This window comes from Cupressus sempervirens, chromosome 4 (genome assembly GCF_028749045.1).
Source record: "Cupressus sempervirens isolate cs-2001-9-10 chromosome 4, ASM2874904v1, whole genome shotgun sequence".
Classification (NCBI taxonomy): domain Eukaryota; kingdom Viridiplantae; phylum Streptophyta; class Pinopsida; order Cupressales; family Cupressaceae; genus Cupressus; species Cupressus sempervirens.
The window spans coordinates 28,982,513-29,126,691 of record NC_143121.1 but is presented as its reverse complement, the minus strand read 5'-3'; the positions used below and the strand labels follow the sequence as shown (position 1 = coordinate 29,126,691).

At 34.8% G+C, this 144,179-nt stretch overlaps 1 protein-coding gene across 2 annotated transcripts; it reads right to left on the bottom strand.

The window, feature by feature from the left end:
* Positions 1–29,352: 29,352 nt before the first annotated feature.
* Positions 29,353–93,975, bottom strand: LOC149559791 (uncharacterized). Of its 2 annotated transcripts, none has more exons than XM_089824291.1 (4): positions 93,495–93,975; positions 72,169–72,400; positions 55,091–55,164; positions 29,353–29,642 (listed from the first exon to the last, which is right to left on the bottom strand). In XM_089824291.1, exons 1-4 carry the CDS (start codon positions 93,786–93,788, stop codon positions 29,427–29,429), a joined length of 816 nt encoding a protein of 271 aa, XP_089680417.1. In that variant the 5' UTR covers positions 93,789–93,975; the 3' UTR covers positions 29,353–29,426. The 2 variants fall into 2 exon arrangements, with proteins under 2 accessions (XP_089680417.1, XP_089680418.1); XM_089824292.1 differs by lacking the exon at positions 93,495–93,975 and adding an exon at positions 90,758–91,176.
* Between the last annotated feature and the right edge of the window lie 50,204 nt (positions 93,976–144,179).

The following is a 144,179-nucleotide window of genomic DNA, read 5'->3' as shown; positions in this document are numbered from 1 at the left end:
AATGCAATTTCCCTTTTCTCGTTGTGTCCATTCTGTGCTTGGGTCATGTCCCCATCAATGACCAACATCATGCCAAGAAACCCTAAGAAAACTAGGTGGCACACAAATCAAGTTTAAAACTTCAAAACTCAAAAATTTTGAAAATAAAACCCATTTGATCTTAGGGTACAAAAGGCACAAAAATATATTAAAATTTAGGTTCGGATGTCATATGCAAAAATGGCTAGCATAATGGTGTGAAACCTAAAACCCTCATCCTGAAAATTAGGAAAATATTCATACCTGACCTACTGAGAAGAACTAACAAATAAAAAAAAGGGAAACACTAGTTCTCAACCTCCTAACAAATGGCTACCAAAAACATAAGCTCAAATAGAGTTGAACATAAAAATGGGAGAGCTTTACTTGACATCCAAAAGGGTTGAAACAAGAATAAGCTAGATAAAATAAATATCTCGCAGAAGCTATTGAAAGTCATGGCAAACCAAGGTCTCCCCAAGCAAGATGCAATGAGACCAATCTCGCAAAGATCCTATACCCATAGATAAAAATCCTCTTGAAGTGAATTTTGGAAAAAGCTCTCAAAGTTCTAATTGGCAAAAGTGAGAAGTGAGGAATAAATTTCTTCTTTGGATACTTATTGGCTTTTTGAGGGAATAATCGATTAGGGTGAATAACTAGAAAAATTAGTTAATCCCCGAATCAACCCAAATAAAAATAGGCTATTCCAAATAATTTTAATTCATCTATGGAAAAGCTGCCAGAAATAAAAATCATTTAAAATAAAGCCTAAAAATCCTTAACCTAAAATCACATAATTCCTTAACAACTTTCATGATAATGCTTACCTCTAAATGCATAGACACGTTCACAAGTCTAATCACATATTGAAAATGAGTCTGGATTTATTAAATCACTAGAAGGTTTGATTTAAATAATTAAATTAAATACATCAACCATAGGGATGACATTGGTAAAATATGAACGACCAATTCACTAACTCTATGTGTCACTACCAGGGATATAAATCCTGCACACTAAAATACATGATCAAGTGCAATTGCATATGATAGCATAGCCAAAAAAATAAATGCATTAAATAACCTAATTTAACCATTTATTTAATTATATTGGAATTAATCCATTTACATCACTAACATTCACATAAAGCATAACAAAGAAAGAATGAAGTAAATTACCATAGAATATATCCAACATATAACATAATCAGATATCATCATAAAACACACTGTCATTTAAAAATGGTATCATCATGCAAATATGATCAACTGCACAACATAGTAATCTAACATGTATGATACTAGAAATCAAAGTATAACATTCAACCATCAGGTCATCTCAAATGTATAAATAACACGAGTAACAATATCTCTTGGATCAAAATATAACAAGGTACAGACTAAAAACATGAGAGGCACTACATCCTCCCTTACTAGGCATAAGCTTACTCCTAGAAGCTCACAAAGATAGGGGTACAAATCTTTCAACTGTGTAGCATCTTCCCAAGTAGTAGAAGTCTCATTGCTCGAGTATGACTAGACCCTTACCTTCTCTATGTCCTGATCTCTCAAAGTCAGTCTCTGATGCTGAAGGATATAAATGGGCACCAAAGAAATTTTATCATCCTCCATCTATAAAGCATCCCAATCAAGAACATGGGTCACATCAGGAATATACTATCTCAAAACAGAGACATGGAAAACATCATTGATGCATAATAGGCTAGGTGGAAATTCTATTCGATAAGCAATAGGAGCATTCCTCTCTAGGATTTCAAATGGTTCAAAAAAATGTGGTGCCAACTTAGAGCCTTTCCCATAATAGATGGGGCTCTTCCACGGATGTACTCTCAAAAAACACTCTTTCACCAACAAAAAAGTGACGCTCCCACCTATGGCCATCTGCATACTTCTTCTACCTATCCTAAGTAGTAACTAAATGCTCTCTAATAAAAACAACCTACTGCTCCATATCATGAAGCATCTTTGGACCTAGAAGTACTTAGTCCTCCAATTGATCCCAACTCAAAAGGGTACAACATAGTCTACCATACAAGGCCTAAAAAGGTGACATGCCAAGAGAACTATGAAATTCATTATTACATGAAAACTCAATAAGGTATAAGTAATCCTCCCACTTCACCTACCTATCCATGACATACATGCAAATCATGTCTTCTAGAATTTGGTTCACTCTCTCTGTCTAACCATCAATCTCTGGGTGATAAGCCAAACAAATATTGAGCTATGCACCCAAAGCATGTTTGAGAGATGTCCACAATGCTGAAGTAAACACTAGATCTCTATCCGAAATAATTTGATGAGGGATCTCATGCAATCAAACAATATCTTCCAAGAAAACATGTGCTACAAAAGAAGTTATGTAGGATGTCCTCATGGGTGAAATATTTGCTATGTTGGACAAATTTTCCATTGTCACCATGGTACAATCATGTCATCATAATGAAATACACAATATTGTGATGTAATCAATAGATATGGTGCTACAAAAGACCCATCAGATGTTGATGCTCTTCCTTCACTCTCTGGCACTTGAGACATCGAGCAACAAAATCAGCAACATCATGCCTCATCCTAGCTCAAAAGTACAATTGTTTAAGGTCAGCATGCATCTTCTTGATGTTAGGATGTACAAAATACGATACACAATATGCTTCTAAAAAACTAAGGTACAAAGATCACCAAACATTGGTACATAGATGTGCCCCAAGTATCACAGTAGTCCATTAGACTCAAGTGAATAGCCTAAAAAGCTCCCCTCAAGGGTACATCCACACTCAATCTCCACCCTTACCTCTTGATACCAAGTGTCACTAGGGAAGGCCTCCAAGATACAAAATTGCAAATTTTCTCTCAATGACAAAAAATTATCTAGAGGATCGAAGATACAACATTGACAATATAATTTGAAACCTAATACAATAGTGTCTTTGATACTTGTGTTGTTTATAAAGTTATATGCAAAATTTGTAAAGAAACAAACCAGATTGTGGTTGTGCTAATAGATTATTGTATGTTCAAGCAATTTAACAATTTATGTACTATGTTTGACATTGATGTCAATGGGGGAGAGAGTGACATGAAAAAAATTAGAGCGAACTTACATTAGAGAGAGCTTGTACTATGGGGGGAAAGTGTTGCAATTATGGATTTAGTAAGATCTTATTGATAAAGAGACTTATTGGTGTTTTGGAACTAGATATTTTTCATCTATGTTGTCATCAATGCCAAAGGGGGAGATTGTTAGCATGAATGCTAATGCTATGAGGGAGTATTGCAGAACATTGATATGATATATTTATAATTGTGTTTTTCATTAATGACAACATAGTAATAAGTTTGTAAAAGACTAACTAAGAAAAAGACTGTGATTTTTGTGTTGAGGACAATACATTGTGTATTGATGCATGATGCTCCTGCATCATCTTGCATGGAAAAATTAAATTATTTTTTAAAAAAAATTTTAAAAAAGAGAGAAAAAAAAAAGGGGAAAAAAAAATTGTGGAGGAGAGAGAAAGTGACGAAAATGGAAGGAAAATAATTAAAAATAGAAAATAGGAAAAGTGGAGAAAAGAGGAATCGTTATTTTCAAGATGCATAGGTGGCGTAAATAGAAAAATAATTAAAATAGTTGTTATTCCATTAATTGAGGTGTGTAGGTGGCATCATGCATAGAAAAATAATAAAAATAGTTGTTATTCCATTAATTGAGGTGTGTAGGTGGCATCATGCATAGAAAAATAATAAAAATAGTTGTTATTCCATTAATTGAGGTGTGTAGGTGGCATCATGCATAGAAAAATAATAAAAATAGTTGTTATTCCATTAATTGAGGTGTGTAGGTGGCATCATGCATTTAATATTTGTTGTGATCCACAAAAGAAATGTAATTTTCTAATTGGGCCACATAGTGGTGCTTAGTTGTATTTAGGTGGGAATTCTAGAAGGTTGTAGATATTGTAGAAGGATGTGGAGATTCTAGAATGTTGTGGATAAATCATGCCTTGGGTGGTAAGTGCCTATTTAAGAAAGGCCTATTATCATTTGTAAGAAAGTTCAAGAAATGAAAGCTCTTCTAATGGAAGTTGGAGAAATAGAAGCTCTTCAAGACAAGCTCTTCAAGTAGAAGTTCTTTGGATGTAATTTCTTGTAGAAGCTCTTAGCGAGCAATCTCTCTTATATTGTAAGAATTTGGAGTTTTTCCATTTGGAGAAATAGAAGTTCTTGAATTGTAAGCTCTTCAAATGTAATCTCTTCTAACGAATTTCAAGTATTAATGGATGCTTTATGAAGCAATTTTGTCATCTCTCTATCTTCATATAGTTGCATTTTTGGTTGTGAGTTGGTACGGGTGGTGTGGCCCATCATCAGTGGTATGAGAGCAGGAGTTCCTGAGAGTGCGGGCAGATCGCCGAACATAAGGCAGTTTGCACCAGGACCTTGAGTTGGGTGAAGTTTGTCAAGAATTTTTTTATTGTGTAGACAGAGCACCGATTGTGAGGCAGTTTGCACAAGGTTCTTATGTTACACAAGATTTGTCTTCTGAAGACTTGATTATGAAGAAGAGAAAGAAGAAGATGACTTTTGTGATTGGATGGATTCTGAGGATTCCTCGACTTGGGAAATTTAGAGCAAGAAATCAACAATCATTGCTAGTTGATTTGCAGAAGCAAGTGAATGAATTAGAAGCTGAGTTGCGGAAACAAAGAGCATGTCACCAGAAAAGGGATGTTGATAATTCCTTGGATGTGGAAAAGAAAGATGATCCAGTGGAAGAGCAAGCGGATGAAGAGGAAATTATTTGCGAACCTAAAGTTGAAGAAGATGAAAGAGAAGAGGAAGAGCATAAAGATGACAAGATTTATGAACCTGAAATAGATCAAGATGATGTGAAGATTGCAGCAATGGAGGAAGAATATAGTGCCTTCGTTGGAGATCAAGAAAGTGGAGTAGTTACATGCATTGTTGATAACATAAAAGAGGCAAGCAAAGATGAAGATGTCAAACAGGTAAATTCTTATGAATCATGGGATGTTGTCTTTGATATGAGTTTAAAAGATATTGATGATTTTTTTGCATGAGGATCTTGTTAGTCATGTGTGGTATGCAAAGGAAGATTGGTATGGTATTGTTGGATTTATTACAGGTGTGATTAATTCAACAAGATTGAATGAGGATGAGATTTATGCTTGGATAGAGTTCATTGCAAAGGAGAAATTTTAGCATTGGATACTTGTTCTAGCTATGTGTTGGAGGAAGAGGAAAAAAAATTATGTCAACAATGGCTACTTCATTTTGTGACTCCATATTCACAAAATTTTTCCTACCATGGGAGTCGGATGCAGAAGCATCATGCATCAGCAAAAAAAAAAAAAAAATGTGGAAGATTTGTATGTTGGTTTTCTTGTCCCTATTGAGGTAGAAGCTTGTGGTGAAGATGAAGATGGTTCTATATCTTTCTTTTGACATCAAAGTGTGGGACACACTTTTTTATCTACCAGGGGAGTCTGATGCAGGAGCATCTTGCATGGAAAAATTAAATTATTAAAAAAGAAAAAGAAAAAAAAAGAGAAAAAAAAAGGGGAAAAAAAAATTTAAAAAAAATTGTGGAGGAAAGAGAAAGTGATGAAAATGGAAGGAAAATAATTTAAAATAGAAAATAGGAAAAGTGGAGAAAAGAGGAATCGCTATTTTCAAGATGCATAGGTGGCGTAAATAGAAAAATAATAAAAATAGTTGTTATTCCATTAATTGAGGTGTGTAGGTGGCATCATGCATAGAAAAATAATAAAAATAGTTGTTATTCCATTAATTGAGGTGTGTAGGTGGCATCATGCATAGAAAAATAATAAAAATAGTTGTTATTCCATTAATTGAGGTGTGTAGGTGGCATCATGCATTTAATATTTGTTGTGATCCACAAAAGAAATGTAATTTTCTAATTGGGCCACATAGTGGTGCTTAGTTGTATTTAGGTGGAAATTCTAGAAGGTTGTAGATATTGTAGAAGGTTGTGGAGATTCTAGAATGTTGTGGATAAATCATGCCTTGGGTGGTAAGTGCCTATTTAAGAAAGGCCTATTATCATTTGTAAGAAAGTTCAAGAAATGGAAGCTCTTCTAATGGAAGTTGGAGAAATAGAAACTCTTCAAGACAAGCTCTTCAAGTAGAAGCTCTTCGGATGTAATTTCTTGTAGAAGCTCTTAGCGAGCAATCTCTCTTATATTGTAAGAATTTGGAGTTTTTCCATTTGGAGAAATAGAAGTTCTTGAATTGTAAGCTCTTCAAATGTAATCTCTTCTAATGAATTTCAAGTATTAATGGATGCTTTATGAAGCAATTTTGTCATCTCTCTATCTCCATATTGTTGCATTTTTTGTTGTGAGTTGGTACGGGTGGTGTGGCCCGTCATCATGTATCTACTTATGTGTAGTTACCAGCACATACTACAGCATGTATTTGTCATATGGGAAATTACATAGAATCTAAATCGACAACGTATGGAAGATATGAATGATTTACAGAGAATCACATGGAAACAAAGCATTGGAAAAATAGTTTATGTTGTATGATCAATATAGAGCATTGTATTTGGAATAAAGGGTTGCACAATGAACTAGAGGTAGTACACTAACTATTGATGACATCAGTGAGTGCATAGGTGCAGAAGTCTCATGTGTGAAAGATAGGGTATAACTGTGAGCTAACAAGATTAATTAAATATGTATTTTATTTAAATAATGTATGGTAAAGTGTGAATCCAACTCAAGGATTTAATATTGAGTATGGTATAAAGGAAAGATGATTTCTGAGTTTTATATATGATGAGTGTGATCAATGAGCAGAGAAGAGCTGCAAATTGTAAAGCAGTAGAGCAGAGCAATTTGCTAATGCGTGTAGGTGACCTTAAGGGTTACTATTGATGGATATAGAGTTCTGGATATGATTGCATGATCTGAAGGTGAAGAAGTCTGATGTACTGGAAAGATGAAGAAGTAAAAGATTGTTACACATCTATTATTCTGAAAGGAATAGTACTGAGATCAATTGGATAGTGGGTTCATTGATCTAATCCTAAAGCTATTTGGACAATGGGTTCAACTACCTTCTATAACTCCTAATAGGGATTCAAAGTCTCCTAATAGGGACTCTTTGTACTAAGTATTGTAACAGACTCCTAATAGTTCCGTCCTCTAACAAGGAATATTCATATTAGTACATCATCTTTGTGGGCATCATTCCCACCGAGGTTTTCCCTCTAATCAAGGGTTTCCCTAGTCAACATATTAGATGTAATTGTGTATGCATATTTTTTTATGGTACTATGTTATTTTGATTGAATGGTTGAGATTGATTTAAAGGTTTAAATCTTTATATAACTGATTCACCCCCCTCTTAGTTATATTAGTGAACTACTATTTCTAACAACGACTTCCATTCAATGCTACTAAATCAAAATCAAATGATTATTATCATTAAATACCACTATATAGAATTAGCACATCACATACCACTATATCAATTAGGGCATCGACTACCATAGGATCATTTAGGGCTTCAGACACCACTGGGTAACTTAGGGCTTTAATTACCATTGGATCATTTAGGGAATCAGATACCACTGAATCAATTAGGGCTTCAAATGCCACTATATCATTTAGGGCTCCAGATACCACTGAATCAATTAGGGCTTCAAATCCCATTGTATCATTCCTTTCCTTCTCATTTCTTAATTGTGACAATAACTTAAGATTAGAAGATATGCTCATATTTATTATTCATATAAATGAAAGATTGATATAATAATCCATCAGATAAATCTGTCTCTTGCAACTAAATGTAAAATAATTATAACAATGATATAAATCAATTAATCTTACCTTGGTCTTGCATATACTTCATAAAAGTAAAAATACCTATTTCTGAAAAAAATTGAATGTATATCTTATTTTTTGTCTGTTCTACATCCAACAACTTGGAGAGAGGTGAAATATTGTTAGAGGCTTAACCACCCCACCTTGGACCATAACTTATCCCCACTCAATCTCTTATGAGAAAAGCCCTCCCTACTCAGAATAGACAAGGGTCATCTTGTCATCAGTTGAGCATCCTAGTATCTAAACATACCACTCGACTTGACAGAAGGAAATCACAATAAATAGGATCATGCATGAGCTATTAAGTATATTTGTTTTAGGTTGATCATGTTTGATTTCCCCTTGTTTTCTTGTAGATTTATTCCACCTCTTCACCATTTCATGGCTACCAGTCGGTGAGTCCCAAGTGCATTAAAAATTTTATGAGCTCTCTACTCTTTTATACCTTTTCACCATTCCCTGACTACATTTTTGATGAATCCTAGGTGTTTCAAATAAGTCATGAGCATTCTGCTCTTAAAATCTTTTATCACAAATTTCATCAACGAAAAGCATATTCTTGAGATCAGCATAACTCATTTAATAGTATTCCCAGTTCAAATATTAATATACTTTAAGACACTTTTGTATGGGTTGTATCAAATTGACTTGTGAAAGGAAAAAGGATTGATAATAAGGACATTGAAAAAATAGCATCTCTATTGAATCTTGAAATGATAATTATCTAAGACGCCTAACTGGCTTCTTTGGAAAGTAATAAAATAATATGGCAATGTCATAACATGACCTAATGGGAATTTGGAGTTTCCTAAGAACTTGTCAATTGATTGGAATCAATTTTCCTCCAATTGCTTGAAGATGTCACCACAGTGAATAGGAACTTTTATCCCCAGTAAGTATACATGTATAGAAGGCTACTTGAACAAATCTTTTCAATTGATATTGCAGGGAATCATCACAAATAAAACTATGAATTCGGTGTGCTGAAGGTGAAAGTTAATATTGGTAAAGATGTAGATCATTGCAGATAGGTAGTCAGGTGTATGAATGTTATTACTAAATGTACCCTCCACAATAAGGTATTTGGGTACTTAAGAATGGAAATCGGTGCCATGAAAATATAAGTCGGGGCCATGAAAACATAGGTTGAGTGCCATGAAAAACATAAGCTAGGTGCCATGATATTATAACTACTTCCTTCCATCTCTTCATATAAAAGATATCTTGAATGTATTTCTCAACGTGACTATAGCTCACGTTTCCAGCTAATCATTAGTAGAACAAGAATTCGTGGGAAGGAAATTATTGCCATAGTTACTATTTAAAATACGGTAGGGACATCGATTGCTAGGAATTTGTGGTCCTGTGAATGAAGGGAGATAGATACTTGGAGGAAATGATTATTCCCTGCCTCCTTCTCGACTCATGATATAATAAGGTTTAAAGAAGACATTTTGGCTTCCATAACATAAAAATCATCTTGGCAAATAAGAATGCCACGTGTTAAATTGATTTTCAAACAAAAATATATATATGGAAAAAGAGTTGGAAAGTTGTAATTCAACTGAATGTTATTATATATGGAATATTATTATAATCTTATATTTATATATGTACATGTAAAATATTAATGGGATGACATCACTTTATTAAATTATTATAATATAATGGTGTCATCTCATTTTCATATGTATATGTACGTATATAGATATATTCATTATAATAATAAGGTGAAATATCATATTAAATACTTTGAGCTACATTTTATATTGTAACTCAAATTATTTTATTTAAATAGCTCATGCAGGTCCCACAGTTGTATTGTATTCCAACTCCCTAGGTCCTCAACCCATCTGCCTAGTGATGGTGATGCTCCTGTGCCTAATTCTTTTCCAACTATGCTTCCACCCCTTCAACATGTTTTCATCTTATCATTTCACAGGATTATAACCAATTTAGTTGTTGACTGACTTCATGTGAACCTCAACGGCTATATTTTTAATTAGGTCCAAAATTGGGATGTAACATTAAACTTCTCAAAAGCTTTAGATTTCTCTTTAAAAAATGTTACCCACATCATTGTAGTGAAATCATCAACAAAAATCATAAAGTACCTTTCACCATAGAATCCTCTTGTTCTTGAAGGACCACTCATATCCGTGTGAACAATCTCTAGCTTCTCTGTAGTAGTGAAATTCTTGCTAGGAAATGGTGTTTTCTTCTATTTAGCCAAAATGCATTCTTTACACACAACATTAGTAGGATTTGTAATCCAAGTCTATAACTCCAAATGTGCTTCTAAGCTTCACAATATTATCAAAGGTTATATGATAGAGTATTTTATGCCACAACCAACTATTGTCCACTTTAGCTACCAAACATGTTATTTCAGTAGGATTCACCTAAAATAAATTACCTCTAGATCTTGTGCTTGTTCCAATCAGCTTAGAATATCTGTCTTTTATAATGCAGGTCTTCTCACTAAATTGCAACTGATAACCCTTGTCCACAAACTATCCAATACTCAACAAGTTATGCTTCAATCCATCAAGAAAATAAATATCATCAGTGTTAGTTTTACCATCAAGAGTAATGTATCCAATTTTTGTTATATGATAGGTTACGTTGTCACCAACTCTAACAATATCTCCATCATGATTCTTGTACTTAAAAAACTTATTCATATCACCAATCCTGTGATTTGAACAACCACTATCAATTATCTAATTGGATTTTTTTCCACTTGTGAAATTTGAGCTCTTTTTTCTCTAATTTCTCTATCAAGATCATCTTCCTTGGTAGTCACAAATCCCAACTCATCATCACTTTCACTTTGACCTTTCTCATCAGATTTTTCATATTCATTTGCATACAAATAATTTCTATCTCTATCTCTTCTAGGCTTAAAATTCCCCTTATAATCTTTCTCTCTTTTAGTACATTTAGATGCATAATGACCAAATTCATCACACCTCCAACATTTAAATATTTTCTTACCATCTTTTTATCCTCTCACAAGAAGGCCTATTCCTTCCTCAATCTTCTTGCCTTCATCAAATATACTACTACTAGAAAAATCTCCACATGTGCTTCTACTTCTTGTTAGATTAGGTCAATTATTCAGGGGACTAAAAGTTTTTTCGACTGTAGCTAGATCTCTAGACTATCTCAGATCTACTTCTATAGATTCTAATCTTCCAAGCAACATTTCCTTTATGAAATCTTAAGTTCAAGAAATTACTAGCTAAATCATCTGAGCTACTTGCTTGAATGGTGGCATCAAGCTTTTCAATATCTTCTATATTACTTCATCATCTTCCTTAGTTCCACCAAGAGATTGAATTCCTGCAATAATTTTTGACATTCTACCAATATAGCTTCTTACAGATTCATCTTCCATCATCTTAGCATCTTGAAATGCACATATCCAATTTTGTAATCTCATTCTTTTTGCCTGTGTATCACCTTCAAAAGTATGTTCTAATGGTTTCCAAATTTCATGAGGAGTTTGAAGTTACTTTACCTAACTGTATTCATTCTCTAGAAGAGCTGATAGTAGAGCTTCTCTAGCTCTCATGTTACACATTAACAGATCTCTTTTTGCTTTACTACATTCTTCAAGTTGTTTTTCATCCACAATCATCTTCTCACTCTTTGTCAAGATCCAATAACCTGGACCCATCCACAATAGACGAATCTTCATCTTCTCCTTCCAACTATCATAGTTGGCCCCATCAAAGCTAGGACTATCCTTTCTGAAAATGATTTATCATTGAGTTCCCAAAGTTGTTAAGATTATCCTTCAAGGACCTAATGCTCTAATACCAATTGTTAGAATATTCCATTGATATAATTGAGATAGGGGAGTGAATCTGTTATCCAACTATTATCACAATTATCAACCTTAAAATAACTTAACCATATGAGAAATTTGAATTGAAACCACAATAAGGTATTCATACACAATAACACCAGATATGTTAACTAGGGAAGCCCTTGATCAAAGGGAAAACCTCGATGAGGATGGTATCCACATGATGATGTACTAATATAAATCTTCCTTCTTAGAGGATGGACCCTGTTAGGAGTCTATGCATACATTCAGTACATATGAGTCCCTATTAGGAGACTTTGAGTCCCTGCTAGAAGATTCCAACCCTATTAGGAGTTGTGCCAACCCTGTTAGGAGTTGTGGAAGATAGTTGGACCCACTGCCCAAATAGCTTCAAGGGAAAGACCAATAAACCCACTATCTAAATGATCTATGTATTATTCCTTGTAGAATAATAGAAATGGAATATACTTCCTTTCTCTTCTTTTTTCCTATCAACTAGAACTTTGTTTCTTCTGATCTTGTAACTAGATCACAAATCTTGCATCCAATAATCCCTTGGATTGTTTACATGCATTCCTCAAACACTCTACTCCTTTTCACACTTCACACTTCATACAATGATCACAACACTTTAAAATCAAGGAAAACATCTTTCCTTTATACTACATCTTCAAAATAATTCCTTGAGTTGGCCTTGAGGCTTTCTCAATTAATTATAATAATTAATCACAATTACAATATCACTATCAACTCACAATCTATACAAAAATTCACACGTGCGATACTAGGGCTTGTACACTCACTGAAGTCACCAACATATTGTCCTCTATCACTACCTGACTGTGCATCTTCTCATTACATCTTAGATGTAAGATAGTGAACAAACATCAAGAACTACTTTCCCAATACCATGTCTCTAAATTAATCTAAGTTAGGTACAACTTTTGTACGTCTTCAACTTAGACTTTGCACACTCAACCATGTCATCAAGATATTGTGCCTAACATGTCCATAACTGCACATCACCAGACAATCAAGCAATTGTCCATACCATTAAGATCTATGTATGCTACTCAGCCATTCTTTATAGAAACCATGCTATGTTGACATCAATAAAAAACACAATCATCAATGCAACATATCAATACTCTCCAATGCATAGGATACTCCCCCAAAGTAGTATCATCAGCATTCTTGCTAATAGCTTAATTGCCTAAGGATGGAAGTACTTTAGCATAGATAATAATGAAATAACAACATAATATAGTGCCATCATAGATAGACAGTAATGTGGTATAGTGATTAAAAACATTTAATATGACCTAAGATAACATATTTAAGAAGCAACAATTAAACTAAATAGAGTGATACCAATAATTCTAATAGAATGTTAATTCATTACAAGTCAGGGGAATTCTCAGTGACATGATACAAAAAGTCAACTTAATTAGCAATATGAAAGAAGTGAACATATAAAAATCTAGACTTTAATATATGTCAGATGGGAAGGATTTGATTGGTTTGTCTTGACAAACAATAAAATAGTGTTTTAGAAAAAGGACACAAAATGGAATGTTAGTAAGGACATGTTACTTTTGATTTGGCATGGTCAAGAGATTTAAATTATAGAAAAGCAGGGAAGGAATAATTTTTAATAGATATTGACTTCCAAGTATGAGGCATTAATAAGCAATGAAATTAGTAAAAGGACTTTCTACTTATCATTGTGTAAGAACCATGTCCTAATCAAAGATGCCACATCAAATATGAATGAAAAATGCAAAAAAAAAAAAAAAAAACCAATCCAACCAATGTTGAAAAGTCAAATCTCATTCATTTTCCATTTTAACTAAATAAATGATACAATTAGTTTATCAATAAATTGAACAAAACACAAAGCTATTGATTATATTGCAAGAACACTACATCATAAGAACTATGGTGCTGAAATACAATGTGTATACATCACATGCCCTTCATATACATGAACAATAGTACATTACCAACTTTTAAGTTCATATTATCTAATAATCAAGATTACATCAATTGAATGTTACCAAACATCATCATTAAGATGAAGGTACAAGACCATAAGATAGATTCTAAAACTTGATAGTTGTTCTAAAAGTGTATTTGGTCTCCAAAGCCATTGGACATCGTCCATCTTCTATCTGAAATAGGAGTGTGGCCCTAGTGATTTTACCTCACTAACCACAAAGTGTTTACTCCCTTGAGATTCTTCTTGACAAAAAAAATGCCCTAACCCTAGCATGGGAAGCCTATCATCCTGGAACAAGATGGATTGGATGGATTTGGTGTAGCCATGAAACATACTACATGCATACATGTGTCTAGCAACCTAATCATAGAATGTGGTAGAGAAAATAAAAGAACACTACACATCTACCCATATATAGTGACATAAAAACTATAACATATCTACCCACATGTACATTTGTTTTAACTAATGCATATCTACACATATGAAAAAATGAAAATCAGCACAGTCACACACATTTATGCTACATTTCAAAAATAGCATACTTAATGCAATAGATATATGGCTTGGCCAAGCACTAAAAGTTGTCAACAATACTAACATAGAGATAAAACATAATGAATCCTATTCTGAATATTTTGACAGGCTGAGAGAAGCAAAACATAATGCATCCACCCCACCCTTCCTATTAACACATTACACGATTCCATAAGGATTTAAACATCAACACTCAATCCATCAACAAGTAACAACTATCTATCTCTAGATCTACTTGTTCCTATATAGGATGAATAATTTATGAACTATGATTTCCTTGAGAATAGTAATAAAAATAGGAAGAGAATGTCATATAGAAATTTAAAGAGTGTGTAGGTTCAACTTGAGATGTTTCATGAAATTTGTAGCATACTAGTGAAGTTTAAACATGAAATTGAAAATATATGTTCATTTAGCCAAATACCTAAACATATTAGCTCTATAAAAGTTTAGTTTTTAGTTCTAACTCAAGACTAAGTGTTCAACAAGGAAGTACATAGCCTTTAATCTTCACAGTAACTTTACACTAACACACTTGATAGACTTCAAATTAGCTAAGTGTAAGCCAATCAAAGAAAATAATTTAGCAGAGTTTCTAATCATTCATTACCCACATGTTGTATATAAATAATATAAAAATTAAATATCCAAACTCTAAATGACTAAATGAACAACTATGAAGTTTTTGTACTTCTTATTGAATGTAGAGAAGGTATCATATAATGGTGAAGTAAACTCAATCCTAAGGTTTAGTATACATTTTGATTCTATCTTAAGCACTTGGATAGTTAGACAATACATGGAATCCTATAGGTCCACATGATTGTTCAAACAAGAAACTATATAGTTTATTGATTATACCCTTAGCTATATTTCCAATCATTCTACTAAGCATACACATGGTCTTCAGTTGTCCTGAATTGTTGAACTTCATAACGCCCGTATGAGTATTAAGAAGGGAAATTTTGGTATAAAACTTGGATATCTTCTGCAACATTATAAAGAAGCTACCAATGCAACACATTGGCCTTAAGCGAGGTATACAATCATGAACAATCAATTCGTGCAAAGGATTATAGTGTTGACCCTGTATATTCTCTAATGTTTGTAGTCGTTTTCTTGTGGTTTTGAATCACAAATACAATAGCTTGTAGAAGAAAAGAAAGTAAAAAGAAAAAAAGAAAAAACAACAGATAGAATGAGAGTCCTTCCAAGGTAGATGTACCCTCTGAAGGAGCTTCACTATTAGGCAACCACAAATGTCAAAGGTTTTAGGAGGAGAATCTCAAGTTGATTTTGGTTTATCAAGAACTAACATAGAGGACATGGACCATCTACATTATTACTTTTAATTGTCTCTAAATACACTTACAAACACGTGCCATCTATAACTGATGAGTGAATCATAGATGGCATTGAGGTCAACAAGAAGAGCTAAGAACATCAACACACAACTAAATTATGAAAGTAAAAGAAAATGTGTAGATGAGTTCTCAAAGTTTCCAAATTGGTTGTGCACTAAAAGACTTACATTTCTCTACAGGTGATATGGAATTTCTAGAGCTGAGACGTATTTCAAATTGATGCGTTGGGTTAAAAGAGTTTGAGAGAACATTCATCATTTCTTAGTTTCCACACTAAAATACTAAAAGTTCATATTCAGCTAAAGCCTTATGCATGCATTAGTACAAACAACAATTACTCTACCTTAATCAATGTGAAAGAAAATTGATTCTATTACAAAATCATCTAGAACAAGCAATAATTTCATAGCCTGTTCTTTGAATAGAAACAAATAATAGAAGGAACCTAGTTGGTTGAATTGTTCACCTTAATCAATGTTTTTTCCAACCCCAGCCACCAATATCCCTAAGGGCCCATTTGGTTGCTAGAATAGGAATAGAAAATTAAGAATACATTTTCTATTTTCCATTTAGTACATCAATTGGAATATGGAATAGGAATACATATTCCCATTTTGCCTCTAAAATGAGCTTATGCCCATTCCAAAAAATAGTTGTTATTGGAATAGTCATTCCTATTCCTAATATGCATTCCTATTCTCCATTCCTATGCCTACAACCAAACAGGCCCTAAATGCATAACTGAAACTCAATTTAATTTCCCCCCAATTTGTAACTGACCCTAATTTTTTTTTACTCTTACTGCATTCTCCCTCATTAGTTCTTTTTTTAATATATATTCTCCTACCTCCAAAATATCAAATGAGACATGTTTTTCATCTATAATATGGAAATTTTGATTAAAAGAACTAGTATTAAACACATACACACTTAAATATTTTCATTTAAGAGATTAGGGATAGTAAATTAAACAATGATGTGTGTGTGTGTGTGTACACACACACACACACACGATCCACCCATCCCCTTCTACGAGGCGAAGCCTCTCTACCTCAACCAAACTGTCATCGTGATGAATCCTGCATCCACTCAAACACTCACAACCAATTTTGAGTCAATATCCATTAAATAAATAAATAAATCAACATCGTGATCATCATAATAATAATATAATAATACATGCATCAATATCCACAAATGCATCATCATCATGAAACATAACTCATTATCTCATCATCATAACATAACTTATAACATTATCATGATTAACATTAAAATTGATGTAACCAAGACTTATCGATTTAATCACACTAATTAACACATCATAATGTAGTAATTAACTTAACCATTAATTAATCCAAGTTCAAATCAAGGTTTGACCAGGTCAAAATCAACAAGGTTGTCACATAATTACCACATAAAATTGCCACATAAGCAAAGACAAGGAAAGTTGCAAGACGAAGCATAACACATTGTGATTAAAATATTTAACTAAAAAGTTTGATTATAATAAGAAGTAATTTTTTATCAAAAAGATAAAGGGTTTGATATAATTGTAGCTTATGGAAAGGCATATCTTTTGGAAGAGACAAATATAAGTTAGAAGACATAAATATGGAGTTTGGAAATGAAGTTAACAAGGTGAGTGTCAAAGAAAACCAAGTATTATGTAAGGAGAGTGAAGTGCTTGAAAAGAAAACATATCAGATATATCAATCTGATATATATGTAATAGAGATTGATATATATGTAATAGAATTTTTAAATGGCAGAAGGAATATGTATTAAAGAGAAAATATTTGAGATAAGAAAGAGTGGAAAGCGGATGAATTAAGTTGGAAATAAAATAGAGTGGATATATAAGGAGAGTCATTAAATCTAACTCATTCATATAAACATAAATAAATAAGACAAAATGATAAAAGAAAACTTAACAGAGAAAGATTGTTCTTTTATAAAAGAAAACATAAAGAAGATTTTCAAATATATGATGATTAAAAATAGATATAAATATCAAATTGAATATAAGTTTTGGAACAAACATAACCATCATAAATTAAGTAATATTTCCAAGGTGGAACAAAAGTTTGGGTGAAAGTTGGGTTGGTTCTCATAAAGACAATAGTGGGGGTTGGTGCTTCCAGTAGGTCAATGTCTACAAACTATAGGATTTGGAGTTTCCAATGAGTCAGTGCTCATAAATATAGGGGTCGGAGCCTACAAATAATTGTAAAAGAATGATTTATATAAAACCCAAATACTTTGTCATGGTTTTCTTGCACATTGAGTTTCTACAAGAAATCATCGTGTCATTGTTTTTATGTGCATAATTCTTGATTTGAACATTTAAATTTATTAATACAAGTGTTTGGATAAAAACTTTCAAAAGGAAAAATTATTATTATATGGATTCAACCCTCAATACCTGTTGGAGTAATCGTCAATGTTCCCCTTCAAGGTTTGTGACATGGCTCTTGTATTCTATAAGTCGAGTGGTTGTGTCAGACATTGAAAGATTAGTCTTTTGGTGTAATGAAAACCCCACTTTAATAGGGGTGGTGGGGTGGGTTCATTGGACTAATCACCAACATTCCCCTTTGGGATTTGTGACATGGCTTAATCACCTCCTATATTCTATAAGTCTAGTGGTTGTGTCGGACATTGACAGGTCAAGTTTTTGGTACAATGACAACCCTATCTTGTAACAACCCCCTCCACCCCCCATCCTCAGTAAAATTCTATGCCCTTCAGAATATATGTGTTCTCATGAAAATGTGGATCACTTTCTCAATTGAATGGATCAATAATGGATCATCAAATGAAGTAAGAATACTCCCTTTTATATTGATTTTGGAATCAAAATCAAAAGGGGTAACTACAATGGGATAAAAAAAATGTAAAGACTGAAATGGGATTGGAACCTTACAAACAAAACCCTTTGAGTATAGGTCAACCTCGAATGACCTATACCTTGGATGAACTTTGGCATGGGAATTATCTCCATGATCTCAAGAGTGGAGAAGAAATAATCATAAACGGGTAAAAACTCAAAAAAAATGTGGAAAATCAAATATAAATACATTTTTATTCTAGGAGATCACTAAAATGGGGCCTAAGAAGTATTTAAGATTCAAAATTAATCAGAGATAATTCTTAATACTTTATAATTAATTTCTCATGTATGGATAACAATCATTAGGAATACGAAGAATACACAACATGTGTCACTAGTTGCCGCACATGATGTAAGGGTAGATAAATGTTATCATGTGATAATTAGCTAGTAGATGTAATCAACAAGGTGATTATTTCTCAAGAATGGGAATAACATTTAGGGTCATAAACATAATTCATTGTATGGTTGTCTCCAATTTACCCACCACCTGGGATAATAAAGGTGGGAAAACTCAAACCTATTAAGCCAAATAAATTTGATGCTTGGTACCTCTCCAAGTTATCAAGTTTATGAACATTACCTTTAATGTGAGTGGGGATGCTTCTTATCATTTCCTTTGAAATTACATGTATGTTAACATACAAAACCAATATAGATCACTTCCAATAATCCCATACTCAATATCATAATAATCCATTAGGAGCGAACCAATAAGAACTCAAATAAAATAAAGGTCTAGATATGTCACATAACCTCAAAGGGAACACAACTCAGGGTCACTTAATAACCAATAAGCATACACAATACGAGATGGTCAACATCTAGTAGGTTTTCATGTATGGAGCCTCCTTATCACACACGATATTCATGTAAGAATTTAATGATGAGATATCTACCAACTCACAACACAAGAATAATAGGCACAAACACACTAGAGTTCTTAGCATATGAACATGGGCTTTAATACCATATGTAATGCCCTACTAAGAAACCTTCAAAACAAAGGGTTACAAGAAGTGTTTGGTCAACCATAAAACAAAATGGGTACCAATTCAATATACATAATAATACTAGTACTAATGCCACAAGTCCATAATACCATCTATGCTAGAGAATATAATAATAAAAAATAGAAGAGCTATTTCAAATATAACATCATTGCTAAAACCACAAGTGCAATTTTCTATTGAAACATCAATTTAATCATCCAAATAACAAAAAAAAGGGGTATAACAACAACTAGATGCAAAACCAATACACCAATATTAGGAGAATAATAAGTAAATAGTCAAATAGTGACAAAGCACAATGTATATCTGGAACCATAAGAAGTGATCGTGCTAATGCCACCACATAATCTAGTTCCTTGAACTTTAACATCACAAAATAGACCAATATGACTAAACATCATTTAACCATCCAAAGGGTCATTCAATTGAAAGTGTGTAGGAGGGGTACTACAAGGTATTTTATCTAGTAGAAATAATAGAGATAATTAATGTTGAAGTTATGGATCCATGTTGGAATTCACAACACAAGAAACTTGACGAACAAAAAAACAAAATAAGAACACCTTCCACAAAAAGGGCAACAAGAAAATAATTGTTGCATTCCTTAAGAAGAAAACATTATAGAATTACAATATTATCATTGTGGGATAAATTAAAATGAGTGAAATGCTATGATTTTATAGGAAAAGGTGTCTCTTGAAATAGGAAAAAAAAAAGATAAAAACATAGCATATGCAAGCTACTGCAATGATGAAAAAGAAATTCATATCCAACTAGACTAATCTAAACTAAATTAGGCTCAACTAAGTAAACATAAGATAAGCATTCATGTGCTCAAATTGCATAAGCATATGTTAGAGAATATTCTTGAGCACGTGGACAGATAATATATGAAACATATAAAAATGTGCCTAGCACAACAAAGATGTCATTTGTCCTAATGTTTTCTTCATTGTCATGATCGATAAGTTATTTAAAATATTGGCACTAGTATTTTTTACAAGAGTTCTCTTGAATGGTTGAGTAGTCTCATTGGGGACATTTGTACAAATTCATATACCATATGTATCTTTAGTGGATAAGTGTTTTATCATTTGTATTCTATCGATTTATTGTTTGAATGGTATTGTTGGGGGCACTCGTGCAAATTGTTATCTTCTATATATTTTACTAACAAATGTTTTATCTTTTCCATTTGCTCATTGTTTGAGTAGTGTTATTGGGGGCATTCATACAAATTTATCATGATCATCATATTGGTTTCAGAGTGGATTCTTCATTCAATGCTATAATAATTATCATTCAACAATCATTCATATTTTTCTTGTGTTCCAAAGGAAGTTTTTTGAGCTTCATATAGTTGCATCTATCACTTTTGGAGAGTTTCATTTTTCTCTACTTTGAGAGGCTTTTATTCTATAGATTTGTCTGTCGAGCCTTTTTTTTGGGAAGCATTTTGAATATATGAATCCTTGTTGAGATTTGGAAAAAAAGCTCCTCCAAGATTAAACAACAATCTAAGATCACCTTGCCCAATGAAGACATCTAGAAAATAATTATTATATTTCTAAAGAAACAAAGATTAATAAATTGCAATTAATACACTTCTATTCTTTTATAGAAAACATATTTATCGTAATAGAGGAAAAACCTAAAAAGATGAGATATGCAAGCTAGTGTATGCTACACAAACTAAAGTAAAAAAGAAAACTAGAGTCATACTAGACTAAACTAAACAAAATTATGCTCAATAAGTAAACTTAATCCATTTGTGCATGTGCAAATATGTGTTCAAATAACACAAAATATTATTGAGCATGTGCATAATGAATGGATGCAATAAATTTATATGTGCATAATGCAAAACAATATTCATACTCTAGCAATCAAGTTGTCAAACTGATCATTAGTTTGATTTATCTTGCCACTAATAGACTAAATTTATGTTTGTTAATATTGATTGTTTCATGTATAAACCTCAAGGAGAACACAACCAAGCTACAAAATGGGTCATCTCATATATCAAAGGGTCTTATCAATTTGGTATACCACACAAGCAACATGTTGACTTTATACTACAGTACTTGGCTAGATCAATTGACTCAATAATATTTAAATATGTTATATTCTCATTTTAGGGTCAAGAGTGATAAAGATGGCTACTTGTTGATATTTAATTAAATCAAAGCATATTGATACCAATTTTTTTTAAAACCAAAGTGTTCTTAAGATCATGAAGGACCCAAGCTATCAAGTTAATTTTGAACATATTGAAGTAAATCATCATTATAATTATCAATTGGTTGATAATGGAGATATTTATCTTATTATTGTCCTTTGTAGGACTAGATTTTAGATAGACTAAATCAACTCATAAATATTTTTCTTAGCTCGTCGATATTAGTGTAATAAATTGATTATAGTTACACTTTTTTTGCAAAAAAGAGGGGTAAAAATTTATTAAGACAGAAAGGAATACAACAAGGAGAGCTCAACAAGGAGCTCGATCCTGAGCAACAAGATCATCAAATTCTTGCACCATCTCAAAGGACAGTTGCCCCCTATCCCTAATATTCCAACTCGGATCATGACTAGAAGCCCATTTGGCTAAACAATCAGCAGGTCTATTCCATTCTCGCGGAATATACTTGAACCTAATGAACTGAAAAGAGGAAGAGAAGAAAAGAATCTGCTTAACAACAGTGGCCAGCTGCCAACTAACATCCTCAAGCTCTTGCCAAGAAAGCATGTTCACCACCACCTGGGAATCAGACTCACAAATAATCTTACTCCATCCCCGCAAGCAACATTGTTCCACAGCATATAAAATAGCCTGAGCTTCCATGAGATTGTTAGTATAATCACCCTTATGAATTGAGAAGAAAAATTTAACATTCCCAGAACTACAACGAGCCACTCTGCCAATACCAGCCGAACCAAGATTCCCACGAGAAGAACCATCAGTGTTAATTTTCAGAACTCCATAGCGAGGAGGAGTCCAGTGCCCATCCCGGTTAACCTGACCCTTCCTCTGATGGTGAAGCTGCCTGGACATAGAAGGAAACCTATGAGCCGCAACCCCATCCTGTAGATGAAAATTGAGGCGATTATAGATAGCAAGATCAACCAGATCCATACTCCCATCAAGCTCACACTTCACAAGAATAGTTTCCTGGAGAGAATGTGATAATTTCCACCAAAGATGCAAAACACCAAGTCGAACATCTTGGAATATGCGACGATTCCTCTCCAACCAGATATGCCAAAGCATGAAAGATGGGCCAGCAATCCAAGCAACATGGAGAGAAGAAGACTTGGAGGGAGCACTACCCAAGCGAGCCTAGAACTCAGGCAAAGAGGAAGCATGCCGACAAGAGCAACCCCAAGCGCTCCACCAAAGGTGCCATATCTGAGTAGAATAGGAGCAATGGAAGAACAGATGGGAGACAGACTCCTCTCCATTACCACACAAAACACAATAAGAGGGGCCCTGAAATCCACGTTTACAAATATTATCCCAGGTAAGACAACGGTTGTGAGCCACTAGACACATGAAAAAATTGCACTTGGACCAAGAAACTTGCTTCCACCAAGGGACCTCAGCATCCCCAAATAATTGTCTAGTTATCTCCTGATACCCAGCAGAGACATGATATTTACCAGACAAGGTACCGCCCCAAGCCAATACATCTGGACCAAGCAAAGAGGAACACTCTCTAGAGGCCTGAATTTGAGAAAGCTCCTGACGATCCATGTCTGTACCTCCAGGAGGCCAATCAGAGGAATGCTTCCATCTATAACCAACATCCCAATTGATAAGGAGTCTTGTAATGAGCCACTTTATCCCATCCAGCGGCAAGAAAAGAGTCACAAAGAGGCTGAAGATGAGGGTATATGGATAAAATGGAAGGGAATCCATCCCAAGCATCAGACCAAAACAAAGCCTGAGAACCTCCTTTACATATCCAGAACAGACCCCTCTTCACCAACATCGCACCTGTCTTCAAAGTATGCCAAACCATTGAGCCACGACCTTCAAGAGGAAGTGCAGAAACAGAGCAAGGATCAGCACCATGAAAATATTTATGAGTGATAATACGAGCCCAAAGTTGATGTTGTCCAGAGCATCATCACCAATAAAGTTTAGCAGCCAAAGCTTGTCTACTCAATAGAGCAGAACGAAGACCAAGACCACCCTCCTTTTTAGGCCTACAAACAGTTGCCCAATTAACCAAGCTCCATTTAGTACTACGCAAATTACCACTCCAAAGGAATTGTCGAGAAAGAGCATCAAACTACTTGAGAAAGTAAATAGGTGCAGCATGAACCATGCTTCTATAAGTAGGAAGAGCTTGGATAACAGCTTGAAGAAGAGTAACCCGGGCAGCAGTAGAAAGCCATCTATGAGTCCAATGATTTACCTTATCCTGAAGCTTGGTAATCAAATTTTGCCAGAAGAGACGTGGCTGCCTGGAAACAGCAATAGGAATGCCAAGATAAGTCAAAGGAAGTGAACCTATCTGAAACCGTAGGATACCAACAATCCTGTGCTGAATAGAATCAGGAGTGTTAAAAAAGTAAATGAAAGATTTGTGCTCATTAACTTTCTGGCCTGAAGCTGCCAAATAAACGTCCAAAGCATGTCGAAAGGCTTCAGCTTCCTTGATCCTAGCAAGACCGGCAAGAGCAAAATCATCAACAAATTGAAGATGGGAAAGAGAAGGTAAGCCATTACCCCACTGCCAGCCTTGAATAGAATTTTGGGACACCTGATGCTTAATGAATCTGCCCAAGCCTTCAGCCATGATGATGAATAGATATGGGGAGAGAGGATCACCCTGGCGGAGGCCTCTAGAAGCACCAAATAGTTGTGAAGGTTGACCATTAATAAGAATAGAAAAAGAGGCAGAAGTAACGCAACTCATAATCCAACTCACCCAGTCAGAGCTAAATCCAAAAGAAAGAAGAATACTCCTTAGGAAGCTCCATTTAACTCTATCGTAGGCCTTAGCCATATCCAGCTTAACAAACATGGCTCTCTCCCTTGAAGTAGCCATAGAGTGAATAGCCTCAGTAGCAATAACCACCCCATCCAAAATTTGTCTTCCAGCAACAAAACCACCTTGTTCTTCTGAGATAATAATGGGAAGCCACCTTTTCAGTCTCTCAGCAATCAGCTTAGTAATAACTTTGTAACCCACATTACATAAGGCAATTGGTCTAAAAAACTCCAATTGATTAGCACCCTCTCTCTTAGGAATAAGAGTCAAGAATGTAGAGTTCAAAGTTCGAAGCATCTGCTTGCTAGCATAGGATTTTTTAACCACCTCCAACAAATCATGATTAATGATGTCCCAAAATTCTTGAAAGAATTCAACTGGAAAACCATCAGGACCAGGAGCCTTCCCCTTAGGCATGCCAAACACCATCGCCTCCAGCTCTTCCAAAGAGATAGGACGCATGAGATAATCATTCATTTCCTAAGTGATAAGGGAAGGAATACAGGACAAAATAATATTTTCTTCATTATCAGCAGGAGGAGAGTCCTCAGAGAAGAGGGTAGAGAAGTACGAAATAGCCTCCTGGAACAAAGCTGGCAAGGAATTCAGTTGGATACCTTGAGAATTAACCAAAGAAGAGATAGTGCTCTGATTCCGGCGAGATTGCACTGTTTTATGGAAAAAGGCAGTGTTTCGATCACCTTCCTGGAGCCAATCAACTCGAGCCTTTTGCTTCCAAAAATTTCCTCTCGAAGTTCCCATTCTTCTAGAGCTCTAGAAGAAAGGGATTCAGCCTGGCCAAGATCCTCTGAGAAACCTCGATCTCTAATCTCCCTTGTGATGACATAAAGATTTTCTTGAGCAAGCCTCTTCATAAAGTGAAGATTCCCAAAGCATTCCCTATTCCATATCTTGAGCTGCCTTTTAACATATTGAAGCCTTTTAGAAAATGAGAACATTGCAGTACCATATGCAGGGGCACCATCTTTCCACCAACAAAAAACAAAATCATGAAGAGAGGAGTCACGAAGCCACATCAACTGGAACTTAAAAGGAGGATGCTTCGGAACATAAGCCCCTATAGCGGAAAATTTGATTGGCCAATGATCTAAACCCCTCCAATCAAGGATTTCTGAAGAGATAGTAAGGGTGCCACTAAGCCAGAAGCAAGAAACAAGAAATCTATCCAGGCGTTCTGAGATAGCAGCAACACCAGTCCTGCGATTATTCTAGGTATAGAAGCCATTAGAAGGCTTAACATCAGAGAGATGCAAAAGAGATATGTGTTGCCGAAGAAGAGCAGAAGAAGGCCCCAATCTAGCCAAACCACCATGCTTCTCTTCCAGACTTAAAACTGAATTGAAGTCCCCTGCTAACACCCAAGGATGATAAGGATGACAATTTCTAACATATTGAATATGTTCCCAAAGTTCCTCCTTTCCCACAAGATCAACAGGTGCATACACATTAGTAACCATGATTACCTCTCCTGAGTCTAGAGCAGAATCTACCATAGAGAGAGCTGAGCGAGAAGACATCCAGCCAAGAGGAGAAATTTTTTGAGGATCCCAAAATATAGCTAAACCACCAGCACTGCCTGTTGCCCCAACACACTGGCATTGGCCACGAGACCAAATACTAGAGGCATGTTGGACCATAGACTCCACAGAGAGCTTAGTCTCTTGGATACAAAAAACATCAGGACTATGATCAACCACCAAGTTATGAATAGCCTTTTGTCTAGGGATGCTATTCAACCCCCTTACATTCCATGAGAGAATAATCATCATTGGGTAGATTTGGGAAAATGAGAATCCAAAGGTTTCACTAAACCAGACTCAATCAATATATCTCCTGTGAGTTTAATCTTCTCTTGGTCTGTTTTGCGCCTACTCCTTAGAGGGGGAGAAGAAGAAGCCCGCTTAAAGGGTCGAGGCAGCAACCCCAAGGGGAGAGGAGATCCCTTGCCCTTACCTGATGGTAGCACATCCTTAACCAAGTCAGCCAAAACAACATCATCATCTTCCAACACTGCAGGAGTCACCAGAGCCGCTGTCATAGGAGCTATAGGAACCTCACAATTCTGATATACTACAACTTGAGATGCCCCACAAGCATCATTAGGAACAGATCTCTCATCTGGGCAAGCTGGATCAGAAGAGATAGGAGGAGGAATACCCTCCTCTAGAACCATACTATCCAGCACCTCAAAACGGTTAAAACCTGAATCAGATAATCTTTCTTTCAAAGGCCTCTTTTGACCACGTCCCTTAGCTCGAGGACGAACAGGGGTAAATCCATCCTTATCCTACATTGGAGCCTTACCCTTACCTGTAGCATCTTGTGGATTCATCCCCTTGGTAGTATTAACCATTTGAGATTGTCCTTTCCCTGTAGTATCTACCAAACCACCAGCATTGCCAGTTGTAGACCGATCCACTCCTTTGAAACTCGAGTTACGGGGGCACTGCCGCAGTAAATGACCATACTCATGACAAATCCGGCAACGGAAAGGGAGGGATTCATAATCTAACTGTTGCACCCAAGAAGAATTCCCCAGACAAATTTCCAAAGAATCTGGTAATGGGTTATTCAAATTAATTTCAACACAAATTCTAGCAAAAGAAATAACCTTTTTATCGAGGGTTTGATGTGCGATCGCAGCTGGCTTCCCCAACAAAGCAGCAATTTTTCGAAGGATGTCTTCACGCCAAAATTCCAAGGGAAGATGAGGCAAGCGAACCCAAACTGGCACTGTTGAAGGGAGATCCTCAGCAGAATTAAAACCTGAATGCCAAGGTTTGACAAATAACCCCACATTGTTGTAGAAATAAGGGCCTCCTTCAAAAACACGATCACGATCAGACATGCAAGAGAATACAACAAAAAAATAACTATTCCCTGCCAACATAATCTCCATATCGCCTTCCACCTGCCAAGAGCGGCGAATCCATGCCTCAAGAGCGGATAGGGAAATTCGGATTCCAAGAAATTTGCATATCAAAGCATGCTTGGTCCAATAATCAATGTCCTCCATTACAGTCGTTGGAGGAATAACCAGAACAGGGCGATCATGGCTACGCGGAAGACAACCATTAACTTTTTTTAGCTTGGAGCTCTCCCCTGAATAAAACGATTCAGATCGCATTGCATGCATAGTTGGAGAAGAACCATCTGTTCTCACCAACGGAGAAGAAATCCCAGGCCCTGCCATGCAAACAATAAAACCCCAATCCAAAATTGACTGCAGAAGATCTCCAAAAACACCGACGCAAATTATGTCCAGTAGCTAACAATCCAAACAGAACAAAAAAATAGTAAAGATCAAACACCAAGAACAGGCTAGGGGAAAAACCCTAGCCCAACCGGCAGCCAATGCTTCTCAAAGACTCCATCCTAAACACTTTAGTTTGCTCACAATAATGCATTTACATATTAGTTACTGTGTAGAAACATAGGAGAAAACCACTTGAGGTGAAGTTAGTTGTTATCTCATTCCACATTATGTGTGAGATCCCCCTTTAGTGCTCCTATCACCTTATCATATTCTCATTTTTGCACATGTTGCACATACTTTTTAGAACAATGGAGGATGATGCACTAGTGGACCTATGATTCTACCTTTTGTAATTGATTGGTTATCATTTGCATATCTCATAGTTATTATGTATTGCTTATATATGCATGCATATCTACTTTTCTTTAATAGATAATTGTTTGATTATTGATCATTATTGAATCCCGTCAATTCAAGATAATATCATTTTGTTTCACTTGTTTGTGTTATCAATGAAGCTTTTATGTCTTGGCATTTTATTCGTTGCCTTACGAAAAATCATACATCTAATAAACTTGTAATTGTATCTAATTTAATGACTAAGGAAAGTATTAGATTAATCATAGGTTATTAGGAGTTTATTATTAAAATATAGGATTGATTGCATCATTCCTTGGGTTACATAATAACTCATTCTACAATATAATAGCCATTAGCACAAGTAGATAATGGTACTATTTTGGACAGACCCTAGTCATAAATCCCCCTACTAATATAGCTTTAGCCACCCTTGATTTTTGGTTTTGGCATAAGCTTAAATTTTTTTGAGTGTGACTCAATTTCACATACTTTTGAGAAAATATATGTAATATTCTATTATAATACTGAAATCTCAAACTATTTATCATCAAATTTAAATAGAATAATTTATTTCATACTTAATGCATTTTAATATATGATAAAACTAAATATGCTAATTCACCAAGTTATATAAATTTAATATATATTTATTTAAATATTAATTAGATTTCTTTTTAAAATTAAAATTTATTTATGATAATTTTTAAATATCATTTAAATTTATTATTGATTTGTATTTTACTTTTATATAATTATGATTAAAATAATATTGAAGACAAGTATACACTATGTATCATATTATAGAATTTATATTATTTTAGTAAATACAATGTATAGAATTTGTATTAAAGAAAAGTATAGTTTTAACATTAACAATAAACTATTTAAGCAAACTATATTAATATTCTAAGAAAATAAAACACAAAATATATATATATATATATATATATATATATATATATATATATAATTAAATTAAATATTTACACTAAAATATTTTTATGATCGATAATTGAGTGTGAAGCAAAACATCAATACAAATTTCAAAAAACTACATATGTATTAAAAAATTTATTAAAGATACAAAAAAAAATACAAATCTTAAATTGCCAAAATTGTTACTATCTTACGATAAACATATATGTAAAGATAATAATTTCAGTGAACATAAATGATGGACCACTTAATATTAGTTGAAACACTAATACAAAAATTATTGCGAAAACATTTTCATATTTTAGTTGCTTTATTGTCTATTGTTATTTTTAAAAGCATAATAAGTACACCCACATGGAGGAGCATACGAAATCTAATAAATGTTGGTAGACACATCAACTCAATAATTTTCCATAGATAATGCCAACTAATCGCAATGAGAGAACCTAAAATTCCACCCACCATAGCTTGAGCATATGTATGCACTCCTTCTAAGATTCGTGTCCATGCCTAAATTCACACCAACAAAATATATTAGTAGATATTTTACACATAAAAATAAAATATTTTTAATCTATCTTATAAATATATTATGTGTTTGATAAGATAAATAGGCTTTGAAGGGACCCTGAAACCCTTTACAAATCAAGATTTTTCAATAAAGCCCAAACCAAACAAACTAAGTCCTAAGGAAGAACAGGTCACAAAACAAAAGTGACCAGAGTGGCATCACAAATAAAATAGTACACATCAGCCATACAACCAGGTTTTGAAGGGTGCCTAAAACCCTATATGAGTCAACAAAGGAGAAACAAGTCACTAAAAAAAAGGTGACCATTGTGGCAAAACAAAAAACAAGACAATAATAGCCACAACAATAGGTTTTTATTGGGCTCCTAGAACCCCAAAATGAAACACACTGCCAAGAGCAAAAGGCCAAAAGAACCAGGGAACAACTGGCCAAAAGCTAGGTGAGTCAGACTTTCCCTTTTGAGCCCTTCAAGTTAGACCTCAGTGTTAGTTTATTTGTAAATAATATTTATTTTTAATTATTCTATAAAATTAAAAAATTATTTAAATAAGTGGCTATAAAAGTCTCCTTGTATTAACAAAAATATATCTAATTCAATTAATTTTTATAACTATTATATCTTAACTTTATTTAGCTACTAAACTATTTTATAATTTACATAGTTATATAGGTTTTATTAAATAAATAATTATTATAATATAATGAATAAAGATTAAAACATAATAATATGTAATATTACCCTTAAAATTCCATCTAATATATAATATCAAAAGATAGTACAAGTCAATAAATAATATTATCCAAACATCATTTCTTTGGAGCAAAGAGGTTTTGCTTTGGGTAGAGAAACTATGGAAGGTGCTTTGGTTGCACATGAGGTCTTGCACTTATTAATAGTAGCAAAACTCCTCATTTTGTCATAAAGTTTGATATGATGAAGGCCTATGACAAAGTAAATTGGGACTTTTTATTTAATGTTCTTGAAAAAATTGGCTTCTCGAAAAATTGGTGCAAATGGATTAGGGCATTCATATCAAGTGCTTAGTTTTGAATCATTGTCAATGGAGCTTCAGCTGGTTTTGTCTCCTCATCTCTAGGGGTTATGCAGGGGGGGCATTGTCTCCAATTCTATTTATTATCATGGATGAGGCTCTTAATCACACTATTATGAAACAACACAAGCAAGGACTGTGGAGAGGGGTCCAAATTGTTTGCACGAATATTTTGGTTACTCACTCTTTATTTGCTAATGACACACTATTTTTTGGTAAGGCATCCCTCCTTGAAGCAAGACAAATAAAGAGGACTTTGGAATTATATACTTCAACTCCTGGATAGAAGGTAAATGTTCAAAAGTCAAAAATCTACTTGTTGAATGTTAATGATGTCCTAGCTACTCGAATTATTAACATCTTGGGCTTCACAATAGACCATTTACCTTCTACATATCTGGGCATTTCATTTTTTGTTGGGCAAATAAGCCAACTTTCTGGTCAGTTGTCATTAATAGAATTAAGAATAGAGTTTCAATTCGGAAAGATAGGTTGTTGTCCCTATCTAACAAGATATTGTTGATCAAATTTGTCTTAGCTGCAATTCCTAACTATTATCTAGAAATTCTTAAAGCGCTTGTCATGGTGATAGATCATATTGAAAAACTTATCAGAGACTTTTTATGGAAAGGTAATCTCTCAAAGGACAAAAAGATTCATCTTATTTCACTACAAGACATGTCTAAACCAAAGGCTTCGAGGGCTGTGGGTCTCCATGATCTAAGTAAAAGAAACAAGGAATTCGGAGGCAAATTAGTTAGGTAACTATATTCTAAACTAAACAAAAAATGGTGTCATATCATGCAACAAAAATACTTAGATAATGGGGATCCTTCTCGTGTGTCCACTATCCTTGACCTTCCTAAGGGTTCCACAATTTGGAACTTCATGATGTCATCTCATGATGTAGTTTCAAAGAATATAACATGGGAAGTGCATAGCGGATTCAAGGTTCTAGTTTGGAAGGATTCTTGGAATGACAACCCTCCTCTAGCACAAATGCCTTTATTTCAGGATGTTATGGATATTTTTATTATTGCTTGGGAGGATAAACTGATCCATTATGTCTGTGTTGTTGATATATTCTCTGGGAAAGTCATTTGGAAGGATCCTTCTGACCTTCCTCTAGATGAGGAGCAAAAGGTACGTTTGAAGCAGCTTCGTTGATTGTAAAGTTTTTTTTTCTCAGAGAAGGAGGATGCCCTTAGATGGGCTCCAACAATGAATGGCCAATACAACATTAAGGAAGGTTATGCAGCTATGCATCATATTGAGAATTTGAGGCCCATGTCTAGAGCTTTCTCCATGTGTTGGAACAACGTTGTACTACCCAAAGATGGGTGTTTTTCTTGGTTAGCACTTAGGAAGCGTATTCTTACAAGTGATAAATTGGCCATGCTCTGAATAATACAACCTTTCAATTGTGTTCTTTGTAATGAAGAAATTGAAATAGTTGATCACCTCTTGTTAAACTGCTCATTTGCCTTGCAATATTGGCAATTTGTTCATTCAAAACTTAGCTACTATATGTTATTTCCTGATACCTTGTGGGCTCTCTTTCAATCATGGCATGTTTTATTTCCAGAATCCTTGTTTCAGAGCATTTGGAATTGTGTTCTTGTGGTTGTTACATGGGCATTATGGTGGAAGCACAAGCGACGCATTTCTAGACACGAATCTTCTTCTTTGAGCCAAGTTCAAGGCCAAGTTGAGGTAAATATTATGAAGAGGGTGAATGTAAACTTGATTAACAATAGATGCAATCATTATTTTTTCTCCTTGCGATGGAAAAATGGTGAGATCATGGAAAGGGTTAGATATCCCAATGAATACAATCCTAATCCTAAAGGCCAATGGTTTGTTGATAGAGAAACTATCAAATGGATTCCTCCTAAAGGTGAATTTTGTAAAGTTAACTTTGATGGTTCATTGCATGGTAACCAGAGTTATTCTCGGATCAGGATTTGTATTAAGGATTATGATGGGTAGTTGTTGATAGTCAAAACTTGTCCACTATCACCAAGTACGAATAATGTTGCTGAGGCACAAGCACTGGTAGAAGGAGTTACTTTGGCAAAACTGGGTGGCTTCACAAAAGTGCATATTGAGGGTGATTCTCTTATTATTATTAATTCATGCATCACCAAAAAAATACTAATTGGAGGATTGCATACATTATGGATTGTATTTGAAAGCTTATTGACTCCTTTAGTGAATGTAGAATATCTCATGTCTATCAAGAAGGTAACAAACTTGTAGATTATCTCTCAAATCTGAGGTATGACAATGTTAGTATCTACTCCTTCAACCCAATAGTTGATTGTTATTTGTACCCTACCATTACTGATTTGGAAAATATGGAAAAACATAGATGAATTTGTATACATTTCTATATATCCATTTGGTTGTGTTGGTATGTTGTTGATGTGGAGATGTTAATTTTGGGGCCTCATTAGAATTGATACTTCTGTCTCTATTGTTGCTCATGTCACATGGCTTCAACTGGCTTGTTGAATGTTTGTAGCAGGAAGTATTGTTGGTTTTTTTCCCAACTGGGACCTGTTAGCATGAATGTTGACGATACTAAATTGGGGGAGTATCCTAAGAATTAGAGAGTATTAATATTTTTCATTCATCACTGGAATTTTCATTGATGTCAACATAGTAGTAATTATGTTAAGACTAGAAGAATAGCAGTCAATAATCTTAAGATGCACATGTTGGAAATATAGATGAAGTAACTGAGAGGGGAGGGGTGAATCAGTTACCACAAAAATATTTCAAAAATCCCTTAGATGTCTATAATGCTTACTTACTACTGATACTCGGTAAACAGTGTAGGAATGTTGTAACTCGGTAGATTAACTAATTACTGATCATCTAGCATTCATAGTTATTTAATATGCATGCAAAGGTTAAATAAATTAACACAAGAGACACCAGATTTAACGTGGAAACCCAATATGGGAAAAACCACCAAGTAATTAGTCACCAATTTTCACTCTTCTAAAGTGAGCCCTGTTAGGAGCCAACTCTGTTAAAGGTTACAAAACACACTGTTAGGTGTGATCTTGTTAGAGGATTTAATCACCCTGTTAGGAGTGGCCTGGTTAGAGGTCTTTAGAACAATTCAACTGAACTGTCACCTTGTTAGAGGATTTACAAAATGGTTGTTAAACCAACTCTATAAAGAGATTCTAGATTCACTGTTACAATGATTGGAAAGCAACAATGAAGTGACCTGAATGATATGCAACTTATCTTTTGCTGATTACATATCTCTTTTCTGCTTTACTGGATCTTGACTGATCGAATACAACTTTGCATCTCCTCCAGGATATCTAATCCTTCATCAGAATTCACTCAATATTCACTTATTCCATTCTCATCCATATATTCACACACTCTTCAATTCACAACTTGAGCATCTATATATATACCTTTCAGATTATCAAGTCGGCTCAAATATAAGTTACAACAATTGAAAAAATCATTACATTAGTCGGCTACATGAAACAATTGAACTTAATATCAAAATAATAAAATCCTTCACTGGCCGACCCAGCTTGGTAACCACTGCTCCAAAATGGTTTTCTAGTGTTAACCAAGTGAATCTCGGTAAACACTGCAAACCCTACAAAAGTCCTTTGGAGACCGAGTGAACTCGGTTAGCACTGACCTTCCTTTGCTAACCTTGTGAGCTCGGTAGAAGCTAACTCTCTGCCACATTTTCTTTGATGACCGAGTGAGCTCGGTAGACCTTAACTTATCTTTGTTAACCCTGGGAGCTTGGTTAACACTAACTTTCTGCTACAAAATCCTTTCATATCCGAGTGAGCTCGGTAAGAACTAACTTTCCTTTGTTAACCTTGGGAGCTCGATTAACACTAACTTTCTGCTAGATAATCCTTTGATGCCCGAGTGAGCTCAGTAAGAACTAACTTTACTGTGTAATGTTCAGGAATGTTCGGTAGACACTATAAATTGCTTTGCTGATCATCTGAGCTCGGTAGACTCTATCTGATAACTGATATGACATTTGTGTAACATCAAAGACAATACACAATTAACAATTGTATCCAACAATCTCCCTCTTTGGCATTGATGGCAACACAACATGTCATAGTAGAATGAAATTTGAAAACAAGTCTAACAAGTCTTTTTCTGTTAGAACAACTTTCTCTATTAGATAGCAAACTCTCCCTCTTTCAGTAATCTCCCTCTATGAAGGAATTCCATAGCAAACTCTCCCTTTCAAACAAATTTCAGAAAGATATGATAGTAAAACTCTCCCTCTTTGACAACACATGCCAAAGACAACACAACTCAAATGGATTTTAATGTACCTTTAGTACTGATTCATATGCAATATTACCTGATTATGCTACATCAACTGATAGATCTTCAACTTGGTATGCGTTGATGCATCACTAAGACTTCATTTTAGTGAACTTCAGATAGGGGAGTGACCCCTAACTTTCCTCTTCGATACAAGAATGCATCCTTAGGTAATGGCTTCATGAATATGTGAGCAATTTGTTCCTTTGTATGAACATATTCCAATATGATCTCCTTATCTTGCACCAATTCTTTGACAAAATGATATTTTATTACAATGTGCTTGGTTTTGGAATGCATCACTGGATTCTTAGATATGTTGATTGCACTTGTATTATCACAGAACATAACAATTGGTTTTTTGATTTCCACCTTCATGCATCCCAACAACTACTTAAACCAAACAATATTAGAACAGTTTACTGCTGCAGCAACATAATCTCCTTCTGCTATAGATTGAGATGTACAATTCTGCTTTTTGCTTGTCCAAGAAACCAACCTCTTTCCAAGAAAGAATGCTCCTCCACTTGTACTTTTTCTGTCATCAAGGTTTCCTGCCCAATCAACATCAGTAAACACTTTCAAATCCAGATTACCTCCAAATTTGTACCATAAACCATAATCTTCAGTTCCTTTCAAATATCTCATTATTCTTTTGATTGTCATCATGTGATTTTCTCTTGGTTTTTGCTGAAAATCTTGCTACAATACCAACTGCAAGGGCAATATCTGGCATAGTATGAACTACATACTGCAACTTTCCAATCATAGATCTATACAATGTTTGATCTACTTCTTTTGATTCATCGTCCTTGGCAAGTTTTAATCCAGTACACATAGGAGTCCCAACTGGTTTACAATCTTCCATACCAAACTTTTTCAATATCTCCTTGATGTATTTTGATTGAGTGATGTAGATACCATTTTTATTCTGGTGAATTTGAAGACCAACAAAGAATTTGATTTCACCAAATATAGACATTTCAAATTCCTTGTTCATTTGCTCTAAAAATTCTTTACAAAGATCATCATTCCCTGTAAAAATAGTATCATCTACAAATATTTCTGCCAAGACAATCTTATTATCTAGTCCTTCCTTTATATATAAGCTACTGTTATCATTAGTTCTTTGAAAACCAATCTGAATAAGATAATATGCAATCTTTCATACCATGCTCTAGGGGCTTGTTTCAAACCATACAATGCCTTGTGTAATTTGTAGACTATGTTCCTTTTATCTGGATCAACAAAACCTCCAGGTTGTTCAATGTAAACTTCTTCATCCAGTATACCATTGAGGAATGCTGACTTAACATCCATCTGATAAACTTTGAATCCTTTGTGAGCAGCATATGCAAGTAAGGTTCTGACTCCTTCCAATCTTGCAACATGAGCAAAAGTTTCTCCATAGTCTATTCCTTCTTCTTGAGCATATCCTTTGCATACTAGTCTAGCTTTTTTTCTTGATACCTTACCATCTTCATCCAACTTGTTTCTGAATACCCATTTAGTTCCAATCACATTTTTATCTTTAGGCCTGGGTACAAGAGTCCATGTCTTGTTTTTCTCTATCTATTCTATCTCTTCATTCATAGCCTCAATCCAACTATCATTTCCCAATGCATCATTGATATTTCTAGGTTCAAAATCAACAAGTAAACAAGTAACTTTCAACTTACTTCTTGTCATGGTTCCTTCAGATTTGTCTCCAATGATCTGATCTGCTGAATGATGTCTCCTGACATATTTTGCTAACACAGGTTCCTTGCCTTTTGAAAGAATTTCATTGTTATCCTCTTGCACTTCAACTTCAAGTTTTGGTTGTTCTGGCTCGGTAGATATTGGCTCGGGTCCTTCAGACTCGGTAGACACTTGCTCGGTAGCATCTGAATGTAACTCAGGTTGTTGTAGCTCGGTTTGAACTTCCTGTAACTCGGTGACTGATGACTCAGGAGTAGAAGATTCCTGATTGATTGGTACTGTATCAGGTTCAATGAAAACAAACCTTCTATAATCTTTTGGTTCCCTTTTTCTTTCTTCTTTAGTCCTTTTTGCAAACTCATCAACTTTCACATGTGCACTTTCTATGACTTCATAAGTAGACAAGTTCAAACATCTATATGCTTTACTTTTGCAAGAGTATCCCAAAAATATTCCTTCATCACTTTTCACATCAAATTTGTGTTTTCTAGATTCTTTCAAAATGTAACATTTGCTTCCAAATACTTTTAGATAACTCACATTAGGTTTATAGCCATACCATAGCTTATAGGGAGTTTTGAATGAGTCCTTTTTTAGTTGTACTCGGTTCAAGGTATGAACTGGAGTGCTAATAGCTTCCTTCTAGTATTTGATAGCAATGCTCTTTTCAATCATTAAGGTTCTTGCACAATCCATGATAGATCTATTCCTCCTTTCAGCTATTCCATTTTGCTCAGGAGTTCCAGGGGCTGATACCTATCTTTTGATTCCTCTTTCAATGCAAAAATTATTGAACTCATGTGAAATGAATTCTCCTCCTCTATCTGACCTCAAGCATTTCAATCTTTTCCCTGTTTCCTTTTCTACTCTGGCCAAATACCATTTGAATTTCTCAAATGCTTCTAATTTGTTCCTTAGATACATGATAGTCATCATTCTTGAGTAATCATCAACAAAAAGAATGAAGAACTTTTCTCCAGTATAGTTTTCAATTCCAATGGGTCCACATAAATTAGTATGCAAAATTTCTAATATATCTTCAGACTGATAGTTTTTACTTTTAAAACTAGTCTTTCCCATTTTACCAATCTGACAATTCTTGCATATACCGACCTCAGGTTTCTTTATGTTAGGAATGCCCCTTACTTTCTTGAATTTTCTTATCTTCACCAAATTATCAAAATTGATATGACACAACCTTTTATGCCATAACCAACTTTCTTCAACTTGAGCAATAAAACATGAACATTCACCAAGTTCAAGATAAAATAAGTTACCTTTTGTTTGAGTGCCTGATCCAATCAGTTTTCTTTTGCCATCTATAAATCTTGCTTTTCCATGCATGAATTCTACTTTGAATCCATTATTGAGTAGTTGTACCACACTCAACAAATTATGCTTTAGTCCTTCTACCCAATAAGCATTATCACATATAGGTTCTTTGGTTAGAGAGATTCTTTCTCTTCCTTTTATACAACAAGGTTCATTGTTACCAAATCTTACACTGCCACCATCATAGTCTTCAAAGTATTCAAACTTAGTTTTATCACCAATCATGTGATGAGAACAACTACTATCTATGATCCATGTATCATTTTTGCTCATATGAGAAATGAGTGTCATTTCTTCATCATTATCAGACTCATTTTTCACAGCAATGTAGACAATTTCATCTTTTTCTTCATTATTAGAATCATTAGAATCTTTAGCCATAAAACATGTTTTCTTACCTTTATCCTTGAATGATTTGAAGTCTTTCTTGCCATTGTGCTTGTAACCTTTCTTCTCATCTTTGTTCTGCTTGTTTGGCACCTAGTAGCAATATGACCAACTTCTTCACATGAAAAACAAATTAGAGAAACTTTACCTTTATATTTTCCTCTGCCTCTAGAATATTTCCTTGTTAGTAGAGCTTCAATCACCTCAAGATCACTGTCTGAACTTTGGTCTGATTCATCTTCATTTTCTAACTGAGATTCATTTTTCTTTTTGCTTTTCTCCTTGAATGAAAGCTTGGCTTCAAATGCTGACTCAATGTTCTTGGAAGCTGGAACATAGTTGTCAAAGTTGTCTAGTTCAAATGCAGTTAATCTTCCAACTATGGCCTCTAGATTTATCTTATGATTTGCTTCACATCTTCTTTCTTGAATTGCACAAACTCTGATTGCATAAATGGGTAGTAATGTTCTGAGAACTTTACTTATAACTGTCTCTTCCTTGATATCTCCTCCAGATGCTTTGATTGCACTAACACATGCTTTGACTCTTTCAACATATTTTGCAATGTTTTCATCCTCTCTCATCCTCATCTGATCAAATTGTCCTCTCAGACTTTCTTCTTTGGCTCGTCTTATATTATCATCTCCTCCATAGATTTCTTTCAGCTTTTCTCACATTTCAAAAGCAGATTTGCAATCCTTGATGTCATCAAATTCTTCATAACTTAGACCAAATGCTATATCTATCATCATAATGTTGTGGGTCTTCTTTTCAGCAATATCATTGACAGATAGTGTACCAGCTCGTTATGGATATTTTTCATCAAAGTATTTTAGTCATGTATCTCGAATAGAAGCTAGATGAAGTCTCATCAACCTTTGCCACGCTGAGAAGTTGTCCCTATTAAGTCTTGGAATTTCCCTCTTATAAGACATCCTGATCTTTGGCTTAGATCCTTGAAATCTTATCCTGCAAGCACCAAATGCTCTGATACCAATTCTTGGAAATATAGATGAAGTAACTGAGAGGGGAGGGGTGAATCAATTACCACAAAAATATTTCAAAAATTCCTTAGATGTCTATAATGCTTACTTACTACTGATACTCGATAAACAGTGTAGGAATGCTGTAACTCGGTAGATTAACTAATTACTGATCATCTAGCATTCATAGTTATTTAATATGTATGCAAAGGTTAAATAAATGAACACAAGAGACATCAGATTTAACGTGGAAACCCAATATGGAAAAAACCAAGTAACTAGTCACCAATTTTCACTCTTCTGAAGTGAGCCCTGTTAAGAGCCAACCCTGTTAAAGGTTACAAAACACACTGTTAGGTGTGACCTTGTTAGAGAATTTAATCACCCTATTAGGAGTGTCCTGGTTAGAGGTCTATAGAACAATTCAACTGAACTGTCACCTTGTTAGAGGATTTACAAAATGGCTGTTAAACCAACTCTGTAAAGAGATTCTAGATTCACTGTTACAATGATTAGAAAGCAACAATGAAGTGACCTAAATGATATGCAACTTATCTTTTGCTGATTACAGATCTCTATTCTGCTTTATTGGATCCTGACTGATCGAATACAACTTTGCATCTCCTCTAGGATATCTAATCCTTCATCAGAATTCACTCAATATTCGCTTATTCAATTCTCATCCATATATTCACACACTCTTCAATTCACAACTTGAACATCTATATATATACCTTCCAGATTATCAAGTTGGCTCAAATATAAGTTATAACAACTGAAAAAATCATTACATCAGTCAGCTGCACAAAACAATTGAATTTAATATCAAAATAATAAAATCCTTCACTGGCCGACCCAGCTCGGTAACCACTGCTCCAGAATAGTTTTCTAGTGTTAACCAAGTGAATCTCGGTAAACACTGCAAACTCTGCAAAAGTCCTTTGGAGACTGAGTGAACTCGGTTAGCACTGACCTTCCTTTGCTGACCTTGTGAACTCGGTAGAAGCTAACTCTCTGCCACGTTTCCTTTGATGACCGAGTGAGCTCGGTAGACATTAACTTACCTTTGTTAACCCTGAGAGCTCGGTTAACACTAACTTTCTGCTACAAAATCCTTTGATGCCCGACTGAGCTCGGTAAGAACTAGCTTTCTTTTGTTAACCTTGGGAGCTCGGTTAACACTAACTTTCTGCTACACAATCCTTTGATGCCCGAGTGAGTTCGGTAAGAACTAACTTTACTGTGTAATGTTCAGAAATGTTCGGTAGACATTGTAAATTGCTTTGCTGATCATCTGAGCTCGGTAGACTCTGTCTGATGACTGATATGACATTTGTGTAATATCAAAGACAATACACAATTAACAATTGTATCCAACAACTGGACAAGGGTTTCCTTTCTTTTAAGTTCACCTGTCAAGAGGACATGGCTAACATTCTGTGTGAAAGTCCCTGGAGCTTTGGAAGGGCCACCCTCATGCTTCAGAGATGGTCGTCCCAGTTGGACTTAAACGAAGCTTTCCTCCAGCAAGCTTCGGTATGGGTCAGACTCCCAGGGCTACCAATGGAGTTCTGGAATGAGGATGTCTTCAAGGGAGTGGCCAGCTCTTTCGGAGAGCTTCTCTCGATCGACCCAATCACTGCTTCGAAGAGTAGGCTGACTTATGCGAGGATCTGTGTTGGAGTAAGGGAAGAGGAGGATATGCTCAAAATGGTTTGTTTTCAGTCCAAACTTGGTACCCATATCCAGTAGCTGGACTTTGAAAGTGTTCCTTTTGGGTGATTTCATTGTCTAAAAACCGGTCATAAGGCATTTCAGTGCCCGAAATCTAAGATGACTAGAAAGCAGAATCCCCCTTCTTCTTCTCAACAGAGGATGAAGAAAGTTTTGAAAAAAAAGACCAGAACACAAGGCCAGAAGGACCTATCTACGGAGACCCAGGATGCAACAGAAGCCCCAAAGAGGACAGATCAAGCACCTCAGGGAAAGACAAGTAAAGAAAGAGAGTTACTCAATCCCAGTTCCTCTCTACCTTTTACCGAACCCTAGCCATTAGGGGATGATCAGGTCAAGGAAAGGACCCTCAAGCCTGGAGAAGAGGAAGTTAAGGGTGTCTCACAGAAAGTCTTCAAGAGGAAGTTTTGGACCTTCCCCCTAGAGAGGAGCAGCCGGTTCTGGGCTCCACGGAAGAGATAATAGGGAAATTATCATCTTCCAGGACCCACAGGAAAACTTGGTCTCCACCAAAGATGCACCGACTAGAACAGGAAATAAGGAGAATTTGGTGAAAGATCAAGACCAAAGGGTTGATCTTCATAGCACCCCAAGGAATGCTAATAAGGCTTCTAGATCCTTGAAGTTCAAAAAGAAGGAAGAGATACTTAGGAAGAATCAAATCAGAGATCCGTCCAAGGCTTCTCCAGCAGTGACCAGGAGCAATTGCAAACCAGATGTGGGCTCTACAACCAAAGCAGGCAGGAAATCAGAAAGGGAGTCCAGAGAAGAGGAGACTAGAAGGTGTTTGGCGAATGGGTGCCAAAGCACCCTGAAGGACTTTTCAAAGAGTAAAAAATGAAGATCATCTCATGGAATATTAGGGGCCTAAATGGCGCCCATAAACAAGAAATCATTAGGAATTTGATTAGAGACCAGAGACTAGATATTTTGATGATCCAAGAAACAAAAATGAAAAAGGATTCTTTGAGAAACATAGAGTTCAGTAACATGATGAGCGGAGAGGTTGCGGACTCTGATGGAGCCTCCGGGGGCCTGCTAACTTTATATAAGTCAAAACTTTTCAGGGTAGAATTGGTTTCCAATGCTAGTAACGTTCTGTTTTGTAAAGTGTATAATATTCATTCCAATGAATTTTAGTTCTTGCTCAACATTTATGCCCCCAACAACAAGAGAGAAAAAAATCCTACTGGTCCAAAGCAATAGGGCTGGTTCAGAATAGCAACTTGAAAAAAGGCATCATTATAGGAGATTTCAATACCCCTCTTCTGGATAAGGAGAAGAAGGGCAGTCTGCCTCATGACTGGGATAGTAAGCATGATCTTTCAAACTTTATCAATGATTTGGCCTTTCTGGATCTAGACCTTATGGGTGGTAACTTTACTTGGTCCAATAAACGCTTAGGTAAGGAGTGTATTCAGGTTAGATTGGATAGAGCCCTCATTTCTCATGATTAGCTGCAGTCCTCTTCCTGCAAAATAGCTCTTTTGCCTAGAATTGGGTCCGAACACTCCCCCATCTCCCTCTCGATTGTCCCTTTTGACCCCTGTAGACCTCCTCCATTCTGTTTCGAGAAAATGTGGACCTCCCACCCTGACCTTCTAGAGAGAATAAAGGGCTGGTGGAGCATAGATGTGGAAGGCACTCCTATGTTCAGGGTAGCAAGAAAACTCAATAATGTTAAAAGGATGTTAAAAGCTTGGAATAAGTCGGATTTTGGTCATTTATTCTCTATGAAAGAGGATCTTTCTTCTAATCTCTCTTCCATCCAAGCCTCCATTCAGGAAAATGGGTATGATGCCTCGAGTAGAGATGTAGAGTTGTCCATCCTGTCTGATTTACATGAAATCATTAGTAAAGAGGAAAATTTCTGGAGGCAGAGATCTAGAATCAACTGGCTCAAGGAAGGAGACCAGAACACAAAGTTCTTCCATTTATCCACTCTTAAACATAGAGCTAATAACAAGATTTCTGGCCTGAAGAAAGACCAGGGTGTGCTGACTAAGGAAGATGATATTTCACTTGAAGCTGTCTCTTTCTTCTCCTCCCTTCTTTCTTGGGATCCTTTTCTCTCTAAGGTGGACTAGGACGACATTTTCTCTTATATCCCTCAGATCCTCCAACCGTACCATAATAATATGATCTGGGCCATTCCTTCTGATTCTGAAGTGAGAGAAGCTCTTTTTTCTCTTCCGGCGGATAAGTCGCCTGGACCTGATGGTTTTCCTACCTTCTTTTTCCAAATGTATTGGCCTATCATTATGAAGGATGTTGTTAAGGCAATTCAAGAATTCTTTGGAGCCAGAAGCATTCTGAAGGAAATCAACTCCACTTTCTTAGTTCTTATTCCCAAAGTGCCAAGGGCTGACACTCTGGATAAGTTCAGACCCATCATCTTATGCAACTCATTTTATAAGATCATCTCAAAGGTGCTCACTTTGAGGCTTCTTAAGCTCCTCCCCCTAATTATTTCTCGACAACAATCTGGTTTTGTCCCGGGCAGACAGATTTTAGATTCGATTATCATGGTGCATGAAGTGATTCACTCTATGGAAGCTGGTAAGAGAGAAGGGATGTTACTCAAACTTGACATGTCTAAAGCTTACGACTGGGTGGATTGGTCCTTTTTGGAGTTGGTGTTGAAGGCTTTTGGCTTTGATGTCAAATCTTGCAAGCTAATTTCCCAGCTAGTCACGACCCCCTCGCTAGCTGTTTTAGTGAATGGATCCCCCTTTGATTTCTTCAAACCTACTAGAGGCCTTCGTCAGGGAGATCCTCTTTCACCGATTCTCTTCATCATCCTGGCGGAATGTATTGGCAGACTCATGGAGAAGAAAAAGAAAGATGGAAGGATCAAAGGCTTTAAACCTTCTTCCAAATGCACTCCCTTCACGCATTAGCAATTTGTTGATGATACCATTATGGGAGGAGAGGCTTCGGTCAGGGAGGCCAAGGCTTTGAAAGACACTTTGGACACCTATTCCAGAGGCTCGGGGAAGCTCATCAATTGGGACGAAAGCTCTATTTTCTTTATCAACACTCTGGAGGGAAGACAGCAGAGAATCTCCAGAATCTTGGGTTGTCAAGTGGGGAAGCTTCCTTCTACCTACCTTGGTCTCCCCTTGGGCATGACCCCCTCTGATTCCTTCTGGAACGACATCTTGGATAGGTTCAGTAAGAAGCTGGCTGGCTGGAAAGGAGCCTCTCTCAGCCAAGCTGGAAAATGTCAATTGGTTAAATCTATCCTTCAAAACCTGCCAATATATGCCCTGACCCTTTTCACCATACCTGAAAAATATGCCGAGAGAATGGAGAAAATCCAAAGGTATTTTTTATGGACGAGAACTGATAGGAATAAAAGGTACCCCCTTGTTGCTTGGGACAAAGTTTGTCTCCCTAAAAAGAATGGGGGTCTGGGGATCAAGAAGCTCACTCATATCAACAAGGCCCTCCTGGCAAAGCAAATCCGGCGCATCTTTAGTAGCACGGGGGAATGGAGAGACACTGTGGTGAACAAGTATATAAAAAGGCCCTCTTTTCAATTCACTCTTTTCAGTGAGGATTTACCCAGAGGCTCAGTTGTTTGGAATGGTTTCTTAAAAGCTAGGGATTTGGCTAACTCTAAGGTCTCCTGGAAGCTAGGAAATGGGGAGAACATTCTACTCTGGTCAGACAGCTAGCTTTCTGAGGGCCCACTCATTAATAACCCTACCTATGGTGTTTGGGCTAATGATTGCATCAACCTTTTTGGGCACAAAGTCAGTAACTACAGGACTGAACAGGGATGGAAGGACCTTTCTATTATCTCAGAGGAACTCAAACCAATTATGATCATGCTTAATTCCTTATCCCTCAGCACTAACAAGGATGAACTGGTTTGGAGGGATAATACCAATGGGCTCTATTCGGTTGCCTCTGGGTACTCTACTTTATGGAGTACAAATGGGTCCCCCACTTGGTTGAGGGCCTGGCTCCCGGGCCTAATGCCAAAAGTCAACATGTTTTTTTGGTTGGCACTTCAGGACAAAAATCTCACCAAGGAAAATCTCATTAAAAGAGGTCATATCATGCCCAGCAGATGTGTTTTATGCAAAGACGAGTCAGTGACAAGCAATCATTTGATCGTTCTTTGCTCTTACTCCAGAACAGTCTGGGACTTCCTCACCCAGGACCTTGACCATAGCTGGCGCATTCCTTCCAACCTCCTGGACTTTTTCTGCCAATGGCAAGGTATGTTCAATGGGTCTGCCTTGAAGGAAATCAGCTCCTAGCTCTTGCCCCATTTTTGTTGGAGCATATGGAAGAAGAGAAACAACCGGATTTTCAAAGACAGGGAGGAGCCGGCTTTGGTTGTTGGAAGGAAGATCTTCAGTAACATAAAGGAAAATATTTTCGTAAGGAAGGGAGGAGCTTTTGAGACAGGAGGCAGGAAGAAGGAGAAGGTAAAAGAAAAAATGAGAAAAAGACAAGAAGCCAAGTGGCACCTCCCCCTTGAAGGCTGGCACAAAGCCAACTTCGACGGAGCCTCCAAGGGCAACCCTGGATCCTCGAGTAGTGGAGGTGTGGTTAGAAATGAAAATGGAGATAGTATTGCGGCTTTCGCTCTCCCGTTGGGTTTCCAAACAAATCACTTTGCGGAAGCCAACACTGCGTGCAATGCAGTTAAATTGGCTTTTGAAATTGGGGTCACCAATTTATGCCTGGAGGGGGACTCGAATAACATTATTAAGTGCATTAATGGCAATTCGTATCCTTCTTGGATGATTACAAATCTTATCAATGAGACGAGAGAGACCCTTGCAAAATTCAAAAAATTCCATGTCACCCATACTTTCTGAGAAGCAAACCCGGTTGCCGACAGGTTGGCAAATATAGGGGTCGGCACAGACCAAAAAATGACTTGGCTTCCCAGAACTTCTTTGCCGGCGAACGTCAAGTGTCTGATCGACTTGGAGAAAATCCAAGGAAGTACGAAAGATATCAAGTTGTAATTATGAATATGAAAGGGTTAAGATATATGGGTACTTTTCATAATAGAAAAATGGGAATCCGTAAATACAGAAATCCTTCATTGATTAATTGCCACGCTATGTGGGTTGTTTATTGCAATCGTTTCAGGGGCAACAATAGAGTTATTTTTCTCTGCTCCTTGCTTAATCTCGGCGGTCCTTTCCAGTCTCACAGTGAAGATCTTATGAGTAAAGCAGGTGTGCAGAGTGAGGAGATGGTGGGCAAGAGATGCAAAAAGGAGCCGGCGAGGGACTTTGAGAAATGGAGAAGCAGGCCGAAAGTTTGGGAAAAGCTGAATAAGGGTGGGGTAACCAAGTATCTCATGAAGTTGTACGGTTTTAATCAGGAGGTGACTAACAGTATGGTGGGGTCTTGGAAAGATGGCAGGGTTAAGGTGAATGGCATCAACTTCCGGATAACGGAGGAGGTGATCACGGCTGTCACCGAGATCCCTATCGAGGGTTTCAAATTCTTCAGGGATAAGAAGCTCTCAGCCAATGGGATAAGGGATTTTGTGGAGAGTGAGAAGGAATTGAAGGCGTTAAAAAAATTGACACCTACTATGTCCTCGACTCCATGAAGAAGCGGTGGAGGTATGTGCTGAAAGCTGTTATTGAGTATATCACTTTGGACCAAGGTTTGATAGAGCCCGTACCCATCACTTTGTTATTTTAAATCATTTCCGAAAGAAAGCCAAAATTTCTTTTCCTTTTTATCTGTTAACCTCTATGAGTAAGGTGATGGACAGCTTCAAAAAGAAGCCCATTGCTAACCCAGCTCTGCATGAGGGGCTGCTACTTCTTATCCATGAGCACTTCAAAGCTCAGACTATTAGCAATGCACCCCTCAAACAGAGACTGTGGAGTCTGGAAGTTCCAGTTACTCCTTTGACTCGGATGACATTCAAAGCCTCAGTTCTAAGAAAGGCGGGATCTCCTCCTCAGGGAAAGTTGCAACTTACCATGTTAAAAAATCCCCCTTCCCCATAACCCGAAGCAGAAAAAGCCCTAGGGATCTCGGGCAGAAGCAAGCTGAGAAGGCTGAGGAGGGAAGCAGCGACGATGAGGAGGATCCGAAGTCTGAGGAGGTGGTGAAGGAGGCGCAGGAGGAAACAAAGGTGGATAGTGGAAGGAAGAAGCACAAGAGGGAGAGTCTGGAGGATGTGCACTCTCAATATGAGGAGATGTCTGTGCTGCCCTTTCTCCTATCCATCTCCACCCTGAGGAGCAGAAAGAGGAGAAAGCTAGGTATGCAGAAGGGGAAGTGTAGACCAAGGATAGGAGGAAAGTGTGGATTAATTTCAATGTCAAGACCGCCAAAATGGGAATCTTTTGGGAGGCCATGAATCCCCAAATCCTAATGGATAATCAAGAAGAGCAGCGGCTAGATGAATTAACTGATCTGGCGATTGTGGCTATTTCGGACAAAGCCAGGGAGACAGGGATGAATCTTTTAAATAATGCTCGCAATAGCATGATTGATAATTTCATATCAATCAAATGGATTTTCCACGAGCTTGAGGAGGTTAAAGACCAGGTGAAACACATTGAGGCAACAAGGGAAGGAATGGATGCCAACAAGAGGACAGATTCGGCTGATAGGCTCACTCTGGAGGAATAGAAGATACACAATCTGGAAAACTACAATCACAACCTTGCTAATCAGATATTTTCCTTGTTAAGCTCCATCAACAACATCATCATCTCTCTCATGGGTTGGATCAAAGATAGAGAAATGTACGATGATGAGGATGGAAATGATAGGGACGAGGCCAGAACGGAGGATGACCCTGCAAAGGACAACTCCACTCCAGCTCAGGACCAGGGGAATCAAAGAGTGCAACAGATGGAAATGGAGGAGAATCAGCAGGCCTTTGAGGCTGCTCAGGTGATGCATGATTTGGAGCGAAAGAACGAAGAATAATTCTTGCCTATTCTTTTGTTTATCGCTGTCTTTTGGCTTTTTGTGCTGGCTTTTGGCCATGGCTTTGATAGTTTCCTTTTCCTGGTCTTTTCTTAGTACTTTTTCCTTTCACTGGGCTTAATGCTTATTATCAACCTTTAAACTTATACTTTTTTGGCTGGGTTGTCACGCTTATTATCAGCCTTCTTATGTACTAACTTTCGGGTTTCAGGTTCCCTATAAAACCTGTTTATCTAATCAAAAACAATTGTATCCAATAGCACATAAGTTGAGGAATTTTTAGATGATGCGTACTGGAGGACATATTCCTGAGGTTGTCCTGATGACATGGTTAAGAGGACTAAGTTTGAGTCAATTTTGTATGAAAGTTACACTTGATTTTCTAGAAGCAGTGTAAAAACAAAGCATTGTAAAATAGAGTTCTGATGATCTATCGATATCTTTCATCTTAGATGTAATGAAGAGATGCACAATTACATAGTGATAGAGGACAATCGTGTGGTGACACCAGCATGTGCGCAAGACATGGTTTCACACATATGAAGTTTTGTATAGATTGTGAGTTGATAGTGTTGTTATAATTGTAAATTAATTAATTATCTTATTTTAATTCATTGGGAAAGCCTCAAGGCCAACTCAACGAATTATTATGAAGATACGTATAAAGGAAAATTGTTTTCTTTGCTTATGTGAGAGTCTTGATTAAGAGGATCAAGTGGAATGGGTAGTATTAGTGCGCAGTGGGAGAAAGAGAAAAATGCTTGTTGAATGTGCGTAAGCGATCCAAGGGATCATTGGATGCACAGTATAAGATCTGGTTACAAGATCTGAAGGAGTAGAAGTCTTGTTGATAGGATAGAGATAGAGGAGGAAGTACATTTTAGTTCTATTATTCTACAAGGAATAATACAGAGATCATTTGGATAGTGGGTTCTTTGATCTTAACCTTGGATTTTTTTGGATAGTGGGTCTAGCTATCTTCCACAACTCCTAACAGTGTTTGCACAATCTTAATAGGATTGGAATCTCCTAATAGGGATTCAAAATCTCCTAACAGGGACTCATATGTATTGAATGTTGTAACGGACTCCTAACAAGGTGTATCCTCTAATAAGGAATATTTATATTAGTACATCATCTTTTCGATACCATCCCCACCAGGGTTTTCCCTCTGATCAAGGGTTTCCCTAGTTAACATATTTGGTGTTGATAGTGTATGAGCAACTTGTTGTGGTTTCAGTTTATATTACTTACATGGTTAACTTTGTTTAAAGTTAATGATTGTGGTAATAGTTGGATAGTTGATTCACACCACCCCCCCCCCCAGTTATATTAGTGGACTATATATTCTAACAGGATCTTATGGCAACTTTGGGAAATTCTTGTTTAGATAATCCTTCCCATGGATGTAGCTTAGCTCAAAGACTTTTATCACTTTGTATTTAGAGTGATTCCACTCTATTCTTTATGATTCTTTGAGTGATGATGGTATACTAACAAGGTCTGATTTAATCTATGATGCTTGGACATTGTGCTCATTTGCTTCTATTGTATATGAATGATGAAATAGGGTTTTCTTGCTAGTTCTTTCCCTATGGAGTTCTCAAACTAGCATCTTATTATTAAATATTATTTAGTGGCTCCGCCCACCTTTGCCTAAAATAATAAAATAATAAAATTTATTATCATTATAGGAGAGATTTCTTAAAGACGTTCTCTAAGTAGTTCAAGAGGAAGGATTATTCTAAATTCAAAATAGTACTTAATATATACATATTATTTAGTGTCTTAGTATGTGAAAATTGTTCTCTATCAAACTGAGAACTATGTATATCTATATCAATATTCATGAAGAGAGACTTATCCTAGAAGATGTCATTGGAATACTAATAACTATACATGGTTTATCATTTCAATAACCCAAAAGAATCTTAACTTGAGTAACTTGAAGTGTAATTCTATTTTCTTGCAACTAAAATGTGCAATAGACCATCAAAAAGAATCATAGAATAGAGAATATATATCATCAAAAATAACTAAACTTAGTAAAAGTTTCATGTCAATCTCCCAAAATATCAAATGTCATGAATAAGGTTCAACATAAAAGTCCTAAAGAAGTCATAGAGTATAATTTAAAGTAGCATAAGCTTTGCGGGGAAAAGAATAGAAAATGTACATGAGATTTCTATCTTTTCCATGACATGAAGAAGAGGATTGAGAACACCCAACTAAGTTCACCTACTACCAATAGGGAGACCTTGGTTTAAAAGACACTAAATAAAGTTGGAAAGTTTTTCCTCAAGGATAGCGAAGTTCTGACAAAATAGTCTAAAACTTGTGTTGTCAACCGCCTAAAGAAGAAGAAGAGGATTGAGAACACCCAACTAAGTTCACCTACTACCAATAGGGAGACCTTGGTTTAAAAGACACCAAATAAAGTGGGAAAGTTTTTACAAGGATAGTGAAGTTCTGACAAAATAGTCTAAAACTTGTGTTGTCAACTGCCTAAAGAAGACAAAATTTATATGTGATTCAAATTTAAAACCATATACAACTATACAAAAAGAATAGAATGCTCCTTCACAGTTTGCAATTGTGAAACTCAAAGCCTAGCACATTCCTTCACGATTTATGATTTTTTAAAATTTGGTGAAACCTCCCACCCTACCCTCTCCCTTATTCCCTCTCGCTTCCTCTTGTTCCCCCTCCCCCTCTCCCTCTCCCCCTCCTAATCCATCTCCATCATAGTAAGGATAAACGCTAGATTGATTGTGTAATCATAATTAGGTCCTTTGTTAATTCATTACAATTATGCCAAACTCATGAGTGTTTTTATATTATTAGAATGAGTTTGTTGTAGGCCAAGGTGTCTCAAGTCATATGATTAGGTGATGCAAGAGTATCCTGGGTGTAAGAAAAATCTTGCATCATCAAAAAATATTTCTAATTTGTTTTTTAATAAGGGTTATTTTAGTGTAGAGTTACTATTTTTGGAGGCTTATTATTTTTAGTGAGTTGGTTATTTGAGCTCACAATGATTTGATTTCATCCTTGGCGGTTCATTTTAGATACATTTGTCTGTCAGTAAAGTTTCATTGCAATATTAAGTTTATTTGTGGAGTTTAATGAAGTTTTGTAGCATGGTATAAAAGCTTTGAGCTCAGTTTTGAAGGCTTTAGAGACTCTGAAAAGGGGTCAAACCTTGGTTGACTAGAGCTTGCACAAGTTAGGTGTAGTAGATCAAGTTGTACAGTTGCATTCAACCTTAAACCTAGAGATCATTGCTAAAATACAATAAGAGCAACAACCCTGAGGAAAGCTTACCATCTTTACAAAATATGGACTACAATCCACTAATAGAATGAATTGATGAACAACATCACCATATGCCAATATAGTTCCAATCAAGTTCAAAATATTGAATCAATGCATTTTATATTATCCTTATGTTCTTTGCATATCAACATATCATACTGTCAATTAGTGCAAAACAATTAGTCAACTATTAGGCAAGATTGGTTGGTCATCACCATGACTGAGCCATTCTATATAGGCCGAGTAATGTAAAGAAGACATGTTCATATTATAGTTATTATCAACCAAGTCAATAGTCACCGAGTACTCCAGTATTAGTCGATTTAGTTAAGAGATAGTATACACGCTAAGTGCATACGTATGCTAAGTGTAATAGAGATTGAATAACAAAGTGTATGGTGAGTAAAGTTGAAGTCGAGTGATAACATGAAGAACAGGCATGACTGAGTATCAACAACCTATTAGTTCAATTAAGACAATTTTGTATATTTATTTGGAATGACACAAAATCTTATGTAGACCATTTTTGTTGAGTTGTAGATGTATTTGTATGATCAAAAAGTTTGTTAAAGAGTTAATTACGCCTTTAATTACAGATCATTAATCCCTATGCAGAGAGATTAGCCAATCAAAAAATTGAAAGGACCAAGCGACAAAAGGTATGAATCTAGATCATTGATCATGATCTAGAAGTTTCATTGAATAACTATTTAAGGAGGGTTTTAGACCTAATTCTTGAGAGATTGTGAATTAGAAGTTTGGATGTGAAGTTGAAGGTGAATCAAGCGAGTGATTGAGCAATGTAGTGAAAAATTAAAGTAGAGCTATTGAAGATTTATCACAGAGAGGTGATATCATATTGAATAGAGGAGATTTGTCATCAGCATTCAAGGGAAAACCCAAGGATAGGGTACTGATATATCTTAACAAGTGTTTCAAGGTAAATCTCTTAACAGAGTGGTCGTAACAGGCCTACGTAAATCTCATAACAAAGTGCTCACTTAGTTGTGATATTAAATCCTTTAATCAAGGTAGACCTAACAGTCTTGTAAGCTCTTAACAACATAGACCCCTCACAGGGTAGATCAATAGAAGTGATCAAACTTTGTAGCCTTAACATGAACACTTTATTGTTATAGTAGTGAAGATTGTTATGGGAGTCATCCCCACCATAGTTACACCTTCAACTTGGAGGGTTTTTGCATTACCATATATGGTGTCATGTGTTGATCAATGTCCTATATGTGTTATTTATGTTACTAGATGTTAGATCTGATATTACATTGTAGTATATGATTGCTTTGATATAAGGGTAAGATTTAATTAGGGTTTATGTGAAGATATGAAATATGTTCTATGTTTGATGAAGTTTTCAAGATCCCAATTCACATAGAGAGGTGATATCATATTGAATAGAGGAGATTTGTTATCAACATTCAAGGGAAAACCAAAGGATAGGGTACTAATATATCTTAACAGGTGTTTCAAGGTAAATTTCTTAACAGAGTGGTCCTAATAAGCCTATGTAAATCTCATAACAGAGTACTCACTTAATTGTGATGTTAAATCCTTTAATCAAGGTAGACCTAACAGTCTTGTAAGCTCTTAACAACATAGACCCCTCACAAGGTAGATCATTAGAAGTGATCAAACTTTGTAGCCTTAACAGGAACACTTTATTGTTATAGTAGTGAAGATCGTTATGGGAGTCATCCCCACCGCAATTATAGCTTCAACTTGGAGGGTTTCTGCATTACCATATATGGTGTCATGTGTTGATCAGTGTCTTATATGTGTTATTTATGTTATTAGATGTTAGATCTAATATTACATTGTAGTATATGATTGCTTTGATATAAGGCTAAGATTTAATGACGATTTATGTGAAGATATCAAATGTGTTCTATGTTTGCTGAAGTTTTCAAGATCCCAATTCACACACCCCAATTCTCATTAATAGAAATTAAGGTGATTTTTACAAGAGGTGGTTCATTGCCAAAATTTTCATTGTAGGTGGGCTTACTACACTAAGAAAGAAGAATGAAATGGAAATCCATCATTGATGTACAATTGTTGGAAGAAACCCTTGGCTTACAACCTTCAATGTCTAATAGAAAATGCATTCTCTTCTCATGACCTAACTTCATAATTTCACACGACCTTTTACAATATTGACAGGTCATTTTTCAAATAACTTTCATCTTTAAAACATGAAATCACAAAGTTAGACACTAAAGCATAATTTGAAATAGGTCTAAACTAAACATTCTCACAATGGGGAGGAATGATAAGTGGACAACACCACACACTATCTCAACCAACACACAAATTTACATCAATCAAAGCCGAATAGGAAATAACACCCTTTGCAATCACACCTCTAGATTGTATCAACTCAGCCCAAAAATAGAATATCAAAAGTTAAAGAATTGAGTGATACAAAGGCAAACTACCAATGCCATATCTAGAATAGAAGAGAATTGCGTGCCACAATGAAACACAATTGTCACTTAGCACATCATTGAAACACATTTTTCAAAGCACCAAACTTTAGTAACACCAACTTCTATGCCAAGAAATCCTCAAAAATTACATATATAACATATCATAAATATTAAGCATGATCCAACCACCAAAACAATATGTTGTTGTCATCAATGACAATCATAGTAACATGTCAACAACTAACACAAATATTTTTGCGACAATGTCCATGTGTAATCATTTTCTATGTAAAAATTAAGAATATTCATTTTGGAATTTATGAGTGTGATGAACATTTATTTTTATTTTTAATGGGTCGAAGCCTAAATTAATTATTATTATTTGTTGTAATTAATTATTTTTAGGTGTTAAGCACAACTAGACTCAAACCCAAGACCTCTTACATGAGAGACTCACAAGTTACCATTGTTTTGTAGGCTCCTGCTTGTGATGAACATATTGTTAATCAACATCAATTGATACGTATAGAGAACACCTTAACATTTATGGGGACATAAGTATCTTTTCAAAGGACTCACTACAGATGCATTATGAAAGCAATTTAGCATTAGTTAATTTGAATAGGAATAGTGCATTATTTTAAGAGGCTTTACAAGCATAAGGAAACTATAGATAAGCATAGTTTGCATGCGATTTAAGAATGTTCCTTTTAGGATTTTATCTACTTTTAGAGTGTCTTTAACTAGAGTGTTATAATAGAAGGGTATCTACTCCATCAAATTTAGAAAGGAATTTTTTTCCAGAATCATCTATTGAGTTATGCTACTTCAAATTGTATGGTGTATTTTACTAGATTTAAAATTAAATTTTTATATATTTAAAAGTGTGTGATACGTCATTAAAATAAATTAAACAAGTTTTGGTTTAACATTTAATTATATCACATTTGAATGACTTAAATATCTAATGGTGTTTTTAAATCAATACAAACTTTTGGATTCATGGGAGATGACATAAACATAAATCATATTACGTTAAGTCAATTAATTCTACAAAACATGATAGATCTTTTGATGGAAATCAAATTAATTAATGTCTAATTTTATGAAATAATTTATGTAATAAACATAATTTTCCTTATTAAATTAAAATATAACTAACTAGTGGAATACATTGAGTAAAAAACATAATCAAAGATTTGCGTACCACAAATACTCCAAAAAATATGATTAGAACTCCAAGCCCAAAGGTTGATACATGTGGACCTTGAGAATCAATCACTGCAGTAAAAAAAAAACATATAATTTTATATGCTAAAGATTATATTATAACAAATATGAGTATTTTTTCTTTAAATGTTAATCAATCAAGTAGAAAACTTTGATTTAATAAACCATGTCAACTTTGAAAGATGTAAATTGTATATCATATGCTTTTACCCATCATCTCATTCTAACTTTTATGCTCATATCCTAAATTCTTTCCGTATCATCAACTTCACTAATTTAGCACTCCCACTAATCCTACATTCAATAAATCATGACAAAAAGGACACATTTTTCATCTATAGATTTGAACAAATTCATCTCTACCTATGGTTTAACCTCTACTTGCTTAAAATTTAATAATATGCCAAGCTAACCAATTTCTAATTAGTTCTTATGTGTCAAATATTGTGCCCAAAGGTTGAAAACTATGTGCCTAAGTCAAGTATGAAAGGACATTAACCCTTGTCATTTAAGAATAAAATCTAGAATCCATCTTGTTCATGCCTAAATTTGTCTTATAGAAAAATTTATATCACAAGGCATTATGTATAGATAATCTTGAAGGTATGGGACTTATATTTATATAAATCTAAAATTACTAGGATGGCTCTTTCTTCCTTCTATTTGAACCTATTTCTAATAAGAAATAAAAGGTTATGGAATTTTAAAAAACACAACATAGTCATAAAATAGAAGGAAGACCTCAACACTTTCCAAAGGATTTAAAAAAAACACAAAATATAATTCTTGTTAAATCTTAAAACATCTATGATTGATAAAATGAGGTAGTGATATCTATAACTACATTAATGGAGGGATAAAACAAGAGGTGACATTTGTTGCATTCATTTAGATGCAACTACCTAAATTACAAAATATCATGTAGTCCTAGATACATGCATTAAGAGGGGTTTGAAAGTTACAAGTAATAAAGAAGTGAGATAAACAACAAGAAAGGTCAAATGAAAGTCATATTTGCATAGATCCATCATCTTTTATTATTTGAAAAATATGTTATATTTAGAAAAAAGAAGAGATTGATGAGGAAAAGAGGATAACATAATTTCCTTATTTAAATATGATCTATAAAATTCAAATTTAAAAGCATTCCTAAGTGTGTAATCCTTCCACATTTTAAATATTTTTGTTAAGTCTCTTTTTCCCTCTTCCAACTAACGAAAAGTTCAATTAATAATACTCACTTAGAGAAATATTAAGCATTAAAAATATTACTTCAATACTCTTTCTTTCACTTCTAGTCAATCTTCATTAACACTTTTCCATTGTGATTTACCTTTGCAAGCAATTGCTCTCACTTTAGTTTTATTGTAGATGTGATATTGCCCACCCCCACTTAGTTTACCCCTCATAAGAATCCTTTTCAGAAGTTTCCATTTCCATTAATATGTCTTAATATTTCCTACTTTCTTAACTTTGTTTTTATCCTTAAAAAATTGTTATTAATCAAACCTAAGGATCATAGTGAAAGGTCCTAAAATTTTTGGCTTGTAGGTGATTTTAGCCAACCACCAGGGAATAAGGGCTAAGAATGAAGCCCCAAGGGTTTTATTAGAGTCATGTATATAAGTAAGTGAGCGTGAGAAAGTGGGGAGTCAAGAAGTTCTTTTAGAATGCCAAGTTGCTTGTAATTGGTTAAATAGGTCAAAAGTTGACCAAACTTTGACCAAGACTCTAGAGTTGGGAAATAGTATTCGAAGTTGGTTTTGGACCTTACTAGACTCATTTGAGATGTCTTGAGGTCTACAAATGGTCAAAGAGAAAAGTTGTAAAAACTTGCTCAAGCAACTTTGCATTTTGGAAAAGTTGCACTTGACAACATTGACAACAAATTGCCAAAACCAAGCAACTTGCAATTTTTCGATTACGGGTCAATACAGGAGGTTGCCACAAGTCCAAAAAGAGTATAAAACACCATTGCACACCCAAGAGAAGGGTTGGTGATGAGATTGTACTGATTCAATCTTGAAGAAATAACAAACAAGAAGCAATTTCCTCTTACAGTTAACTTGCATGTCCAAATACATATACTAATGGACTGATTGGACTCTCTACTTTATCTTGTTAGTTAGTGGATTTAATTTAGTTTATTTTCATATTGATTTGGATTGAAGATTGGTGTAGATAGGTGTTTGTAAATTCTTTTGTTATTCACTAGTTCATTGTCCTAGTTGGAGTAGCACCAAGAAAAATAGCTCTTTCTTTAGTTCTAATGGTCAAATCACTATGGTCCTTTGGGATCAACAAGAGCAATGTACGTATTGTTTATATATGCATTTTGGGGTATCTAGGAGTTGGTCCTCTATTTTTAAAGAAAGTCCCTAGGCGAGTAAGAAGTTATTCGACTAGGTGAAGTTCAGCAAAACAGAGGTCAAAAAGCATAGTAGATGGAGTTATCATCCAAGCCAAGAGACAAGCCTTGGAGCTATCATCTTGAAGGGGTTTTGATTGATCCTAGTTAATTGTTGTGACAAGCCCACAAAAACCCTTAAAATTAGGTGATTATGGTCTGGTATTGTATAGATACTTTGGTGACCCAAAACCAAGTGAATCTTGAAGTACTTTGAAAAGGGTATTATAATCTAACATTAGTTTTGAAAATCTTTTGGAAGTTTGTGAAGTTAGAGACCAAAAACTCAATTAGAAGGCCTAATTTCTACTAGCCCTAGTAACCCTCTTAAATAAGGGAATCTTGAGATCGTATACAAACTGATGACTTAAACCTCATCAACCACCTTAAAAATCATTAAATGCATAAGAATGGAAACCCTACATGTCATGGAAGCTTGGTGAATGTCTCGGTTCATCCTATGGTGAGATTCAAGATAAGGGATGAAGATTAACTTTGGAGTTATGAAGAGTTTCAAATTGGTGGGAGTGGATTGGTGAAGTAGGGAAATAGTAGAAGTATTCCCTTAGTGGTAGGGTGAAGAGAAGACCCTAAGAAAGCTATAAGAGAGCCTTGAGTGTCATGTTGGATAGGCTAAGGTAGATTAGGTATCCCTACTCATCAAATTGGTATCAGAGCTAGTGAAAGATTTTGATGTAGCCAAAATTTCTCAAATAATTAACAGAAACATAAGAGAGAAAGAACATTAAAAAATATATTAGAACTCTAAATTATTATTTATTCATCTTCCCAATTCTCTCCCCCCACAATGAGAGGAAATAAAAATTTAAATACAAATCCGAAATTACCATTTTTGGCAATTTTTTCATAAAACTAGTTTTTGCCATTTTTGGTAATTTTAAAAAACGACTTTAAAAAACTGAATTTTTTTGTGAAGCTTCCAAAAAGTGAGATAAGATGAACTTCCAACTAACATTCAAAATCAGAAGTAATATTTTGAGGTTATTAATAAAAATCAACTTTCTAAAAACTAAAAAAAGCATTAAAAGCTTTTTAAAAACTACTAAAAGATCATGCATCATAAAGCCACTAAAAGCTCCGGCATCATTCTCCTCAAGTTGAAAGAACACAGCTCCTACAAGTTGTTTTTTGAATGTGTATAGTTTCTTTTCTGAAACTTTTCCTTCCATTGTATCAAACATTGATTTTATTGACTCAAAGGAATGCAAGTTGGTTCCTTCTTCCTAGTCTTCCAATTTTTTGACATTTTATCATTCATCTTTGCAACTGTCACTGGATCCTTCTTCCTCTTATTTTTCTTAACCCATATTCTACTCAACATCTTCTCGACCTTTAAAAACCAAAATTTCATTTCCTCTATATAAACCTTTATACCATAATCATTATGTCTTCAACATATAGTATATCAACATATTCTCCATTACCACAATTTTCATAATATCATTGAAAATATATATATTCCATATTAAAAAACAAATTTGAAACATCATCATTAGAAACCTTCTTATAAACATGCACTTCCACTTTCTCATTCTAAAGAAAAGATTCAAATACTTGAGAATGCTAGGAATTCTCTTCTACAGCTATGTTTACCATGTCTTCTTCAGTGCTTGATGTCGAAACAATCATAGGTATACTTTCCATTTTATTTTCTACCTCTTCCTCCTGCAATATTTTATTTTTCCTTTCCTACATTTTTTTGTTCTAAAAAATCTTTTTAATAAGCCATGTGATCTTCTTGATTGGTAAGTACCATTTTTGCATTTCCAATTCCATTAGCTTTCTTAATTGTTGTCAATTTTCTTATAATTCTCTTAACATTTCTTTCAACTCTAATCGTCTCATCTATTCCTCCTTCCTCTTCCTCTCTTTCTCTTTTATTTTATTTTCTTCTCTCCTCTTATGATTGAGTCAAAATTCCTCAAATAATTAACAAAAACATAAGAGAGAAAGAACACAAAAATAAATATTAGAACTCCAAATTATTCTTTATTCATCTTCCAAATCCTCCTCCTCCTACAATGAGAGAAATTACAATTTTAAATACAAATCCAAAATTAACATTTTTGGCAATTTTTTCATAAAACTATTTTTTGCCATTTTTGGTCATTTTTAAAACAACTCAAAAAAAAAATTGTGAAGCTTCCTTAAACTAAGAAAAGATGAACTAACAACTAACATTTGAAATTGGAAGTAATATTTCAAGGTTATTAATAATAACCAACTTTCTAAAAACTAAGAAAAACATTAAAAGCTTTAAAAATTTACTAAAAGCTCCTGCTTAGAAAGCCACTAAAAGCTCCTGCATCATTCTCCTCTGGTTGAAATAATGCAGCTCATGCAAATTATTTTTTGAATGTGTATAGTTTCTTTTCTAGAATTTTTCCTTCCATTGTATAAAACATTGATTTTATTGACTCAAAAGAATGCAAGTTTATTTCTTCTTCATGATCCTCCAATTCTTTGACATTTTATCACTCATCTTTGCATCTATCATTGGATCCCTCTTCCTCTTATTTGTCTTAATCCATATTCTACTCAATATATTCTCAGTCTTTAAAATATAAAACTCCATTTCTTTTGTATAAACCTTTGTACCGTAATCATTTATGTCTTCAACATATAATATATCAATGTATCCACCATTGACACAGTTAACATAATACCTTTGGGAACATTCATATACCTCATTAAAAAAACCTATAACATCTTCATTAGAAATCTCATTATAAACAACCACTTCTATTTGCTCATTCTAAACATAAGACTGAAAATGACAAAAAGACTCTTCCACAACTATATTTATCTTAGCTTCTTCAATTCTTGATGTTAAAAAAGTCACTGGTATACTCACCATTTTATTTTTTATCTCTTCCTTTATTTTTTGTGTCTCTTCTTTTCTTTTCTTCTTATGAATAATCTTATGAATAGGCCATGTGATCTTCTTCTTGACTGGTAGGTACCATTTTTCCATTTCTAATTCCATTAGCTTTCTTAATTGTTGCCAACTTTCTTGTAATTTTCTTAACATTTCTTTCAACTCTAATCGCCTCATCTAACCCTCCTTCCTCTTCCTCTCTTTCTCTTTCATTTTATTTTCTTCTCTCCTCTTATGCAAATACTTCATCAATAAATCTAATTTTTCAAATGAGTCCATTAACCTTGCTTCTACTTTGCCTTTGCCTCAACCTAGGTATATTATCTTCTCCACCTAGTCTTCAGGAAACTAGTTCCTCTTCTCAACCTACATAAACATAAAGTCAAAACTACACAACCACAAAAATCTCCTTTTCCCGAACCTTCTGTGCTCTGATACCAGATGATGTAGCCAAAATTCCTCATATAATTAACAAAAACATAAGAGAAAGAATATTAAAAAATATATTAGAAATCCAAATTATTCTTTATTCATCTTCCCAATTCTCTCCCCCACAATTAGAGGAAATACAAATCTGAAATTACCATTTTTGGTAATTTTTTCATAAAACTATTTTTTGTTATTTTTGGTAATTTCTAAAAACAACTCAAAAAAAGTTGAATTTTTTCATGAAGCTTCCAAAAACTAAAATAAGATGAACTGCCAACTAACATTCAAAATTGGAAGTAATATTTTGAGGTTATTAATAAAAATCAACTTTCTAAAAACTAAGAAAAGCATTAAAAGCTTTTAAAAACTACTAAAAGATCATGCATCAAAAAGCCACTAAAAGCTCTTGCATTAGATTTGGGATAGGTGCATGTCTAACTTGGAAGGAGAGGCAATAGGTGAGAGCACCATGGTGAAAAATGCAGAGATTGAAAGGGATTTGATAGAACAAAGAGCAAGAAATAGGCTTCTAGAAGAGTCCTTATAGGCCATGAAAGAAAATTTTGAAAAAGTTGCAGAGACAACAAAGCAAGTTAAAGAGAAGATAGAAGGGAATGAAGATAAGGGCAAAGCCATAGATGAAGAAGATATACAACCTAAACTAGATCCTTCAATGCAAGAAGAACCTTTCCTCAAAGCCCTCAAGGCAATGAGTGGAAAGTCACTTGAAGGTATACTCTTATTCACAGGCAAGATGGATTCAGAGTTGGTAGTGGAATGGATAGAGGGCATGGAGAATCACTTTGAGTGTGAAGGAGTCATAGAGGCTCAAAAGGTGGAAGTTGCAAAGGAAAGATTGAGGGAACCAACCCTAACCTAGTGGAAGTTTCTCCAAGAAGAGAGGGAGAAAGAAGGCAAGAAGCCAATAACTAGTTGGAAGGCCATGGTGGCAAAAATCAGGGATAACTATCTACCTAAGGATTATGGAATTCAACTTAATAAGAAAAGACAATCTAAAATAGAAGGACATGGATGTTGCATCTTATACTAAGGAGTTTCAAAAACTATGTTTAAGGTCTAAGATCCAATTCTAGGTGTTTAGGAGGTTTGAGATGGGGGATTCAAGAAGAGATTGATCTATGGACCCCCACCACTGTTCACAAGTGTTTTCAATTGTCACTTAAGGTGGAAGAGTAGAACAAGAAGAGGAAACAATCCAATTCAAGGGGCAGAGGCAAAGGTAGAGATGCCAGAGGTACCCATAGAGGTGGACATGGAGGAAGGAGAAATGACTCGAAGAACCAAGAAGATTCCAAGCTCAATGAGAAAAGTAGAGATGGTAACAGTAGGGGTGGTTACAATAGAGGAAGAAGCCAAAATAGTGGAGGAAGAGGAAAAAATGGTAGTTTTGATAGGAGTCCACATTTTGCTACCATGAAGTGCTATAATTGTGGCAACCTAGGACACCACTCTTACAGATGTGCTGAAAAAGCATCTGCATCATTCCATGGGGAGAAGAAGATCGCCTATGCACAAGGACAAGGCGATGGCATGATTCATTTAGAGGTAAGCCTAGCTTCATTGAAAAGAGAAAATCTGATGTTCAAGAGAGTTTTGATCATAGAACCAAATAAAGAGGAACGCAAGCAAAGAAGGTCATTATTTAGGATCAAATGCAAGATCCTTGGCAAGGTTTAGAAGTTAATGATAGACTCAGGGTCTACTAACAACATCATCTCAAAAGAGCCAGTGGAGAAATCGAAACTTGTTAAGAAACCTCATACTCATCCCTATAGAGTGACTTGGTTGAATAAGGGACAAAATATGCTAGTGAATGAACAAGCTTGGGTTGAGTTTTTTGTTGGGGAGTATAATGACAAAATACTTTGTGATGTCCTACCCATGGAAGCATGCCATATTTTTTGGAAAGACCATGGTAATTTGACAAAGATTTTGTAAACCAAGGAAGGAAGAATGCCAATACTTTCAAGAAAAGTGGAGTGACTTATAAAATATAGTCCTTAGTGGAAGAGGAAACTAATGAAGTAGCAACAATACAAAACTTGTTGATGAGTGGAAAAGAGTTCCTAAATGACATCAATCATGATAAAGGGGTAGGATTTGTCATTGTTTTAAAACCCAAGGAAGAAGAAACCACCAAACAATCTACCATTCCTAGTGAAGTGAAGCAGTTACTTGAGGGGTTTCAAGACATCACCTATGAAGCGATATCTGCTACCTTAACTCCTCAAAGATCAGTAAGCCACCAAATTGACTTTGTACTAGGAGAATCCTTGCCCAAAAAAGTTTTTACAAGATGACTCCTGATCAACACAAGAAGATAGCAAGACAAGTACAATCATTTATGGATAAAGGCTTCATTAGGAAAAGCATCAGCCCGTGTGCAGTCCCAGTGGTCTTAGCACCCAAGAAAGGAGGTAAGTGGAGAATGTGTATTGATTCTAGGGCCATAAATAGGATCACTATTAGGTATAGGTTTCCTATTCCTAGAATAGAGGATTTGATGGATTGTCTAGGTGTTGCTAGGTACTATTCCAAGACAGACCTTAAGAGTGGTTATCACCAAATTAGGATAAAGGAAAGGGATGAACGGAAAATTGCATTTAAGACCACATAGAGTCTTTATGAATGGCTTGTTATGCCTTTTGGCCTTACAAATGCACCCATCACATTCATGAGGTTGATGGATGAAGCCTTAAAGGACTACATAGGTGAATTTTTAGTTGTGTACTTAGATGACATCATCATCTTTAGTGAACCAAAAGAGAAGCACATAAAGCATCTAGAGATAGTATTGAAAAGGCTACAAGAGGAGAAACTTGCCATTAATTTTGAAAAGGGTGAGTTCATGAAACAAGAATTGGTGTACTTAGCTTTGTGGTTTCCCAAGGAGATTTAAAGATGGGTCCAAGCAAGGTAGAGGCTATTCTAAACTAGCCAACTCCTAAAACAAGGACATAAGTTAGAAGCTTCAATGGATTGGTTCAATTCTATAGCAAGTTTGTGAGGAGATTTAGTGATATTTGTGCACGTTTACTAGATACCATCAAGGGGGGACTAAAACCAAGTTTGTGTGTACTAAAGTGAAAGATGAAGGGTTTGAGAGAATGAAGAAAGAGGTTGCTACACAACCCATCCTAGTTTTGTCAAGTTTTGACCAATTATTCATTAGGGAGTGTGATGCAAGTTAGATTATTGTGGGAGCAATCTTAAATCAAGAGGGAAGACATGTGGCATTCTTCAGTGAAAGTTTGAATGATACTAAGTTAAGGTACTCCTCTTATGACTTAGAGTTATATGCACTAGCCTAGGCCCTTAGAAAGTGGAGCCATTAACTTTTGCCTAAGGATTTTGTGGTCTACACAAATGATCAAGCCTTAAGCTTCATTGATACATAAGAGAAATAAGTTTGAGACATATTAACTGGAGGCACTAACAGTGCAAGAAATTTAGTTAAAGAGCATTGCAATAGAGGGATTCAAAGACCTCTATGAAGGAGATGAAGATTTTCAAGAGCTTACAAGTTATGTTCATCATTTAATAGTCATTTTTAGAGTGAATTTGCTAACTATACCTTGCAAAATGGTTTGTTGTTTAAAAATAACCAGTTATGTGTTCTAAGGGGTTCTATGAGAGAAAATCTCATCCAAGAAAAGAACAATGGAAGTTTGAGTGGGTTTTTTGGTTTGAATAAAACCTTAGAGCTTGTCAGTAGGTACTACTATTAGCCAATAATACAAAGGGATATTAGAAAATGTGTTGAGCAATGTATCATTTTTCAGAGGGCTAAAGGAACCTCTTCAAATGTTGGCTTATATCAGCCGTTACCAACACCTAATAGACCTTGGGAATGCATAAGAATAGATTTCATAGTTGATTTACCAAAAATAAGAACTAGTTTTGATAGTGTGTTTGTAGTAGTGGACAAATTTAGTAAGACGGGTCACTTCATACCATGCAAGAGAACATATGATGCTAGCTACATAGCACACCTTTTCTTCAAGTGGTTAGAATTCATGGTCTACCTGTTAGTATTGTATCAAATAGAAACATCAAGTTCATGGGGCATTTTTGGAAGACATTATGGAAGAGGTTAGGAACTAATCTAGCTCATAGTTCAACATACCATCCCCAAACTGATGGTCAAACAGAGGTCATTAATAGAGTACTTGGGAACCTACTAAGATGCTTAACCAAAGAGTATGTTTAGTCATGGGATCAGGTCATACCATAGGCTGAGTTTGCTTATAATGATAGTACCAATAGAGTTACTGGCAAAAACACATTCCAAATTGTCTATGGCCTGCACCCAAGGGTAGCTTGTGAGCTTAGAGAGCTAAGGGAGTATGAGGAAGTCAGTGGGAATGTTGAAAATTTTTCCCACTCCATGAAAAAGATCCATGGTCAAGTCAAGAAGACTCTCATAGAGGCAAATCAAAAATTGAAGAGAAAAGTAGATAAGGGAAGAAGAGATATTCAATTTCAAGTGAAAGATTGGGTGTTCGTACACCTAAACAAATCCATGTTACAAAAGGGATTTCCAAGTAAACTTCACATGAAAAGGATCAAACCATGTAAGGTTTTGGCCAAGTATGGTCAAAATGCATAGAAGATAGACTTGCCTAAGAAGTTATCACTTTCACCAATCTTCAATGTGAAAGATCTAGTTTCATACAAAGGCCATGAACTAACAGAGGACACAAAGAAATCAGAGGTTGATAAAGAGGTCAAGGACATCAGTATACTTGCTGTAGTTAAGCCACAAGCTGGAAGGATACTTGATTCAAGGGTGAAGAAGAAGACAAGGCACAAGATCTACATGGAGCACCTTGTGAAGTGGAAACATCTTCCTATTATAGAGGCTACTTGGGTAGACAAAATTGATTTGAGGAAGCTAGGTATTGGCATGGATTTGTTACTTGAAGATCCTACTTAATTTCTTGTTGTAGGGGGAGAATGGTGCAGGAGCACCTAAGTATAATAGTGAAAGGTCCTTTAAGTGTTGGCTTGTAGGTCCAGTTTTAGCCAACCACCAAGGAATAAGGACTAAGTATGAAGCCCCATGGGTGTGATTAGAGTCGTGTATATAAGTAGGTGAGTATGAGAAAGTAGGGAGTCAAGAAGCATCATTAGTATGCCAAAGTTACGTGTAATTGGTTAAATAGGTCAAGGTTGACAAAACTTTGACCAAAACTCTAGAATTGGTAAATAGTGTTAGAAGTTTGTTTTGGACCTTACTAGACTCATTTGAGATGTCTTGAGGTCTACATATGGTCAAAGTGCAAAGTTGTAAAAAGTTTCTCAAGTAACTTTGCATTTTGTAAAAGTTGCACTTGACAACATTGACAACAAATTGCCAAAACCAAGCAACTTGCAATTTTTTAGTTATGGGTTCGTACATGAGGTTTCCACATGTGCAAAAAGAGTATAAAACACCATTACATGCCCCAGAGAAGGGTTGTTAGTGAGATTGTATGGATTCAATCTTGAAGAAATAACAAACAACAAGTAATTTCCTGTTATAGTTAACTTGCACGTCCAAGTCCAAATACTAATGGATTGATTGGACTCTCTGCTTTATCTTTTTAGTTATTAGATTTAATGTAGTTTGTTTTCATATAGATTTTGATTCCTGAAGATTGGTGTTTGTAAAGTCTTTTGTGATTAACTAGTTCACTATCCTGATTGGAGTAGCACCAAGAAAAATGGCTCTTTCTTGAGTTCCAATGGTCAAACCACTATGGCCCTTTGGGATCAAGAAGAGCAATGTATAGACTATGTATATATGCATTTTGGAATGTTTAGGATTTGGTTTTCTATTTTTAAGGAAAATCCCTAGGTGTGTAGGAGGCTACCCCGTTAAGTGAAGTTCAACAAAACAAAGGTCAAAAAGAGTAGTAGATGGATTGAAATGATCAATCTAGTTGATTAGATGGAAGGGGTAATAAATGAAGGTACACTAGGCCAAGAGACAAGCCTTGGAGTTATTATCTTGAAGGAGTTTTAATTGATCATAGTTAATTATTGTGACAAGCCTGCAAAACCATTCAAAATAGGTGATTTATGGTCTGGTCTTGTACGTATATTTTGGTGACCCAAAACCAAGTGAATCTTAAAGTACTCTAAAAAGGGTATTGGAATCTAACATTAGTTTGGAAACTCCTTTGGAAGTTTGTGAAGTTAGAGACCAAAAAATCAATTAGGAGGCATAATTGCTACTAGCCCTACTAGCCCTCCTAAACAAGGGAATCTTGATATCATATACAAACTAATGACTCAAACCTCATCAAGAACCTTGAAAATCATTGAATGCATAAGAATGGAAACCCTACATGCCATGGGAGCCTAGTGAATGTCTCAGTTCATCCTATGGTGGGATTCAAGATAAGGGATGAAGCTTAACTTTGGAGTTGTGAAGGGTTTCAAATTAGTGGGAGTGGATTGGTGAAGTAGGGGAATAGTATAAGTATTCCCTTAGTGGTAGGGTGAAGATAAGACCCTAAGAAGGCTATAGAAGAGCCTTGAGTGCCTTGGTGGATGGGCTAAGGCAGCTTAGGAATCCTTCCTCGTCAAAAGCCACATGGGAATTTTCCTTACAATAATTTGTAAGCTAGAGCCATAATGAACATCCCATAACTTTTCTAGACAATCCTACAAGCTTTTTTAATATAGATAATTTTTCACCGCCCAAGAAGGTTCTAGAAATTTAACCCTAGCCCTTGAAATACCAACCCTGGATTATAATTATTATTCATATTTTATTACATTAGAGTAGGTCCCAACAACTTTCATAACTCAAACTAAATTTTGAAAAAAGAAATTTTTTTGTCCCTTTGAGGTGGCCTGAAACTTTCAAAGACCATAACTCATCACCAATTGCTCTAATTGATTGTTATGACCCTATTTCCAAAATGCCACAACCTAATCACAACACTTGACTCGTGCAAGTTTTAATCAGCTAGGTTTCAACCCCTTTTTGGAGCCTCTAAAACCTTCAAAATCGAGTTCAAAGTTTGTATGCCCTTCTATCAATACCCAAAAAAATCAGTAATCTCACAAATAGACTTGATATTACTAGCAAGTTGATATATCTAAAATGAACTTCCATGAATGAAATCAAAACATTCTGATCTCAAACAACCAAATTACTAAAAATAGTAAACCTCCAAAAATGGTAACTCTGCACAAAGATAACCCTTATTAAAAGACAAATAAAAAATATTTTTAAGTGATGCAAGATTGCTAGTATACCCAAGATGCTCCTATCAAACACCTAGAGTAATTTGAGAAGTGACATTGTCACATCTCAAGTGTTCAGAAGAAAACCAAGATGGTCAACATCCTCCCTTGTCAGACATGATGAATCTTCAACAGGTTGTCCTTTCCATTTGACCAAATATTATGCATATATCATGTTTCTTGTGCTTCTACCAACACGGTTATCTAAGATTCCTTCAGTCTCCTCATGTAGTTGAAGTAATTGTTAGAATACTAAAATATTATTTTCTGACCCCGTCTTCAACACCTCTTTCATGATACTCTGTCAAATCTAAAATGTTAAACACTGGTGAAATATTCAATTCACTAGGAAACTCTACTTCATAAGCTTTTTTTGAATCATGGTTCTTCAGTATCTTGCATGGTCCAAATTTCTTTATTTCATCTAATTATATGTTCCTACTAGAAATCACTCCTTTTTTCAAATGAACCATGACTTCATCTCCAATCTAAAACTCTATATGTCTCCTTCTCTCATCTGTCTTAGTCTTGTACTATGTATTCATTTTGGTAATGTGTCTCCTTACCTCCACATTAATATTCTTCAAGTGTTCTGCAAAATATTTAGTTTCAACACTACTTACTTGTCTCCCCTTTGTCCAACTTCCTTAATTCAAAAGAGTTTCTATGACTACTTCCATATACTACTTAGAATGGTGATTTACTTATGCTCCAATTGACAGAATTTATTATATGTGAATTCCACCTATGATAAAATCAAATCTCATCCCTTTGGTTTATCTTCAACCAAGAAACCATGTTAGTTTTTCGATGGTGTGATGAGTTGAACTTCAAATCTAGCAATGTTATTAGATAACTGAGGGGAGAGGTGGATCGACATTATGGTCTTGCATCATTTGCAGTGATTGAAATTATTATAATTATGCATGTAAATTGAAAAAAGTAAAAACACTAGTTGTTCTAGTCAGATCGATGTGGGATTAAAATTGGCAGATGATTATAACTGCAAAATCATGGATTAGCATTTGGTAATACATTTTGGTGCACCAAAGGTGAAATTTAAATGTAATACATTTTGGTTAAGGTTAAGGCGGTGACTACCTCAACAAGTAAAGAGAGTATTTATATTCAAATCTGGTGTATTTTCAAGTTTGTAAATCATAAATATGTGGTGTGGTTGAGCAAAATTGATTATCTATAAGAAGAGGCAAGATTTGTGACACAAAAGCATCCAACAATGTAAGGCCAATCTTGTATCACCCAAAAATATATTTAATGGTAGTTTCTATAAATTTTCATCTCCTTCTAGAAAAATTAGGAAAACATCAAATTATTGCTATCTATGTGGTCTTATCTTGTGTAGGAAGAAAATAATCAAATTTTGCTCTTAAATTTTCTAGCAAGAACCACTAACTTCTTGAAGTGGCACAATTTTGTCTTTCAATGATAGTCGTCTCTTAGAAGGAAATGCCAATTAGCTACCAACTATGCAATTTTATCTACTTCAAAAACTTAGATTTTTTCTTTGTTTCATATCTTCTACCAATTTCAAAAAAGGGGTTAAGTCAAATTATTTACTTGCCTTACACAATAATTTAATGAGTCACCCCAAGTATGTATATAGAGATAACTCTACCATGTTGTTTTTTGTTATGTTGAATATTTGGTTTTTCCTTTGAGTGGGAAGGATGTTGTGATGAAACCCCCAAGATATTGGTATAATTTGTATGTTGGATCTTGTGACAAAACTCCCAAAAGGTCTATTTAATCTATTTTTAATCAAAGAAATTATCAAATCTATTTATGTGGTGGAGGAGCATCCTTGCGTTATTCGCAATCTTGCATCAACCAAAAATATCTATTATTTTAGTTCTAGTTTTCTGAATTTAGGTATTTGTGGTAGCGGCCTTTTAGCTCTTCTTGCTTTAACTTGTGCAACTGGAGATTTTGTATGAGAACCTTTTGGATTTTGTGTCAACGTTCACACCTTGATCCATTATTTCTTGATGGACATTCTCAAGTTTGGGTCCAATCCTATATTTGTTCTTATGGGAAGATTGCATTTTCCAATCTTGTGAAGTTGTTCCATGATCAATGAAGATTAATGTCACATTTCTTGATGTTCTGACATTCAAGGTGAACGTTCTTGTATGATCATAGGCATGTCATCCTTATGTGAAGGAGTTCTTATGATTAAGGTATTGTCTTATATTGTAATACATTTTCTTCTTTCTTGGAGAATAAAATCAATCTGGCTGACTCATGGCTTGTAATCTTGTATATATTTGTGATAGTTATTCCTTTGTAATAGGAATGATAGGGCAATGATTGAAAGAATACAAATTGTCCCATCAATAAAATATGAGCATCATCATGTAAGCAATAGCCATGTAGTTTTTAGCAATAAATTGTCACAATTATAGTAGGTAGACATATTAAAAAATAAATTGTGACTTCAACAAAAAAATGTACGTCTTCAACATTAAGTTATCCCTTCACCAATAAATCAAATAAGTTTCTAATAAGATTCCAACAAAGAAGACAATATTTGGCATGATTACATGGGCCACATTTGTGAAAAAGGCCTAGCATCTTGAAATGTAAAAGCATGGTTCAAGGTCTAGTTGGTTATCACTTGGATTTTACCATTTTGTGAATATTAAATATATGTAACTCAGAACGTATTTTTATTAAAGCTTTGCTATGTTGAAAGGGATTTAAAATGTAATTAATTTTGATGTTTAAGCTTTATTTATGTAACTTCATTTAGAAAATTCATATATGCTCCACCTGGCTAGCATTTGCCCTTTGTACTGTTTCCAGTTCCTTAGACCCTCGTTGGTCTCCTGTTGGACATTAATAAATTTATCTTATCTTATCTTATATAATGTCTCATTAAATGATGACTTGTCTATTTGATATTAGCACACTGTGGTGGTTTACATTGTAATCTTTTTGTTCTTTCCATCAAATTTCAAACCCCATTGAGGTTAAAAAATGTTTACCCCTTTACAAAAAAATGTTGATTTCTCTGAAAATCCATGGGTATATTCTCTCTTGTACAAATACAAGGCCTTATGTAAGTTAATTCAAATTATGGAGAACTAGATATAAAATAATTTCAAGGTGTTCAAAAAATATAGGTGGGAAACTCTTTAAATGGATTTTGATCGTTCAACAAACACAATGGCATTATGTTGAAAAGACAACCAATTAACACCCCTCAATAAAATAAAATTTTAGAGATAATGAACAACACTAACAAAAAGGATTAGACATGTGTTCAAATGTGTTGGTTTAGATTAGATATCATGGTCAAAAGCTCTGAGTATAACTTGTTATTTAGTTGACAACTCTCTTACATCATTTGGTAATAAAGTCCCAAAGGAAGTCTGGACAAGAAAAAATTCATCATTTCAACAATATTAGTTTGAGGCAGATGTCAATGTGCTTAATGAGAACATGTCAATAGATTAAAGCTACGAAAAGTATCTATAATGGGGTGAAGGGATACAAGTTTTGTTATTCTAAGATAGGAAATAAAAAATGCAAAAAATAAAAACATAATCTGTAAAGAGATCAACTACATTTCTATAGTTTGGTAACCATGTGATAATGTGAGGATAATTACTATCAAAGGCTAAGAAAGTTGCACCTTGTGGTGAACCAAATATTTAGGTTGAGCTTAATGCATATTATTCAAACAGTTTTCAGAGTGTACTCCCGATGAGCCCAAAATTATGTAGGATTTAATGAAGATGAAGGGAAATAGTTTTGTGAAGATTGCAACTAATGAGGAAATATTTGATCACTTGTAATCATTTGTTTACTTAAACTTGTATCAAGTAAAACTATAACCTTGGAGGCTCTAAACAAATGAAGAATGTTGACAAATCAAACCATCACATATTAATAATATACGCATTGTCATTAATCAAGTCTAGTTTTAGTTTAAATTCACTTTATGCTTTGACATTCTAAATATTAGAAGTGTGAGAATTTGGAACTATTAGCTAATAAGAAAATGCATAATTAATCAAATGTTGGTAAGAAAACTTACATGCTAGAGCACCATATGTTGTGATATACAAAAAACATTGTGCATGTGAAGATGGCATTCCAGGGTCGACTCTTAAACCATGGGCTGAGGTAGGACGTGGTTGGTTGATTAATTTCTTCAAATACCTTGAAATCCATATCGACACAAGTATACCCATTGCACCCCAGGTTCCTCTTTCACCATGCCTCCAAGGTAGTGTTCCGATAGCAGTTGTTAGTGGAAGCATCCTTAACTACAATTAATAACATGACAAATAAAAAACCATACACAAAATAATATTTATGAAAAACGTGAAAGACATTATATATATAATTAGAATATTTTATCTAACACCTTACATCATCTTGCATCATATCTTACACCTTATATTTTGAGGGAGTTTATTCATTATATAATTTATTTCCTAAAAAACTTATTATTTATTGATCCTGTATCATATTTGAACTAGCTGAAATCTCTCTCTCTCTCTCTCTCTCTCTCTCTCTCTCTCTCACACACACACACACACACAAGTATATCTCTTTGTGTGTGTAGCTACATATATATACATGCACATACATGTATATATACACAAAAGAATATCTAAAGAATAAACTATAGTCATTCAGCCCAAACTAAAACTAAGATATTTCTGATAATAAAGAATAAAGATGACATATGACAAGTATAATGATAACAAATATAATTTATATATAATTATTTATATGCCTGTGTGAATATATATGCACACATGTGCCTTATGAAATTTCAGATAAATATTGATAATAAAGGGGGATGATGAGGAAAGATGAAGATAGCATTAATGAGGTTTTTTTATAAAGATAATAATTCCATGTGTAAGGAGCTCAAATATATAGATAATTAGATGGTTAGTAATAATTAAAAAGGGAAATTCCAACAATATAATAGTCATAACCTATAAAATTATTATTTTTAAATGTTAAAATTTGAAGTGTTTATGAAAATATATTTTAAGTCATTCAAAGTCACTAACATTATCATCTAAAATAAAACCTATATTAACTAAAACAAATAAATTTATTCCACTATATGTCCTTTATTATTGTTGAACCATTGACAATTAATTTGGATGTTTATAATACAAAAGATCCAAGCTCCATGAAACTACAACTTCTGAATACATATTAAGTTCAAGTTTCAGTATCAACAAAAACTAAATACAATGTGATCTAATTAACATGATACAAAAATACAAAACTATATTCTAACATAAGTAATAATCGATTGATACAAAATGAATAGAAGGAAATGTAAAACAATTAATAAATGAAGCAATGTAGTCTCTATCAATTAAGATAGGAGGAAGACCATAATTTTTCTCATGAATCCTTTAACTTTATTCACATATAAATGATGAAGCCGCATGATAACCATCCATCAAACTTTAAAACCCATGTTCTAATAATTACTTGAGAGATAGTTAAACTCAACATAATGATATTGAATTGCGTGACCATACAAAATCTATTGTATGACTATAAGAGAGTTTTATGATGATATAGCCAAGAATCCAAAGGATCAAGATATCTAACTCAGATCATTAGAACTTTTTGAGCCTCTGTATTTAAATTAAACAACTCTATAACCCTTCTAATTAAGTCATTTAACTCATTATTAGATTTTTTTAAGATAAGTCAAGATTCAAGTTTTTGAAGATATTTGTGTTAATAATTAGATCAAGAATCTCAAAAATTTAAAGGTTTGAAATTGTTTTTCACCATTAACCAAAATAATGCAAAATTAGAATAAAATTGCACACTATATTAGAATTTTACAAATATATTTTAAAAATACAAGACTACATTAGCATCGCATTTACATTATCAATACAAATATAATAGATATTGAAAACTTCTTAGATCATGTATATAAATATAAAAATGTCCAATGTCTTTTTCATTTAGTGCTTTCATGGTCTACCTTTTAAAATCTAATAAGAAATAAATTTATAATCCTTTAAAATAAATTTTGTTTGTAAACTTTAAAAAGATGCATGTTAAAGAATATTACATGTCAAATTAAGAAACACAATAATTATAAAACTCATAATTATTTGTTGAGGATATGTCCCTCATTGGAATGTCATATTTTTATATTTATCATTCTCCAATTTATTTAGTCTTATTTGTGTTATCTAGTAAATTGAAAATTTGGTAGTTGTGTGTTTTCCTTGAAGTTTGCAAGTTTTGCAAGATATTGTATTTTTTCATGATCTCTAATCATTTTCACACTATCAATGGATAAACTTAACATTTTTTGGTTTTCTACTAAGTTTTGCAACAAATATAACTCGTTGAGTTGAAATCTTTTAATATATATACTTTAGGTCACTGTAAGTGCCCTTCTTGCATTATGATTGCTTTGCATACATCATTAAATAAATTTTTAATGGTCAACCTTTGGCTCAAAGTTATTTGGCGCCTTTTTTTCTTGACTGAAATAATTATTCTTGACCTCATTAGTCTAATTTAGTACAACCAAGGTTTTTTATCATTAAAAATGGGATGGTTATTGCACATCTTAAAAGACTTTATGTTTTCCTATTTGCATGTGCATTAGGTATTTCCTCAATTGCAACTATCTTAAGAGTTTCCTTTGTTCCCAATAATGTTTAGCATTTAAGTTAATCAACCCATTGATCATCCATACTTTCTCTTTTTCCTTTTTTTAATCAATAATTTGACTTCCCATTTTGAAAAGCATTCAAATAAGAAATACATATATATTTGATACAATACATGTTTTTTATTATCATAAAATGAGCTATATTTTCACTACTACATTGTTATCTTTTGTTTATTAATAGAAAGGTGGCTATAGAAATTAGATTTCACTAGATGTGATAAATAATTAACATCAAATTAAGAATGGATGGATCCCTTTATGGTCGATGATATGGAGCAATTTGTTTTCCAATTCACAGATGAATTATACTAATATGCAAGGTTACAAATTTTGGGACGAGTATGGCATGAGTTGGGGCAATGAGTTCTTGCAAAAATATTTTTTTTTGTCAAAATTGAGGAGACTAAAGAGAAAAATTATGGAACAATACGAAAAATAAAATACTTTAGAAAAACTTAAAATATTCATATGAGAACATGAATGGAGCATGCACTTATACATAATAGAAACTTAAAATATTAGAATTAGTAGAATTCATATGTCAAATTTGTGTTTTTGACTAAAAAATTAACAATAAAAAGTGTGTTGACCTAAGGTACAAATTCACAACACACTAGACAATGATTAACAACATATTAACTGCATCTAGCAAGACAAAAAAAATAGATAAGTAGCCTCCACATTCTATCTATATCGAAAACAATTTTCCAAAAACCACTGATCCACCAAGAAGAATCATATAGCCAGTTATAAACTAAGCTAAAGCTATCACAACAAGTATTGAACTTAATAATAATATGCCACACAAGGAAAAACCATAAGAAATTAAACTTAGCATTCGAGCTATCAACGAAAATATTAAAACTACAATCATGACTAGTAAAACCATCAAAAAAGGGGCATACATAAATAACACCCTCCCAAGCCTCTTGGACAACAAGATGTTGACCCATTCTTCATTAAGGAATTTGAAAAGGTCCATATTCTCCTCATAATCAACTATCCTTCCATTGAGCTCTTTTCTCCTACAAAAGGTAGGGGGTGGAGACAAACGAATGCATAACCTTTAGGTAGAATTTCCAAACATCATTTAGCATGTTTTCAAGCTCACGTCGTCCTTTAATTGTTAAACCACACTTTCCAAGCCAACAATTTGGAGTTTAAACTTACCAATAATACCATCAGTTCCTTGTTGCAAGAGAGGGGCACCTTGGTCTACACTTCCTCAATGGTAACATTACCAGTGTCCACTTTAGGGGAGGGGAAGGAGAGCAAGGATCGTCCAAGGGAGCAGAGGGCATATCAGGTTTCCTTCTGCAGAGAACCTATAGGAGGAACCATTCTCCGAGTCTTTCTCACCGACATTAGACTTTGTCAAGTACTTAATGGTAAGTCCTTTAATGACACATTTCCCTCTTTCCTTAGCAATCCTATTAGAACGATGAGGGGTTTCAACAACTTCCACCTTAGAGCCAACATCATATATGATTTTTTAGCTTTTTTCAAGGTCTGGAGTTCAAGGGTGTGGTTCTTGGCTTTTTTCTTCCTAGTTTTCTCAGGGGACTCTAACACATGGGAAACCTCATTCGACTTTACGTTATTGACTAGGTTCTTAACACAACGCTATCTACCCAGCCCAAAAGGAGGAAGGAGGCCTTGGTCATTGGTGGAACCTAAGGTCGAAGGCAAGAGCCAAGACAAGACAATTTGACAGAGAAATTGAGTAGAAGGAAGAGGGCCAAATGGAACATGTAAAGACAATAAATTAAAGCTTGGTGAACAACAACATAATTCTTCCCCTCAACTTTAGCTTCAAAAATCTTAGCAATATTAGTTTCCATAAAATGTAGTAAAAAGAACGTGATGGGGATAAAATCTTTGTTACTCACATGATTAAGAAAAAGGAGGTGGTAAAAATATAAAAACCCCATAATAGCCTTGTAAAGTAAAATGTTTCATAACAATGTCACACACCTTAGGCTAGATGTCAGGTAACTCCTCGTAGCTAAAGTTGCCTTACTTCTTATCAGGTTTCTCGTTAATGTAAAATGCGTTGACAATTTTTGAAGTTTTATCCCTGTTTTTCTGCCTTAGGAATTTTGTCAAACACTTCCCTTGTAGCCTCAGTTTGCTGATGTTTGTTGTTTTGCTATGATTTTTGAGTGCCAATGATATTGATGAATACAAATAATTGCAAAATAACTAATTGGAAATCAAAGTGATATGCAACTTCTTTTTATTATTTTCCAAATGCAAGTACATGAAATTATGATGTAAAATGCACACCTACAGCCAAGAGGTATTTTCACAAACACTTGGCATGCATCCTATGAATGACTATGCAATGAGACGTTTTTACAAACATTTGGCATACAAACTGAACAGCTGAATTAAGTTGATTTCCCTTCAATACTTCAATGTTTACAATGACTGAATACTTTGGTAACAAAAAGACATATATTACTTGTCAAATGTATCCATCTACAATTGCCAAATGTAAATACCAAAAGAACCTAGAATAAGTAGCTGAGATGACATGCTTTTTGGCTTTTCTTTTTTTGGATTTTCTTTTTCGGACTGCTTTTTCGGATCTTCTTTTTCGGGCTGTTTTTTCAGCTCTGCTTTTTCGCTTTGCTTTTTCGGACTGTTTTTTCGGATCTACTTTTTCGGCTCTGCTTTTTCGCTTTGCTTTTTTGGATCCTCTACGAAAACTGAAACCTTTCTCCTTGCCAACTAATGTCAAAAATTAGATGCACGAGCTGAACAAAAATCACTAAATATTATTTCCCAATTAATCACAAATGAATTGGTTGAATACCAATTCCTCCACCCCCAACTAGGGTTGATATCTCACAACCAAAATTGGCACCTTAGAGTCTTCAAACCTTCAAGCAAGTATGCAAGCACTAAGGCTCTCAGCACAATAGATGAATATGCAACTCAAGATGTGTAAAATGACCCCCCAAAGGCTCCTTATAAAGATTTCACAAGCAACTCCAAGAAGCTTCTAGAGGAATCCAGCACTTTGTTCTTTTAAGTGAATTTTTGATATTTTATTATGTTAGTCACTTTAATATTAAATCAATTAAATATAAAGTTACTTTTTAATATTTCATTGTTTAGTAACCTTATAAGTAATTAATTTAATATATCTTTTCCCCCTTATTTCTTCCTTTTTAGCCTCTGAGGAAAATAAAGGCTAAAATAAAATAAGTAGCTGGTGCCTATCAAAAAGGGGACATTACAGTCCTCCCTTCCCGAAATTGCTTGTCCTCAAGCAATTGCAAACTCGGGTGCTATAAAATCTGCTCATTCTCCCATGTGGCGTCCTCTGCAGGCATACCCTTCCATCTCACCAAGTACTCCTTAATCACTATGTTTCGCAATTTCCTCTCTCTAACATCAATGATCTCTTCAAGCACCAAGACCAAATGTCCCTCCTCATCAAGTGGTGGAAGATCCGTGGAAGAGATAACCTGCTGACCTAATAATGACGGGCCACACCACCCGTACCAACTCACAACCAAAAATGCAACAAGATGGAGATAGAGAGATGACAAAAAAAATGCTTCATAAAGCATCCATTAATACTTGAAATCCACTAGAAGAGATTACATTTGAAGAGCTTACAATTCAAGAACTTCTATTTCTCGAACTTCCATTATAAGAGCTTCCATTTCTCCAACTTCCATTAGAAGAGCTTCAATTTCTTGAACTTCTTGAACTTGATTACAAATGATAATAGGCCTTTCTTAAATAGGCACTTCTAACACAAGACATTACAAACACAACCAATGTGGGATAAAAGGTAAATACAACTACCTTTAAATAAATATTAAATTCCCACCCAAATACAACTAAGCACCCAACAAATATTAAATACATGATTTAAGGATCTTTCCACAAACTTCTAAATTGCCACCTATACACCTTGATTAATGGAATGACAACTATTTTTATTATTTTTTAATTATTTCTCCTCTAATTTTCGTCACTTTCTCTCTCCTCCAGAATTTTTTTTTTTTTTTTTTTTTTTTCCTATTTTTTTTTTTTTTCTAATAATTTAATTTTGTCATGTAAGATGCTCCTGCATCAGACTCCCTTGGTAGATAGAAAAGTGTGTCCCACACTTTGATACCAAAAGAATGATATACCACCATCTTCATCTTTACCACAAGCTACGACCTCAATAGGGACAAGAAAAACCAACATGCAAATCTTCCACATTTTTTTTTTTTTTACTGATGCATGATGCTCCTGCATCCGACTCCCATGGTAGGAAAAATTTTGTGAATATGGATTCACAAAATGAAGTAGTCACTATTGACAGATTTTTTCTTTTCCTCCAACACATAGCTGGAACAAGTATCCGATGTCGATATATTTCTTTTTTTCTTCTTTTCCAACACCTAGCTGGAACAAGTGTTTGCTGCTGAAATCTCTCTTCCTCATCCAATCTTGTTGAATTAATCACACCTGTAATAAACCCAGCAACACCATACCAATCTTCCTTTGCATACCATACATCACGAACAAGATCCTCATGCAAACCATCATTAGTATCTTTCAAAATCACCTCAAATTCAGCAACATATAATTCATAAGAATTTACCTCTTTGACATATTCATATTTTTTTGCCTCTTTCATGCATGTAACTACTTCACTTGTTTGATCTCCAACTAAGGCACTATACTTCTCCTCCATTGCTGCAATCTTCAAATCATCTTGATCTACTTCAGGTTCGTAAGTCTTGTCATCTTTATGCTCTTCCTCTTCTCGTTCATCTTCTTCAACTTTAGGTTCGCAAATGATTTCCTCTTCATCTGCTTGCTCTTCCACTGGATCATCTTTCTTTTCCACATCCAAAGAATTATCAACATCTCTTTTCTGGTGACATGCTCTTTGTTTCCGCAACTCAGCTTCTAATTCATTCACTTGCTTCTGCAAATCAACTAGCAATGATTGTTGATTTCTTGCTCTAAATTTCTCAAGTCGAGGAATCCTTAGAATCCATCCAATCACAAAAGTCATCTTCTTCTTTCTCTTCTCCATGATCAAGTCTTTAGAAGACATATCTGGTGTAACACAAAAACCTCGTGCAAACTGCCTCACAGTCGACGCTCTATCTACACAATCAAGAACTTCTTGACAAACTTCACCCACTCAAGGTCCTGGTGCAAACTGCCTCACGTTCGGCGATCTGTCCGCACACTCAAGAACTCCTGCTCTGATACCACTAATGTCGGCCCACACCACCAGTACCAAACTCATAACCAAAAATGCAATAATATGGAGATAGAGAGATGACAAAAAAAATGCTTCATAAAGCATCCATTAATACTTGAAATCCACTAGAAGAGATTACATTTGAAGAGCTTACAATTCAAGAACTTCTATTTCTTGAACTTCCATTATAAGAGCTTCCATTTCTCCAACTTCCATTAGAAGAGCTTCAATTTCTTGAACTTCTTGAACTTGATTACAAATGATAATAGGCCTTTCTTAAATAGGCACTTCTAACACAAGACATTACAAACACAACCAATGTGGGATAAAAGGTAAATACAACTACCTTTAAATAAATATTAAATTCCCACCCAAATACAACTAAGCACCCAACAAATATTAAATACATGATTTAAGGATCTTTCCACAAACTTCTAAATTGCATGCTACCCCCCCAATCCTCCTGGTAACCCTGTATGGACAATAGAACCTTGGTCTTAGTTTCTCTACTCCACTCGTTTTAAGAGAGGACTGTCCATAGGGCTACAATCATAGATATACCATATCACCAATCTCAAAGCTGCGCTCAACCCTGTGTTTATCTACATAAGTCTTTTGTTGATTCTGTGCCATTACCAGATTTTCCTTGAGTGCCTTCAATATATCTTAGCTTTCCTGAATCCAATCTTTTGCTTTAGGTGCCCTACTCTCACCAAAAGCCATCTCCACGAATGAAGGTGCATCATACCCGTACAAGGCTCTAAAAGGACTCATTCCAATGGACATATGGTGTGTGGTATTGTAACAATACTCTCCTAAATGTAACCACCTGATCCAAGCCCGTTGTTGTCCTGCCACGTAATTACGCAAGTACCCCTCAACCCACTTATTAACAATTTATGTTTGCCCATTAGTTTGAGGGTGATAACTGGTACTGGGTGTCAACTCAGTACTTGTCAGTCTAAACAACTCCTCCCAAAAAGCACTCATAAACCTGTTATCCTTGTCGCTGACTATGTTCTTAGGTAGCCCATGCAATCTAAAGATCTCCCTGAAAAATAGCTCAACCACCTGTGAAGCCCTGTACTCTGTCGAAATAGCAAAGAAATGTGTGTATTTTGTGAGCTGGCCTACCACAACAAAGATGATGTCTCTCCCCTGTACCTTGGGTAGGCCTGTGATGAAGTCCATCAAAATGCTCTCTCACTTCCGCTCAGGAATGGGCAAAGGCTGAAGTAACCCAGCTGGATGTGTATGCTCGGACTTATTCTACTAGCAAGTCACACACTCTTTCACATGCTTCAACACATCATCCTTGAGGCCTTTCCATGAAAACCTCTCTCTAATCTGTCTATAAGTTTTGAAGTAGCCCTGATGGCCTACTAGGGGTGTATCATGGCAAGATTGTAGTATTTTCTCCTTCAATTTTGATTCCGATACCAGGTAGATCCTATCCTTGTAGTAAATCACATCATCAACTATCTTGTACCTGTCATCCTAAATCAATCCATCCATCAACTCACAAGAAAATGTATTCTTGGAGTACTCTGCCAGTAAGATGGATTTCCAATCTGCCAAAATCTCAAAGAGTGAGCAAGCTGAAGGCCTCCTAGAGAGGACATCTGCAACAATATTCTTCTTCCCCTTAACATACTCTATGTCGAAATCATATGCCTATATCCTACTAACCCACTTCTATTGTCTCTCGTTCAAGTCCTTCTGCTCTAAGAAGTATCTGAGACTGTTATGATCTGTCCTCACCACAAATTTTCCCCCAACTAGATACTGTCTGAACTTCGCCAAGGCATGCATAATGGCGAGCATCTCCTTATCATAGATGGAGTATAGTCTCTCAGCTCCCCTCAACTTACGGCTCTCAAAGGCGATAGGGTATCGATTCTGCATCAATACTGCACCAATACCTTCCCCTAAAGCATCACACTCTAGAATGAAAGGTTGTGTGAAATCAGGAAGTGCCAACACTGGACAACTACTCATCACCTCCTTGAGCTTATCAAAAGCTCACTGGGCCTCTGCTATCCAACAAAATACACCCTTCTTGGTCAAATATATCAAAGGTGCCCCCAATTGGGAGAACCCCTTAACAAAACGCCTGTAGTAACTGCACAGTCCGAAGAAGCCCCGTAGCTCTGTAAGTGACCGTGGTGTGGGCCAATCTAGAATAGCCTGTATTTTCTCTTGGTGCACTTGGACACCCTCTGCACTGATCACGTGTCCCAAATAAAGAATCTCTCTAAGGCTGAACTCACATTTCGAAGCCTTAGCGTACAAGGACTACTCCTCCATGATGGTAAGGATCTCATCAAGCTGCTGCAAGTGTTCTTCCCAAGTTTTACTGTATATGAGCAAATCATCAAAGAATACCAAGAGGAACTTACGCAACTATTTGTTGAAGATATGATTCATACAAGACTGGAATGTGGCAGGTGCATTAATTAATCCAAATGGCATCACCAAGAACTCATAGTGCCCATAGTGACATCGGAAAGCAGTCTTATGCACATCTTGTTCCCTCACTCTAATCTGATGGTAACCCGATCGAAGATCAATCTTTGAAAAATATATTGCCCCATGTAACTCATCCAATAACTCATCAATCCTGGGTATCGGGTACCTGTTCTTGATTTTTTTCTTATTGAGGGCTCGGTAATGTATACACATTATCATGGTCCCATCTTTCTTCTTCACCAAGACCACTGAAGAAGCGAAAGCGCTGGAGCTGGGACGAATGTGTCCCATATCAAGCAATTCCTTGATTGCTTTCTCGATCTCATCATTAAATTTCTTAAGATGGCGATAAGGGGTAGTAATCACTGGCTTGGCCCCTTCATCCAACTCAATAGTATGCTCGAAGCCTTTGTCTAGTGGCCTCCCTGGGGGTATCTCACCAAAACCTTGTCATGTTTGCCCAATAGCTTCTTGATGTCAATGTGGACTGGCTGTCTTAAATTTGTAGATTCCTTAGGAGTGATCACACACTTTACTGCCCAAACTATGTCATCATGCTTGAAAATACTCTCCATACGTCTAGCTAAAACAATCTTAGGTGCTTTAGATGCCATACCTCTAAGCACCACTCTACGCCCATCAGCATCTCTGAACTTGAGTTCCATGGTTTGGAAGTTCTGTGAGTACTTCCCTAATGACTGCAACCATTGGACCCCAAGTATGGCATGGATATCACCCAAGTCAACCACATAGAAATCATCTGTAACTGTGTGGTTGCCCATCATAATAGACAACTGTGGAATCCACTAAGTACAAGCTATCTTACGCCCATCAGCCACCATCACATTGAATCCCTCAAAATCCTCTAGAGGAATTTTTCGCTTGTTCACCAATGATGCATCAATGAAGTTATGAGTAGCTCCACTATCAATCAATACTGCTATTTGATGACCTTGTAGGACCCCACGAACTTTGAAAGAGTTGAACTTAGGAACATTGGAGATAGAAGCAATGATCTCATCATGATTTTCCCCATCTGAACCGTTATTGTCTTCCCTTTGAGGTTCCTCTTCCTCAGAACTGCTCTCATCATCTGATATCACCTCAATTAAGTGAGCCTTGCCTTTCCCTAGGCAACGGTGTCCACTAGACCATTTATCCTTGCAACGATAGCAAATCCCCTTAAGCCGGCACTCCTGTCTATAGGCTTTATCAAAGTTCTCCTTATTACTTTTTTTATGGAATGGCTTCTTCCCCTTATCCTTATGGGATGTGAAAGGCTCGCTAGGAGCTCTAATGCTAGATGTAGAATATTCCATGTCTCTAGTCTTCATGATAGCATCCTGGAGAGAATCTGGTTTGAAGGCCTTAACCCAACCACGAAGAGGCTATGTCAATCCGTCAATGAAGAGCATAACCAACCGCTATTCTGAAATATCTGTCACCATAACTACCAATCGTTGGAACTCTGTGATGTAAGCATCCACTGAATTAGTCTGCCTGAGTTGTGCTAACTCCCTAAAGTGGAGTTCTGGATCCTTACGATCAAACATGTCAATGAGCCTCTGGGTGAATTCCAAATATGAAGTAATGTTGGCATACCCCAAGGTGACAAGTCCATGGCACCACCATTCATGTGTTTCACCTTCTAAATGGAGTGTGGCGTACTGGATAGCCTCTGTTTCCAACATAGGATTGCGCTACAAATATGTGTCAAGCTTCTGAACCCAAGCTCTAGCTATACCTTTGTTACTTCCATCAAATGATGGTAAGGTTAGTTCTCCCACCTTACGCTGCAAGTCTTGATTTTGCACTCCCCGTTGATTGTTTCTTGGTCTATTTCTCAATTTAAGACCACAAAAGTCTACTAGTGACATGGCAGCCTTGAAATCATCACCTAGAGAGTTGTACTCCCTCAAATAATCACCATATCCCTCTTCTCTTACTTGCTGGTCGTGAATTGCAAAACCTTGTTCTCTCAAAAATGTAGGCATAAGAGGCCTAGGAGTAGCTCTACTTATTGGTCTAGCACTGCTTTGAGTTGTGTCATTGTTTTCTTGACCCCCATTGTGTCTATTTTGCCCATTAGTCCTGTTATGGTTCCTATCATTTCCATTGTTTTTGTTATCTACCAGTTGTCCAAGGATAAGTGACAGTTCTTCTCTTCCTCTTGCCATTTCATCTCTCAACTCCTATTGCCCTCTTGTAAGAGCATTAAGCATTTGCTGGGTACTGCTTTCTTCCATGAGTTCTAAAGGACTTAAGCCCTTTCTTGCCCTGTTATAGAATTTATCCAAAGGATTTATGAATGGAACATTTGGAAACTCTTCACTCATAACCCGTACAGGATGGCAGAAACTTTAGCTCTGATACCACTGTAAAGTGCCTTGACAATTTTTGAAGTTTTATCCCTATTTTTCTGCCTTAGGAATTTTGTCAAACCTTCCCTTGCAGCCTCAGTTTGCTGATGTTTGTTGTTTTGCTATGATTTTTGAATGCCAATGATATTGATGAATACAAATGATTGCAAAATAACTAATTGGAAATCAAAGTGATATGCAACTTCTTTTTATTATTTTCCAAATGCAAGTACATGAAATTCTAATGTAAAATGTACACCTACAGCCAAGAGGTATTTTCACAAACACTTGGCATGCATCCTACGAATGATTATGCAATGAGACGTTTTTACGAACATTTCGCATAAAAGATTAAGTTGATTTCCCTTCAATACTTCAATGTTTACAATGACTGAATACTTTGGTAACAAAAAGACATATATTACTTCTCAAATGTATCCATCTACAATTGCCAAATGTAAATACCAAAAGAACCTAGAATAAGTAGCTGAGATGACATGCTTTTTGGCTTTTCTTTTTTCGGGATTTTCTTTTTCGGACTGCTTTTTCGGATCTTCTTTTTCAGACTGCTTTTTCGGCTTTGCTTTTTCACTTTTCTTTTTCGGATTGCTTTTTCGGATCTGCTTTTTCAGACTGCTTTTTCGAATCTTCTTTTTCGTTTTTCTTTTTCGGATCCTCTGCGAAAACTAAAACCTTTCTCCTTGCCAACTGATGTCAAAAATTAGATGCACGGGCTGAACAAAAATCACTGAATATTATCTCCCAATTAATCAAAAATGAATTGGTTGAATAATAATTCCTGCACTCCCAACTAGGGTTGATATCTCACAACCGAAATTGGCACCTTAGAGTCTTCAAACCCTCAGGCAAGTATGCAAGCACTAAGGCTCTCAGCACAATAGATGAATATGCAACTCAAGATGTGTAAAATGACCCCTCAAAGGCTCCTTATAAAGATTTCACAAGCAACTCCAAGAAGCTTCTAGAGGAATCCAGCACTTTATTCTTTTAAGTGACTTTTTGATATTTTATTATGTTAGTCACTTTAATATTAAATCAATTAAATATAAAGTTACTTTTTAATATTTCATTGTTTAGTAACCTTATAAGTAATTAATTTAATAATTATATATCTTTTGCCCCTTATTTCTTCCTTTTTAGTCTTCGGGAAAAATAAAGGCTAAAATAAAATAAGTACCTGGTGCCTGTCAAAAAGGGACATTACAGTTAAGCACCCAAAAGAATTGATTCAAGCTAGCCCGATCTTAGACATGACTCTTCCTTTCCATTATTTGTCCTCAATGGAGAGCCTTGTGTCTTTCCCAATCACCTCCTCAATAATCTCAAATGAGAATTCGTTCATAGACACCCTACATTCATCTAGGTGGAAACAAATTGACGAGATACAAGCTCGTCACAACTAGTCATATTCTCCATGAAAGGGAGAATTCCTCCCCCTTGACTAACAAACATCACCGTAGGATCATTCTTATGCTTGTTCTTATGCTTGTCATCCATTCTATTGGGCTAAGTTCAATGCCTATTGACCCCATATTTCTAATATTAGATAGTAAGGACAATAACTCAAGTAGTTTAAGTCTCACAAAAGTCGACCCAACAAGGAAAAAACCCCAAGGACAGTATGAGGGTGCAAAAGTGTAAGTGTAATGCAAGCACTATAAATACTCATTTCTATGTGATGAATCAACAAAAGCCTCATCTAGAAATGAGTGCATGGAGACACATGCCAACAATCACAAAAATTAGGGAAATCTCCACAAAACCTAACCACCTCAGCAAATTACAAAAATCTACCATTTTGAGATAGTTGCATAATAAACAATGATTAAACTTCCACCCTGACATGCACACATAGGAATAATGCCACATAATCATAGATACAATAGTGCTCAAGACATACTATCCGTCAATAATTCATTGTCATGAATTTGAGATTTGAAAGAAAGAAAAGATGGTATTAGATTGACTTGTGGTGGGCCCAATTGTGCCAAAACTAAGGCCAACATTTCAAGTGAGTTCACATGTCATTCTAAACACTTAGTGTGTTACACTCCTCCTATGGGATGAGGCATTGGGTGGACTCTGGGAGTAGGTTGACAGCATATTAGCACTGTAAGCCATCAAATTGCAGACCAACAACAACCATGGAATCAACAACAAAGTTTTTCTCTGTGTAAGTGTGCATAACTTTGATCTCCCCAAATATAGGGAGAAGCCCTTTTACACCTCTCAAAATTCTTCCAATCTACCATCATGTTTGAGCCTTGCATTTGATGGCATCAATTATGAGTTTAGAGTCGCCATCGACCTCAATTTTTTTGGTGCTTTTAGAGAGGGCAAACTTAAGCCCCCAAAGAAGAGTCATGCCTTTCACGTTATTGATAATGTGACATTGGAGGGGGCCACCATAAGAATTTTGACATGTCCTTTCGAGACCTTAAAGGAATCCTCCCTCCCCTGGCCTTAGCATCATTCTTAGAAATGCCATCAAATTTGAGTTTATCAAAGTTAGGTTTAGGGGGTGGTCATTTGGTAGCTCGTCTAGCTAGCAACTTGCTATTGTCAAAGTGATCAAACCCCTTGGAGAGGTTCCAATTCTTAGCAAACTGAATGTCACTAACAACTAGAGTAAAGGCAGGGCCCTTCCAACGGGAAACTGAGATGTTCTCATGGAGGAGTTTCAAACTGAGGTGGAGCACAACATCAAGGGGTAGTGTGGAATCTTTGAAAATTATGTTATTAGGTTCTTTTCAAACGCACCACCACACATGAGGGGAGATTTGCCACTAATGAAGTTGGATAAGAGGATGCATGGAGGGAGAATGGCAATCCATAGTGAATTATTTTACGTCAAAATTTACTATCCATTACATATCCAATTTGAAAAGACATGTTCTCAAACCTTAGACACAAACTCACGATGAAGAAATAGGTGATTAATGCTTTCTTGGCCAAATTGAAACCTCACTTAAAGACTATCGAGCGTTGGGATTTTCCCATGCAAAATGAACCACCAAAAAAATTGACCTCGGCAATAAGTTGAGAGTCCCAACCACTTTCCAACTACTCAGATCACCCAACTCCTTAATGAGAAGAGAGTAGGTAGATTTGACCAAGAAACCCCTTGATTAAGTGGGGGACCAAAGCACTCTGTCAGTAGTGTCAAACGTAGGGACCCTAACCTTTAGCAACAAAGTCATAAGGTCCAAAGCATCTTGGACCATATCAAGTCTATCAATCAATAGTGCAGGGAGTTCCTTCCATTGGCCTTGGTCCAAATTATTTATAATCAGATTACCAACATAGGGGATGAGAATGCTTTTCAAGAGGTGGAATCTAGAGTAAAATTCCCAACCATTTATCCTCCCAGAAACAAACATCTTTAACATTGCCCAACCGCCATTTCACCCCTTTCAACAGAAGGCTCCTACACTTGAGTATGTTGTTCCAGAATTAAGAACCCAAGGGCAAGCCTCGGGTAGTAAGGAGCTTGCTAAAGCACCCTCTATTAAGGTATTTTGTCTCCACAAGTTTACACCAATATGTAGCACCAATCACTAGCTTTCAAATAATTTTGGTCATGAGGGCCTTATTAATAATGATGATTTTGCGGATACCAGGGACCCTGAGGCTATTGGGTAGGCAAACATTATCCCAAAAAACAAGCAAGATTTTCTTTGTCTCTTCACTTACATACCATAAGAAGGTGTGTTGGATTTTCTCAAGTTTGTCAACTATAGATCTAGTAATCTTAAAGAGAAAGAAAATAAATAGGAACTCCCTATAGAGAGGAAGCAAGCAATTGAAGTTTCTAGGGACTACTAAGGAGCTTTCCCTTCCACTCAATAAAAATTTTTTGGGAACGCTTCAGAATAGAGTTGCAGTTTTTAATTTGATAACTTTAACCATTGACGAGAGACCGAGGTAAGTAGAGGGAGGGCTAGCAAGTTGGCAGCCCAAAATATCAAGTACTTTACATTGAACATCTGAGACAATGTTGAAGAAAAAAAAACTCTTCTTTTTTATAGTTAATAAATTATCCTAAGACAAGGGCATGTCAAACCTAGAGGGTTTTCCATTCCCTAACTCAACCAAAGAAGAGATGCCAAACAAGAAGGTGGTGTCCATGAATTCCTGAAGAACCAAGGGGGTAAGGGTAGAAGAGGGTTTGATGCCATGAATTCTCCCCAAATCAACCAAGTACGTTCTACTATGTGTTAAGATTTTGACCACCGTGATGAAAAGGTAGGGGGAGAGGGGATCCCCATGTCTCAACCCTTGCTAGGAGAGAACTTGTCCTTGGGTTCACCATTGACCAAGATAGAGAACTTCATAGTTTCCACACACTCCCTTATAACGTTGACAAAAGATTGACTAAAGCCAATAGTAAGTGACACCTTGTAGAGGAAAGCCCAATTGACTTCATTATATGCCTTGAAGATATCCAATTTAAGAGTCTTACTTGCCCCATTACCATGTTTCATGGAGTGAATGATTTCATGTGTGGTGATGGAAGCATCCAGGATCTGCCTACTCGAGACAAACCCCTTTTGGTTTGGGTTGATAATCTTGTCCAAAAGCGGTTTTATTTTATTCACCAAAAACTTTATGAGGATTTTGTAGAAGGCATTACATAGACTTATAAGTCCGAAATTATGAAGAGATTTCAGATCATTGTATTTTGGAACCAAAATAATGTAGGTATCATTTAGTTGTCTTAACACCTTACTCGTTCTAACAAAATCTCTAACAATTCTGATAACATCATAACTAGCAATGACCCAAGAAATTTCTACTACCACCTAATTATATCAATTATAAGATTTGAAACCATCTTCTTTCAAGAACACAAATACTCCACTACTGAAAAGATTCATTTTGAATCTTACTAAATTATAAAATTAATTATTATTCAACGTCACTTTTAACTAAATTAAACTAAACTATTCCCTGAATTATTTTACATCCACCAATAATATGAATAAACTAGAACTGAATCTTAGCCTAAGATTAAAAACACGTGTATATTTCTAGTTTAGAAAAGAACGTTTCACTTTTCCCTTTAAAGTCTCGTGCTTTTTTTCTGGAAATTATCTTTACCGTAACTACAAATTAAGAAAACCCAATTGACCAGAGCCACAGTCTCTGCTCCTGGCACTGTGCACATAAAGCTGTAAAACTTACAGAGACCCCTGTTTTCCAATAGTTAAGGGAGAAAAATGACGCCGAACAGTCACAGTTCATTGGTTCGTAATTCAGGCCAGTAATAAACACACAATGATGAAAACTAACTGGCTTAACGGTGTGGGCGTATAAATGCCTCTGAAAATTTAGGGCTTGTTCCTTTCTATGAGAAAAAAACTTAAATTGTTACAATAGCTTCTCTGTATTTCGGATGCTTACATATTTTTTAGCAGCATAAAATAATGCTCAGCGGTATAACTAGAAGGTGAGTGCCCTAGAAAATTCTAGCCAGAGAGCTTTCTGAAAATATCTGTGAGAAAATCAAATAAAAAATCTACGGGATCTGTGTCAGGACATCCGACTCACCATTAGAACTTTTAAAAATTTCTGTGTTTCAATGAAACCAATCATCTGAGGTCTTCGGTCAGGATATCCGATCAGTTATTAAAGCTTTCGAAAAGATTTGAGTTTTAGAATGTAATCAAGAACCTAAGATATTTGAGCTTTGAACATCAACTAAAAATGAAAGAATCATTACTGAGTTCATGAATTATTTTTCCCTTCCTCAATTTTTTTGGGTGTTTACCTTCGAAATCTTGTAAGAAACAGATCTTATAAATCTTGAAACTGCACTCTACGAAAACAGCGAAAAAATGCAGAGGACTAAAGAAGGAAACTGAACTGGTAGATTGAGAAGCTGAATAATTCTAGCAGTTGAAGTAATCTCTGGAGGATCTGTGCTTGATCTGAATGCCATATTGCTATATCCTTCAGCTTCTTCGTTGTTATTTCTGCTAACTTTTACCGTAAAAACTGGATGATTGTGAGAGACTAGTCCTGGAGAAGGCAAATATTTTGTGCCAAATCTGGATGCAGTGATAGAATACTTGTTTGTTAGCTTTGGCGAAAAGTGGAGAAGAGAAGTTACTGTAGTTGAGGACGGAGAAGAGAAAGCCACCATTTTCAAGGCCGCCATTGTAAATAAAAGTGATGTAATAATGTGACAGCTAAATGTGTGTTTCTTCATGATAAAGCCAGGGAAAGAAATGACAAATGAAAGGCATCTCCACCGACAATTCTTTCAGGGGAAACCACTTTTCCCAATTATTTAGATGTTAGTAGATAATTAATTATATTTAAATAAATAAATGTTCCACTTTCCATTTAAGGACTAGAGGCGTTTTCTGAAAAAGTTTTGGAAAAGTTTTACCATTCAAATTGAAGAAACCCATTGACAAATAGCTGTATATCCCTTCTCCGCGTACTGTGCACATAAAGCTGTATATCCCCTGTTTTCAATGGTGAAGGGGTAAAAGTAACTCTGAACACTTTAGGGTTTATTATTTTTAAGTCTATACTAAACACATAGTAAGGAAAATTAATTGGCCCCTGTAATTCAAGGCGAGGGTGTAAAAGCGACTCTAATAACTTAAGATTTGTATTTCAGGCCAATAGTAAACAAAAACCTTCCAGGGTTTATTCTTTTCTCTGAGAATTTCGATTTAGAAACTTAGAAAAGAAAAAAAAACTTAAATTGCTACAATAGCTTCGCTGTATTTTGGATGCTAAAAGATTTTTTTGAGCAACTTACTATAATTCTCAGTAAACCGTGACCCTAATAGAATTTCAGAGAACTTTGGAAAATTTGTCTTGAAATTAAACCAAGAGCCTGCAAATTTTTGTCAGGGCTTAACTTCTGACTCGTCATTACAGCTTTCTTAAATTTCTATGTTCAAATTAAACTAAGAATCCAAAGTCTCCGGTCAAGAAATCCGATTTAAACTTCCGAAACGATTTGCGTTTAGAATAAAGTCAAGAACCTAAGATATTTGGGGTTTGAACATCAGCCAAAAATGAATGAATTTTCCCTGCGTTAATGATTATTTTTCTTTCGTCATTTTTTGGGGGCTTTGCCTCCTAAATCTTGTACAAAACATATCTTAGAAATCCTTAAAAGTAATTTCTCTGAAAACATTGAAAAGTTCGGGAGGAGGAAAGAAGGAAACTTAACTGGTCGATTGAGGACCTTGACGATTCTAGCAATTATGGTAATTTCTGGAGGATGCGTGCTTGATCCGGATGCCATATGTGTATATTCTTCAGCTTCTTCAGTGTTATTTCTCTAACTTTTACGGTGAAATCTGGATAGATGGTTTTGAGAGATTCTTCTTGTAGAAGGCAAATATTTTCTGCCAAGATCTGGTAGAATGCTGTTTTTTTTGTTAGGTTTGGCGAAAAATGGAGAAGAGAAGGCGCTTTAGTCGAGCACGTGGAATAGAAAGCCACCATTTGCCGCCATGGTCAAATAGAACTGGTGTAATTTGACTGCTAAATTCTTCCTCCTGATAATGCTTGGGAACAATAAAACAAAATGAAAGGGATCTCCACCTATGATAGAGATGTTAGTGGATAGTTATTTTATATTTAAATAGATAATAAGTATTAAAAATATATTTATTAGGATAGATCTTTATATGAGCACGTGAATTAATTTGTAAATGATATATAAAAAATTATAATTATTCTTCATATAATAGAAATATAAATTTACCTTTTTAAAAAACAATTACATTGTAGGAACAAATTATGAAGATCAAACTCATAAAATTGGAACAAAAAATCTTTTATAATATGCATATATAAAACTAACACCATCCTTGTGAAAATCTATTTGACGTACTGTGCACGGAAAGCTGTAAATCTTTCCAATCCCCTGTTTTTCAAGCGAAAAGGTAAAAGTGACTGGATCACTTAGGGTTTACTATTTTGTATTTCAGGCCATTAACAACATCACAAAAAGAAAACTAACTAGGTTAATGGTGGAGAAGCACAAATGCCTCTCGAGAGACACAGTTTGTTTTTTTGGCGTGAGAATTAAAAATTAGAAATGTAAAATAGAAGGGGAAGAAAAGCTTAAAATGAGACAATGGCTTCTCTGTTTTCCAGATGCTTTAGCTTGTAAGAATGCTCAGAGATATAATTAGGTGATATAATTAGGTGAAATAACAAACCCGTGACCCTAAAAAAATTACGATTCTGATAAAGTATCAGAATTTTTTTTTAAAGAAGTGTTAAAATCAGACAGAGGCTCTGCGGGTTTTTGTCAGGACTTCCGAGTCGTCGTAAGAGCTTTCGAGAATTTCTCTGTTAAAACGAAACTAAAAATCTGAGGATTCGGTAAGGACATCCGATGTTAAAGATTTGCGTTTAGAATGTACACAAAAACCTAAGATATTGGGGGTTTAAACATCAGCCAAAAACGAAAGAATCTTTACTGAGTGAATTGACTGTTTTTCCTTCGGCATTATTTTGGGAGTTTTCCATCTATAAATCATGTAAACAACAGATCTTATAAATCCTTCAACTACATTCTATCAAAACAGTAAAAAGATGCGGTGGAGGAAAGAAAGAAACTTAACTGGTAGATTGAGGAGCTGAATAATTCTAGCAGTTAAAGTGATTTCTGGAGGATATGCGCTTGATCTGGATGCCTTAGTTCTATGCACTTCAGATTCTTCACTGTTATTTCTACCAACTTTAATGGTAAAACCTGGATGATTGTGAGGGACCAGTCCCGCAGAAGTCAATTTTTTTTGGCCAAATCTGGATACACTGATAGAATACTTATTTGTTGGCTTTGGCGAAAAATGGAGAAGAGAAGTCGCTGTCGTTGAGGATGTGCAAGAGAGAGCCACCATTTTCAAGGCCGCCATAGTAAATAGAAGTGATGTAATAATGTGACTGCTAAATGTTTCTTTCCTTTTGAAGCCAGAAAACTACAAGACAAATGGAAGGAATCTTAATTTTCTTCAGTGAGGAACACTTATTCACAGTAATTAGCCGATAAGCTATTTTTTGGGGGGCCCCGGGGATTTTAATGTCTCACGCAATAGTTTGCTGACGTCGGAAGTTAATTTGGTTGCGATTCTTTATCTGCGATGCGAATTCCATGATATTTGGGGATTATTTGTTCCCCCTGTTTGCAGTGGAAAGCTCGATCGGATTTATTTTCTATTTCCTGTACAGAAGCTGAAGGATCGCATTCCGACATCAGATATCGCTGTCATGGCCGTGAAAGCCAGTGCTGCTTTGAAGCGGAGCGGACAGAAAAGAAGCGGCGGGAAAATAAATCATCTGAGGGAAGAAAATCTGGACCTTTTGCATGTATGAAGGGTGAACCAGAAGATCCGAGCAGGAAATTTTAATGCGGATGAATCTGAGGCCTCTAAATCGAAAAGCTGTTGGAGATTGCAGAATATTTCGTCCAGGTTGGGAGTTCATGCAAGTAAATTGTGGAAGACGAGGCTTAGCAAATTCCCTAGAATACGGTTTCCCTGTCAAATGACGGATTGTTAGGCTGCAGGCATATATAAAATTGGACATTAAGTTAGTAAAGTAAACAATTTTTATCACAATCATTGGAACCTGTACAAATAGTGGGTCCCCTTTCATAATACCTATATTTATTGACTTAATGTCTAATTTTTTTTTGACAATATTGTACCCATATTTGTGGTTTTAAAGTTGTTAGTACAATGTTAACTACTCGAAATTGAATAAAATGTACCTTTAGTTATAAAAATTAACTAATGATATGATGTCACATTAGTTGTTCAACTATGGGTACCCTTTATGGACTACCATTGGTTTCACTTTATTTTTTGGGCTATTTTGGACAACTTGGCAAAAAGCATGTTGATGTGGCATCATAACGAGTGACGTGGACTTGAAACTTAGTTATAAGTGGACAACTCGCCAAGTAAGCTACTATAAAAAACTAAGAGCGACTTGAAATTTTTACGTAAAATTTTGATAAGCACGAAGTTAGGGTGTTCAAGTACTAGGTCCTCTCCCCTAGGGGAGGGAAGGAGGAAAATAGATTGGAAGGACGGTATTGTTGAACGAGAAAATATTATTTATATAATTGAGACATACAACATTGAATTGTGACATTCTATCCAAAATTAATTTATAATTCAAAAAGTGGTGCATAGGTAAAGTTAATTTATAATTCACAAAGTGGTGCATAGGTAAAGGTGTACTTGACAATAATTATATAACTATATATTTGAATAATGTTGCATGTTTGAAAATAAATGACTTTATTAAGAAAAAATGAGAATAGAAGAAAAGAAAATTAAGAATATGAGAAAAATGTAACTAATTTGTAATATACATTAAACATGTATCTTTATGTAACATTGTGATTGAGGAAAATAAATTTATTGTTTAGATTGAAAGAAATTAAAGTTTTGACAATTATATAGATGCATTTATAGATCATAATCTCCTTTTTTATGGTTGTTGAGCCAATACTTTTACTCTTTGGTTAGTGGGATTAGCAAAACCAGGTTTTGATTTGAAACCTGGTTTTGTCAAAACCAGGTTTCTTATTTCTAAATTGAGTTTTGATAAAATAGTTTGCCCTGTTTGATTAACCTAGAAGATGAGTGGGAAGATAAAAGTTATGCGTTTGATTCATAAAATTGGAATTGGAATTAACTTCTTCTTTTTAAAAAAAAATTAATTTAATCTAAAAAGAGTCATGGAAGATTTGAAATCTTAATGTGGATTGTTTAGAATTGCGAATAAATGAAAAAGTGGGAAAATTTGATATCATTAATGAAAAAGTTATATTGATTTGCAAGAATCCCATGGACAGAGGAAGAACATAGATTGTTTAACATATATATTGACGTGAGTTTAGCGTTACACACTATGTGAGATTAATTTTACAATGGCATCAACTGATAAAACCTTAAATTTTATCCAACTTGATGGGCACCCAATTAGGGAAGAAAGCCACAAATCTCCCTATATTTGACAAGCGGAAATCCACTATACAATAACATATTATCTCTCAGATGCAAACGTGGAAATGTGAAACTGAAAGCCATCGCCTAAGAAAAACTTCAAAGTCAAATGCTTCAAATAAACTTTGAAAATAACAATCATATACACTAACAAAAATTGCTCACAAAACCCTGGAGAATATGAAAATAAGATGAATAAATATATCCAAAGTATGAAGAAATATTTCCCAAAAATGAATACCTGATCAAGTGCGTGGAAATAGAGAGAGCAGAATTTACGGCCAAGGCAGAAAATGCCAAAGATTTGTAAAGGGGAGATGGCATGGGCTTAAACACAAGTCCTATTTGAAACCAATAACAATGCAAATAAAAATGACTTTCCTCATTACCTTCTAGAAAAATCTTGAGAGCCAAGAGCCGAACGAATCCAGTAAAAATGGTGAAAAAGGGATGTTTACAGCATAAAACATATTTAGGTTTAAAAAGGCAATAGACTTCAAAATGTTGGAAATATTCAAGATATAATAGGTTACTGAGAGGGGAGGGGTGAATCAGTTACCTTAAAACTTTTAAGTCAATTCAGAATAACCATATATAACTTTTACTTATCTAGCCTGCTGCATAAAAGAACACTTAAACATTTAAACCATATATGCACAGAGATTTGGTGACCCAAAAACCTTCCAAAAATAGAAAGTAAAACTGGGGTGGGGATGATACCCACAAAGCTTCATTACTGCAGTATGAAGTTGGCCGGTTAAGGCTTACAATGATCACTTCTGGTGATCTGCCTTGTTAGGAGCACAAAGGATTGTTAGATCCACCTTGTTAGAGGATTTACAAACATACTTTATAAGTATGCACTCTGTTAGGAGATTTGAATAAAGACGGTTAAGTCTACCCTGTTAAAGGATTTACAAAAATGATTCACTTGTTAGGATGAACCAATAGATCAACTTACAACTTGACTGAGTTCTTTATTGTAGATCACCTTCTGTGATTGATGAAATCATTTCTGCTCCCGGTAGACCTTGCTGAGTATTCTTTTCTGCTGATGAATTCGCACTATCATTGTTCCAGATATCTTGTATGTCTTCTTGAATATCTATGTCACTTGAATGTCTATAATACATTGCATATATATACCATTCCAATAATTATTCATGCAAGGTCGGCCAAACACAAGTAAACAAAATATAACTGAGTCGGCCAAATGGTAAAATAAACTCGAGTTCTTCAGACAGACTTGATGACCTTCTGATACGTGGCATCCACTACGTTACTTGGCATCGTCATGCACTCGGTAGAGGTAGGGGCTCGGTTCATACTAGTCATACAATGTTGCTTGGAACTCGGTAGCCATTGGTGACTCGGTAGATATAGTGTCACTCGGTAGAAACTAACTTCTTCGATAACCTCCTGAGCTCGATTATCACCGAGTGCTTCCTCACTCGATCATCACTGAGTGCTTCCTCACTCGGTTAATACTAAGTGCAACTTTACTTGGTTGACACTAAGTGTAACTTTACTCGGTTGACACTAAGTGCAACTTCATTCGGTTAAAACTGTGTCTTTGATGCTCGGTTGAACTGTGTCGCCAGTGCTCGATTTGAACTATGTCTCCAGTGCTCGGTTTGAACTGTATTGCCAGTGCTCGGTTTGAACTGTGTTGCCATCATTCGGTCTGCACTGTATTTCTCGGTGTGAACTGTATTACTCGGTGTGAACTGTAAGATGAGTGTTGTCACTAATGGAAAATAACTTTATGCCAACAATCTCCCCCTTTGGCATTAGTGACAAAAACAATTATGTGCAAAAATAGACATACAGTTCTGAATTTTCAAAATTGCTAAAATTGTTTTTTGCAAGTCTTATTACACATATCTTTCTTACATGTATCTCCCCCATACAATATGCACAGTATTTACAAGTCATTACATAATGATTTATCTCTTGGAGTGTGTTATCTCCCCCTTTTTGACAATAATGCCAAATTAAACAATATGTATTTACACAAAGAGTCCAAAATGAGAGATAAACTCAGAATGTACCTTGAGAATAAGAGCCAATGTCTTATCCCAATTTTCTTGCAAAAGTTTGCTGGTGGAGAGTGCTATTTGAACTTCTGCAGAGAGTTCAATCATATGATCTACAATTGAGAAGTTTTTGTCATGAATCAATGTTTTGGAATGGGCAATATGCTTCTGCATTGTGTTCATGACAGGAAGGATCATATTTTGGATGTCAATCAAAGTACACCTGATCCTTGCTTCCTCTCTCAACAATTCTGCCTGTTTCTCTGACAAAAATCTTATTCTGAGATGATGGGATGAACTTGAACTATGGTCAAGCTGCAACATTTGTGCACTGACCTTCATATCCTCATCAATTTTATTCAACTTTTCTTTGATTTCCTTAGTATACTCGATAACATCACAAAGTTTTCCAAAAGGTGAAGTTACGTTATTAAAAGAATGTTCAAAATTACTCAAAATTGTAGACAGTTCTACCTATTTTAATGCAATATGCTGAGCAATGTGCTCAAGCACCTTATTGTCAAATTTCTTCTCTGCTTTTTCAATCAATTTTTCTTGGTCAGAGGTATCCTCATTGAATTTATATATAGCCTCTTATAACTGATTCAAAATGTGTTGAGTAGAATCTACTTCAACACCTATAGCTTCTGTTAGAATGTTCTTAGCACTTTCAATAATACGATATTCCTGGTCTCTCTCATGCCTCAGTTGTTTTTGTCTTGCCTTCTGATCTAATAGCTGACTGACCATTCTCATTTCATCAACTAATGCATTATCCATATCTATCTTAGGAATGATAATGTCCTTATCCAAGTCTATTTCCTCATCCACTGCCTTGCTGGAAATCATGTATATTTTTGTTTTTCCTGCAGTGACTTCACTTTTTCCTTTTGAATCTGAAACAATAGTTGATGAGGCTGGACTGGTTGACAAAACTGGAATAGGACTAGCTAGAGGAAAACTGAGAGAAGTGCTAATAGTATCAAAAATTGATGTTCTTCCCAAGATTGATGTACAGGTTGGTATGGGAGAACTAACAGATGCAAAAATTGGAGCAGACGAAGTTGTCAAAATTGAAGTACTAATGGGTACACTTAGTGTACATGTTGTAGTAGAAGTTGATATGCCTGATGAACTTACTACTGTAGCTGATGATGCCTCGGTCAATGAAGATGGCTGCAGCTCGGTTAATGAAGTGGTAGACACTTGCATAGATGATACTCGGAGTTGAGAGGAGACAGGTGAAGATTGAGCAATTGATGAAGCTGTTGTGCACACAATCTCACTAGTAGAGGCTATCTCCGCAGTTGATGTAGCTGCTTTAGGTGGAGAGTGAGGAAGAGATGCAATGACTTTAGCTGCAATTTTTATAGGATCATCTTCCTCCTTAGCTTGATCAGCTTCTTCTTCCTCCATTTCATCTTCCTTGTCTTCTTCCTCCATTTCATCTTCCTTGAATTCTTCCTCAAGATTTATCATCATTGAATGCAGATCCCCTGGAATATCTTCAATATCATCATCACTGCTGTCATTGTCCTTGATTTCAACAATATCCTCACTGGGTTTATGTAGATGATAGACATGTTTCCACATGTTTGTTGCATCATTGACAACATGCTCAATTTCTTTGATTAATATCAAGCAAGTGTGGAATCTAATCATCATATTACCTTCATGATCTTTCAGTGATTTCTTTACTTCTGCATTAGTGAGACTTGGCAAGAGATTTTTCAGGGTTTGTTCAAAGATATCTTTGATAGTTTTGGTTGCAATTTCCCATCTTGGTTGCAACCTCTCCAATAGCTCTGTAGGGATCTAAGAGGCAATCTCTTTAGGAGAGTATTTCCATCTTCCCATTTTATTCAATACCAATTCTTCAATCTGCATTTTCTCCTATTCTGTTCTTGTCTCAAACTTCAATGCTTTGAAGTTTGTGAAGCTAGTACCTTCTTCTAATTGCTTCAACCTTGCCTCAAATGTGAGTGGAGGCTTGACAAATACAAGTTCCTTCTTCCCCTGTCTTGTTCTCCTGGAGAAGACTGCAGTAGTTTTCTTTTTAGGTTTGGTGATAATCACCTTACCTTTCTTCCGTTGAGGCTTCACTTCTTTTTCGGACTCGGTTTCCTCTTCTTCTTCATCATCTTCTCCTTTCCCTTCAGTAATCATCAGAGGACCAAGTTCTATTTTTAGCTTTGCAATCTTCCTCTTTCCTTTGCTAATGACTTGAGGGATTTTGATTGAAAGCTCAATTCTGGCTTTAGCTTCATCATAAGTTCCAAAGACTAGTTTCTTTGGGTGTACTAGTTCATTCACCAGTGCTTCTATGATGTCTTTGGTTTCATCAATATTAACCTCATAAGGAAGAGGTTTCACCCATGCAACCCAGGGCCTGACTGCCTGTATGTATACCTTGTCACAATCTACCATAAAGAATACATCTTCTTTATATTCCTCAACCAGTTTTGGTGGAATTCGGAACCTATTGTTCATTCTTTCCTTAAAATCTTCAAAGTAATTATCCAAAACACTGTCAAAATTTTCACCTAACTCTACAATAAACTCATTTATTTGATAGAGAACAGGAATATCCTTTCTCCATACTACTGATCCTTTTGATGGAAAATACTTTTGAACATAGAAAAATAGACAGATCAAAAGTGAACCGAATTTGCAGGAATTGTTCTTTGAAGTCCTTATGCTTTCCATATTTTTATTAAATTGAGACAAAAGCAATTCAGACAGATCAAACTCAACATTCTTCTTTACTATCTTATATGCTAAATCTACTTCTTCGCAAGGTACACTGTTTGGACGACTGGAACTATAAATTTTATCAGCAATGATGTGAATACCAAATCTTAACTCAGCGTCAACTACTATACTGAGCTTAAGTCCTCTACCATCCCATTCTGCCTGGGTTAGTCTTTGCAATTCTTCCCGACCTAGGGTTTTGGTAGTCTTAGCTTTGCTCAATATGGGAAGGCCAGTAATTTTGTTAATCATTTTCTTTGTGATAAGCATTGGTTGCTCTAACCACAATTGCCCATTGTGAACCTGGCTGAGTACATACCTAACCCATTTAATTTGAAAATTTTTTGGCAAATGTGAAATGTGGGTTAACCCTTTTGTTTCAAGGTGTTTATGCTCGGGGTTCAAATTCCCATCTACGCTCATTTCACCTAGGGCATTATCAATTTCTAGGTTTCCAAGCTCTTGAATGGAACATTTGAAATGAGAGTGAATATCATTTACAAGAAGTACCTTTGGAGGAATTCGAGACTGGGCACCGTTAGGGTCAAGTGATTCTGCAATTGCAGGTTCCAATTTGAAGTTCGGCGCCTTCCATTCCACACCTTTGACCAGCATTTCTAAGCCTAATTGCTTTAAGCTTGCTCTAGAATCGCGGAAGATAACTTAGCTCAAAGTTTGTAGTGAAGAATGAGATCAAATTTTGCCCTTTTTGACAAAACATTTTTCATAAATGCTTGGTACGATGGTAGATGAAATGATAGGTTGTCATCTACTTGCTCGGTAGATACTATCAACTCAGCGATCAAAACAAAATATTGATGTACCGACCTAACTCGGTAAGGTCATGAACCGACCTCGCTCGGTAGATACAACTCGGTGAGTGTAACTTTGTTGCACTCGACCAAACTCGGTTGAGTCTTGAACTGATTTGGGATCAAAGTCTATCTGCATACTGATCTGATCCTTTATTTTTTACTTTGGAACTGCTTAGGATGATTCTTGGAGGATGCAGTTCCATACTTTTTATGAATGTTAATTAGAAATGATGGAGTCACTCATTTCTTGAGTGACATTGCCATTGCTTGACTTATCTTGTTCAGTAGATTTAGGAATCCATTGTTGCTTCATTTGCTTCCGGATGTTGTCTGCTTTAATTTTCTTTTCATCTTCAATTCTTTCTATATTCATACAATTTCTGGCTATATGACCAAGTTCTGTACATATATAGCACCTTACAGTAGTGTCCTTCTTCCTTAGGTGATGTCTTGCACAATTTATGCCAATAAGTCCATATTCTCCACAATAGTGACATCTGCACCAGGTATTGTAGTCCCATCCAAATATGGCTTTGACAAGTTGTTCAACTGGATTGAATATTTGGATCTGCATTGGAATGCCTTGTGACCATGTTTATTGCATTTGTGACAGTTGCCTTCAAATTTTGGTTTTTCTTTGCACTCATTTGCTTTGTGACCATGTTGATTGCAATTGAAACATTTACCATTGAATTTTGCTTTTCCATTGCTCCAGCATTTGTTTGATGTATGACCTAACTTTCCACAGTGATTGCAAGTAGGTTTTTTATTCTTTTGGGTACTTTGTTTTGAAGATTCACCTTCTTCATTGTATCCAAGGCCAGCTTTACCTTTTTGTCTATGAAGATTCTGCTCATTTTGCAAATTCAATTGATTCATATCTGCTTGGGATTTCATCATTCTTTCATTGACTTTCCTTTCAGAGATTAGGTCATTTTTCAAGCTTTCATTGATTTGTCTCTCAGTGATTAAATCATTTCTCAAACTTTCATTCTCAGATCTTAGAATCATAATTTCTTCATTTGCATTAGATAGTTGTCCTATAAGATCTTCATGCTGAAGGGATAGATTATTCCTTACCTCTAAGTCTTCATTTGCTTTGTTTCTCTATTCCAAAACTTCACATAACCTGATGGATTGGACTTCTTGTTCTCTTTTGAGCTTTCTTATCTCTTCTTACAGAGATCCATTCTTTTCTAGAAGTTCTTTGATTGCCTTGTCAGCTTCTTCAGAACTACTTGATGGTAACAAATCTTCAATCTTTTCTTCAACATAGTGATGGTCATTCATTTGTCTTGCAAGTTCCTTTCTTCTTTTTAGGGATTGAGAAAGATGCTCCTTTGCTTCTTTGAGTTGAACCATGGCCATTTCTAGATCTAGCTTTTCATTTTCAATCACTTTCTCCAATCTAAATATCTCCATAACTTAGATCTTTGTTCAAGCTGTCAAACTTTGCCCTGAGAACCAAAAATCTCTGATACCAATTGTTGGAAATATTCAAGATATAATAGATTATTGAGAGGGGAGGGGTGAATCAGTTACCTTAAAACCTTTAAGTCAATTCAGAATAAACATATACAACTTTTACTTATCTAGCCTGCTGCATAAAAGAACACTTAAACATTTAAACCATATATGCACAGAGATTTGGTGACCTAGAAACCTTCCAAAAATAGAAAGTAAAATTGGGGTGGGGATGATACCCACAAAGCTTTGTTACTATAGTATGAAGTTGGCCGGTTAAGGCTTACAATGATCGCTTCTCGTGATCTGCCCTGTTAGGAGCACAGAGGATTGCTAGATCCACCTTGTTAGAAGATTTACAAACATACTTTATAAGTATGCAGTATGTTAGGAGATTTTAATAAAGACGATTAAGTCTACCCTGTTAAAGGATTTACAAAAATGATTCACCTGTTAGGATGAACCAACAGATCAACTTACAACTTGACTGAGTTCTTTATTGTAGATCACCTTCTGTGATTGATGAAATCATTTCTGCTCCTGGTAGACCTTGCTGAGTATTCTTTTCTAGCTGATGAATTCGCACTATCATTGTTCCAGATATCTTGTATGTCTTCTTGAATATCTATGTCACTTGAATGTCTATAATACATTGCATATATATACCATTCCAATAATTATTCATGCAAGGTCGGCCAAACACAAGTAAACAAAATATAACTGAGTCGGCCAAATGGTAAAATAAACTCGGGTTCTTCAGATAGACTTGATGACCTTCTGATATGCGGCATCCACTACGTTACTCGACATCGTCATGCACTCGGTAGAGGTAGGGGCTTGGTTCATACTATTCATACAACGTTGCCTGGAACTCGGTAACCATTGGTGACTCGGTAGATATAGTGTCACTCGGTAGAAACTAACTTCTTCAATAACCTCCTGAGCTCGGTTATCACCGAGTGCTTCCTCACTCGATTAATACTAAGTGCAACTTTACTCGGTTGACACTAAGTGCAACTTCATTCGGTTAAAACTGTGTCTTTGATGCTCGGTTGAACTGTGTCGCCAGTGTTCGGTTTGAACTGTGTCTCAGTGCTTGGTTTGAACTGTGTTGCCATCATTCGGTCTGCACTGTATTACTCGGTGTGAACTATATTACTCGGTTAGAACTGTATTACTCAGTGTGAACTATAAGATGAGTGTTGTCACTAATGGAAAATAACTTTATGCCAACACAAAAATGATTTCATTTTACTTTTATTCCAATCTTTAAAAATTCAAACCTTGGATTGAATTTTCAATTCCACCTATTTGAGTGGAAGTGTGCTAACCTCATTTTGGGGTAAAATTAGAATTCTACAATTCTAATTCCACTTTATTATTTTGAAACCAAATGGCAAATTTAACAAAACTGGATTATTGCAATCCCAATTCTGATCCAATTTCAGCAACCACACAAGCCCTTATACTGCACTCATAGAATTGTTTTAACGCTTGAGTTGTGTGGGTTTGATTTAGATTTTGAGCTAAAAAAAGAGCACTCAAATAATCAAGTAGCAATAGTGGAAAATAATTTATAGTTGCATTTGACACCTTTGGGTGGTTTATCCTTAGGCTCGACATAGAGAATGATAAGATGTAATTTCTTTTACGTTATAAGAAATCATAAAACTAATTATGGGTACTCAATTCTTCTGATAAAAAAATTATTACAAGACATATTGTCTTGTTAAAAAAAGATTTGGGCATACTTCCTAAGGCGATGATTTATTTTTTATTAAAAATAAATAAATCAAAAAAGCAAAAAAGGAAGAAAATAATTTTTAAAAAAAGTAAACACATGTTTTTCCAAAAAATAATAGAACTTTCAAAAAGCACTTGCATGTTGTCTTTTATTTTTATTTATTTTTTAAATCATGTGATGCTTGCATCATTAAAGGATGCATATGTCAGCAAGGTACTAACACATGTCAGTATAGGTACTTATGCAATAGGTCTAATAGCTGTAGCTGTGATGTCAGCAATTTTGGAGCCAAAATTTGATGGCCTTCAAACTGTCTCTTCTTTGATTTGTTTTGTCCTAAAAAGTTGTCTGTGTTTTTTTGGCCATATCTTGGTCATACAAAAGTATTTTTTGAAAAATATTATATCATCGGAAAGCTCTTTCTGAGCCCATCATGATGGTGCAGGTCATTTGGATTTTTGATGCTGTTTGGTTTCATGTTTATGCAGTCAAAGCCAAAAGTTCTATTTTGCACTCGGGAGACATATCTTGAGCATCTGATCTTCTATTTGAGAATTTTTTATATTGTTGAAAAGATCTTTGAGATCTCTTTCTAGTGATCATTTTTTTAATCTAGATTATACTCTGTGCACATTCTATTCAATCTTTTGCATTTTTGTACTTTGGTGGATATCTTGGTTGTCTCGAGTCTGAGAATCAATTTTGTTGCTTCAAATGATTCATCATGTGTTGTATTATTTTTTGTATCAACCTTATGTCACTGTTGATCTTTTTTGATATCCTTTTATAGTATTTTTACAAACGCGTTGAGATAAAGTGCCACTCTATTGCATTTTGGAATCTTGCACATCTTTGTGTTTTGTTGCACTCACACTACATTATAAAGTGCCTTGGGGGGTTTTATGTTGGCCATATTTTCCATCTTCCTTTATCAAGTGAGTGTTCATTCCATGACATTAGCCTCATGATGTGTCAATGACACATGCCAGTATATGTGTTTGTACTTCTTTTGCACTCTCGATGTTTCAAGTTCTTCTTTTTGTAGGAGATATTGCATTTAGTTTTAGTGTTCATTTCTTACCTCTTAGCATTATAACGGGGTTATATTAGTTCCATTTCTTTCTTGGTTCGAAAGAGTGAGCTATGTATTTAGTATTTGATCCTATGTACTAGGCGATTGCAGTGGCTAGATTCCTATGCATTTCAGTGAGATGGATCATTTTCCATATAGACATTCTTTCATTCCTATTTTTTGAGGCCATGAAGATGCCTTTCATCTTTGATTGATCAGCTCTTCAAACTTAGTCTTCTCTACCTATTCATGTTCTATATAGTGGAGGTTCTTCAAATCAACAATTTGGCAGTGTTTGCAGCTTTATGCTTCAGTGGTGTTCTTCATGATCATCCTTTGTTCTTATCTTCTGGAACATTTTATTTCCATCTCTTTTTGGAGTAGGGTTTTTCCCATGTGGTTTTCTCTATTTCTCCTCTTTAAAAAGATTTGGTTGTGCTTGGGCACCTCATCAAGCCTTGTTGTTGAGACCCAAATTTGCTTTCAACTGTAGTTTCTAGATTTTTAGCTACTGCCTAAGTTTATCTTAAGGGGGGGTGTTAGAGTAAGAAGATATTGCCTTACTAATTAAATCATTTTGATTTAATTATTAAGTCACTTATTATCTCTAGTTTACTTAAGCTGAACTTTAGGCATATAACAATTAAATTTTTTATTAATTATTATTATGCAACCTATGATATTTTCCTGTTAGGGTTTTGATCTCCTTTTATAAGGATTGATCTTTTTGTAATTTATTCATTCACTTTTGATAATAGAAATTTCTCTTTTTGCTCATCAAGAATGTCTCATCTATGGATCTGGAAATTTTAGCCTCCATAACTTTTGCTTCTCTCTTTCTGTGACAAGTGTTTGCATGTAGGCAATTCTTGGGAGTTGTGGGGTTGATCTTTCATCAACTTCAACACAACTTGTTTTAATTAGTCGATAAAATTCCCTTAATGTCTAAATGAATATTTGTCTTCTCCCTAGAAATTGTCACTAAAGCCTAAAACAAAGCCTCGCTACTAGAAAAAAGAAGAAGAAGTATGTGCTCTCTCTTTACACAATCTTTGCATTTAAATGAGATCATTATATTTCACTACTAGTAGATTGAATAGATCTAAATACTATTTTATATTTCATAAGCATTGCTAACAGTCAACACTATTTGTGTGAAATGTGAGAAAAACACGAAGAAGTAGATTTCTTTACACAAAGATAGGTAGTGTAGATTAGAAGGTAGATCCATGGAAGCCAGAAATCATACATGGGAAGAGAATTTGAGGGAAATTGATTGCAATATGCCAAACTCAGGCTCCTTCTAATTTCTCAAAGGAATGGACATACGACTTTACAAGGCTCTTGTGGTGGGGAACGTGCATACACTTAACCAGTTGGTTATGGAAAAGCTTGATGTTCTTTGTGAGGTTGCCCCTTTTGGGAATTTTGCATTACACAAGCTATTGCTTGTGGTAATATTTGATTCATCAAAAAATTGGTATAAGGGCTTGACATTCTTGGGGTAAGATTTTTGGATAGAATTATTGATGTGCACTTCGTTGTCTTCCATGTCTATGACAAAGTTGTGTGTTTATTGCTTCAACAAATCAAGTAAGCTATAAAATTTGGTGATATTTTGAACACTACAAATTGGGAGAGAAGTGTTGATCTATGTGAAGTTCTCTCATTATCTACCCATATATAGCCAAAATGTCCATAATTCTTCTTGTTACTTTTGTGTTGTTTGTTAGAATAAGGAATAATCTATGTTGCACATGTGGCAACTCAACTTTGAGTTGTTGGCAGCAAGAATCTAGTTTAATTGTAGTTCTATCATAGGTTCTAATTTGAACAAATGACTAACTATAGATCATTTTCTTATACTTGGTTAGATATCTATAATAGTCCACTTGTCCATTACTCTTGTTGTGTTATCAAATCCTCTTAGTCTGTTGTCAAAATTTTAATAGTTTGTTGTCAATCTCTTTTTCAATATTTTAGGAATGTAGGTTGTTCATTTGACTATATAAATAGGCTTCCATTATTCAATAATGTCGAGTTGATAATTCTTCTTCTCTTTATCCATTTTATTCTTGTGTATTGTAGCTCTTCTTTCAATATGGTATGGTTGATCTTTTTTTCAAAATGGTATTTCCAAAAGGAGTTGTTACAAGTTATATCAAATAGTGTGTTGATATCATTGGTGTTATTTAGGAGAGTACTCATTGTGATAGTACTCTCAATTGTAAGAAAAAAAAATTGGTTTAAATTTCTTGTTAGTTATCTCTTCTTTTGTGATGGTCAATCTTATATATTCTTATCTAACTAAATCAAATAAGTTAGATGGTACCAATTATGTTAATTAGAAGTTAAAGATGTGGATTCTAATGGAGGGGCATAATGTTTGGACCGTTGTAAATGGAAAAGAAGCCAAGCCTAAATCACCTACACTACTACCAATTGCCATTTAGGAGAAAAGAGAATTAAAATCCAATATTCTTGTGTGCATGTTAGTAAAAGACTTAGTTATCCCTCACATATGGGACATTGCTACTTCTAGTGGTACATGATCGTCTTTGAAAGGTTTGTATAAGATTACAAACTCAAACTCAGATTTTTTTTTTAAAGAGAAAATTATTGTCTATATTGAAATTGAAGTAAATTAAAGTGAGTAATTTTTTATCAAGAGATAAAGAATTAAGGAATAAGTTAGTTGATGTTCGTGAACAAGTATCTAGTAATGATCTAGTATCATTTACTTTGAATGGAATGGTTAGTAACTATCGAGTTTTCATTACTAGTTTGGTTGCAAGGGAAAATACACCTTCTTTTGAAAATTTGGCAGGTATACTTCTACAAGAAGAAGATGAAAGAAGCATATGGATAGGATATTTCAAAGTGTGGAGTTGGCTTTGATGATGAAAGGAAACAAGTCATATGAAAGAAAATAATGGTCAAAGAATAAAGGTTGGAGTAAATTTGACAACCAAAGGAAAAAACAAGGAAAAATGTATCATGATGGTGCAACATTTAAAATAAATGTAAAGAAAAACAAAAATTATAATTATTGTGGAAAACTTGGTCATTATGCATATGAATGTTACAAAAAGAAAAATAATAAGTCCAAAAACAACTATATGAGGGTAATTTTGGGAATGGCTTAGATACAATAAGTGATAATCTTCAAGATTCAATGTTGTTTATTTCTAATTATACTCTTTTAGGTAAATAAAGTGATTGTAATGATTAGTTTATAGATTTACGGGAATCAATCCATATGTCATGTCATAAAAATTTGTTAAAATTTTTCAAGAGAAAGACGATGGTAGAAAGATCTATTTAGGAGATAATAGGTCACATGATGTAAAAGGATGTGGTGATATAAGTGTACAACTATCTAATGGTCATGTAAAGTGACTTTCCAATGTTATGTATGCGCCTAAAATTAAGAAGAATTTGATTTTAGTATCAATATTTATTGATCAAGGTCTAAAAGTATTCTTGAAGATGGGTTATCAAGTTAATGATATAGAAAATCAAAATAATGTGATTGTTGAAGGAATCAGGATGGGATGTTTGAGTAAACTTGATGTCAAAATGAAAAGTCATCATGCAATGAGTGCTACATGTGTATCTACTAAAGAGATAAAGCATAAGAGGCATGGTAATTCAAATTTAAAAGATCTAATTTCTCTACAAAGAAAAGAGATGGTAATGTGTATTAGTTATGATAATGTGTATTAGGCAAACAACATAGAAATGAATTTCTAATAATAACCAATGTAAGGGAAAGAAATATTCTTGAATTAGTGCATTTAGATGTGTTTGGTACTATGCAAACTCAATCACTTGGGGGAGCATCTTACTTTCTTATATTTGTTGATGACTACACCAGATACACTTGGGTATATTTCTTAAGGAATAAAAGTGAAGTTTTTGAATTTTTCAAAGAATTTAAAATAATGATAGAAAAATAAATGGCTCACAATGTTAAAATTCTTAGATAAGATCAAGGGAAGATATACTTTAGAATATTTTGTGAAATATTTCAAAGATAATGGCATTCTTAAGCAATATGTAGTTGCCCATAGTCTTGAACAAAATGGTGTAGCTAAAAGAAAAAAATAGAACAATTGTTGAATGCGCTAGAAGTATACTGAAAGAAAAGAATCTCCCTAATAATGTGTGGGTTGAATTAGTTAATACAATTTTGTATTTGTTAAATAGAAGACCTTCCAAGTATCTTGCAAACAAAACTCCTTATGAAGCTCTTCTTGGAATTAAGCCAATTGTTCTTCATTTGAGAATTTTTGGAAGTAAGACATGTTGTCATATTCCAAAAGAGAATAGAAGGAAACTTTATGCAAAGTTGTTCAAATGTATATTTTTTGGTTATTGTATTGATCACAAGGCCTGCAAAATGTATTCTCGTACTACTCATAAGGCATTTTCTAGTAGAGATGTTATATTTCATGAATTTGCAGATGATGTTCAAGAAGAAGAAAAGGTGGAAAGAACCATTTCATTGAAACTACTTGAAGAAGATAATGAAAGTTCAGATATTGTAGATCAACAAACTCATGATCAAAGTAGGTATGTGACAAGTCAAGCTAAGGCCACTCCATCCAATAATGAAGCAGTAAGAAGATCTACAAGAAAAATCAAGGAATCAATCAAGTATAATGACTCAAGTAATGAATGCAAATGAACCTCAAAATTTTGAAGAAGATAAGAATCATAAAGAATAGATGAATGCAATGCGTGAAGAATATGTTTCAATTATGAATAATGACAATTGGAAACTAACTAAACTACCAAAAAATAAAATTCCTATTGGCTATAAATGGTTGTTGAAAACAAAGTTTAATGTTGATGACATTGTTGATAAATTCAAAGCTAGATTAGTTGCAAAAGGATCCACACAAAAGGAAGGAATTGATTATGAAGATACTTTTGCACCAGTTGCTAAAATGAATATAGTTAGAGTAATGATTGCACTCGCTACTAAATTTGATTGGGTTCTTCATGAAATGGATGTTAAATCAACATTTTTAAATGGTGATTTAAAGGGAAAAAAAACTTGCCTAGTTCAACATGAAGGTTTTGTAAAAATTAGAAAAGAGCATTTGTTATGTAGTTAAAAAAATGCATTATATGGTCCTAAACAAGCACCAAGATCATGGTATGAGAAAATTGATAAATTCTTCTTTCAACAAGGATATATCAAAAGTAAAAATATTCAAATTTGTACATAAAGAATTATGAACATGGGAATGTTGTTTTGATTTCTTTGTATGTGGATGACTTAATCATAATAGGAAACTCTATAGAGTTGATTGATGCAATCAAGGAAACTCTGTCGCAAGCATTTGAAAAGAAGGATCTTGGAAAAATGCATTATTTCTTAGAAATTTAAGTGTGGAAATAAAATGATAGGACTTTGGCTACTCAAAGTAAGTATACAAAGAAGCTATTCCAAAATTTAAATATGCAAGATTGTAAAGCAGCGGGTACTCCATTGAATCAAAATTTAAAGTTCTCTTGTGATGGTGACACTTAAAAAGTCAATAGAACATTGTATAGGCAAATGGTGGGAAGTCCAAACTACTTTACCACTATAAGACCTGGTATTTCATATTTTATAAACATACTTAGCTAATTCATGGCTAATTCTCTTTAGGTTCATTGCAATGAAGCAAAAAGAGTCCTTTGATACCTACAAGGAAACATATCTTTTAGAATTGAATTTACTAACCATTTGAATATTGAGTTGACTGGTTATTCTAATTCTAATTGGCTAAGAGATGTAGATGATCGTAAATCAACAATTGGTTATGTATTCAACATAGAATCAGGTGTTGTCTCTTGGAGAAGAAAGAAGAACCAACTATTTCTCTTTCATCTATCAAAGCTAAGTATAAAGCATTATGTCTTAGCACGAATGCTGATGATATTCATATGGGGGAGTATCCTAGCATTGCTAAAGCATTGGTGAGATTGTTAGTATCATCATATGTTGCATTCAAGATAGTATTTGTCATTGATGTCAACATATTATTTATTCTGTGAAGAATTGACATAGCAACAAATAAAGATTGAGACAATACGGATTGAGTATTGAAGATGAGGTCAAGCACAATTGAGGATATGGTCTAGAGTGTATCCTAATTATGTGGTTAAGTGCACATGCAAAAAGTCAAAGACTGGTGACAGTTATTTGAGATCTACAACTGATGATATACAAACATAGTTCTTAAGAAGTGGTTTCTGGTAATCAGGTTATATCTCCTAATAGGGATAGAGTCTAGTTGAGTGTAGTTATACAAAGGTAGAAGAAATCCTGATAACGATGTTAGTAAGTGCACAAAGTCTGAGGTTGCACATGTGAAGAGTTGTAAAGACTGTGAGCTGAAAGTATTATATAATTATGAAAAGATGTAATTTTTTTAAAAATCTTAATAAGGTCCTATTATAATTGTCAATTAGGAAAGCCTCAAGGCCAACTCAATATATTATTTTGAGGACTTGATATAAATGAGAGTTATTTTCCTTCGTTGTAAGATTAGAAAAGTGAGTGTATGTGTTAAAGTGAAGAAGATTAATACATGCGAGTAAGTGATCTAAGGGATAGTTATGATGCGAGTTTATAGATCTGGTATTGAGATTTGAGAAATGTTTGGTGCAGAAAAGACAGTGTAAGAAGAAAAAGAAAGAATATGAGTTGCTAAGATCAGTGGCATTTGGTATTATTCTACAAAAGACAATACAAGGCCAGTCGGACAATGCATTTAGTGGTCTACCACTGAATTTGTTTGGACAGTAGGTCCTTTTTCCTTCTACAACTCTTAATAGGTTTGGAATCTCTTCATAGGGATTCAAAGTCCCCTAACATGAACTGATATGTATAGTTGTACTAAGTGTATTTCATAGGCTCCTAATAGATTTCATCCTCTTACAAGGAACTTATATATTAGTACATCATTTTGTGTGCACCATCCCCATTGGGGTGTTCCCTCTGATCAAGAGTTTCCATAGTTAACATATATGGTGTTATTGTACATATGGGTATCTTCTTATGGTTGTTTATATTGATCACATCTTTGAAAATTAATAAGGGGGTAAGTGCACCAAGTTGTGGTTGCAAAAGGGGGGTATAAGTGGAAACCTTTTTTCTGAAATCAACAATTTTTGAACTTCGACAAGAGTTTGAAGATAGTTATGCTCAAAATTTTAAGATATGACAAAAAAAAAAGTAGTAGTCCTTTGAATCTAGTTTCTAAATTACTAATTTTTTTTCAAAATGGTTTAGTTTTAGGTCCTCAAAAAAGGGGGCCATAGAAAGAGGTACTATTTTTTCAAAAAAAATACAACATAGTGCAAAGTGTGGCCCCCCTAAAATTTTAATTTTAATTTTGAAATTCTATAATCACATTGATCAAAAGTTACCTAACACCATGTAGTTTATCCCAAAATTTTCAGGTAATTTTATAATGTGTATTTTTTTTTATGAATTTTGTAAGTGGACACATCTCAAAAATGTGAAATATCTATGTGCTCCCCCTAGAAATTATTGAAAACTAATCCAAAATAAAAACTTCTTTTTTTCAAAGTGTGTAGAATGGAGTCTAGTTTCTAAAAAACTAACTTTTTGCAAAATTTGATGAATGAGCTAAAATCTACGCCCCAATTAGTAAATGTTGGTTTTTGAAAGAAATCAGACATACATTCAAAAGAAATTATAGTTGAAAGGCTTGAAATAATATGAATTTGAAATAAATTATATGGTTATATAGCTAACATAGAGATCTATAATACTATGTAACTTGATTTTATCGATTCTAAACCACAGGAAAACTTGAAGGAGAGCACAGAAGAAAAAATAAGCATTTTTTGTATGTTGTTGCAAAACACGTCTCAAACTAGTTTAGAGCCTCCAAACCTTTGGATTGGATCCCCAAGGAAAATCCAAGCCTTATACTTGGTGGTATCTAATGCCTTAGATAGTGTGTGTGTGCGCAATAGTGCATACACGCTATAGTGTGTGCACGCTATTTAAAGCATTTTTAAATTCAAGGCTTAAATAGCACGTATGTGCTATAGTGCATGTGTGCTATTTAAACCTTTTTTAAATTGAAGACTTAAATAGCGCATACACACTATAGAGCACATGCACTATAGTGCGTATGCACTATTTAAGCCTTCAATTTTAATAGAGAGGATGTATAAGAAGAGAGGGAAGGAGAGAGGTAGAGACAGAGAGGGTAAAGAGTGAGAGAGAGAGAGATTAGAGGTTGGGGAGAGAGTAGGGGATATGATGTAGAGTGATAGAGAAGAATAGAAAGACAGAAGGGAATGGGGAAAGAGCATAGATAAAGAGAAAGAGTTCACATAAATTAAATAAATAATAATTAATTAAGGTAGGGGAGGGAGAAAGGGAGAGAGAGAGAGAGAGAGAGAGAGAGAGAGAGAGAGAGAGGATGGGGTAGGGAGAGAGGGAGGGAGAAAGGGAGAGAGGGGAATGGAGAGGGAAGGAAGGAGGGAGAAAGGGAGGGAGTGAAGGAGGGAGAGAGGGAGGGGAGAGAGAGAGGGATGTGAGTTTAAAGAATACATGGGATAGGCTACATAGAGGGACATAGAGAGAGAGATAGAGAGAGAGAGAGAGAGAGAGAGAGAGAGAGGATGGGGTAGGGAGAGAGGGAAGGATGGGAGTTCGAAGCATACATGGGATAGGATGCATAGAGGGACATAGAGTAGGGGATGGAGAGAGAGAGAGAGAGAGAGAGAGAGAGAGAGAGAGAGAGAGAGAGAGTAGGGGATGGGAGTTCAAAGAATTCATGGGATAGGATGCATAGGAAGAGAGAGGGAGAGAGTTCAAAGCATACATGGGATAGGATGCATAGGAGAGAGGGACAGAGTAGGGGATGGGAGAGGGAGGGAGGGAGGGAGGGAGAGGGAGGTGGAGGATGGGATAGGGCAGGAGGGAGGGAGAAATGGGGGGAGAGAGAGAGAGAGAGAGAGAGAGAGAGAGAGTAGGGGATGGGAGTTCAAAGCATACATGGGATAGTATTCATAGAAAGTGAGAGGGACATAGAGTAGAGGATGGGGGGGGGGGGGGGAGAGAGAGAGAGAGAGAGAGAGAGAGAGAGAGAGAGAGAGAGAGAGAGAGAGGAATGGTGGTTCAAAGAGTACATGGAATAGGATGCATAGAAAGAGAGAGAGGGACATAGAGTAGGGGATGGGATAGGGGGAGAGAGAGAGAGAGGAAGGGAGTAGAGGATGGGGGATCAAAGGGTGCATGGGATACAATGCATAGAAAGAGAGGGAGGGACACATAGTAGGGGATGTGAGAGGGTGGGATTGGGATAGAGAGATAGAGAGGTGAGAGAGAGAGAGAGAGAGAGAGAGAGAGAGAGAGAGTAGATGATGGGGGATCAAAGGGTACATGGGATATGATGCATAGAAAGATAGGGAAGGACACATAGTAGGGGATGTGAGAGGGTGGGATTGGTATAGAGAGATAGAGAGGTGAGAAAGAGAGAGAGAGAGAGGAATGGTGGTTCAAAGCATACATGGAATAGGATGCATATATATATACATATATACATATATATATATACATATATATATATATATACATATACATATGTATATGTATATATATGTATATATACATATATATACATATACATATGTATATATATGTATATATACATATACATATGTATATATACATATGTACATATACATATGTGTATATATATGTATATATACATATACATATGTATATATACATATGTACATATACATATGTATATATACATATGTACATATACATATGTATACATATACATATGTATATATACATATATATACATATACATATGTATATATACATATATATATATATGTGTGTGTGTGTGTGTGTGTATTATTTATATATATATATATATATATATATATATATAGATAGATAGAGAGAGAGAGAGAGAGAGAGAGAGAGAGAGAGAGAGAGAATTGGATGATAAAGGGAGAGGGAGAGGGAGAGGGAGAGGGAGGGAGGGAGGGCGAGGGGGAGAGAGAGAGGGGGGGGGGGAGAGAGAGATTGATAGGGAGTAGAGGATGGGGGTTCAAAGAGTACACAAGATAGGATTCATAGGAAGAGAAAGGGACACAAATTAGGGGTTGGGAGAGGGAGAGGGAGGGAGAGGGAGAGGGAGGGAGGGAGGGAGGGGGAGAGAGAGAGAGAGAGAGAGAGAGAGAGAGAGAGAGAGAGAGAGAGAATGGGGGATGAGGGAAAGAGTATGAGATATGATGCAAAGAAAGAGAGAGAGGATGGGGTAAGGAGAGAAGGGGGGGGAGAGAGAGAGAGAGAGAGAGAGAGAGAGAGAGGGGGGGGAAGTGGGAAAGAGTATGAGATAGGATGCAAAGAAAGAGAGAGAGGATGGGGTAGGGGGGGAGCGAGAGAGAGAGAGAGAGAGAGAGAGAGAGAGAGAGAGAGAGAGAGAGGTAACAAGGGAGAGAGGGGAATGGAGAGGGAAGGAGGGAAGGAACGAGGGGGAGGGGAAGAGAGAGAGAGAGAGATAGAGAAGTGAGGAGAGAGAGAGAGAGAGAGAGAGAGAGAGAGAGAGAGAGAGAGAGAGAGAGAGAGGCATAGAGTAGTGGATGATAGTGGGAGGGAGAGAGAGTGAGGAATGGGGGTTCAAAGACTATGTGGGATAGGATGTTAATAAAGAGAGAGAAAGAGGGGGACATAGAGTAGTTGACGATAGAGGGAGGGAGAGGGAGAGAGGGGGGAGAGGGAGGAGGGAAAGAGTACATGATAGGAAGCAGAGAGAGAGAGAGAGGATGGGGTAGGGAGAGAGGGAGGGAGAAATGGAGAGAGAGGGTGGAGGGAGAGAGAGGGGGGAGAGAGAGAGTAGGGGTTTCTATTTTGTATGTGATTTCCAATAGTGCGTACACACAAAAGTGTGTACTCGCTATTAAGAAATCCATTTTCTATAGCACGTACGCACTATAGTTCACACACACTATTGAAAAATCCATTTTTCCATAGTGCATATGTGCTATAGCATGCACGCACTATGGCCTGGGCTTAACAAGCCTATACTCAGGCCATAGCACGTACACACTATAGTGTGTGTGCACTATTGGAAATTTTGAAGAAGAAAAAAAGTGTCATCTTTTTGGCACCACAACTTGGTGCATTCACCCAAGGTTAATACAAGTTGTATTGATCAGATAACTAATTCGCCCGCCCTCCCCTCTCAGTAATCTTGTTGGACTTTAGTTTCTAACAATTGGTATCAAAGCATCAAGTAAAAGAAATATTAATAGCTTAAGGAGATCTTTGGCATGTCACTTTAGAAAGGATAGTCTTAATTTTGATGGAGTTGGCTATGATAATTGGAAAGAGAAGATGAAGACACATCTTCTATGCATGGGTCCAAGATATTGGTTGATGACTAAGAATGGGAAAACAATAGTTGAAGAAAGAAAACTTGAAGAATGTATTGAAGCTAAAAGAGAATTTCTCACATGTAATATGCTTGCCAAAGAAGCACTTTTTTCAGCGTTTCTCGAGAATGAGTAAAACCAGGTAAAATATTTGAGGTTATCTACTGAAATATAGAAATTTTTAGAATCTACTTTTGACTGTGATAAACATGCTAAAAATATTAGACTACAAAATTGGATATGCCTATTCAAGAAGCTAAAATAATGGAACATGAATTTGTAAGAAGTTGTATTGGAAAGATATCAGAAATTGTTGCAAGAATCAATGCTGGTGATGGAAGAAAAGATAAAGATCAGATCATATGGAAAATTTTGAGAATTTTGACATCACCATTCAGGTTGACAATGTAAATGATTGACCAAGTGATACCTTGTACTAAAAGTTTTCTATAGAGACTCTTATTGGGAGATTGGAAGTGACCAAAATAAGCTTGAAATACTCTAGAGATTTTCCTAGAATAGAGGCTATCTTTAGTGAACTAAGTGTTCGTCCTACTCTATCTAGGAGTGCAAGTACCGATGTAGATTACGCTAGCAATAGTAGATCAAGATCTGAAGAATATAGAAAGATTGAAGAAGGGATTCCCTACTTGTGAGAAGAGAATGAGATGGTAATAAAATCTTTAAATGTTGGACTTGTGATGAATTTGGTCATTATACTTCTAAATGTCCTAAGAGAGTATAAACACATATAAGAAGAATTTCAAGTCTAGAAAGCCTAGAGAATGTTTGTATGCAAATGATGATGATAAAATTGATGAAATATTCTTAAGCGAGAGTGATGATGAGTATGGGGATTTGTTGCAATTAAAGAAGAAAGTCCTAAGAAAGAGGTTAGAGAAGAAAGAGCCTTAGTATCACAAGTTGAAAAGAAGAAAGTTGATTGGATCGTAGACAGTGGTTGTTCACATCATATGACTCATGACATGAATAGATTTTGTGAGTTAAACAACTGTGATGGAAAAATTGTCAAAGTTAGAAATAATGTAGCTTGTCGGATAAAGGGAATAGGCTCTTTCACTCTTGATGGTAAAACTAACATTGATTATGTATACTTTGTTGATGGTTTGAAACACAATCTTCTAAGTGTTGGACAATTGGCTGATAAGAGATATCAATTACAATTCGCATAAAAGACATGCATTATCAAGAATAAAGACAAGATATCCATTTTTTAAAACTTATTCAACCATATTTTATTATTTTATTATTTTTGGGGCAAATATTCGTATTTGGCAAGTCAAATTGGGTAAAAAATTGGAATTCTTTCAACTTATCCAGCCAAATCTTGTTACATTTTATTTGGGGCAAATATTTCTTGTTATTGGCATTTGGAAGTATTTTTTAAGTGTAGTTGAAGTACCATTGGTTAGCACATACAAAAAAGCTTGAGAGGCTTTAAATCTCCCTAGAACCATTTTAGTCTTCATGTCCAGGGAAAAGTATAGCATGGAGATTTATTATTTATTTGGTGAATGTGGGATTCTTTTACCCATCCAAGCTCCGGATGCGACAACTTAGATCTCGTATCGCGAACAACTAATCGACATTGATCCGCCCCCATCACGTTCTCTGTCGAGCGTTGTGATACACAAGGTGGTCTTCCATCTATCATTTGCGGACATTAAATTCTAAGATTAGTCATAGAAAGCCCAAATCCAACGAGCCTGTTCCATCCTAGATAATGGTCTTCATTAACATCGCGGGCAATATTGGGCAGTTGTGATCCATTGATGAATTGACTCGCATCAAGTTTGATCCAATCTGCAGCCATCGGTATTTCCTCCACTGAGACATCAACCTATGGAGTAGTGACTTTGCCTATCTCTTTCTCACGTGGCTAGTTCATCCAACTTGAAATCCAAATACTCCACGGAGTGAGCATAGATCATCATATTCGAGCTTCCAAGTTGATCCGCTATTGGAGGCACATCATCGAACTTCGAGCTTTACATGGCATTGGTGACAGTGTTGCATCTCTGACATCCATTTGGTCCTTTTTGGTCTTATATGATCATTGTCATGCTTGGAATTTTATTTGATACTTCCCAATATTTATTTGTTGCGATATCTATTTGAAACAAGGAGGCAATGTTTCTTCAAACAAGAAGGAAACAAGAAGGAGGATAAACAATTTTGTGCATATTCCAAGAAATCAAATCATGATGAGCATCATTGTAAGACTAAGAGAATTCATGTGTTGGAAAACTTACTTAAGAATTAAAAAATAATCAGCGTGCCAAATTCTTCTAAGGATTCATCTCCATCCACTTCAAAGAGAATAGGGCAAGCACTTATGATAAGTTCGGGTCCTTTAGGTGAATGGAATCTTGACTCGGGTGCCACACATCATATGGGTTCTCCAAGGGACAATTTTCTTCATTGGAACAATCAAAGGCACCTCACATCTTTGTAGGGAATGATACACAAGTGCAAGTTGAAGGGAAAGGACATGGTAAGTCACAAAGATGAGTCTCAATTTCGCGGATCTCCATTTCACGGAATAAGAATTCTTTAGAGATAGGCACCTAATTTTTAAGAATCGGGTACCCATTTTGGACATCCCACTGACCCCCAATCTGATTTTTCACTCTTCCAAGTATTTTAATTTGTTTTATCTCATTGCTTTTAGTTTTTGCTTTGCAATTTGGTCAACTTATTATTTTTGTGTTCACAATTAAAAGTTTTATATCTGTAAAATTCTAGATTTGTATTGTAAATTATTGTTTTGTATGGATTATGATTTAAATTATATTTAGATTATGTTTTCTGTCCTCCCTTATTCTCTTCATCCTCTTTTTCTCTCGTCTCTTCGTCTCTCCTCCCTTGAATTATCTATGTCCTTCTCTCTCTCTCTCTCCTCTCTTTCTCTCTCCTCCCTTTTTTGATACTTAGATGTTTTTAAATTTTTGTTTTGTAGATGTTCATTTAAATTAATATTTTAGATGTTTGGATGTATTTAATTTATATGTCACATAATTAAAGTTAAAGTGATGGATGATTAGATGCATTAGATGTTTAGATTGTTTAAACATGTATTTACATTGATTTTTTAGATTTATTTCAACTAAATAGTAATTGTAAATCTTTTTGTTGTACATATTAAATATTAACCAAAGTTTATGGTTAGGATTTGTATAAACCCTATACTTGAACCTACACTTGAAACTTATATATGTTTATGAAATATTTTCCTAACACTAATATATTAACTTATTACCCTATTTCAATCCCTAATTGAACTATAATCCAAATCTTAGGTATATATTAGAACTTGAATTTAATAACCAAACTCTAACCATAATCTTGAACCATAACTATAATTCACCTTTTGAGCTTAACTCTAACTAGAATATTTTGCTCTACCTGAACCATTTATAACCCTATTTTAATCTTAAGTCTAGTAAAAATTATGGTTCAACCATAAGAGCAATTGAACTATATAACTCTATCCTAATTTGAATCCTAACCATAATCCAATCTTAACTAGAGCCATAATAACACTAACCCTAATATGTACATCTTAACTAAACCCTACCTAATGCATAATCCCAAACCCTTACTTCAATCCTAAAACTAACTCTGAACCTTAAATGCCTGGCTATAATAAGTTAACTTTCAAACCTTATATTCCTAACCCTACCATAAACACTAAATTATTTAAATGTACATGTCAACCATGATGTTAGCTCACATCCATACCCTAACACTAAACCTAAACAAGTTTTATGTTCATAACCTAAAAATGTTATTTATAAAACTCAACCATAACCCTAATCTTCTAACCTTAACCCCTAAAATGCTTAATTTATACCTCAAACTCAACCCTAACCCTATATTCCTAAACCATAATCCTAGGCCTAACTCTTATCATTATTCAGATATATTATTCCAAAACCTTTATTAAAAACACTTCTAATACTTAGCCTAGTCTTGACCCTAATCTAAATATAATTTAAATCCTAATTCATACCCTAACCCTAGTCCTTTGTGTAATAATAATTTTAACTGTAAGCACAATCGTACTAATGTAAGCCATAACCTTAATAATAAGCCAAATTATGTAAATTTAATCTCTTTCCTCCTATTTTTGACATATTCAAGTAGTTAAAGATGTATTAGATGTTTAAATATAGTTTTATAGATGTATTTATATTGATATTTTAGATTTATTTTAACTAAATAATAATTGAAATTTAATTTTATGTTGTACATATTAAACACTAACCAAAGTTAAGGGTTAGAATTTACTTAAACCTACAATTTACATTTATGTATGTTTCTTTAACCCTAATATATTAAATCTTTAGCATGATTTTATCCTTAATTCAACTATAATGCAAATCCTAGGTATAAATTAACCCTTCAATTTAATAACTAAACTCTAATGATAAGCTTGAATCATAACTATAATTCACTTATTGACCTTAACTCTAACAATATTATTTCCCTTTGCTTCTAGCCAGCCCTATTCAATCCTTAGGTCTACCACAAATTGTGCTTCAACCATAAGAACATTGAGCTATATAAGTCTATCCTTGTTCAAGCCCTGACCATAATCCAATCCTAGAACTAGAGCTACAATGACCCTAATCGTAATATGTACACTCTAACTAAACCCTAACAAATGCATAATCCCAAACCCTTAACCTAATCCCAAAACTAACCCTAAACCTTATATGCATAACTATAATAAGTTAAGTTTCAAACCTTATTCCTAACCCTAATCCTTAAACCTTAACCCCTAAAATGTGTGTTTAAAACCTCAACCTAAACCCTAACCCTATATTTCTTAACCATAATCCTAGCCCTGACTAGATTATCATAATTCAAATATGTTACCCCAAACCCTTTTTTCAACCATATTTCTAGTCATTAGCCTAATCTTGACCCTATTCTAAATATAATTTGAATCATAATACTTACAAAACAATAATTTGATAAAATAAAGTTAAACAATGTTTACATGGAGCACATGTGAATAAATACATATGACCATCTTTGTGAAATTATTTGTATAGGAACTATATTAGTTTTGATTTAACAGAGTTAAAATAAAATATTGCATTTCCATTCCTAGTGAACTCTTAAAATTTTGTTTTGGGAAAGGTTTATTCATCACCTCTAATGCATCAATGGATAAGTTAACTTTACACACACACACACACACACACACACACACACACACACACACACACACACACATATACACACATACATATACACATATAAATACATACATACATACATACATATATGTGTGTGTGTGTGTGTGTGTGTGTGTGTGTGCGTGTGTATCTATGCATGTATGTATGTACACATATATGTATATATGTATGTATATATATACATATATGTATATATATGCATATATGTATGTATATATATGTATGTATATATATATATGTATGTATGTATGTACATACATACATACATACATACATACATACATACATACATACATACATACATACATATATATATATATATATATATATATATCTATATATATATATATATATATATATATATATATATATATATATATATATATATATATACATTATAATTAATGCAAAAATTGAAGATTTAAGCCTAGCCCTTAAATCTTAAATGTTAATTGCACCCTTAACTCTAATTGGAAAAAAATTAATCAAAAATATTAAATCCTAAATCTTAACTAACATATATTAATGCTCAATCTAGCTAGTAAAACCTAATTTTGTAAATGTTAAGTTCCATCATTTTAAATCCTAATCCTAAAAGTAAATGCCAAGCCCTAATTATAATGAACTAATTTTTAAAAATTAATCTGAAATGTTACTCCTTAATCTTAATGGTAACCTTAAATATACTAACCCTAATTATCATTTAATGATCTAGCCTAATTAAGGTTTAGCGTTTAACATTTATGGTTAGGGTTTAACATTTAATAAATCATGGATTGTATTCAATTTTAGATTATAATTACCTAGGCTTAGGATTTAGGGATAGGGTTAGGATTAGGATTTTAAAAAATTGATTAGAGTTTAGCATTTAGGATTAAAGAGCAAGGGTTTAGCATTTAAGATTATAAGGGTTTAACATTTATGATTAAGGTTATAATTATGATTCAACATTTAGAATTAGGGATGATATTTAGGATTTGCAATTAGGGTTCATTATTTAGGATCAATCTTACTATTTTAGATATAGATTTATTATTTAGGATTATTGTTAGCAAATTGGGATTCAACATTTACGATCAAGATTTTTCATTTCAACCCTAACTAAAAACCTAATCCATATATCAAGTATAATCATAACCCAAAATGTAATATAAACCCTAACACTTTAGAACCCAAACTTTAAGCACAATCATAACACTAACTATATTGCTAACTTAAATCATAAACATAATATAAACACATAAATTATATGAACATATAAACATTTAAATGTAATATATAAACCCTAATAGTTCAGAATCAAAAGTGTACACATAATCATAATACTGACTATATTGGTAATTTGAATCATAACATAAACCCTAACCCTAGCACTAAGCATTAGTACCAACCTATCTATGACAAAATATGTTTCCATTACATAATTGAAAACCCTTACCCTAACTATGACATGTATTTTAAGGTGTTTAAATAGTTTTAAAGACATGTAATTAGATTTTTCTATTTAAATAGTAATTTTGTGAATTTGTATGTTGTATACATATATGCATATTATATTTCATGGATGACATATTTGTGAGGACCCACCCATCCATGCTACCTCCATCTCCACCCCAACCTCCATGACCACCTAGTCCTCCTCTGCCACCTACCCTAGAGGAGTTACATGCGAAAATTAGGTGCAACCTTCACGACTTCATGCGAGACATACAAACCATTAGGCACGAGACCCATCTGCCCCCCATCTCCGCCCCCCCAGCTACTTTGCCTTGTAGATAGCATGCAAGGTGTTGTATAGTTTATAGAGAACTTAAACTATGACATAAATAGCTTTAGAGGATGGAGGTAAAACATGCAAGCCTTTTATTCTAACAACCTATCTTATAGATAGGTCCATGAACTAAAAATAAATAAATGAAATATACAAAGATATTTTAATAACCCGAAGATGAGTCAAGAGATAAGTGAAAAGAAGCCTCGTATATCTATTAGATGGTGCACACACCCCACATATCAGAACACTTTTGGGAGTAGTGGTGGATGGTATTTGACCATCCACCACATGCTAATCATGAGGTTCCCATGTACTTTATTAGGAAATAATGGGCAGAGTTTAAATTTGGTTTGAAACCCAATTATTCTGTTATAAAATCATTTGAGGGGGTGAGTGGAGGGATGCCTTAAGATAGGCCTAGGGAAAAGCTTAGTGATAATACGAGGAATTGTCGATGTCCTCAACCTCTTGTTCCTCTTCCTACACCAGTTGTTCCAACAACTCCCCATCATCAAGTAGTGTCATATGCTCTTACTTCATTGAGTGCTCTTTCAGGAAATTTAGTAGACCAATGGACGCAAGCAGGGATATTCGTCCCCTTGGACACATTTGTCCTAGCTGTGGTTGTATATGCAGAGCCCCCAGAGAGATGTTGATACAACACAAGATGCCCATGATGTTGAGGGTGGTGATTTTGATGATGACACATATGCTTCTCATGGTGGTGCTAGTGATGATATTGATGTGTCATCATTTGTGAACCTTCTTTGCACGGGAGATAGTCAGGAGCAATAGGTAGAAATTTAATTAAAATTTATAAAGTACATTATTATTTACTTTCTACATATATGCATGATTGTATTAACCATATTTTTATTTTTAATTAACAGAGGATGGATGATATGGTTCCTCCTAGGTGACAACATAGTCTTTTTTTGAGACCTTCAAATGTTGACATCCCTCATATGGTATGCACTTTGAATTACATTTAAAATAATGTACATTGGAACTTGAATTTAGTAACATGTGCTCATATATTCTTTCTATCTAACTTTGTAGGGATTCTCATTAGTTACATGATTAGATGCTTTTGTAGGTCTTGATCCATCCATCAATGAGGCACAACCTCAAATACCTACGGTATGATTTTTTTAAGAAAAATACTTTTTATTATGTACACATTATTATTAACTTATCTTCAATTTTGATTAATGTATAATAATGTTATTGAAATTGTAAGAATTTGGTATATCTTTGGTACCATGTAAGAATTTGCCTAAGGCAATAATTCAACACCAAGATCAAGAAGCTTAATAGATAGCACAAGAGAGATTAATGATAACCAAATGAGAATCTCAATAATGATCAAAATGATAATGGATATTAGATAATTGGATAATTGGATATGAGATAAATGGATGAATACTCATGGAAGTGCCTTATATATAAAGGCAACTAGAATGACTAGGAGTCAACAAAGAGATAAACATCACAACTAAGCATATGTCCACCAAGAGTGGATTATCCTCCATTGAGTACTAGAGTTTGTGCAATGATGAGAGGATAAGTTTATATATGTGTATCTCATAAAGAGATGTTGTAGACACCATGTGCTCAAATAAGTAGCTAACTCCTGTGTTTTCAACAAGACAACTCATATGTCTATGCATATTCCTAAGTGTCTACATGACAACTAATATAAAAATGCATTATCCTAAGTAAACTTAAGTAAACTGTAATAATAATTAATTATTTACACTAACACCCCCCCTAAGTGCAACTTAGGGTAATGCACTTAAGCTCACAAAGCTAAATGCAAGATGTAATGTGGGTCCCAACTACTAGGTATATACCATGTAAGAATCTGACTAAGGCAATAATTCAACACCAAGACCAAGAAGCTCAATAGATAGCACAAGAGAGACTAATGATGACCAAATGAAAATCTCAAGAATGATCAAAATCATAATGGATATTAGATAATTGGATAATTGCATATGAGATAAATGGATAAATACATCATGGAAGTGCCTTGTATATAAAAGCAACTAGAATGAGTAGGATTCAACAAAGAGATATACATAACAACTAAGCACATGCCCACCAAGAGTGGATTATCCTCCATTGAGTATAGGAGCTTGTGTGATGATGAGAGAATAAGTTTACATAGGTGTATCTCATAAAGAGATGTTGTAGACACCATGTGCTCAAATAAGTTGCTAACTCATGTGTTGTCAACAAGACAATTCATATGTCTATGCATATTCCTAAGTGTCTACATGCCAACTAATATTAAAATACATTATCCTAAGTAAACTTAAGTAAAGTGTAATAATAATTAATTATTTACACTAACACCCCCCTTAAGTGCAACTTAGGAGAATGCACTTAAGCTCACAAAGCTAAATGCAAGATGTAATGTGGACCCTGACTACTAGGACATGTTAGGTACCCTTGTACAAATGAAATGCTCTACATACAATGTAATACAATCTCTCTAAAAATAGAGAAAGAGGGAAAACCTCATGGAAAAAACCTCCTCCAAAAAGAGAGATGAAGAAATACAAGATGCATGCAAGGATGGAGTAATCAAGACCCCCCATACATCATGCATGTACAAGCATATATCCCCCATAAGAAAAAATACATGATGGTATCCCCCAATATTGAATAATCTCCTGCAAGGATGTCATGAAGACAAAAAAAGTATCCAATGCCTACAAATGACATTTCTCCCTTTAGGAAGAAGATACACCAAGTATAGGTGCAAGTATAGTTCCCATTGAGGATAGGAAGATGGATGAGAAATCCATATGTAGTATGCTATGGATGTTGCCTTTGAAGTCTACTCATATATTGACAAGTCCTTGATGAATGTAGATGCCACAAGCTAATCTAGTGAATTCCCAAAATAAGGTGGCAAACAAGGTAACATGTCCATGTATGAAAGTGAATCAAAATTCAAAGACAAGGAATCATCTTTATAGGAATATATGGGAAGAGAAGCAATGTATCCTCCCATCAATGATGAATGCACACCCATGAAAGAAGCTCCTTGATGACTAAAGAAGTTGCACCATGAAAATTGAATGATGTTTTTCCTTATAGGAACAAGTGGTGCCATAGGTGTAGTAGAGAATGCTCCCCAAATAGTAGGAAGAATCCTCAAAAGATATGATGTTTAAGGAAACTGGAATACAATCTCCAAAGATTGATATGTCTCCTTTGAAGTAAAAGATTCTTCCTCCAACTACCAAAAAGAAGTGTCCAAAATCATGTCAGTCTCAAACAAAAGATCAAATGGTTGAGGGTCAACGTGTTCCCTCGCAATAAGTGAAGAAGAATTCTCTTCAACAAAGAGAAGATGGATGAAATCAATAATGTCTCCCACATCTTCAATGTAAGACTCCACAAACAAAACTAAAATGTCCAGAAGGAAGTTGTCCCATGAAGTTGAAATAGGAAGACATGGTGTTTCTTGTTACACTAAATCAAGAGCATATGTGGTTAGAACTAGATCAGTAGAAGCAATAGGAGCATCAGGAGGTATGATCTCAACTGGAGTTGTAGACAATACCACAACTGAAGTGACTGGAGGTAGAATATCCTCTAGTAATGGAGGGACTCGTGGATCTCCATATGCTTCCTAAAGACACATCCAAATGTCATGAGGACTACTTGCCTTACTAAGAGGAGCAAAATATTTCTTACTCATTTTTTTATACATAAAGTGAAGAAGAAGAGAAAGATGTCCCTAATTAGTATTAGGTGGAAATATGTTTGAATATATATAAGGAAACACTTCCTTATATTCTCTTAGATGATTAATCATCAAAGCACTCCATTTTTTATAGTTCCTTTTTGTCAACTTGAATCTTAAACCAAAGTGGCACTTTTGACATGACTTCATGAGATCAAAATAAAATATGCAACCCCAAAATGTAAAAAAAATCAAAGAACCCCTCCCCCCCCTAATGCATGATTTGGCACTTTATATTTAGTTCAATTACAATGGCCACTTGCCAATTTAGAGCCTAAGTGGACTTTTGATTTTGCTGGTTACAACAACAAATATGAAGCTATATTAGACTCAATAAGATAGGACATAAGACCTCTCAAGAATCTAATTAATTACAAGTGCCAATATGCCAAAATGTGACCAAAATTTGAAAGTACTATGTCTACTCAGAATTACAACAAATTGATACTAGATCTCGAAAGTAGAGAAAAAGTCATGGACTCTCAAAAAAATAACACCTGAATATGTGTCTAGATGAGCCCAAACTAAGCCTTTGAAGTTGCAAAAATTGGAGTTTGCAATTTATAGAAATATTTAGGAATAAAGATCTCAAACATCCCTCACCAATGTGTAGATCACGAAATTCTACCCCAAAATAAAAAAAATTACTCGAAAAAAGGAGTCCATATGAGGGAGATATCGATGTTTGAAAATCACCTTTGTAATTATTTTTCTTGAATCACCACCTTCGCACCTCCAAAAATCAAATGACTCTAGATTTCACCTTAGATGTTTGATTTTGATGAAACAATAGTCAATTTGGGGGTTTTTGACCTTCTGAATATGATGCCAATATTTGATTTGCACTAGCAAGCTCCAATCTTGATTTGCAAAAAAATCTCTCCAATGGGTATGTAATGAAACTCCTATGACTCTGATACCATTTAAGAATTTGGTATATCTCTGATACCATGTAAGAATTTTTCTAAGGCAATAATTCAACAATAAGATCAAGAAGCTCAATAGATAGCACAAGAGAGACTAATGATGACCAAATGAGAATCTCAATAATGATCAAAATGATAATGGATATCAGATAATTGGATAATTGCATATGAGATAAATGGATGAATACATCATGGAAGTGCCTTGTATATAAAGCCAACTAGAATGACTAGGAGTCAATAAAGAGATAAACATCACAACTAAGCATATTTCCACCAAGAGTGGATTATCCTCCATTGAGCACAAGAGTTTGTGCGATGATGAGAGGATAAGTTTACATAGTTGTATCTCATAAAGAGATGTTGTAGACACTATGTGCTCAAATAAGTTGCTAACTCTTGTGTTTTCAACAAGACAACTCATATGTCTATGCATATTCCTAAGTGCCTACATGAAAACTAATATAAAAATACATTATCCTAAGTAAACTTAAGTAAAGTGTAATAATAATTGATTATTTACACTAAAAGAAATTAAGTATTCAATTGTATATTGTCATTAATGTTACACAAATTTCACACTCTAACCGAGCTTAGCTAATGTTAATTGAGCCCAGTTGGGCACTAAAGAAGACTCCATTATCAACCAAATAGAATTCAGTTGGAACCAAGCTCAATTGGTCATCGATAAAGCCAATATAAGTCAAGTTAGGTTGAATAGTGAAGGGTGTTAGTATTAACCAAGTCAAGTTTGTTACCAAAGGAATTCAATATTAACTAAATGACTTATTTCAGTGTTAGCCTACTGACAATAGAATACTTTTGTTAAGTAAATGGTTAATACAAGTTGACCTAGTGGATATAAAATATTATTTTGAAAGGGTATTCAAGATGATTTGACATTGGGTTTCATATATATGAAAGGTCAAGTTGTGGATTGACATGTAAAATAGTTAGAATGAAAAAGATGTTTAAAACAAATTGATACAAGTATGAGAATGTGTTTCAATCATTATTTTGTCACTGATGTCAAACTTGCTACTTGTTGGTAAGACAATTGCTTGGTTGATTTGACTACTATCATTTTTTGATTAATGAGGACATTTTGATCAAATGAGATAACAAAAGCACATAGAGAAAAGGTTGAGTTATGGTATATAAAAGGGTGTACAAAAATTAGTTGAGATAGTGATGATATAGCACATTGATTATCTACTTAAGGTTACAAAGGTTGGATACACTGACAACTTTTATAAAAAAATGGTAAGAATAATTAAGTTTTCCAAGCTTGATCAAGTGGATAGTAGGTGCCAAAAATTTTTTTTAGTGCAAGTTAAGCAAAAAATTAGTTGGAGCCGAGCAAAGTCAAAGTTCAGTATATTTCGAGTGATATAGTGTAAGTGAAGTAAAATTTAAATAATGTCGAGCACTAGTAAACTTTAGTGTCTTTTGAGTTATCTAGTGGATGACGAGTGGAAGAAAAGTATGGAAGCCAAGTGACAACGTATTGATGTTGAATGCCAGTATTCATGTTAAATCATGGATTTGACAAATCTAAGCAGACTATTTTTCCTTCTTGAATTTTGTGAACCGTGTGGAAGATAAAAATGATGAGTTGGTGGTACAAAATTCATGGTAAACCATTTTGAGAAAAATTCAAAGAGGATTGAAGGAGAGGTTTCTAGAAGGGGCTAAAATGAAAAGATGGGTAGATTCATTGAATCCTACCTAACCCTAATATGGATGATAGAGGATGAATAACAAAAGATCTTAATTTTCTATTTATAGAGATGGCTAGTCAGAAGAAAGATTGATCAATGTTGGAGAACCTAAGTTAGACAAGAGGTCTACGGTATTACTTCATTGAGAAACTAGAGAAAAGAGACTATTATCGGCAAGCAAAGCAAGAAGGCTTAACAATATGGATGCTTGAAGGGTGAGCAAGATATCAGAGCTAAAGTGTGTGAAAGCCAAGTAGAATGGAGGACTAAAACAAAGATTTGTAATCTGCAAGTATGTTGTAAGTTGTTATTAGATCAAAGCCTTACTGTTACTTTCTAATCATTGTACCTGTCTAGGGAAAATCCTTTGGATGAAGGTTGACCTAATAGTCATTCGTAACTCCATTAACTGGGTGACATTCCAAGTGAATGATCTAAATTCCTCTAGCAAGACTCACTCCTAATAAGGTGATTGAAATCCTCTAACCAAGTCACAATTAACAGTGTGTATGGTAACCTTTAATATGGTTGGCCTTTCACAAGGCATCACTTTAGAAGAGTGAGAATGGGTAGTATGTTATTGATGATTTTTCCCAAATTGGGTTTCCACATAAAATTATTATGTCAAATGTGTTATTGAATCTATTATGTTTCATGCTTACTTATTTGCAAAGTTGATTTGACAGTAACCTTCAAAGTTTAAGTGATTGTATGATCTAATGTATGCATGCATGAATATGTTTTATGGATATGGGTTCACTAAGCTCTGAAAAGTTTTATTTCTACATCTAGACCTTGGTAACCAATTCACCCCCCTCTCATTTATTCTAAATAATTCCAACAAAGAAAAATAAGAAGGATATATGATTGAAGATAGAACATCTAAGGAGCTACACAGAATATTCTGATAAAAAAGGAACAAGTGGATAAACTAGAATAGTGACATGAAATCTACAAAGTTAGTTGCTTCATTAGTTAGGTTAATAATTGTAACAAGGCCACTCCTTATAGGGTGATTCAAATCCTCTAATAGGGTTACACTTAACCATGTGTTTTGTAACCTTTAACAGGGTTGGTTCCTAATAGGGTTCACTTAAGAAGAGTGAAAAGTTGTAACTAGTTGTTGCATTGGTGGTTTTCCCAAATTGAGTTTTCACGTTAAATCTTGGTGTCTCATGTGTTCATGTTATTTTCTTAATGCTTTAAGTTTCTATAACTAAGTTACTAAAGGTTAATACACATTAATATCTTAAGACTGCTTTGTTAAATCGAGTTACGATGTATATCTAGTTCAAACTAAGAAGTGCAATGATTTGGATTAGTGAAAATTTTGTACTGACATCTAAGGTACTTGTAATTTTTTTTGTGGTAACTAATTCACCCCTCCCTTCTTAGTTACTCCTCTAATATTTCCAACAGTTGGTATCAAAGTTGTTGGTGCTTGCGGGAAAGGTTTCAAAGACCTAAGCTAAATACCAAGATGTCTTACAGAAGAGAGATCCCTAAGCTTAACAAAGATAACTTTTCAGCATGGTAGGAACTGATGAAGCTACATCTAGGAACCATTGGAGATATAGGTCTACACTTCTTGGAAAATTAGTATGTGGCACCACCAAAGCTTTTAATTATGGATTAGATGGTAGACATGAATAATCACTACACAATGATGATTGATATTGCTTCCTGTCTTAACTATTTTGAATTTGATGAAGTCAAATATTTCTCTACTGCCTATGACATGTGGAACAAACTAGAAGGGACATATGGAGGAGATGATAATGTGGAAAGAGCCAAAGTAGAGAGTCTAAGAGGCTAGTTTGATCAAATGAAGATGAAAACATTACAAAATGTAGTGAAAAAATTAAAGAAAGCATAAGTACAATAAGAGTTGTAGGAAGGAAAAATAGATGATACTATAGTAATCAACAAGGTAATAAGAACTCTTCTTCCTATTTATGCAATTAGAGTTTCAACTATTTAAGCAATGAGATGTGATCTCAAAAATGATATAACTTTGGATGCACTAGTGGAAAGATTAACTACTTTTGAGTTGGATAAGTTTGATAACTATCTTCCTAACTCTCACAACATAGAATCAACATTCAAATCCAAACTAAATCTTGGTAGAAGGGGAGGAAAATCTAAAGGTAAAGAGATTGAAAATAAAGAAGATGATGATTTTGAGGATGACCTTGAAGCTATTGATGCCTTGCTTGCATGAGGGTTACTAAAAGGAAAAGGAAAATATAAAGGTACAATACCATTGATTTGTTTCTCTTGTGAAGAAGTTAGTCACATTTTCGCAAGGTGTTCAAACAAAGAAAACAAAGATGATAGAAAATTCAAAAAGCTCAAAGGCAAGAAGGATTTCTAGAGCTATAAAGACTAAAAAGATAAAGGTAAGAAAACTTGTTATATTGCTAAAGATTCTAACAATGATGATGAAGATGACATTTTATATATTGATGTTAAGGATGAAGATGAGGATAGTAAAAAGATACAAGTTCTTCTAATTGTGACATAGATAAACAACATTGAATACAAGGTAGAATTCACGAATGGGAAAGCCAAGTTGTTCGGTGGTAAAGGAAACCTAGTTGGGACTAGCAATTAGATTAAAGGTAATCTATTCTATCTAGATCTTATTGAAAGTTCATATTTTTTGGCGCAAGTAGAGGAATGTTGGATATGGCATAAAAGAATGTGTCATGCAAACTTTGATAATCTAGTTACCATAAGCAAGAAAAAAAGAGTAAGAGGTATTCCAAATATAAAGAACTTGAAATGGCCATATGCCAACAATGTCATATTGGAAAAATGGGCAAAAGTAGTTTCAAAAGTAAGAACTACTATTCTAAAGAAGACTTGGAACTAGTTCATACAGATCTTTATGGACCAATAGGTACTAAGTGCTACAGTGGAGACAAATATTTCACTTTTTTTATTGATGATTATTCTAGGATGATGAAAACGATGTTCCTAAAGGAAAAATATGAAGCTTTTCAAAATTTCAAGTGGTATCTTGCTAGAGTTGAAAAAAAAAACATGAAATAATCTAAAATGTCTAAGGTTAGACAAAGGAGGTGAATTCATCTCTAATTAATTCAATGATTTTTTCAATGAAAGAGGAATCAAAAGGCAAGTATCTACACTTGGTAAACCTCAATAGAATGACATAGAAGAAAGAAAAAATAGATCCATCATGGATTGTGCAAGAACACTAATGATAGAGAAAAATGTTGCAACCAAATACTGGAAAGAAACAATTAGCACATCAGTTCATACCCTAAACTGAGTTCAACTGAAGAAAGGTACAAATCAAACTCTATGAATTATTGTATGGCTATAAACCCAATGCCTATTATTTCAAAGTATTTGGAAGAAAATGTTATATCTTGAAAGAGATAAGGAAAGGAAAGTTTGATACAAAAAGTGATGAAGTATATTCCTAACCTACTTCAACAAGAGAAAAACATATAAATGTTTGAATTTTTCTACTCACAAGATTGTAGAAAGTGTACATGTGAAAATTGATGAATTTGTAGAAAAGCGTGAGGAATAAAGAAATAAAGAACCTAAAGACTACATAAAATTTGTTTACTATGAGCCTGAGACTTTACCCAAGCTTCAAGCAAGTATGGTCAAGCAATAGTAGACAACACCACCCTAGCATACAACACTACCCAAGTCACCTAAGTCTGCAGTACCCACTGAGTTGCAGCCAGTGCAACCTGAACAATAGCTAGTGCAAGCTAAGTCACAGTCAGAGGAACCTAAGTCACAATCTAGGTAAAGCGAGTCTTAGATAGTGGGACCAGAGAAAAGACCAGAAGTTTATAAAGTCATTGAACATGGTGAATCTAGTAAATCAAATCTAGAATCTAGAAGTACAGAACTTGTATTTGCTAGATATGTCAGAAGACATCATGCACCTGAACAAATAATTAGATGTTAGACATGAGGCATACTAACAAGGAAAACTAAAAGGTACATGTTTTCCTACTAACTTTGAACCTATAACTATAAAAGATTCTTTGAATAATGAAAGTTGGATAGAAGCAATGAATGAAGAAATTAAGCAAATTAGAAGGAATAATACTTGGACTCGTATTCCTAGATCAAAGGACAAAAATGTAATTGGCACAAAATGGGTTTTTAGAAACAAATTGAATGAAAATGGTGAAGTATCAAGCAATAAGGTAAGGCTAGTGTGTAAAGGATATGCTCAAGAAGAAGGTATAGACTATGGAGAAACATTTTCTCCTGTCACTAGACTTGAAGAAGTTAGAATGCTACTTGCATATGTTGCACATAAAGGATTCAAAGTCTATCAAATGGATGTTAAATCAACTTTCTTGAATGGAATTTTGGAAGAAGAAGTCTACAATGATCAGCCTAATGGTTTCATTGATCCAAACAAAAGAGACATGGTCTGCAAATTGTATAAAGCTTTATATGGTTTGAAGCAAGCTCCTAAAGCATGGAATGAAAGGCTACACGGATATCTAGTAAGGATTATTTTCAAAGAACAAATGATAATAGTAGTTTGTATATTAAAGAAGGACCCCAGAATAAGATATTGCTAGCAAAAATATTTGTAAATGATATTTTATTCATAGGTCATGATGAATTATGTAAATCATTCTATGAAGAAATAAGGAAAGAATATTAAATTTCAATGTTTGGAAGGATAAAATTCTTTGTTGCTTTACATTTTCATCAAAAAAAGGATGGAATATACATTACTTAGTCAAAATATATCAAGGAAATATTGAAGACTTTTGGAATGGAAGATTCCAAACTAGTTGGAATACCTATGTTTGTTGGACATAAACTATCCAAGAATGATGATTCAAAGGAGGTAAATTAGAATAGCTACAAATCCATGATTGGGAAACTTCAGTATGTGGTACACACAAGGTCTAATATTGTATTAGCAATTGGTATAATCACAAGGTTTTCTACAAATCCTAGAGACAATCATATGATGGTAGTCAAATGAATTATGAGATATCTAAAGGGCACTAAATACTATGGTTTATATGGTAAAACAAAGGAGGAAAAATTGAGTTGAAATCCTTTACTAATTTTGATTTGGCCGGAAGTATTGATGTCAAGAAAAACACCAGTGAAGGAGCATTATTTCTTGGAAAGAGGCTAGTATCATGGACAAGCAAGAAGTATAATTTCATCTCCTAGTTTATGGAACTCAAATTTTCATTCCCTTTTTGAGTGTCATTCCAAACTTTTGAGTCACTTTGAGCCCTATAAATGCATTTTCTTGCTTGTGTACCCGGCTATCATTTAAAGGCCTAAGAGGTGTTTAATGTTTCTAACACCTTTCATTTAGCATATATATGTGTTCTATAATGTTAAAATGTCATTCTAAATCATTCCAGTGAAGTTTTTTTCTGAGCAATGTTCATTTCTGCATTTTTGCCCAAGTGTCAAAAAGTGACAGAAGACCTAGTTTGCACTTGAATATCTTGTACCCGATAATGTTTCATGATTAACCACTTTGGGGATGTTTAATATGCATATCAAAGAGCCTATTTTCTAATTTTAAGCTCATTTCAAATCCATTTGATTAGGTTTTAGACCCTCAAAGTTGGTTGTTCATTGTTGTCATGCATTTGTGTAATTGCTCAAAAATTTGGGAAGCCCTGTTTGATCGATTATAACTTTGAACTAGTTGATTATACTAAAAAAATTCCTTTTGCATTGCATTCTAGATGTCACACACTTGCTATGCTATGGATTTGAGCTTATAACGAATCCATTTGTTCAATTTTCAAACGTGATTCCAAATGCAATTTATAACTTTTTACTATTGTCATAAAATGCATATTGGTCGATACCCCTATTCGTGATGTTATAAATTTAAATCTGTGATTGCTTGGATCAAATGGTTTGTACCATTGCAATCTACTCCAAAAATACTTAAAGTGTGCCAGTTTGTAAACCTTGACAAATCCATCTACACATTTTCCTAGGGCCATTCCATTTGCAAAAAACACTTTTCTACTAACGTTTCGAGTCCTACAAATCTAAATAGCCCACTTTTCATGCTCACCAAATTCGTCCTGTTATTTGTCATGAGCCCAAATCACAGAATTACTTTCTCCTCATGGAAATGAACTTATTCCCCAGTTTTCAAGCCGTCATTTATCTATTTACCTAGTTTCCAAAGCTAAAATCAAATGCATTTTATGGTTTTTTGACATGTTTATTTGCAAATAGTTTTGACTAGGAAATTTTGAACGTCAATATCTTTTGACTTAGTGGTTTTCATCCAATGAGATTTGGCAGGGTGCAAGGATGCTGAAGAAAGAACCAGTATGTTAGATCCCAGGGCTCAGTTAGGTGTTCATGTCAATTTTTAAAGCCAATCAACATGCCATGTTAGTAGAAAATCACAATTTGCAAAGAATAGGCTAAATAAGTTTTTAATAATCAATTACTGTTTGAAATTTTTTCCAATCATTATCAGGTGTTCGACGGATCAGTTTAGAAGGTCAATTATTTTAGTTTGAATTTTTTTTTAGCCGGACCCACTTTGGGGCCCAACTAATCGCACTTGATTGTTAAGATGTGGTGGATTTTGAGAGTTCGCATGAGGTGATGATTTGGTTGTTGGGAAGATTAATGTCTGGATTTGCAAAATAATATCTATTATGGAGACTTTCTTCTTGAGAGATTTTTTCTACCCATTCCTTGTCATGAGTTGGATGCCTATCAGATTACTTGATCCATGATTTTTTGGCTCTTGATTACCCAAGTAATTAGAGAGATGCATTAGTAAATATCTCATCATAGTCATAATCAAGACTCAACTTAAGCTCCTCCATTACTAAATTTTTTCCAACAAGTGTGCCCTAACAAAGGAAACTATGTTACCTCATCATATTTTCTAGTGATAATATGAAGAGTAAAAAATTCAAATGATCAAATACTATGCATCTGTAGGTAAAATGTAAAACTTTTGGAATTTTTTCATATGAAAAAAATGAATGTATTGATTGAAAATTAAAGATCACACCTTTCATTATTTTCTATGGTTGAATTTTATATAAGGCTTGTATATGCCAAGTAGAGGCATCTTTGCTATTACTTTTCCATTCCAGGGATGAGTCGTGAGCAGGGGTCCTATAAGTGTGATTAGTATCTTCTCTTTTTAAAAAGGGAATTGAGATCTCCGAATTATGTATTAAGGTAGTTTTCAATTGGTTATGTGGGTGAATAAGTCAAAGGCAGGGATGTAATTTTAAAAACATATGAAGTCTGCAATGTAGAAGATGGAGGTGCCTTTTATTTTGGTCTACAATGGTACTGACGACTTGTCTTTTCTCCCAATGTTTTCCATGTCTACGGCCTGGTGTGTGCTTGATTATTCATTTCTAAACATGTTATGAGGGTGATGAAAATTGTGCTATAGATGATGGGAATTGCTCTACCATTAGCTACATCTGGGGGTGGATCATGTGCTAGATATCGTGTTTCCCCTACAATGTTTGATGTTTCAAGTTATTTAGAGGAGCAACATCTAAGAGTAGTCAGGGGTGGAGTTGAAGTAGTCCACATGTATTAGGAGCTTGTGAGAAGACAATTTTGAAGGGATTCTCATCTCCATTTTGAAAGCAAAGAAATCCATGTTAAATGAATAAATCTACATGTAATGACTAGGGCACCCATGTTTACATGAGGAAGCACTCATAACATGTGAATTGGGTGTGGAAATCTGTAAAGGGGAGGAGCTCCATAACACAAAGGAAGAGATCTCCAACAATTTTGACTATATTGGAAGAGGTTGGGGACAAACAACAGTTGAAGACAACAACTACAACATTAACAAGAGGCAAACCTCTATGCAACAAAAGAAGTAGGCTCCAACCCCATGGCGTCCCCTGTCTCTTGCATCATCATCACTGATGTATGGGGTTTTATTTTTTCTTTTCATCCTCTATCTATCCATTCATGCATAAAAGAAACAACAATGCATTGATGTTTGTCCCACATGCATCCAAGGATGAAATTTTTTGGTGTGTAAAAGAATATGCACTCAATTTTAATGTGTCTAAAAGACATCAGGCCTTTTGAAGGTAGAGCTCATGCATAGAAGGGCTCGTCATGGCCAGTTTGGCATGTGAGGTTAAATAAAATTTTGACTTTTGACCATCCGGAGATTGCAAGAGGTAAGGTTGTGAAGCTCTGAAGTTATGCCTATAAGATTTCACGACAATCTTGGAGGATCAAGAGATGAGGAATAATGATGTTACAATTGTCCCAGGCATTTCGTGAGGTCGAAGGGCCAAAAATAAAGACATATGATATCATGATAAGCCCATTTTCATGAGATCGTAAATAAAAATTTAGAGATGTAAGATGCTATGCTTGGCAAGGATGTGTGAGGTCAGGAAAGGTGATATGGGGCTGCCTCATTTGATTTTGGCAAATAGAAAGTTGACAAGTGGCAAGGGGAAAATGGAAAATGAATAAAAATTAAAATCTAAGGATATTCAATGCATGAAATTCAAAAGTTGAGAGTCTAAATAGATATAAGATTTTATATAGTCTATACTATATGATCTTTTAAATTTTTCATTTTAATGATTGTTCATGGCATGGGGCCTGAAATTTCAAATCAATCTCAGAGGCATGATTTTTATCAGAAATAACACTATAATATATTGACAAAACTAGGAAGAGATGAGTTTTCCTTTTCTACAGTCCATTTTCATACAGGTATTCACTAGATGCAGCTACAAGAGGATTTGTAATTCCAAGGGCTCCTTAGTGCAAATGCTGAGTTGATGTTTCCAAAATAAGATAATATCAAATTTGATTAGATTTGCATCATATTTAATTTCATTGACAGTTATGAAGGATGATTTGATTTTTTTAAAGGTAGTTGGTTACAAATGAAGTTTTTTGCCAACAATATAGTTAAATTTCATGGCAAAAGAAGTGACAAGTCAAAACTAGATTTGAAACTCCAACACAATTTTTGAGATGTATCTGATATTTTATTCAAAGGATATTTTGTAGATTGTTTTAAGGGGATATATTAGATATTTTGTTACAACGATTGATGAGATTTGATGGCCGACAAATAAAGAAGTTCATTTTCAACAACATTAAGAAGCAGAAGTTTCAACATGATACTCATCAAAAATTAGCTTTCATATCTAGGAGACTTCTTCTCTTCTTGTATGTATCTCTTCTCTATTCTTTTGGGAGGGTTTTGGTTTTTGGATATCTTTCATTATAGTGTGACTACTCTATGGTTCCAATCTAGTTGAAATCCTTTCCCATTACTGTGATACCATTTTCTCAGTATTTTCTTCTGTTATGAACAGTAGTGTATTTGTTGTGAAGCATTTTATACTACATAATCATTCCTTGGTATTATTTTCTAAGTTTTGACATACATATGATGTATCAGTTTCAATAAGATTAATACAAGAGCTTCATTTTTCTTAGTTTCATTTTGATTCTCATCTCCTTCCTCTATTATTTGCAATGTTTTGTGTTTCAAAACCAAGAGCTTAAACTCATTTGCAATCCTTTAAGGTTGTATGTCTAGATAAGTTTGTTGTTGAAATGAAGAGCCAAGTAAATGCTTATTTACCTTGATAGGGTTGTGGGTTTCACCAGGAGGATTTTACAATAATTATGAGAGTTTTGTAAAGATTGATGTCTATTTGCAATCCAGATAGATAGATTAGATGCCTGGATAAATGAGTATACTTCAAGTGTCCATGTGTATGTTAAGGTTTAGTTGATGCCCAATGGATAAGGGACTAGTTAGCTTAGAGTTTGCATGTTCTCCATTGTTGTATACCTGAGTTATACTGATGATCCAATCATTAATCAAAAATAAATTTAACTTTTTATGTATTAAAGAACTTTAAGTGCTAGTCATTTCTTATTTGCATATACTTTTTTGGTTATAGTTAGCTACTGTAATCAAGAAATTAAATAACAAATCATAAAAGATTATTGACCATTTCTGCTATAAGGGATAGTCTTGCAAAGAAGAGTACCAATTTAATAAGATCAATCCCTGAGGTTTTCCTACCTTGGCCTTATAGAGACAAATGTGAAGTGTCCTGATGACTCTATTAATGTTGGTCCAGAACTAAGATTTAGCCATGCTGAATATCGGATTTAGCTCATCCTTAAGCCTGTTCCTATCTTTTTTTTCTCAGTATTAGGTTTAAATCCACTTGATATGTTCCTTACCAAAAAGAACTCCAACACCAGTCTACAAAAGGGCAGAATATGTTATTGCAAATTGTTCCAACATAATCTGGCTCAAGCAACTATTGTTAGGAATGAAGAAATCAAGGGGCCAGTCATTATCTATTATAATAACACAAGTGCAATCAACATATCAAGGACTTTAGTGATGCACACTAAGATGAAACACATTGCAATCAAGTATCATTTTTTGAGGGACTTAGTTCAAGATAAAGAGGAAAGATTGGAATATGTGAATACCAAGGAGCAGGTTGCTGACATATTCACCAAGCCATTACCTAAGGATCCATTTTTATATCTAAGAAGTAAGCTACAGGTCATTCCTCTATTTGATGCTCACTATCTGTATAGATTATTGATGCATCAAAAAGAGCTTCATTAAAAACCATCAAGTTGATGCAAGAATTTCATAGCACATTGCATATGAATTAGAACATCAGGTACATTACAAAATCATTATCTAAAGTCTTTGACATTTAATGTCAAAGAGGGAGAGATTGATGTTATGTCAAAGAATTGTAATGTCAAAAAATTTGAGGAAGATATTGTATAAAAGCAATGGGGAGAGTTGGTTCACACAAATTTTGACGATAAGGTGTCAGAGGGGTAATCTCAAAGGGAGTTCTCATGGATGAAGAATTAGAATCAATCTAATGATATTTTCTCCAAATATCTCTTTGCATAATGAAATGTTGTGTTTACATCAATGCTAAAGAGGGAGATTGAAATTAATTATTCAATTGTATATTGTCATTAATGTTACATAAATGTCACACTCTAACTGAGCACACCTAGAGTATTAACTGAGCTCAGTCGAGCACTAAAGAAGAATCTAGTATCAACCAAGTAGAATTTAGTTGGAACCAAGTTTAGTTGGTCAATAGAGAAAGTCAATGTAAATAGAGTTAGGTTGGTTAATGAAGGGTGTTAATATTAACCGAGTTGGGTCTATTACCGAAGGAATTCAATATTAACCAAGTGACTTATTTTAGTGTTAGCCAACTGAAAACGTAATACTTTTGTTAATTAAATGGCTAATACAGGCCGACCTAGTGGATGTTAAATGTTTATTTGAAAGGGTTTTCAAGCCAACTTGATATTGGGTTTCATATATATGAAAGGTCAAGTTATGGATTGAAATGTAAAATAGTAAGAATGAAAAAGATGTGAAATAAGAAGGATATTTGATTGAAGACAGAACATACAAGGAGCTACAAAGAATATTTTGATAAGGATCAAGTAGATAAACCAGAACAATGATTTAAAATCCATAAAGTCAGTTGCTTCATCAATTAGGTCAATCATTATTACTCTTTAACAATTGTAGCAATGAAGAAATTTCTTAACAGGATTGGCTTAACAATCATTTTGTAAATCCTCTAACAAGGTTACATTTCTAGATAGAAGTGTCTTAATACCTCTAACAAGGGCACTCCTAATAGGGTGATTCAAATCCTCTAATAGGGTCACACTTAACCATGTGTTTTGTAACCTTTAACATGGTTGTCTCCTAATAAGGCTCACTTCAAAAGAGTGAAAATTTGTAACTAGTTGCATTGGTGGTTTTCCCAAATTGGGTTTCCATGTTAAATCTTGGTGTCTCATGTGTTCATGTTATTTTCTTAATGCTTCATGTTTCTATAACTAAGTTACAAAATGTTAATACACATTAATATATTAAGACTATTTTGTTAAACTGAGTTACATTGTATATCTAGTTCTAACTGAGCAGTTGAAGGATTTGGAATAGTAAGAAGTTTGTATTGACATCTAAGGGACTTGGAATTATTTTTGTGGTAATTGATTCACCCCTCCCCTCTTAGTTACTCCTCTTATATTTCCAACAAATATATGTGTTGGAAATCTAATTGAAAAGATCATTGTGTGAAGAAGATTGAAGATCAAAGAGGGAGATTGTTGTTAAAAGAATGTTTTCAATCATTGTTTTGTCATTGATGTCAAACCTACTATTTGTAGGACTGACAATTGCTTATAAGATCCAAGTACTATCACTTAGTTGATTGATGAAAAGGATTTGATCAACAAGATGTAACAAGAGTACTTAAGGGAAAGGTTGACTTATGATATTGTAATGAAGTGCAAGGATCATTTAAGATAATGGTTAAATGTTGTATTGATAACATACTTGAAGATATAGAGGTTGGCCACTCTTAGAAACATTAGAAGTATAAGTTTTTAATAAGGTTGACTGTAAAGCTTAAACTAAGTTCATCAATGGGTGCTGAGCAAGCTAGTTGAAGCTGAGAAAATTTTCAGTTGGAGCCAAGCAAATGCAAAATCTAGTGTGTGCCGAGTGAGCTTCAGTGGGTGCTGAGTGAAGTTCAAGTGCTGAGAAAAGTAATAGGTGCTAAGCATTAGAAAATATTAGTAGGTGACAAGTGAACTTCAAGTGTCAAGCATTAGTAAAAATGTAGTTGATGCTGAGTAACACAGTATGTGTCGAGCATCAGGATTTCAATAGTGTCGAGCTGCTACATTATTTTAAAAGTTAAAAATTCACCAAATCTAAGAAAACATAGTTGTTACCTAGAATTTTGTGAACCATTTGGAGGATAAGGATGATGAGCTAGTGGCACATAATTTTATGTAAGCCATTTTTGAGCGAATTCATGAGGATTCTTCATGATGTTTCTAGAAGAAACATAATATGGGTTAGATTCAATGTATCCTACCTAATCCATATGAATTAAAATTAAAGGAGGGAAGAATTGAGTAGGAAGAGGAGTTCCATATTCCTATTTAAGGAGTCACAGACCAAGAAGAAAGAGCTACTGGAGTGCCAAATTGCAAAGTGGTTAGAAGGGTGTCAAGGAGGAGACATCTAGGAGAAGGAAGAACAAGTGCACAGAGACTCTGGTTCGATAAGTGGTTAGAGATAGATGATTGCATTGGTACATTGAGCATGGAGACTCAAGGAGACTAAGCTTGAAAGGAGGGCAAGCCGTTAGAGTTATAGAGATTAAAATCCAGGCAAAGTTATGAGCTAATAAGTGATCTGAAATTTGCAAGTTAAGTTGTATGTTGTAATCAGGTCAAAGACTTTCTAATACTCTCTAGCAATTGTATTAGATATGGAAATCCTATGGATTTAGGTTGGTCTAATAGCCATATGTAAATCCTTTAACAGGGTGGCATTCCAAATGAATGTTCTAAAGTCCTTTAACAAGGCCCACTTCTAACAGGGTGGTTAAATCCTTTAACTAGGTCACATTTAACAGTGTGTTCTAAGCCTTTAACAGGGTAGGCCTTTCATAGGGCATCACTTCAGAAGAGTGAGAATTGAGTA

What these genes read in the sequence shown, in the direction of transcription:
- LOC149559791 (XM_089824292.1), bottom strand. Translation starts at nt 91,102, where the DNA reads ATGAAGAAACACACATTTAGCTGTCACATTATTACATCACTTTTATTT. An exon ending in TTCAGCTTCTCAATCTACCA is followed by an intron (nt 72,401 to 90,757) that starts GTTCAGTTTCCT and finishes TATTAATTGTAG; the next exon opens with TTAAGGATGCTTCCACTAAC. An exon ending in TATTTTTTGGAGTATTTGTG is followed by an intron (nt 29,643 to 55,090) that starts GTACGCAAATCT and finishes GTGTGAATTTAG; the next exon opens with GCATGGACACGAATCTTAGA.